The sequence below is a fragment of the Chiloscyllium plagiosum genome, unplaced genomic scaffold (assembly GCF_037043375.1).
Source record: "Chiloscyllium plagiosum isolate Xiang-an unplaced genomic scaffold, Cpla_swu_hap1 HiC_scaffold_27, whole genome shotgun sequence".
NCBI lineage: Eukaryota > Metazoa > Chordata > Chondrichthyes > Orectolobiformes > Hemiscylliidae > Chiloscyllium > Chiloscyllium plagiosum.
Window position 1 is genome coordinate 34,134,372 of NW_028270165.1, and position 123,810 is coordinate 34,258,181.

Here is a 123,810-nt window from a genome sequence, read left to right on the forward strand (position 1 = left end):
TGGAGTCACATGTAAGTCTAACCTGAGAAAGGTGAGCCCAATGGTATCTTACACTAATTGACAGTCCAGATTTTTAATGACTTAACGGAACACCCCTATCTGGCCTGGTGATATTTGAACACCTCTCACAGAACATTAATCAGGGTTGGCTAGGACTAGACCAGTTACGTTGAGAGAAAACCACTGTCTTCTGAGACAGGAATTTCCAGCTTTAGTCAACAAGAGGACACAATGTTTCAGGGAAACCAGAAGTATCTATTCAGAATTTCCATCATGAAGTGACAGGAATAACTTCTGTAAAACTCCCTCACAGGATTTTAGGGAGAAGATTTACACATGAAAAGAAGAATCATAATCCATAAGTCCGTGTGTGAGTAAGAATAATACTTATTGTTACGTCATGGAGATCAAACCCTGTTAATTAAACTAACCGCCCAGAAAAGCTCATCTTGCCCCATAATCTGTTAAAATGTGAGTGACAGAATTCCTAAATTCCACTATTTAAAGAAAATATTTTTCTAATCTAATAGTGAACACTAAACAAAACCTGTTCACAAATCCAAAACCCCCTTTCTTTAACTACTTACTGTCTGACCCCAACTCGACGCAACTTAATATGCTATTCTAATAACATATTTATGAAACGTTACATTAACTTAATCTCAAGGCCACACAGTCTCCTCTTCATGGATGTTTTCACTTTTCTTGCTGCTGATCTTCCTGGGTGCTCTTCTTTTTACTGTATGTTTCACGTGAACAGGTACCTTTGATGGAGGGTGTTTTCAATTTATCTGAGAGTAAGGTATTAGATCCGCAGTTGCTCTCCCACTAACTTTCAAAATGCCGGTTTATATTCCACCATAGGACACATTTAATTCTTATTTGACTGATTTCCAGGGATCAAAACAATAAAATTCAAAATCTCATTGTATTCTGGTATCCTGGGCACAGCTTAAATTAATTAGATTTGAATTGTTGTAAAAACATCAAGCCGAACACAGGTATCTATTTAACAGCCAATTGCTACATTTGAAACAGCCCGACCTTTTGCGAGCAGCTATGGCTGTACTTTAAGTTGAGAAAAACACTCTCTATCTTAACCTGACAATACATGCTTTCGACTTCATAACATTGCATTGAGCATTTGTCCTGGACGAACACGAAGACTCCAACACCATGATGCAACCATGTAAATGTGGAGATTATGGGAAGAGATTGTAGTTACCCTGTCTAGCTGGAAATTGATTGATACAGTCACACTGGAAATGAGCTTTTGCCTGCTCTACATGTGGAAAGGGATTCAGTGTATTCCAGCTTCCAGAAAAAAAATTGCTTATCACACTGAGGAGATACCATTTAGCTGAACCTCTGTGGAAAGTGTTTCACACAGTCAGTCACCCTCACTGTGCACCAACGAGTTCACAGTGGGGACAGGCTGTTTATGTCCCCTGCATGTGGGAAGGAATTTGCACGGACATCAAACTAGTTGCAACATCAGCGAGTTCACACTGGAGATAAATTATTTACTTGCTCAGATTTTGCAAAGGGATTCGGATAGTCCCACAACCCGCTGATACATCAACATATACATTCTGGTGAGAGTGTGTAAAACAATTCACTTCTGCCGACACATCAATGAGTTCACACTAGGGAGAGATCATCCACTTGCTCCGAGTGTAATACAAACTGCATTCAGTTTTCTCAGCTCTTCAGTGCAGTTACAACATTGGCATCTCCCCAACAATCTGGAAATTTGCCAGATTGCCTGTGCACAAGTAGCAGAACACATCCAACTCAGGATTAATCGTCCTATCAGTATACTCTCGATTATCGATAAAGGTATGCAAAATATCGAATAACATCCTCTCAGTACCACCAGTCTCACTAAGGTACTAACCTCATTCTAGCCTTGGTTAAAACATGGACAAAAAAGCTTAATCCTCGAGGTGAGATGAGATTGACAGCCCTTGATCTCAAGGCTGCATTCGACCCAGTGTGGCATCAAGGTGCTTTGATTAGATTCCAGGATGTAATTTACTACTGCGTACGTTATTCTCTATATAAATCACAACGATCCTCTTGATTAGGTTCCAGTCTGTAATTCATTCCCGAGTATGTTATTCTATTTACAAACAATCCCGAACCCCTCAATTAGATTATAGCCTGTATTACACACTCAGTTTTCTGTGGTACTGGATTTAATCATCCTGATTCCCTAAATCAAATTTCCGTCTGTAGATCACTTCTGATTGTGTTATTCTGTCAGTTAACAAGCCTCATCTCTTGATTAGATTCCAGTCTATAAAACCCTTGCTTGAATCTAGCTACCTTTCAGAAAATTTCCATGTTTATTAATTTTGAACTTTTTTCAGCGACCAATCTATAATTATTCTGTCGAATGTAAAATCGCGGGCTTCCGTGGCATAAATTTTACCCAACATGGCATGCGAATGTAATCGCACCCCATTCTTAATGCAGGAGTCCCACGAGCACGCGCAATGCGCGCTTACAGGCACATGGGCTGGAGTTGGGAACATGCGGACTGATAGTCCGGAGGCCGGAAGGGAGAATGATGTGAATTTCGTTCCAACACTGACAGTGATGGCTCCGAGAAACTCCTCTCACAGATTAGATTAGATTACCTACAGTGTGGAAACAGGCTATTCTGCCCAACATCAACCCTCCGAAGAGCAACTCACCCAGACCCATTCCCCTACATTTACCCCTGGCTAATCCACCTAACACTATGGGCAATTTAGCATGGCTAATTCACCTAACCTGCACAGTTTTGGATTGTGGGAGGAAACCGGAGCACCCGGAGGAAACCCACGCAGACACGGGGAGAATGTGCAAACTCCACACAGACAGTTGCCCGAGGTGGGAACCACCGCCCGAGCCACCGTGCCGCCCTAATGGGCGGGGGGCATTTGCAGGCTTTTCCTCGAGTAATGTTTGAATGTTTGACTGGTGTCGTGTGGTGAGTCTTTCTGACCTCTGTCTCATTCACATGATAATTTTGGTTGTTTGTAGTTTGCTGCGACTGTTAAACTGCACTCCTCAATCTTACTCATATATGGGACCTGAACGTCTTTAGCATCTATTTGTTATACCTAATTGTGCTATTCTGAGTTCCAGACTTCAGACCCTTGGAGTTGGATTCTAGAGTGTGGTGCTGGAAAAGCACAGCAGGTCAGGCAGCATCCGAGGAGCAGGAGAATCGATGTTTCGGGCAAAAGCCCTTCATCAGGAAACCCTGGGGTTCGATGTCAGTTTAAATGAGAATGTTGGGCATTTACTGAGCTCCTTGAGTTCAGAAGTTTAGAGCTGGAGAAGATGATAGAGATAGCGAGGGACAAGACTATGAGCAAAGATTAACATTTTATAATGGATTTGCTGCATCACCAGGAACCTGTGTGCGTCAGCAGGTATAGCATTCATAGATTAAATGAACTTGGTGTGAGGAAGGCGAGAAGCAGCCGTGATCTGGAACGAAAGGTGGTCACTGGACCTGAAATGTTGACTGTACTGTCTGCCCATTGATGCTACCAGACCTACTGAGGTTCTCCAGATTTCCAGCATCCACAGTTATTTGTTTCTTGCTTAGCGATTTGGATGACCTCAGATTTATGGGGAGTAGAATGTTTCAGGCCTTCAGGTGTGTGACAGAAGAATCAAACTCAAGAGGTGATAAAGGCATAGTGTAATTTTTAGAATCAGATGAACTGAGGTGGGGCAGGTAAGAAATTATTCCTGAGATTTGAAGAGGTGATCCCAATGAAAGTGTGGACATGCAGCTGGTAGCCCAAAGGGGTAAAGCATTTACCAAGCTTTCAAGCGGCTACTTCAGCCTCACACATTTGGCATGAGGATAGATGGAAGTGGTGCTGGAGAGTGGTGTTTGCAGTGTGATTTGGACATAATGGATTTGAACTTCTCACTATTTAATTGTGCAAGAGTTCCAAGTATCCAGAATTGAGTGTTGGGCAGGTGAAGGCAGTGCGAACCTCAGAGAGAAACTTGAGGACAATGATTTTCACATTTTCACTTTATTTGTTTTATTTCCCGCCAAGTTGACTCTCTCTTTCTGATGGTTGACAGGCTGGGAGATTGTGGGTTGGGCCTTGATAGACTGAGTGTTTTATTGTTCGGGAAGGTGTAAAAGGCCGGGGCGGGGTGGGGGGGGGGGGCGGGGGGGGGGGGTTCCGGTTGGGCGGGCAGGGTGGTGGGCGGTCAAAGCTTCAATAGAAATCCAGCAGAACTGAGAACACACACCTAGCTCTGTGGGAACGGGGAGACCAACAGACGACAGAGACATCAGGACCTGAAATCCAAGCTGAGACCAGACTACCATGTTATCAGTGCTTTGATTTGCATTGCCAACCCTCTACCTTTACCGAACTTCCCATTTGATTTGAATGTCACGTACCCTCAATATTCAGGATCCAATTCTTGTCATCCTAAAACCACGTCTCTGTAAGGAGTCTCAGAACACACTTATTTTCTTCAGTCAATTCGTTCACTTTTCTTACAGTGCAGCACACATTCAGACACAGTCTTTAGTTTCAATTTTTGTGATCTTTTCAATCCAGCTTTGATTAGTGGTACATTTATTCCCCCTGTCCCTTTCTATTGTTCTCTGACATTCACTTTCCACATTACTACATTGCTCACCTGCCTTGATTTGGAATTGCCCATCATGTCCAGGGATGTGTAGGTTAGACAGGTTAGCCATGGGAAATGCAGAGTTATCGTTTCATAGTAATAGAAGCAGGAGTCGGTTATTTGGCCTGTCGAGCCTGCTGCACTATTCATTCAGATGATGGTTGATCTATCCATCATCTCAGCTCCTCCTACCGGCATTGTTCCATCTACCCTTACTTCCCCTCCATGGAATATCCCATCCAACTGTGTCTTGAATATAATTAATGTCGCTGCCTCATCAGCTCCCTTGGGCAGAGAATTCCACAGTGTCTCACGAATTACTGCATGGAAAGAGACCCTTCAGTCCAACTCGTCCATGTTGAGCAGTTATCCTAAACAGTCTAGTCCCATTTGCTAGCACTTGGCCCATATCCCCCTAAACCCTTCCTATTCATCTACTCATCCAGATGCCTTTTCAGTGTCATAATTATATTAGTCTGCACGACTTCCTCAAGCAGCTAATTCCATACCTGCAACATGCTCTGTGTTAAAAAGTTGTCCCTTAAGTCCCTTTTATTTCTTTCCCCTCTCACCGTAAATGTATGCCATCTAGTTCTAGACTCCCTCAATTCAGGGAAAAGACCTTGTCTGTTTATCCTATCAATGCCCCTCATGATTTTATAAATCTCTGTAAGGTCACCCCATAGCCTCCGATGTTCTCAGGATAACAGGCCCAACGTATTCAGCTTCTCCCGATAGCTCAAATCTTCCAACCCTGGCAACATCCTTGTAAATATTTTCTGAACCCTTTCATGTTTCACATCCAACTTCCAATAGGAAAGAGAGCAGAACTGCACATAATATTCTAAAAGTGGCCTAACCAATGTCCTGTACAGCAGCAACATCTTCTCCCAACTTTATACTCGATACTCTGACCAATAAAGGAAAGCACACCAAATGCCTTCTTGACTATTCTGTCGACCTGTGACTACTTCCAAGGAAATATGAACTTGCACTCCAAGGTCTCTTTGTTCAGGAACACTCCCTCAGACCTTACCAATAAATAGAGAAATCCTTCTCTGGCTTGCTTTTCCGAAATGCAGCACCTCATATTTATCTAAATTAAACTCCATCTGCTACTCCTCAGCCCATTGGCCAATCTGATTAAGATCCCGTTGTGCTCTGAGCTAACCACCTTCGCTGTCCACTATAACTCCAATTTTGGTGTCATTTGCAGCCTTATTTACTATACTTCCTATATTGACATCCACATCATTTATATATATGACAAAAAGTAGTGGACCCAGCACCCATCCTTGATCACAAGCCTCCAGTCTGAAAAGCAACCCTTCACCACCAATCCTCGATTTTCTACCTTTGAGCCGGTTCTGTATTGAAATGGCTAGTTCTCCCTCTGTTCCATGATATCTAACCTTGCTAACCAATCTTCCTTGGGGAACCTTGTCAAACCCCTTACTGAAGTTCATATGGTACCCTGGGATGTAGGCCATCAGGCCCAGGGGACTTGTCTGCCCTCAATCCTAATAGTGTGCTGTGTATCTTTTCCCTATCGACGTTGATTCTTTAAGTTTTACTGTTTCTGTAACCTCTGACTTGTCCGTTCCAATAGGAATGGTACTATTGTCCTCCAACTTGAAAACCGAGGAAAACTATTGACTTAGCATCTCTGCCATTTCAGTGTTCCCCCCTTAAGTCACCGGTTTCATCTTCCAAGTGTTAGAAATGGGGTAAAGTGTTTTTTTTTTGCAGATATAGAAAAAGCATACAGAAAAGGGGTACAGCAAGAGAACTATTAACCCTGCAGGTATTTAGGGACTTTTCAGTGTATAATTGTGGTTAATTAAATACTAACTTTGGTGTGTAATTACTATAACAAAAAGTTCTTTTTGTAAAATTATGCTTTCAGCAAAAAGCATAGATAGCCAAAATGCTTGAGCTATACAAAATGATACAAGTTAATGAAATGTCCGAGGATGGAATGTACCAGCAGAATTGATACAAAATGTTAACCAGGTCTAGATGTACTGTCGACAAAATAAATGTATGTGTCAGCACTTACAGAAAGGAAGGTTGCCAACCTGGGGAAGGGGGAAGTAATAAGGGTGGAGTGCAGCTGGGCAGTGGTCTGGCACAATAAGAGAGATTGGGTAATTAGGAGTCTGGAGAGATGACCTCACTCAGCTCAAAGGGTATAACTGTACACTAACCTAAGTTCTAATTTACTTCAATTGCTCATTTGCTTATGCAATTGAAGCCCTTACTTGCAAGTTCGTAATACATTTTCTTGTTTCCAGTTTTGGTGGTGTCGACTATATTTTATTGAATTTTGTTTCTAACACAAGGGACCAACATTTACCTTAGTGACTCTGTTCCCTTTACCGTACCAACAGAAGCTTTTGCTACACTTTTTGATATTTTGTGCTCGGTTTCTTTCGTAATTTACCTTTATTCATTTGTTAGTATCCCTTTGATTATATTTGAAAGTTTTCCAATGTTTGAGCCTTCCAGAGGTCTGGAATAATATTTCGAAAAAGACTGAAAAATTCAAAAATAGTCTCCGTTAAAACTTAAAAAAACCCGCACCTTTCAGTTGTCTTGGGGCAAGGAACACGATCTCCCCGCCCGTTGTCTCCGATTGGTTGGATGACCCATGTAGCCACGCCCGCTGCACGCGTAGTGACGTCACGGGCTCGGACCCCACCCCTTGAGAACCGGCGCATGCGCAGTATAGGTCCTGAAGCAGGACAAAGGCAGTGTTATTGAGTGTGGGAGAGGAATGGCGCCGGTGACTGAAGGAACAAGAACAGGAGCCGCTGGAAAAGCTGAGCAGGTCCGGCAGCTCGTGTCGGGAGGAATGTGAGGAGGTGTTTCGGGTCCCGGGATCCTCCTTCAGAACAGGACCAGGTTTCAGGAACATCCCGGGGAGGTCGCCAGGCCCGAGGGCCAAGACCTGGCTCCTGCCCCCGGGGAGAGGAGACAGTGAGACAGGGTAGGATTGGGAACCGCGGGAGGAGGGAGACTGGGGAGTTTATAAACTCCTAGGGCGAGGCCTAAAGCCTCGGAATAAAACCCACAGCCCCAGTGTTTACTTCATTGGGAAGGGACCTCTCGGGTTGCCGGTGCAACCTGCCGCCATCTTTGTCAGGGTAAGGCGCTGTCTTGGGTGAGCGCCTTGGTGGCCATCTTGGTGAGGGCCCCATCAACCGTCATTTCCGGAGGAGAATTCCAAACTTGTGGCAAGCTTGGACAGCAGGAAGTTATTCAGCAAATTTACTGGTTTTCTTTTCTCAAGCAACCTTGACATTTCATTATCATGTCCCTGATTCAGCTTCATTTCCAGCACCTTTGGAGGCAGCTAGATCAAGCTAATTGTTACCTAAATGAAGTTTTCCTCCAAAGACACACAAGGCTATCTGGCTGCATGAGGGTATTCAGGTTTCTGTGTCCTGGATAATATGTGATCAGCAGGCATCTGGCAATCTACAGGAATTGCCGCCTGTGTTATGTTTATTTAACTGTAGTGACATTAATCACATATTTTGTGAATTTCTTTTGCAGGAAGACACGCGGAAAGAAATCTGAAAGCAAATGACACAACAACTTCTGACAGAGACACTTGATTCATTGGGACTTGAATATCAGCAACTGTTCAAATCGAGAAGAAACGTTTGCTTTTGTTTGCTTCAGAGCGATTTTGGATACTGGTGTGGCAGGAAGAATACTGAGACACACAACTGAGGGAGATTCAGTGCGCTGACTGTGAAAACTGCTTCAACCTAATTACTCAGCTTGGGGGATAAAAATCTAACCATTCAGGGTGGGGAGAGACTGTGAACACATTTTGTCTGTAATTTCAAATCCAGAGCGAAACATGGAAAGCTCTCCCTATGGGGAAACTGTGGAGATGTGAGTATTGTGAGAAAGGGTTCCCTTCCTCTTTGGTGCTAGAAACTCACAGACGCATTCACACCAGGGAGTGGCCATTCACCTGCTCCATGTGCGGGCAGGGATTCAGTTGGATGGACAACCTGTGTGCACCAGCGGGTCCACACAGGAGAGAAGCCATTCACATACCCCATGTGCGAGAGGGGGTTCGTGCAGTCATCTACACTCCGGATCCACCAGCAGGTCCTCACGGGAGAGAGGCCATTCACATGCCCTGTGTGCAGGAAGGGCTTGTGGGCAATGTACAGCAACATGAGCGGGGCCACACAGGGAAGATGCCATTCACCTGCTCTGAGTGTGAGAAGGAATTCATTGATTCTTCTGGCCTGCTCACCCACCAGCTGCTCCATGCTGGAGACAGCTCACTCCCCCGCTCTCAGCGCGGGAAGGCTTCTCCGGCTCCTCCCACCTGTGGAGACACCAGTGAATTCATGTGCCATTGCAGGGGGATCGAAAGGACAACGGCCGAGTACCATTAGCAACTGGACAATCAACCCAGTTCTGGGAACTCACAGGTTTGAATCCTGCTGTGGCAGATGACAGAATTGGAATTTGGTCAGAAATCTGGAGTTCAGAATCTAACGATGAAACCGTTTTCAGGGCAACAGAAACCCCCCATCTGATTCACTCATGTCCTTTTGAGGGAGGGCAACTGCCGTTGTGGGAAAGGATTCACTCAGTCATCCCAGCTGCATCCTTTACCTGATCTGACCTACACGTGACTCCAGACCCCAGCAATATGGTGGACTCTTGACTACGCTCCCTCATTCCTGGAAAATAGGTGGGGAGAAATTTACTTGGATACAGACCGTAGGTTGAAATTGCTGAGTGAGGCAATACTTCCTCTGGGTTAAGGCTGTACCAAGGATCCAATTACAAAGGGACACGTCTGTGCTGACCAATAGTAAAGAAAGTGGGGATGGGGAGTGTGTACACTTTGACCATGAGCTGTTTTAAAATGAAATAAATTGGTTTTCATATGCCTTTTTGCTGGGGAGATCTGAAGCAGTACCGAAGTTGGGTCACAATTAAGGTGACCTGAACTTACCATCAGACTCAGACACTGATATCTATGAGGTCCAACACGTTTTTGTTTTAAAGCTGGTAATTTCTTTCAGCCTCTAACACTAAGTTTCCAATGTTATGTATCAGAAGGAGCAGTGAAATAGTAGCTAGTATTGTTAGAAACTGTTAAGTCTGTCATCTCTGCACATACTGTGTTGTTTCATCTGCATTGTAAAGTTTACTGCCTGCAGCGGGAACGTGTGGGCTGTGTTCACTAGAAACTAAAAATCACACAACACCAGGTTATAGTCCAATAGGTTTATTTGGAAGGACTAGCTTTCGGAACACTGCTCCTTCGTCAGGTAGCTGTGGAGCAGGATCATAAGGCACAGAATGTATAGCAAAAGATTAGTGTCATGCAATTGAAATGATATATTGAACCAACTTAGATTGCTGTTAAGTCTTTCTTCTTTTAGAATGGGTTGAAGGTTTCTGTTCATTAATATGTAAATCCCAGAACTAGTTTTAAGACACATTCTCAGATAACTTCAGGTTTTATAAAAAGAGGTGACATCTCAGCTCAGTCAAAGCATTAAAGGTGTAAGGTTTGAGTCTGTCTGTATCCCAATCTTGAGTTAGACTGGTTGTATTTTCAAAGTAGGGATTTATAAAATATGAAAGGCTTGACTGCCTGCAGATTGCACACCTTTTGAGGAAAACTGAATGTATCTGCAAATATAATTCTGAAAATCCAAATTCACCCTATAGACTTTGTGTGTGTGTGCATAAGAGAGTGCTTGTTTGCATGCTTGGTAAAGTGTGATGGTTTGGAGATGCTGATGTTGGACTGGGGTGTACAAGGTTAAAAATCACACAACATCAGGTTATAGTCCAATAGGTTTAATTGGAAGCACTAGCTTTTGGAACGCCGCTCCTTCATCAGGTGGTTGTGGAGGACACAATTGTAAGGCACAGAATTTATAGCAAAAAATTATAGTGTGATGTAACTGAAATTATACATAGAAAAATACTTTGATTGTTGAGTCTTTCATCTGTTCAAAAACCATGATAGTTTCACTTTTTTCATATGTAAATAGAGTCATAGAGATGTACAGCATGGAAACCGACCCTTCGGTCCAACCTGTCCATGCCGACCAGATATCCCAACCCAATCTAGTCCCACCTGCCAGCACCCTGCCCATATCCTTCCAAACCCTTCCTATTCATATACCCATGCAAATGCCCCTTAAATGTTCTCAGGTTAACTGTAACAATTGGTGTTAGCTAACATTAATTGTTACAGTTAACCTGAAAATGTAACTTATGTAAATCACAAAACCTTTTTTAGTTTCACTTTTTTCATATGTAAACTATCATGGTGTTCGAACAGATGAAAAACTCAACAAACAATCAAGGTATTTTTTAATGTATAATTTCAGCTACATCACACTGTAAACTTTTGCTATAGAGTCTGTGTCTTATAATTGTGTCCTCCACAACCACCTGTTGAAGGAACAGTGCTCCGAACGCTAATGCTTCCAGTTAAACCTGTTGGACTATAACCTGGTGTTGTGTGATTTTTAACTTGGTAAAGTGTAAGTGTGATGGAGTGTAAGCCTGTGAAAGGGTGTATTTGTGTGTGTACCTGAGAGAGAAAGTGTGGATAAAAGCGAGGGGTGCATTTTGGTAAAGCAAACAAGGGCAAGGCTTGTACAGTAAATGGTAGAACAGAGAGACCCGGTGGGGGGAAAGTTTCAGGTACATAGTTCTTTGAAAGTTGCATCACCGGTAGACAGGGTGGTTAAGGTGGTGGTTAGCACACTTGCTTTCATTTTTCACATCATTGAGTGTTGGAGTTGGGACGTCATGTTGAGGTTGTACAGGATGTTGATGAGGCCACTTGTAGTGTACTAAGTACATGGAACATAGAAAAATACAGCGCATACAGGCCCTTTGGCCCTCGATGTTGTGCCGATCCAAGCCCACCTAACCTTCAATAGCCCACTATCCTCCATATGCCTACCCAATGCCCGTTTAAATGCCCATAAAGAGGGAGAGTCCACCACTGCTACTGGCAGGGCATTCCATGAACTCACGACTCCCTGAGTAAAGAATCTACCGCTAACATCTGTCCTATACCTACCGCCCCTTAATTTAAAGCTACGCCCCCTCGTAATAGCTGACTCCATACGTGGAAAAAGGTTCTCATGGTCAACCCTATCTAAACCCCTAATCATCTTGTACACCTCTATCAAGTCACCCTTAAACCTTCTTTTCTCCAATGAAAACAATCCCAAGTGCCTCAGCCTTTCCTCATACGATCTTCCTACCATACCAGGCAACATCCTGGTAAACCTCCTCTGCACCCGTTCCAGTGCCTCCACATCCTTCCGATAGTATGGCGACCAAAAATGCACACAATACTCCAGATGCGGCCGCACCAGAGTCTTATACAACTGCAACATGACCTCAGGACTCCGGAACTCAATTCCTCTACCAATAAAAGCCAGTACGCTATATGCCTTCTTCACCACACTATTTACCTGGGTGGCAACTTTCAGAGATCTGTGTACATTGACACCAAGATCCCTCTGCTGATCCACACTACCAAGTATCTGACCATTAGCCCAGTACCCCATCTTTTTGTTCCTCATACAAAAGTGAATCACCTCACACTTACCCACATTGAACTCCATTTGCCAGCTTTCTGCCCAGCTCTGCAGCTTATCGATATCCCGCTGTAACCTGACACATACTTCCTCACTGTCAACAACTCTCCGACTTTCGTATCATCCGCAAACTTGCTCACCCAACCTTCTAGCCCCTCCTCCAGGTCATTTCATTGGTTTGGTCGCCCTGTTATAGGAAGAATACTATTGGAGAGGGTTTGGAAAAGCTTTCCCAGAATGTTGCCAGGACTGGAGGGTTCAAGTTATAAGGAGAGGCTTGGACCTTTTTCACTGGAACGTAGGAGGTTGAGGGTGACCTTGCAGAGATTTATAAAATCATGAAGGTTGTAGGTAAAGTGATTAGCAAATGTCTGTTCCTTCAGTGAAGGAGAATTAAAAACTAGGGGACATTTTTTTAAGGTGAGAGGAGAGAGATTTTAAAAGGAACCTGAGGGATAACGTTTTTACACAGACGTTAGTTTGTGAGTGAATGAACTTCCAGAAGTGATAGACACCGGTATAGTTACAACATTTAAAAGACATTTGGATGGTGTACTGAAGGTGTAGGTGTGTAGTGTACCTTTTGAGAGAGAGGAAGCGAGCAAGGACTGACTGAAAGCACAAAGCGTGCTGAACAATTTAAAAATGTAACATTTGGTTGAAACAAATAGCTGGAGTTGTGTTGCCATTGAACAAAAACAAATTCCAATTTGGCCAATCAGTTTAAATTATGCCCTGATACCAAAATCCTATCGAATTTGAATTTTACCGTTTGGAATGACACCAAACCAATGAAATGATCTGATGTTTTGGGGTATAAAACCAGACGTTTTGAACAGTTAGAGGGGAAACAGCAAAGACAACCAAGCAAGCACCAACACAAGGCCAGCCGGATATCTCTCGTGAAGAGACAGGTTCTTCCATTTCTATCATTGGGTGACCCAAATGAGACATTTTTACTGATAGCTGCATAATGATCTTCCTGCTGGATATTTTACAGGGGGCACAGTTTCTAGTGAGAGAAATCCTGTATCCTGGGAAGGTGGGTAAATAAGAAAAAGTGTCGTTGATAACATTTTAACTGTGGAACTACCAGCTCTTGTGGGAGCAGTGCATTACTCAAAAACATTTTGGAGGTATTCTGTATAACTGTGAGACTGAAAACAGTTTTCCCACTGAGCGTTAAACAGATACTGAGAATGTAACACGTTATAGAGTGTGTTCCTGGGAAATGGAGGAGGATTGAACTTGCCAACATGAATCAAACTTTGCAGAGAAAGGAAATTTCCTGGGACGGAAGAGCTTGATAGCAGTCAATAATTGTCAGATTATTTGATGAAGATAACAGCTCATATGGGGTGATTACTGGGGATCCCAGAAGATTTGTACAGAACTTGACAAATCTTTAATTAAGTTTGAAACGTTGTTTTGTGTCTTGATTGATAAGGTTTACCTAAAGGAAGAAACTGCTAACTTTAAAAAAATCAAGGTTAAGGAGGGACTGATTGATTATATGATTGTTTGAGGACAGATAAAAAGACATTTATTGACATTGACAATAGACAATAGGTGCAGGAGTAGGCCATTCTGCCCTTCGAGCCTGCACCGCCATTCAATATGATCATGGCTGATCATTCCTAATCAGTATCCTCTTCCTGCCTTATCTCCATAACCCTTGATTTCACTATCTTTGAGAGCTCTATCCAACTCTTTCTTAAATGAATCCAGAGACTGGGCCTCCACTGTGCTCTGGGGCAGAGCATTCCACACAGCCACCACTCTCTGGGTGAAGAAGTTTCTCCTCATTTCTGTCCTAAATGGAGATTGGAGTAGAGCTCAAAGTGATACAATTCTAAAGTTTCACTCTGTGCATGAATGGAAAACTGCTTAAAGATTGGCTCCTGGTCTTATACGTCACCAATTAAAATTGCTGGTTTGACAACTCTTGTAATCATAGAATCCCCACACTGTGGGAGCAGGTCATTCGGCCCATCAAGTCCACACTGACCCTCCGAAGAGCATCCCACCCAGACCCACCCCAAAACCCATCTCTGAACACTGTGGGGCAATTTAGCAAGGCCAATCCACCCTAACCTGCCCATCTTTGTGACTATGGGCGGAAACTGGAGCACTGAAAAGAGGGCAGAGGAATGTGCAAATCCCACACAGACAGTTGCCAAACAGTGGAATCGAACCCGGATCCCTTGCAGTGTGAGCCAGCAGCGCTAACCACTGAGCCAGCGAAATGGCTGATCTTTAAAACATTGAGAATAGCTAAAATAATGCATTTAGAAACATCAATAAAGTCTGAAAGCATATTCAATTGCTTAAAAAATGCTGCAGACATCTTTCTGAAACTTGCAGTTAAGCCACAGTTGAGGGCAGGCTGTAAGGGAGGAATGACCTATTCCTAGTCTTGTGAAATTGGTACAGAATATGTAGAAATAGAGTCATAGAATTGCAGAGCACAGAAACAAAGCTTTTGGTCCACGCCGACCACATATCCTAAATTAATCTAGTGACCTGTTTGCCAGTATTTGGCTCATATCTCCCTTCCTATTCATATCGAGGTCTTTCCAGAACCCATCCAGAAGCCTTTTAAATGTTGTAAATGTACCAGCCTTGACACACGGCCTCTGGCAGCTCATTCCATACATGCTCTGCATGAAACTTTATCCCTTTTAAACCTTTCCCCTCTCACCCTAATCCGATGCCCCTCTAGTTTCGGACTTCCTCTACCCTGGGGAAAAGACACATAAAATTGAGCAGCCAGACAAAATTCAAAAACAATAAAATGTTGAGTCTCAGGAAAACAAAGTTGTGGCACCAGTCTTTTTTTACTCTCCTATTAGCATTTGGAATGAAAATCTGTCGGCGATACCAACATCTCCACAGGAACATACTACGCATGCTTCTCGGTGTCAGCAAGCACTGCGCATGTACGCCGGTGTCAGCAAAATAGTGCGCATGCTCCTATCTGACAGCGGAAACAGCGCGCGATATTCTTTTGATGGACCAATAGAAAGCGCTAGAAGACCGGAAGGAGTGTGGTCTTCCTGCCATTGAGAGCGCCCCTATTCTCTGAATGCGGACGTTGGACCATGAGCTTGTGAAGCTGTAGTTGCTGTTCCTGTCTGTCTGAATGAAGACTGAGCTTCACCTCAGACTGCAACTTTCCTCTGTCCAACATCTGTGAGTACAACACACTCTTTTCTCACACCCCTTTTCCATTTTATTTTTTCATTCGGGAGTTCAGTTCTTGACTTGCAGCAAAGTTGGTTAATTGTGTCTTAATTGTCAAACACATGGCAAATGCAGTAACACAGTGTGAAGTTATAGTTTTTCCTGTGAAATAAAAACAGAAAGGAGATGCATTGTTAAATGCATTGTTTATATTGGGATGTGGAACAAGTGAGAACTGCAGATGCTAGAGATCAGAGTCGAAAAATGTGGCGCTGGAAAAGTACAACAGATCAGGCAGCATCCGTGGTGCAGGACAGTCAATGTTTTGGGCAAAAACCATTCATCAGGAATGATGTGTGGATGTACAAAGGTGCCTCAGCTACGTTCTACTCAGGCTTTCTATCCCAGTCAATGCCAGTTGTCAGATAGGTGCAGCAAGCAATGAGCAAGGCAAGTGGTGTATTAGCAAGAGGAATTGAGTTCAGAAGTGGGAATGTCTTCCTGCAGATAGGGGGTCATTGAATATATTCAAAGCTGAGTTTATCTGACTTTTAAATGTTAAAAGTAGTTATGGGGGAAGGCAAGGAATTTTTTTTAAAAATATTTTATTAGAAACTTTTTCAAATCTTTTACAAAACATCTATAGACAAAAAAGAACAATACCAAAATACAGAAAGATAGAAGCAGTACAACAATGTCATATCAAGATACTATTAATAATTAACTAACGACTATTCTACCAGAACAACCGTACCTACTTAGCTTAAACTAAACTACAATCAAATTTTTAAAAAAATGAATTAAACTGAATTCAAATTAAATTACATCACATTATTTTATTCTATTTCACTCACTACACCTCCACTGAGGCTCCCATCCCTGGGAGCTCCAGTTATTGTACCCATAATCTTTTCCCCCAGCCTCCCTTCCCAGGGCCCCACTGGTGCCCAAACTGATTCCTATGGCATACCACGGCCCTAATCAATATTGCTGATAAGTCTGCACCCATATAATTTAGAAAGGGTTGCCATGTCTTGTAAAACCGCTCTGTTCTGTGGTGCACCATATTCATGTGGTAGTCTTGGGGGAGGTGCTCCATCACTAGCCGACGCCACCCCATAAGACCTGGGTTTTTTCCCCAATGTCTATTTCATTAAAATGTTCTTCCTTGCATAGTGGGTAAGAATGTTACACAGTCTCTTCCCATGTTTCCCAGGAGAGGGCAAATTTGCCAACCCCAGAAGAAGAAATGCCAGATCCACTTTAACTTCAATCCCGAGGATGTCCTTCGACTCCCTTACTATAGCACTCCAGTAAGTCTGGATCTTAAAAAATGACCAATAGCAGTGTGAAAGAGAGAGCCTCTACTAATTTTACATTTGGAACATCCTGGTGATACTCCTCTCTTGAACTTAGCTAGCCTCTGTGGCACCATATGAGCCCTGTGTAAAATCTTCAATTTCATGGCCTTTGCTGTGTTACGTATTGAAATTTTCCTTACATTTTCCCATATTTCTTTCCATACTTCCAATGAAGTATCCTCTCCGAGCTCCTGATTCCACATCCTACAGATTCCCTCCATGTCCCATAAGGCACGTCTCTTTTGTAAATAATACAAAGTACTGACTGAAAGAACACCAACACACTGGAGTACTCTTTCTCCACGTCTGACCTGTAAAGCTGAGCTGGGACCATCATCTTTTTCTGTATATAATCCCTAATCTAAAAGTACCGGAATAGGTACAATCCATATTTCTGACTTAGCTGGCTAAATGACATCAAGACCTCCCTCTTGAATAAATCTCCCAGACAGGAGATTCCCTTATTCTCCCATGACTTAAAGCTGGAGTCCATTGCCCCAGGTTTAAATGCTTGGGCTTCCACCAATGGGGTAAACAGTGAGGTCTTAAGCCAACTGCCCTCATCTTGCCTCATTATCCTCCAGGCTTTCACTGTATTTAAAATGATTGGACTCTTACACTGCTCGGTCATGGATTCCATCTTATCCATAAATAATTAGGGGACATCGCAACGGCGAGGCTTCAACATCAAGCCAAATTGACCTCGAATCACGCCCATGCCCAGCCACCCAGATATGGTAACAAAGTGCATATTTGATGTCTCTTCAAGTCTGGAAGGTTCACCCCACTCCCTCACCCTGCAAGAGCGCAATTTGGTAAATTTAATTAGGGGGAGACTGCGACACCAAATAAAAGAACCGAGCCAACCATTGAGCCTCAGTAATACTCATCTGGGTAGCAATAACAGGAGCATTCTCAAGGGGTACAACAGGCGAGGAAGAACATTCATTTTATTCAGGGCTATTCAGCCTAACCATGATAACGGTAATCCGTCCCACCGCTGCAAATCCTGCTTTATCCTCTCCAGTAATTGTACATAGTTAGCCTTATACAGGTGGTGGAAGGTAGGGGTAATAAAAATTCCCAAATACAAAAATCCTTTTGACGACCATCTAAACAGGAACTGCATTCCATCCTTCAGATCAGGCACCTCCACTAATCCCCCCACCGGCATGGCTTCCGATTTTGTAAAGTTGATCCTGTAGCCCGAAAAACAGCCAAATAAATTGGCTGTTTGTGGGCGGCACGGTGGCACAGTGGTTAGCACTGCTGCCTCACAGCGCCTGAGACCCGGGTTCAATTCCCGCCTCAGGCGACTGACTGTGTGGAGTTTGCACGTTCTCCCCGTGTCTGCGTGGGTTTCCTCCGGGTGCTCCGGTTTCCTCCCACAGTCCAAAAGATGTGCAGGGTCAGGTGAATTGGCCATGCTAAATTGCCCGTAGTGTTAGGTAAGGGGTAAATGTAGGGGTATGGGTGGGTTTCGCTTCGGCGGGTCGGTGTGGACTTGTTGGGCCGAAGGGCCTGTTTCTACACTGTAATGTAATCTAATCTAATCTAAAATTAATTGTTTGAATCAATCGAGAAACTGACTCCTCCAGATTGGCCAAGAACAAAAGGATGTCATCAGCATATAGGGTGATCTTATGCTCGCCCATTCCCACCTCTGGCCCCACTATTTCAGGATCCCTCCTGATAGCTTCAGCTAATGGCTCAATTGCCAAGATAAATAGCAGCGGTGAAAGAAGACATCCCTGTCGACTACCTCTCCCAGTATTAAAGTTATCTGACTTAGTGCCATTTGTGATGACTGCTGCCTTAGGATCATTATACAACACTACCACCCATCTAGCAAAGGATCCCCCCAGACCAAAATGCTTGTGGACCCCAAACAAGTACAGCCATTCTATCCGGTCAAATGCCTTTTCTGCGTCTCGGGAGACCACCGAACCCAGGATCAATCTTTGCGGCATACCTGCACCATGTTCAATACCCTCCTGATATTGTTGGAGGAGCTACGACCCTTAAAACCCATCTGATCATCTTTCATAATATAGGGCAACACCTTTTCCAACCTCAGGGCCAGCATCTTGGGTAGAACTTTTAAATCTACGTTCAAAAGTGAAATGGGTCTGTATGAAGCACATTCTTCAGTCTCTTTCCCCTTCTTTAAAATGAAGGCGATATTAGCCTCCATAACAGAGGGTGGAAGACAAACCTGTGTATCTGAATAGCTATACATCCCCAGAGGTGGCATTTATGAATTCCTTATAGAATTCACTTGGGAATCCATCTGACCCCGGTGCGTTGCCACAATGGAGATGCTTTATTGTTTCCTGCACCTCCTGTATCGTCATAGGGGCATTCATCAGGGAAACCTGTTCTGCCTTTATACTGGGGAGGGGCAGGTTCTCCAAATTCAAACAATCTTTGTTTGGCAAAGGAGACCCTTTTTTGCCACCTGTGTGTGCAATGAGTCGAGAGCAGCCCGGAGAGCTGCAGCTTGACCAGTGAAGGCCTAATATAATATACTTTCTCAGCATCTATTGTTGCTCCTCCCTCTGCTTCCTTCTAGTTGTTTAATACGAAATAACTAGGCCTCATAAATATGCCTTAGTGGCCTCCCACAGTATTGCCGGATTACTGGCCTTACGAGAGTTGATATCCCAGGAGACCCTGAACTTTCTTGTGATGTACTAATTAATTTGCCATTCCTTAACAGGAATGGGTCCGTGCACCAGTGCCGTGCATCCATTCCACCACCCTTGATTTTACCATCTATATACACTGGCACGTGGTCTGAGACAGCTATATTCCCAATTTTACAAGCCAGTGTTATATCCAAAATATCTGATGACATAAAAAACAAGTCAACTCGCATGTGGCACTTGTGTTGGTTGGAATAGAAAGTAAAGTCTCTTCCATTCAGGTGGAGGTGCCTCCACACATCCACTAACCCCAACTCCTCACACTGGGGCAGCACGGTGGCTCAGCGGTTAGTTCTGCTGCCTCACAGCACCAGGGACCCAGGTTTGATTCCGGCCTTGGACGACTGTGTGTGGAGTTTGCACATTCTCCCCGTGTCTGCGTGGGTTTCCTCCGGGTGCTCTGGTTTCCTCATACAGTCCAATGATGTACAGGTAAGGTGAATTGGCCATACTAAATTGCCCATGGTGTTAGATGCATTAGTCAGAGGGAAATGGGTCTGGGTGGATTACTCTTCGGAGGGTCAGTGTGGACTTATTGGGCCGAAGGGCCCGTTTCCACACTGTAGGGAAACTAATCATTTCCACCAACTTCTTAGATTATGCAGTCATACATGCCAGGCCCCTTGTCACCCTGTCTACCTCAGGATCTATGAGACGATTAGAATCACCTCCTATGATCGTGCTTTGCACCCCAAGACTCATTAATTTAGCAACTGCATCAATCAGAAATGTAAGATGGTGCATGTGATGGAGGGGTGGGGGGCAATACACATTCAGGACGCCATACTCTTCTCCATGTAGTTGAGTTTTAAGAATGATGAACTGTCCAAGTTCATCCTTAATTTGCTCAATTACCTGGAAAGGGAGGTTCCTTCTTACCCGTATAGCCACTCCTCTACTCTTAGAGCTTAAGGAGAAGAATACCCTATTATAACTCCCCCACCACCCCACCCCACCTTACCCATAGCTAACATCCTGGATCCTTCCACCTGAGGCCGTGCCGTAGCCCCAGGCAATTCACAGATGAAAAAAAACACGTTATTTACAATCTGAGAGTTAACAATGGATGCCCATTCCTCCCCCCCCCCCACCCCACACATACACACACACTCCTTCTCCATACATCTTAACCACAGGTATAGCCACCCCCAAACCAAAACCAAAAGGACAGCAGTTAAAACAAAAGTCCCCACATAATGCACAACTGACCGATATACTAAATAATTCCGGTTTTACATCAAGGCAGTACAGAGAAGCCGATAACCACAAAAAAAACGGAGAGAGAGAAAAGAAAAGAAGGGGCAGAAAGAACTGTAATATTGTCCGTATTGATGGCCCCATCCCGAACTGAGTCCTTGAATTCAGAGAATTCACAAAGTCCTTCGCCTTTTCTGCTGAATCAAAATGACATACCGACCCCCCATGAGCAAAATGCAACATGGCCAGGGACCTCAAGGAACATTGAATGTTCAGATCCCTTAATTTTCTCTTAACTTCATCAAAAGCCCTTTCTCTTCTTAATCCAGGCTCCTGGGAAGTCCTGAAAATATATTATTCTTGAGCCTTTGTGCATTAAAGCCTGTGGATCTCTTCCCAGTCTTCTTGCTGTTTCAATCACTAACTGTTTTTCTTTATAATGGAGGAGGCGCAAAAGGACCGTGCGGGGGCGTGGGTCCGGTCCTGACTTGCACATTGCAATTCGGTGGGCCCGCTCCAAACTTAACAGGCCCGACTCCAACTCCAGCCCCAAGAACGTCAGGAACCACTTCTCCAGGATTCCAACGAGGTCTTCGCCTTCCTCGCATTCCGGAAGACCCACGAGCTGTAAGATTTTTCTTCTACTTCTGCTCCTCAAGGAACCGAACCTGGTCTATCCAGCGTTTGGATCCTTCCTCCCGAGACCTCCGCCACGGTCTCCGATGCCACGGTCCTCTCCTCCGCTGCCTATTCTCTTCGGGCCAACACTTGAATTTCCTGCTCCATGCTTTTCCCGCGTGGCAGATAGTGGTTCCACCGCTGCTTCAATCTTATCTCAGAGTTTGGCAAACTCCGAGAGTAACTGCTGCTGTCCCATTAAATCCAATGGGACTGCCCTGGGAGTTTGAGCAATGGCTCCAGGCGCCCCCGATGCAGTAGGGGAGTGCCCTGCCTGCTGCATCCCTTTCAGCGCCTTTCCTTTGTTTGCTTTCATCCTGGTCTTAAAGCTGTCAAAGCACAATTATAGCAGCTCCAGATATTCACTAAGTTTATATTAGCAATTTTTTCTTCTAAGGATGGTTAACGAGGGGAGGGGGGCGGTAAAGGTCCACATTGCCAGAGGATATGGCACAGAGCCCAGCACAGCAGACCACTCAGACCACCGCCATCTTGGATCTCCAAGAAAATGGTTTTCAGACCAGTAGAGAACAGCTACAGGGTCATACAGCACAGAAACAGACCCTTCAGTCCAAATAGTCCATGCTATGTTCTCAAATTAAACTGGTCCATTTGCCAGTGATTGGCCCATATCCCTCCGAACCTTTCCTATTCATGTACTTATCCAAATGTCTTTTAAACATTGTTACTGTTCCTGCATCCCCCACTTCCTCTGGACATTGATTCCACACACAAACCACTTTCTTAATAAAAAAAGGTTCTCCTCATATCTTTTTAAAATCTTTCTCCTCTCCCCTTCAAAATTTGCTCCCTCATCTTGAAACCCCCACCCTAGGGAAAGGACACCTGCTGGTCACCTCATCTATACCCCTCATGATCTTATAATCCTCTCTATAAAGTCACCTCTCAACCTCCTACAGTCCAGTGAAAAATATCTCAACCTATCCACCCAGATGTAAGTATATTCATATCCAGTTATGATCTGTTCAGTGCTGGTGCAGGCTCGAAAAACCAAATGGTCTACCCCTGCTCCCAATTCTGTCACACTGTGTGAGACCATAACGCATGAGAACAGAAATTAGGCCATTCAACCCATCGAGTCTGCTCCGCCATTCAATCATGGCTGATAAATTTCTCAATCTCATTCTCCTGCTTTCTCCCCATTACCTTCGATTCCCTTGATACTCAAGAAGCTATCTATCTCAGTCTTAAATATACTCGGTGACCTGGCCTCCTGTGGCAATGAATTTTATAGATTCAGCACTCTCTGGCTGAAGACATTTCTTCTTATCTCCATTCAGAAAAGTGTTTTAGATTAGATTACATTACAGTGTGGAAACAGGCCCTTCGGCCCAACAAGTCCATACCGACCCGCCGAAGCGAAACCACCCATACCCCTACATTTACCCCTTACCTAACACTACGGGCAATTTAGCATGGCCAATTCACCTGACCCTGCACATCTTTGGACTGTGAGAGGAAACCGGAGCACCCGGAGGAAACCCACGCAGACACGGGAAGAATGTGCAAACTCCACACAGTCAGTCGCCTGAGGCGGGAATTGAACCCGGGTCTCTGGCGCTGTGAGGCAGCAGTGCTAACCACTGTGCCACCGTGCCGCCCACAAAAGTCTTCCCCTTACTCGAAGGCTGTGCCCTCTCTTACCGATGGAGACATCTTGTCAATGTCCACTCTGTCCTGGCTGTTCAGTATTCTGTCTGTTTCATTTAGATCCCCCCTGAGTGTGGGCCTGTTAATCAGCATGGACCAGATCCTTCAGGATGAGGGACAGAGGAATTAGGTTCAGCAAAGTGAGAATGAGGGAGAGTCTGAGGGATGGAGATTTTCAGCTTTCTGGGAATGAGAGAGGAAAGAAAGTTTGATATAAATTAGAATTGATTAGATTGGCTGATTGGCCAAGGAATGGCAGATGGAGTTTAATTTAGATGAGTATGAGATTTTGCATTTTGGTAAGGCAAATCAGGGCAGGACTTATACACCTAATGCTAAGGTCCTGGGGAGTGTAGCAGAACAAAAAGACCTTGGAGAGCAGGTTCATAGTTCCTTGAAAGTGGAGTCGCAAGTAGATCAGATAATGAAGGAGCTGTTTGGTATGCTTTCCTTCATTGGTGAGTACATTGAGTTAGACCATGTTTTGGAATACCACACTCAGTTCTGATCTCCCTGCTGTAGGAAAGATGTTGTGATACTTGAAAGAGTTCAGAAAGGATTTAGAAGGCTGTTGCCAGAGTTGGAAGGTTTGAGCTCCAGGGAAAGGCTGAATAGACTGGGTCTATTTTCCCTGGAGTAGAGGCTGAGGGGTGTCCTTATAGAAGTTCACAAGGGGCATGGATAGGGAGCATTGCCAAGATCTTTTCCCCAGGATATGGGAGTCCAAAAGCATAGGGCATAGTTTTGAGATGAGAGGGGTAACCTGAGGGGAAACTTCCTCACAGAGATGGTGATGTCTCTGTGGAATGAGCCGCCAAAGGAAGCGGTGGAGGCTGGTACAATTACAACATATTAAAAGGCATCTGGATGAGTACTTGAATAGGAAGGGTTTTGACGGATATGGGCCAAATGCTGACAAATGGGACTGGATGAATTTAGGATATCTGGTCGGCACCAACGAGTTGGGCCGAAGGGTCTGTTTCCGTGCTGTATGACTCTAATCGTCCTCAGTGAAAGTAGAAGTGTGGTTGTGAAGACGAGACTTTCAGAGCAGTTTTCAAAGATGTTTTGCCCTGACTGGGAGCAGAAGTTACAATGAAATCTTTCATTTGTGAGACAGTAGCTGAGTGAGGGAGCACATCTGGAATTCTAGTGGAAAGTGGGAATTCATTGCACTGTGTGGATGAAGTGCTTTCAGGTTTACTGGCAGTAAGTACAGTGTGCTGAGTGGAGAACCTAGTGAAGGGTTAGGTGGGTTTTTGTTTTAAACTGCTCATTTCATTCAGCCTCCAACATTGTATTTCCAACGCTGTCCATCAGAAGGAGCGGTGAATCAGTAACTGGTATCGTTAGAAGCCTGACGGTTTTCAGTACAGCAGATATTGCCTTGTTTCATCAGCATTGTAAAGGCTACTAGCAGCAGCAGCAGGTGTGGGCTGTATTCACTAGAAATGATTAAGCAGTTGCAGAACACACATACGAGAGGGCAAGGTGGGACTTGTCTTTCGATTTGCAGAAAGTGGGAGGTTCTGTGAGCTGTCATTCGGAGTGCACACAACCCTGGTAAATCATTGAAGCCCTACAGTGTGGAATCAGGCCATTCAGCCCATAAAGGCAACGCTGACCCCTCTGAAGACCATGCTCTAGTGATGGAGAGGGATAAGAGTGCACTACAGGGCAAGAGTTATAGCTGGGGGCAGGGAAATTATGATGCGGTGAGGCATGACTTAGGATGTGTGGCTTGGAAAAGTAAGCTTCAAGGCAAGGGTGTAATTGATATGTGGAGCTTGTTCAAGGAGCAACTATTGAGTGTCCTTGATAAGTATGTACCCGTCAGGCAGGGAGGAAAGGGTCGTGTGAGGGAGCCGTGGTTTAATAAGGAATTGGAATCCCTTGTTAAATGGAAGAGGGCGGCCTATGTAAAGATGAGGCGTGAAGTTCAATTGGGGCGATTGAGAGTTATAAGGTAGCCAGGAAGGATCTGAAGAGAGAGCTAAGAGCAGCAAGGAGGGGACATGAAAGGTCCTTAGTTGGTAGGATTAGGGAAAACCCTAAGGCTTTCTATAGGTATGTCAGGAATAAAAGAATGACTAGGGTAGGAATAGGTCCAGTCAAGGATAGTAGTGGGAAGTTGCGTGTGGAGGCTGAAGAGATTGGGGAGACACTGAATGAATACTTTTCGTCAGTATTCACTAAGGAACAGGACATTGTTGTCGATGTGAGTACCGAGTCACAATTAAGTAGAATGGATGGCTTTGAGGTATGTAGAGAAGAGGTGTTGGAAATCCTGGAAAGGGTGAAAATAGATAAGTCCCCTGGGCCTGATGGCATTTGTCCTAGGATTCTCTGGGAAGCAAGGGAGGAGATTGCAGAGCCATTGGCCTTGATTTTTATGTCCTCGTTGTCTACAGGAGTAGTGCCAGAAGATTGGAGGATAGCAAATGTGGTTCCCTTGTTTAAGAAGGGGAGTAGGGATAACCCTAGTAACTATAGGCCGGTGAGTCTCACATCTGTTGTGGGTAAAATCTTAGAGAGAATTGTAAGGGATAGGATTTATGAATATCTGGATAGGAATAATGTGATCAAGGATAGTCAGCATGGTTTTGTGAAGGGCAGGTCGTGCCTCACAAACCGTATTGAATTCTTTGAGAAGGTGACTAAGGAGGTGGACGAGGGGAAAGCAGTAGATGTGGTGTATATGGATTTTAGTAAGGCGTTTGATAAGGTTCCCCATGGTAGACTACTGCAAAAAATACGGAGGTATGGCATTGAGGGTGAGTTGGAGGTTTGGATTAGGAGTTGGCTGGCTGGAAGAAGACAGAGGGTAGTAGTTGATGGCAAAGGTTCATCTTGGAGTGCTGTCACTAGCGGTGTTCCACAAGGATCTGTTTTGGGACCATTGCTGTTTGTCATTTTTATAAATGACCTGGAGGAGGGGTTAGAAGGTTGGGTGAGCAAGTTTGCGGATGATACGAAAGTCGGAGGAGTGGTAGACAGTGAGGAAGGATGTGGCAGGTTACAGCGGGATATTGATAAGCTGCAGAACTGGGCAGAAAGGTGGCAAATGGAGTTCGATGTAGCTAAGTGTGAGGTGATTCATTTTGGTAAGAGTAATAAAAAGATGGGGTACTGGGCTAACGGCCGGATACTTGGTAGTGTGGATGAGCAGAAAGATCTTGGTGTCCATGTACACAAATCTTTGAAAGTTGCCACCCAGGTAAATAGTGCGGTGAAGAAGGCATATGGCGTACTGGCTTTTATTGGTAGAGGAATTGAGTTCCGGAGTACTGAGGTAATGTTGCAGTTGTATAAGACTCTGGTGCGGCCGCATCTGGAGTATTGTGTGCAGTTTTGGTCCCCATAATATAGGAAGGATGTGGAGGCACTGGAACGGGTGCAGAGGAGATTTACCAGGATGTTGCCTGGTATGGTAGGAAGATCGTATGAGGAAAGGCTGAGGCACTTGGGGCTGTTTTCATTGGAGAGAAGACGGTTTAGGGGTGACTTGATAGAGGTGTACAAGATGATTAAGGGTTTAGATAGTGTCGAAAGTGAGAATCTGTTTCCACGTATGGAGTCAGCTATTACAAGGGGGCATAGCTTTAAATTAAGGGGGGGTAGGTATAGGACAGATGTTAGGGGTAGATTCTTTACTCAGCGAGTCGTGAGTTCATGGAATGCCCTGCCAGTAGCAGTGGTGGACTCTCCTTCATTATGGGCATTTAAACGTGCATTGGATAGGTATATGGAGGATAGTGGGCTAGTGTAGGTTAGGTGGGCTTGGATCGGCGCAACATCGAGGGCCAAAGGGCCTGTACTGCGCTGTATTCTTCTATATTCTATGTTCTAAGTGTATTCAGGACACAGTTGGCTGGGTTATTGCATTGTAGGGAATTAAAGGGTAGTTGGGACAATGCAGATAGGAGGAGCTGAGATGATGATCTTAATGAATGGCAGAGCAGGCTGGATGGGCCAAATGGCCTACTCCTGCTCCTATTACTGTGAAACTATAACTGTGCATTTCCCTTGGCTAACCCACCTAACCTGCACATCCCTGGACACAATGGGCAATTTAGCATGGCCAATCCAAATCAAGGCCGGTGAGCAGTGTGGTGATGTGGAAAATGAACGTTGGAGAACGATAAAAAGGGACAAGGAGGATAAACGTACCAGCAATCAAAGCTGGATTCAAAAGATCACAAAAAATAAAAGTAAAAGCTGAATGTGTGCTGCATTGTAACAAAAGTGAATGAATTGGCTGCATACATTGAAGAGAATAATTATGATCTGAGACTCCTTACAGAGAGGTTTAATGTGAAGCTAGGTGAAGGTAGATGGTTGGCATTACTCATCAAAGCACTAATCACAGGGTAAGCCTGGTGTCAGCTCGGATTTCAGGTCCTGATTTCTCTGTCCTCTGTTGATCTCCCTGTTCCCATAGAGTAAGGTGTCGTATGTCCTCAGCTCTGCTGGGTTTTTGCTGAAGTTTTGACACCCTTTTCCACCTTCCAGAACAATAAAACATTCAGCCACTCAAGGCCCAACCCACATTGCCCCAGCCTGTCAACCATCCAGACAGCGAGACTATTGTAGTGGGTAATAAACAAGAAAATTGAAACAAAATTAGAAATAAATAGGTGAGCTTGTTTAATGTTTGTTCATTAGGAAGTAAGCCAGAAATAAGGGTCTCCCAGGATTCTTATGGTACCCAACTTGAGGAATTCTCTCTCCCTTACATCTAACTATTAGTATCCAACTCTGATTTATAACAACATTTACAGAAATAAAGTATTTGTTATCAAAAAGGCATAGAGATAAACAGCATAGACATAGACATTTGCTTTCTCTCATGCACGCACACATGGATATAAGTGTATCGGGTGAATTTGTACTTGTAGAATTATATTTATAGATACATAGAACATTACAGCGCAGTGCAGACCCTTCGGCCCTCAATGTTGCACCGACCTGTGGAACCAATCTGAAGCTCACCTAACCGACACTATTCCATTCTCGTTCATATGTCTATCCAATGACAATTTAAATACCCTTAAAGTTGGCGAGTCTACTCCTATTGCAGGCAGTACGGTCAACACCTCGACTACTCTGAATAAAGAAACTACCTCTGACCATCTGTCCTATATCTATCACCCCTCAATTTAAAGTTATATCCCCTCGTGCTAGCCATTGCCATCCAAGGAAAAAGGCATTCACTGTCCAACCTATCTAACTCTCTGATTATCTTATGTCTCAGTTAAGTCATCTTTCAACCTCCTTCGCCCTAACGAAAACAGCCGCAAGCCCCTCAGCCTTTCCTCCTAAGACCTTCCCTCCATACCAGGTAACATCCTAGTAAATCTCTTCTGAATCTTTCCCAAAGCTTCCACATCCTTTCTATAATGCGGTGACCAGAACTGTGCGCAATACTACAAATCTGGCCGCACCAGAGTTTTGAACAGCTGCAACATGATCTCATGGTTCTGAAACTCAATCCCTCTGCCAACACAGGCTAACACACAGTATGCCTTCTTAACAGCCCTATCAACCTGGGTAACTTTCAAGGATCTACGTACTTGGACACCAAGATCTCTCTGCTCATCTACACTACCAAGAATCTTACCATTAGCCCAGTACTCTGCATTCCTGTTGCTCTTTCCAAAATAAATCACCTCACACTTTTCCGCATGAAACTCCATTTTCCACCTCTCAGCCCAGCCCTACAGCTTATCTATGTCCCTCTGTAACTGACAACATCCTTAGTCAGTATCCACAACTCTACCGACTTTAGTGTCATCCATGAATTTACGAACCCACCTTCTATGCCCTCATCCAGGTCATTTATAAAATGATGAAGAGCAGTGGACCCAAAACAGATCCTTGTGGTAACTCACTAGTAACTGAACTCCAGGATGAATATTTCCCATCAACCACCACCCTCTGTCTTCTTTCAGCTAGCCAATTTCTGATCCAAAAATTTGATTTTGTTCAAAAAATGCGCAGTCTGCTGGCAGTCAATGCAGGCAGTACATGCATGTAATATTTTGTAAATTTCACTTTGGAAACAGAACCTGTCAGATTCAAAATTGGGATACAGACTGACTGTGACCTCATACCTTTAATGCATTGTCTGAGCTGAGATGTCACCTTTTGTTACAAACCTTAAGTTATCTCGAGAAGGTGATTTGTAAGAAGTTCTGAGATTTACATATTAATGATACCTACAACCCATTCTAAAAGATTAAAGACTGATGGTTTGCCACGTCTGTATGTTTACTTTCTCACTGGTGTTGGTGTCAATGCCTTGACCCCGTGTCTGGTTGTTTCTAAAGACGCTGTATTGCAGGTTTATCTTGAATTTATACAGTTTTCCTTTGCTTCCCAAAAACAGATCTGCTCACACTGAGCAGTATCCCAATGTCGTGAAAGTTGTTAACTTTCAGGTAGAGTTATTCAAAAGAGATGTTTTTACTTTTTTGGCCCTGTAAGATCCTGAATTAGCATCCTTCAGGAGAATGAGAGTGGAGTGAGAATGGATGGGGGGGAGAGAGATTGGGATGGTGCTTTCAATTTTGTGGAATAACAAAAGAAAAGATTGTTCTGCAGAAAAAGAATTGCTTGTTCTGAATTTCTACCCTGGACTGATGTTAAAGTGGAGATTTGAGACGGCCCAGGGAATCCCTTGTGGACTCAGACCTGTAAAGCCTCTCTCTTGATTCGTCCCGGAAATCGTACTGTTTGGAAGTCTGGAATAAAATCCTGCTATGGACAGTTTAGTATAATTTTAGTTATCCCCTTCATTCACTAATAGCATCACTGTGACAACATAACATTGATACCTATCAGCTAAACTAACTAGGTTCTAATAATCTAGGAGAGTAGGTTACCAGCTGTTCAAATGCCCAGCAGGCTACTCCAATGTATTGATACAAAGTGGCTTCCTTTGTACAAAAGTTTGAAAAAGAAATTGCAGGTTCTTAATTAGACAGATAACAGTGAAAGACAATAATTTATAAGGAAGAAAAGCTAATTGACAGATCTGTGAAGCTTGACTAATCACTCCTACAGGCCCTAAGCCATTCGTCAGGTGGGAAAAACAGCTGAGTTAGGCGCCTGCTCGCAAGATAAACTCCTCTCATAAAGAGGTACCAGTCTCAGCTAATTGGAGAGTTCACAAGATAACCTTGCACAGCTCACATGTCAGATACAGTTGTTTTATAAAACGGCTTCTTAGTAAGGAGGGCAAACGTTCAATCATAAAATGGCTTCCCGACACATTGTGCAAGAATCTCTTCAATATTCGACCTAGAATAATTTCTAAGCTAGGAGCAGACTCCTGCTTTTTAAGCACTAAATCATTCTGTACCTGAGGCTGAGATGTTACTGTAAGGTTGCATTTAAACTGATTCATTCGTCTTCGAATGAAACATGCCTTCTTTTCAAGTTTGTGATTGAAATTCAAATAAGACATAAGATCTGATTAGTTAGAATTGACAGTGGGGCAGTCTGTAAAGTCTGTAAAAACAGCAAGTAAGTTAAAGCTTTATCAGTATTTCCTTTTACAGAGTTTGCATTTCATAACCAGAATTGGCTACTCAAAAGCATCAAAAAGACTCAAAATGCAATTAAGTTCAATCCATAGCAGCTAAGCACTAAGTTAATTTTCTGCTGGATTCAACAGCCTCAGCACTAAAATAGTGATTCTCTCTCGTGTCCTTTTGAACTCTCAAGTCAAGGTTTTGTAACAGCAAAGATTTATTTTCTCTGTGACTGCCCTGCTTGCAAGGGGTATAAGAATCCATTATAATTGACAGCAACTGACCGTTAATTACAAAGTTTTTGATAGTACCAAGTTTCGTTTCAGGGTCAGAATCAAACACTGTCATTAATTTCACAAGGGAATGGCTGTGAATGTTATCACTTTGTGTCCTGTTCATACAGATTCATCGATGCTAAGGCAAACGTTTTTAATTGTCTTACAGCATCCTGTTATCACTTGGTAAGCCCAGGTGTCCCTAACTTTTGCATTCTTTAAGATCCCCCCTTTTCTGAGCCTTGCTGTCTGTCTATTTTCTAGTGCAATAAATGTGTTCCATAATTCAGCATTACATTTAGTCTAAATGTTTAAAGACAAGTTTTAAGGCTACAGACCTTCTCAGTGACAATGATGACTTTTGTAATCTCTTTTTACATAGTATTTGATCTGAAAACTGAAGTTTAAAAATCAACAGATGAAGGGCTTATGCCCAAACGCCGACTCTCCTGCTGCTCAGATGCTGCCTGACCTGCTGTACTATTCCGCGCTTTTCAACTCTGACTCTCCAGCGTCTGCTGTCCTCCATTTGAAGTCAATGTCTGACAGTCATTCAGTCCATTGGGACTGTAACGAGTTTTGACTAAGATTCTGTGAGAAGGAGCAAAGTTTTTTGGTCCCTGTTTCAGTACGTTTTCATCATCAGTGGGACTGAATGAGAGACCCTACTGTTACAGGGCACTAAGTGTGGAACCTAAAACAGTTATCCAGCCTGGAAAGAGGAATTCACGGGCGGGGAGGGACTGTACACGTGTTTGTGTGCCGTTGAAGCTTCAGCCATGGAGAAACCCGAGGAATCCCGCCCCGTGGAGAAACCTTGGAAGTGTGGCGACTGTGGGAAAGGCTTCCATGTGTCGTCTGTCCTGGAGGCTCATCGGCGCAGTCACACTGGGGTCAGGCCATTCTCCTGCCCTGACTGCGGGAAGGGGTTCAGCAGTTCCTCCACCCTGCTGAGGCACCGACGGGTCCATACAGGGGAGAGGCCCTTCAGCTGCCCTGAGTGCAGGAAGGCCTTCAGCAATTCCTCTGACCTACTGAAGCACCAGCGGGTCCACACCGGGGAGAGGCCATTCTCCTGCCCAGAGTGCGGGAAGGGGTTCAGCAGTTCCTCCGCCTTGCTGACCCACCAGCGGGTTCACACAGGGGAGAAGCCCTTCAGCTGCCCCAAGTGTGGGAAGGCTTTCGCCCAGGCCTTTTCCCTGCTGAGGCACCAGAGTGTCCACACAGGGGAGAGGCCATTCACTTGCCCAAAGTGCGGGAAGGGGTTCAGCGATTCCTCCGCACTGCTGACCCAACAGCGGGTCCACACTGGGGAGAGGCCTTTCAGCTGCCCTGAGTGTGGGAAGGCCTTCACCCATGCCTCCAACCTGCTGACCCACCGGTGGGTCCACACCAGGGAGAGGCCCTTCATTTGCCCCGAGTGCGGGAAGGCCTTCAGCAATTTCTCCCACGTGCTGATCCACCGGCGGGTCCACACCGGGGAGAGGCCATTCACTTGTCCTGAGTGCGGAAAGGCCTTCAGCAATTCCTCTGACTTACTGAAGCACCAGCGGGTTCACACTGGCGAGCGGCCCTTCAGCTGCCCTGAGTGCGGGAAGGCCTTCACCCAGTCCTGCAACTTGCAGAGGCACCAGCAGGGGCACCAGCGCTCCCAACAATCGGACTCTGCCGGTGAGGCTGCTGTGGGTCACCCCCAGGACTGAACCTCCTGCCCAGTCTGACAGTGGGAGAGTTGGTGGGCTTGTTTTGTTTTACTGCTGGACTGCACCAACTCCCACGTTGGCTCACTGGTGAGTAGCATTGCCTCACAGTGCCAGGGACCTGGCTTTGATTCCACTATTGGGGCAACTTTCTCCTCCTGTGCCTGTGTGGGTTTTCTCTGGGTGTTCTGGTTTCCTCCCACAGTCCAAAGATGTGCAGGTAGGGTTTATTGGCGAAGCTAAATTGTCCCAGTGTTCAGGGATGTGTAGGTGTGGTGCATTAGTCAGGGGAAATGTCGAGTAATAGGGTAGGGAAATGGGTCTGGGTGGGTTACTCTTCAGAGGGTCAGTTTGAACTTGTTGGGCTGAAGGACCAGCGTCCACTCCGTAGGCATTCTGTGATTCTATGAACTTTGATCCATTGGGCGCTACTGCACGTTCCCACTGAAACAATCCGTGCAAACCTAAGCCTGCAAGACCATCAGAGCAGAAGTTAGGCCATTCAGCCGATCGAGTCTGCTCTGCCATTCGTTAGAGACAAAAACAAACTGCAGATGCTGGGATCCAAAGTAGGCAAGGAGGAGGCTGGGAGAACACAGCAAGCCAGGCAGCACCAGCAGTGACGTCAGTGTTTCAGGTATTAACCCAAATCATTGACTTCTCTCCCAGAAATGATTTACCAGGATGTTGCTGAGAGGTTGAATAGACTGGGGCTGTTTTCCCTGGAGTGTCAGAGGTTGAGGGGTGACCTTATATGGGTTTATAAAATCATGAGGGGTATGGATAGGGTAAATAACAAGGTCATTTCCCTGGAGGTTGGGCAGTCCAGAACCAGAGGGTTTATGGTGAGAGCGAAAATATTTAAATGGGACCTAAAGGGCAACCTTTTCATACAGAGGGTGATGCATGTATGGAATGAGCTGCCAGAAGAAGTGGTGGAGGCTGGTACAATGACAGCTTTTAAATGCCATCTGGATGGGGACATGAATAGGAATGGTTGAGAGAGATATAGGCCAAGTGCTGGAAACCGACCCTTTGATCCAACTCATTCATGCTGACCAGATATCCTAAATTAATCTTGTCCGTTTGCCAGCACTTGGCTTGTATCCCTCTAAACTCTTCCTGTTCATACATCCATCCAGGTGCCTTTTGATTAGATTTCCTGCAGCGTGGAAACAGGCCCTTCGGCCCAACATGTCCTCACCGACCCTCCGAAGAGTAGCCCACCCTAACAGTACAGGCAACTTAGCATGGCCACTTCACCTCACCTGCACATCTTTGGACTGTCGGAGGAAACCGGAGCAAACCCGCGCAGACATGGGGAGAATGTGCAAACTCAACACACAGTTGCCAGAGGCTGCAATCGAACCTGGGACCCGAGTGCTGTGAGGCAGCAGTGCTAACCACTGAGCCACCATGCCGCCCAAGGGTTTTGCATGTTGATATTGTACCAGCATCCACTTCTTCCTTTGGCAGCTCACTGCATCCATGCACCACCCTCTGAATGAAAAAGTTGCCCCTCAGGTCCCTTTTAAAACGTTTCTCCTTTCACTTTAAACCTATTCCCTCTAGTTCTGGACTCACCCAACCCAGGGAAAAGACCTTGATTATTTACCCTATCTGTGCCCCTCATGGCTTTTTAGACCTCGATAAGGCAACCCCTCAGCCTCTGAGACCCCAGGGTAAACAACCCCAGCTTATTCAGCCTCTCCCTTTCCCTCCAAACCTTTCCTATTCATGTACTTATCCAAATGTCTTTTAAATGTTGTAATTGTGCCCCTGTCCACCACTTCCTCTGGAGGTTCATTCCACACGTGAACCACACTCTAAAACATTTGAACCACGTGTCTTTTTGTCAATCTCTCTCCTCTCACTGTAAATATGTGCCCCCTGGACTTGAATCCCCCACCTTAGCGAAGAGACAATTACCATTAACCTTATCTATGCCCCTCATGATTTTACAAAACTCATCTCTCAACCTCCTCTGCTCCAGCGGAAAATAAATCCAGCCTTAATTCCAATTCACTAATAATAGTGCAGCAATAATTTCAGCTCTTTGTGTGTCAAGGATCTCTCCTTTCTAAGCCAATGCAGTCCCTCTTAAGTTCACCTGATCTTAAAATGAATGGTGCCCCATTCATTTAAAATGTGTGTTTTCTGGGCAAAGTCAGTCCTGGTGGGGAAATAGCCATGTCTTATTCCGGTAAACTGCTTCTGACCAGGTTCAGATTAGATTAGATTACTTACAGCGTGGAAACAGGCCCTTTGGCCCAACAAGTCCACACCGACCCTCCGAAGAGCAACCCACCCAGACTCATTCCCTCTGCACCTAACACTACAGACAGTTTAGCATGGCCAATTCATCTGACCTGCACATTTTTGGACTGTGGGAGGAAACCGGAGCACCCGGAGGAAACCCACACAGACACGGGGAGAATGTGCAAACTCCACACAGACAGTTTGTATGCTCTGTTTTGAGATGTAGGAGTAGAACTTCACAATAAAAGATGAATGCAGTCTTTATTCATGACTCATTATTAAAGACACTCTCTGCATTTACAGATGTGATTCAGAAGCTTCTACAAATGAATCTTTAATATCAGATAGTCAGGATGTTGAGTGTCACTGTGGCTGTGTCGCAGCACAGGTGAGGACTCTTTCAGACAGAAGGAATCATGCAGAAAACTCCCACATCAGATGAACAAAACCAACATGTTTGTTACAAGTTGTGAAACTTGAAAGGGTTCTGAAAAGATTGACAAGTATGTTGGTAGGGTTGGAGGATTTGAGCTTCAGGAAGAGATTGAATAGGCAGGGGCTATTTTCACTGCAGCACCGGAGGCTGAGGGGTGACCTTACAGAGATTTATAAAATCCATGAGGATCTTTTAGGCAGAGGTATCCCAGGAGTGATCTGGCCAAACCACAAGGTCTTTTCCCCAGGGTGGGGGAGTCCAGAACTAGAGAGCAGAGGTTTGGGGTGAGAGGGGAAAAGTTTAGAAGGGACCTCAAAGGGACAAGTTTTCACACACGCGGTGGTGCATGTACAGAATGAGCTGCCAGGGGAAGTGGTGGAGGCTGGTACAATTACAACATTTAAAAGGCATCTGGATGGGTATATGAACTAAATGCTGACAAATGGGACTAGATTAAATTTGGATGTCTGGTCAGCATGGACGAGTTGTAGCGAAGGGTCTGTTTCAGTGCTGTACATCTCTATGACTCGGCTCCTCGGGTTCACACACACAGAATCTGTCAGTAACGTTGGGTTTCAGAGTTCGGTTGAAGCAATGTGGTATCTTTTAGAGACGTCGAGTCAAAAGAGATGCACAGCATGGAAACAGACCCTTCAGTCCAACTCGTCCATGCTGACTGCATATCCCCAACTAATCTCATCCCATTTGCCAGCACTTGTCCATATCCCTCTAAATTCTTCCTATTCATGTTGCAATCCAGATGCCTTTTAAATGTTGAAATTGTACTAGCCTCCACCACTTCCTCTGGCAGCTCATTCCATACATACACTACTATCTCCGTGAAAAGGTCACCGCTCAGGTCCCTTTTAAATCTTTTCCCCCCTCAACCTAAACCTCTTGTTTTGGATTCCCCACCCTGGGGGAAAGATTTTGACTATTTACCCTATCTGTGCCACTCAAATTTTATAAATATCTACCAGGTCACTCCTCAGCCTATGATGTTCCAGGGAAAATACCTGCAACTTATTCAATCTTTCCCTACAACTCAAACCCTCCAACCTCAGAACCATCCATTTGAATCTTTTCTGAACCCTTTCAAGTTTCACTACATCCTTCCTGGAGACACAATTTGCAGGTGTACTGTGTTATGGACCAGGCCAGATCCCCTCAAAACATTCTCGGAAGGTAGCCCAGACCCTAACATTTTTTAGTTGTTTTAGGCAGAGGTATGTCAGGAGTGATGTAGTCGGTCAAATCACTTGGCTTCCAGGAAAACAATTATTTACACACCGCCGAATGAAACACAAGCAAAAGAAAACAGAATTTAGAATAGCAGCCATTCATAAACCCGACCGTCACGACCTCCCCGCAACTTAAGAAAGCAGCTGTTCAGATTTCCTGCAACATTCTCATAACTACACCCCTATGACAAAAAGGAACGGTCAGTTCAAACACAGGTTCTTACAGGAGAGATGTTAGTGAGAGAGAGTCAGCCAGAAACATTTGTTGAATCAGGGAACCTTTCTTCCCCCAATTGCTTCAGACAGACTGCTTGCTAAAACTCAAACCAAATCAGGGTTAACAAAAAGGAGAACCGCCCTTTCATTGTACAAGCATTTTAGAAAAAAACGTCTCAAACCCTTTTCCCTGATTGTTGCCTTCGCCAGTATCTGTTAGCCATTAGCAAAGTCCCTAACCCCAGATGAATCCGAACCTCTGCCTTTTACAACCTCTCTTCAAAAAAAAAACAAGAACAACATCTTCTTCAAAGGAGCAGCATTGTCACAACAGAGAGCACCTGAACTGAAGCATTTGTATTGAAAGGCCATACAGTTAGCAGGCTTAGACAACAGGTGTTTCAATTTAGCCAATCAATTTAAACCAGGCCCTTTGGCTTCCAAAAACCTGTTAAATTTCAATCTGATGGTTTTGAAAACAGAGGAACAATCCTATCTTAAAAAAGAAAGATATGTCATCAAGGGTACAAAAGAAGGGGGCAGTTGGACAGAAGCCCAGAGCTAAACAAGGAACAAAGAAAGCTACAGCACCGGACCAGGTTCTTTGGCCCTCCAAGCCTACACCAATCCAGATCCTCTATCTAACCCTGTTGCCTATTTTCTAAGGATCTGTATCCCTCTGCTCCCTGCCCTTTCATGTATCTGTCTATATTAAATGACACTATCATGTCCGCCTCTACCACCTCCGGTGGCAATGCGCTCCAGGCACCCACCACCATCTGCATAAGGAACTTGCCATGCAAAACTCCCTTCCACGTTTCCCCTCTCACCTTGAACTTGTGACCCCCCTAGTCATTGAGTCTCACTCTCTGGGAATAAAAGCTTCTTGTTCTCTTCTTAAATTAGATACACTATAGTATGGAAACAGGTCCTTCGGCCCTACAAGTTCACACCAACCCTCTGAAGAGTAACCCCCCAGACACATTCTCCTACCCTTCATTTACCCCTGACCTGGCAATTTAGCATCACCAATTCACTTGACCCACACATCTTTGGATTGTGGGAAGAAACTAAAGCACCTGGAGGACAATCGGAGACGGGGAGAATATGCAAACTCCACACACTCGCCCAAGGGGGAATTAAACCCAGAGCCCTGGTGCTGTGAGGCAGAAGTGCTAACCACTGAGCCACCATACCACGCCATGGTTTGTAGATCTCATTCAGGTCCTCCCCTCAATCTGCATCTTTCTAATAAAAAATAATCCTAATATACTCAACCTCTCCTCATAGCAAGCGCCCTGTTTACCAGGCAACATCCTGGTGAACCTTCTCTGCACCCTCTACCAAAAGGATGTGGATGCTTTGGAATGTGGCAACCAGAACCGAATGAAGTATTCCAAATGTGGCCAAACCAAAGTCCTATACAACTGTAACATAACCTGCCAACCATTGTACTCAATCCCGGGGAAGGAAACTCTCCAACCTCAGAACCATCCATTTAAATCTTTTCTGAACCCTTTCAAGTTTCACTACATCCTTCCTGGAGACACAATTTGCAGGTGTTCAGTGTTATGCACCAGGCCAGATCCCCTCAAAACATTCTAGGAAGGTAGCCCAGACCCTAACTTTTTTTAGTTGTTTTCGGAAGAGGTATCTCAGGAGTGATATAGTTGGTCAAATCACTTGGCTTCCAGGAAAACAATTTATTTACACACTGCTGAATGAAACCTTCGTGACCACTCCATTGACCTGTGTTGCCACCTTCAGGGTACAATCGACTGAACGCCCAGATCTCTAACTCCCCCTCGCGAGAGCCAAGAGTCCTCAGTTCTATTGAGAGGGGGAAATTGGCCGACAGTCATCTCTATATTAGAGAATGCATCAATTAAAAAAAAACTGAGAAGGGCATTCCTGACAGAAGATTCAACAGAAGGCGGCACAGAGTATTCCAAGAGACATTTAACCTGGCTGTAATCTGAGAGACTAAATTCCATTTTTTGTTACGAGAGGGAATCATATTTATTGGATCAGCATATCATGAGAATCTTGTTTCATTCCAGAACATTCAGTAGTTAGAAGGGATTTATTTGATTTGTTAATAGTTTAGTTCATCTGTTCACCGTTACTGTTGGATAAATAAATGGATTTTTGTTGATTTTAAAGTGTCAGGGATTTATTTTTAAACATTAGAGCAGGTTACATCACTTTTCACATTAATTTTACAGATTATAGGGGCGATGCGCTTCTCTTTGGGTGTTTCGGTTTGAGATCTCTGGTGGGGTGGGGGTTGGTGTCTAACAGTATTGACGTGATGTCATGCTGAATGCAGTGGAGTCAATACTAATCCCAGCCTCTTGCTCTGGTTGTGGGTGAATTAATTTGGCCACTGACTCAAACAACACACAGAACCAACTGCTGAAACAATGATTCACACTTCATTGCACGCAGCAACCAAAACTAAAACCCCTCAAGTAAGCAAGTTCAGTCTCACCGCTGCCACCCTCCCCCCACCCGGCTATCACCTGATTGCTGGCAGAATTTAATCGAGTTTCCATCGACAGTGCCCATCTCTGGAAGGGTCAAGGGGTTTGACGCAATATTGTTCTTCCAATACTGCTGCTGCGTCATTCTGGAGCGAGAACGTAGAACAATACAGCACAGTTCAGACCCTTCAGCCCTCGATGTTGTACCAGCCTTTTATCCAACTTGAAGATGAGACTAGCCTGCATTCCCCTCAATTTGCTGCCGTCCATGTGCTTGTTCAGCAGTCGCTTAAATGTCCTTAAATGTATCTGACTCTCATTCCAACCCTGGAAGTGCATTCTATGCACTCACCATTCGGAGTAAAAAACCTACTTCGGACATCTCCCCGAAACCCTCTTCCAATTACCTTAAAATTATGCCCTGTCATTTCTGACCTGGGGAAAAAGTCTCTAGCTATTCATTCTATCTATGCCTCTCAACATATAGTACACCTCTATAAAGTCACCTCTCATCCTTCTTCGTTCCAATGAGAAAGGCCCTAGCTCCCCCAACCTAAGACATGCCCTCCATTCCAGGCAGCATCGAGGTAAATGTCCTCTGTACCCTCTCTCAGCTTACACAGCTTCCTGTTGTGGTTCTGTTCACCGAGCTGGGAATTTGTGTTGCAGACGTTTCGTCCCCTGTCCAGGTGACATCCTCAGTGCTTGGGAGCCTCCTGTGAAGCACTTCTGTGATGTTTCCTCTGTCATTTTCCCTGCACATCTTCCCTAAAATTAGGTGACTAGAAGTGAACACAATATTCCAAGTGTGATCTAACCAGTACACCATACAGCTGCAGCATAACCTTGCAGCTCTTAAGCTCAATCTCCCTGCTAATGTAAACCAACACACCGTACACCTTTGTAACAAACTTATCAACCTGGGTGGCAACTTTGAGCGATCTATGGACTTGGACGCCAAGATCCCTCTGTTCCACCACACTGTCAAGAATCCTGCCTTTAACCCCATAGGTTGAACAAACAGAGGAGTTTGGTGAAATGAGAATCATTAGATAAATGCTATTGAGCGAACTGATGGTGCTATGGGCTGGCAAATCTCTGGGTTCAGGTGGACTTCATCAGAGAATTGTAAAAGGTGGCTAATGAGTTCATATTTGCATTAATGTTAATTTTCCAAGATTTATTTGATTCAGGCAAGTTTTCCTCAGACTGGAAATACTTCTGTTCTCGAAGGGAAAGATACATCACGGAAAATGTGGTCCCTTGAGTCTATGGCAATTAAACATTTGTTTTTGAATCAATTAAGGAGATTATAACCACCATGTCAAAAAGCTCGTGGTAATTGAAAAGAATCAGCATGCTAAAATGAAAACGAAATGTTGTTTCACCAATTTATTCATAGAATTCCGAGAGTGTGGAAAGAGACCATTTGGCCAATCAAGTCCTGCACCAACCCTCAAGTGCATCCCACCCAGATCCAGACCGCCACCCTACTCCCGTAACCCTGCATTTAGCATGGCTAACTCACCAAGCTTGTACATCCAAGGACATTACGCAATCCAGCATGGCTAATCCACCCAACCTACACATCTTTGGACTGTGGAGCCCCCAGTGGAAACTCACAAAGACATAGACAGAACATGCAAACTCCAAACAGATAGTCGACTCAAGGCTGAAATCAAATAGATGGCCGTGAGAGGGAGCCACCGTGCCACCATGCTGTCCTAAAGGAATTCTTTGAAAGAGTATGTAAATTGAAGCCTGCGGATGTACTGAACTTGAATATCCTCAAGGTGTTTGACATGTTTTCACGAAAAGCATATTGCACAGAGGAGCTCATGTTGTAGAGTTATAGAATATCAACTGACTGGCAGAAAACAGAATATGCAAAAATGGTTCTTTTGTCAAATTGGTTGTATATGACAATGTATGATGGGGTTCCAACAGGCATCTCTGCTGGCTCCTCAACTTTCTACAATTGGATAGATGACTTACAGGAGGGGATCAAAGGTATGTGGTTACATTTGCAGGCAACACAAAGATAGATGGAGATGTACATTGTGGGGATGACATATCAATGGTGCAGATTGATAGATTGGTGAAATAAATAAGCAAAACTCTTGCAAGTGGTGTACAATATGGTAAAATGCAATTTGTCACCTACTTGGAGAGCAACTGCATAATTCTGAGATGTAGAGGGATCGGGGGGCCTTGCAAATAAGTCACAAGTTAGAATGCAAGCACAGCAAGTGATTAGAAAGGCCAATGACATAAATGTAAGGCGATTATGCCTCAGTTACAGAGGCATCTTGAACACGGTGCTCAGTTTTGATATCCTTACCTAAGGAAGAATGAAAATGCATTAAAGGCAATTTGCAGAAGGTAATCTAGATTGACACCCACAATGAACAGACTGTCTAATGGAAAATCATTAGACAGGCAGGTCTGACTTTCAACCAGAGTTTGGAATAGCAAGGGGTGATTTGATTGAAGTTTCTATGAGCCTCAATGGTCTTCAAAAGATGGATGTTGAGGGATGTTTACTTACTGTTGTGAACGAACAATTAGATCACCCAGTTATAGAGTCATAGAGATGTACAACATAGTAACAGACCCTTCGGTCCAAACCGTCCATGCTGACCAGATATCCCAACCCAATCTAGTCCCACCTGCCAGCACCCGGCCCATATCCCTCCAAACCCTTTCTATTCATATACCCATCCAAATGCCTCTTAAATGTTGCAATTGTACCAGCCTCCACCACTTCCTCTGGCAGCTCACTCCATACACATACCAACCTCTGCGTGAAAAAGTTGCCCTTTAGGTCTCTTTAATATCTTTCCCCTCTCACCCTAAACCTATGCCCTCTAGTTCTGGACTCTCCGACCCCAGGGAAAAGACTTTGCCTATTTATCCTATCCATGCCCTCAATTTTCTAAACCTCTATAGGTCACTCCTCAGCCTCCGATGCTCCAGCAGCTCAAATCCTCCAACCCTGGCAACATTCTTCTGAATAGTTTCTGAATCCTTTCAAGTTTCACAACACCTTTCCAATAGGAAGGAGACCGGAATTGCACGCAATATTCCAACAGTGGGCTAACCAATGTCCAATACAGACCACAACATGTCCTCTCAACTCATGTACTCAATACTCTGACCAATAAAGGAAAGCATACCAAATTCCTTCTTCACTATCCTATCTACCTGCGACTCCACTTTCAAGGAGCTATGAACCTGCACTCCAAGGTCTCTTTGTTTAGCAACACTCCCTAGGACCTTACCAATAAAGTGCATAAGTCCTGCTAAGATTGGCTTTCCCAAAATGCAGCACCTCGCATTTATCTGAATTAAACTCCATCTGCCACTTCTCAGCCCATTGGCCCATCTGGTCAAGATCCTGTTGTAATCTGAGGTAACTCTCTTCGCTGTCCACTATACCTCCAATTTTGGTGTCATCTGCAAACTTACTAACTGTACCTCTTATGCTCACATCAAAATCATTTTGGTAGATGACAAAAAGTAAAGGGCCCAGCACCGATCCACTGGTCACAGGCCTCCAGTCTGAAACACAACCCTTCACCACCACCCTCTGTCTTATACCTTTGAGCCAGTTCTGTATCCAAGTGGCTAGTTCTCCCTATATTCCGTGAGATCTAACCTTGCTAATCAATCTCCCATGGGGAACCTTGTCGAACGCCTTACTGAAGTCCATATAGATCACATCTACTGCTCTGCCCTCATCAACCTCTTTGTTACTTCTTCAAAAAACACAATCATTTGTGACAAAGACGGAGGGAAATTTTTCGAAGGTTGTGCAGCTTTGGAATACTTTGCGACAGAAGATAGCGGAGGCAGGACCATTGAATATTTCTAAGGTAGAAGTAGATTAATTCCTTTGCCTAAAAAGAATCTAAGGTTATGGGGATGGATGCGAATGTGCAATGTATAACACAAAGTAATCAGCCATTATCTTCTTGGAGTGGAGCAGTTTAATGAGCCGAATGGCTTACTTCAGCTCCTAATTTGGACATTCATATATTCTGCTAGCTATAATGACCTGAGTTTGACCAGCATATATTTCCAATAAGCCCATGTTGATTCTGCTCAGTCCTATCATTAATTTTTAACTGTCGTTGTACCTTTCATTTTCGATTCCCTGTGCTCTCTTCCTTCTTTCTAAAACAGTGGGATGACATGTGCCACTTTCCAATTACCACTTTCCAGTGAACTAGCGTTAACCACCAAGCCCAGGGAATTTAGCTACTTTAAATCCTTTTCAATTCTCTGATGCAGTTTTGTTTCATACATATTAATATCCGTCAGTTCTTTATTTATACTAGTCCCTACATTCGCCATAATTTCTGGAAGCTATTAGTATTTTCTACTGAATGACATTTCCATCACTGAACCTCTTACCAGCAACATCCTGTGATTTAAACCTGTGCTCATCCCTACTAGCAATTGGTTTGGATGTATGACTGTCACCAACACTGTGGCAGTTTGGGAAATCCATTCTTGTTGGGCCAGTAAATACTCAATTCACGCTGCTCAGCATCAAAGAAGTTGACAGTGTCATGACAGTGTCAGTATCAAAGGAGTTGACAGTCAGTAATTTGATTTATCTGAAACAGGTGAGATGTTTCCTGCCTCTGTGCCAAAAGCAAAGATCATGTCCAAAGATTCTGTCCCTAGTGGAGGTTTACTGCTAACAATTGGAGTCCAAGACCTTTGTACTTGGTTACTGATAGCTTATTGCTCGAGAGGTTGGATCAAGGGGACACCTATCTAGTTCTTGGTCAACTATCAACTATCCAGGGGCAGGGGGTGGGGGGGGGGGGGGGCATCAACTTGTGCAGAAAGGAGCAGGAAGAAGCTAAACAGCATTCATGGGTTAAACGAATGAGTGGAAAAAATGTTTAATGTCACCCAATACGACAAAATCAGAACCATTTACTTTTCACCCAAGAAAGACTGATTGGAGAACTGCTAAATTATGAGAAACTAAGCACGATAAAAGGGAAAAAAAGACTTGAGACCAAGTACACAAATCATCAAAAGTCGCAGACAGGTACAAACCCCAATTGAAAAATACAAGTAGAGGCCTCGATTACAAAGGAGATGAAATACATGGGGTTGAAAATTTCTGTTTCAGTTCCAAGCATCATAGAATTCTAACATCACAGATAGACACCATTGGCCTGTCATGTCTGATAACTGAATTCTGGTGGAGTTTCCTCGCTTTCACATTTGTGGTGCGAAATTCTAACACCACCTCTGCACACTTCTGGAGACCTCGACTTTACAGAATCACGCCACATTCCTCTCTACCTCCTCCAGGAATAACCATTTCTCCTGAGATACTGCCAGTTCCTCAGATTACTTGGTACCCCCGAATACAATCCACATGTCAGGAAATCTCTGGTGCTGCCCCGACACCAACAGTCACCCTTGGAGCTGAAGAAAATGCATAAATCTAAGGTGCAAAGAGACTTGGGTGTTCGAGTCCAGGATTCTCTCAAGGTAAACTTACAGGTCGAGTCAGTAGTTAGGAAGGCAAATGCAATGATGACATTTAATTTGACAGGACTTGAATGTAAAAGTAGAGATGTACTTGAGGCTTTGTAACACTCTGGTCAGGCCATATTTGGAGTATTGTGCGCAGTTTTGGGCCCAAATCTCAGGAAGGATGTACTGGCCTAGGCGTGTGTTCAGAGGAGGTTCACGAGAATGGTCGCAGGAATGAACATCTGAACAAATAAGGAATGTTTGAGGACTCTGGGTCTATATTTAATGGAATTTAGAACGATGACAGGGGATCTAATTGAAACAGACAGAATTCTGAACAGACTGGATGTTGGGAAGATGTTTCCTTTGGTAGGAAAGGCTAGGAGCCGAGGGCACAGCCTTAGACCAAAGGGAAGACCCTTTAGAATGGAGGTAAAGAGAAACTGAAGGGCTGAAGAAGGGCTAATGCCCGAAACGTCGATTCTCCTGTTCCCTAGATGCTGCCAGACCTGCTGCGCTTTTCCAGCAACACATTTCCAACAGATTTTCCCCTCCCTCTCTCAGGATGAGGAGTTGCCCAGAAGAGGGTGTTTCATATTGAAACTGATACTGCCACTTCCGCGTTGTGATGTTAAAAATGGGGCAGGGAACGGGGACAGGCCGAGAGCAGAACTCTGCAGCAGATGGAAGGAGAGCAGTTTGCAAAAATCCCTTCCCTTCAAAGAATCCTCACAGTCTGGAGGCAGGCCACTCGGCCCAACAAGTCCAAACCAACGTTCTGAATGGTAATTCACCCATATCCCTCCCCTTATTGCCCTACATTTATCCAGAGTAATACACCGAACTTACACATCCCTGGACACTATGGAGGGAATTTAGCCTGGCCAATCCACCCTTGAAGATCTGGATCCCAGACGGGACCCCTCTGTTTCGAGATCGGTCAAAGAACGAACGGAATGCGGACTGTACAAAGCAGAGTTATCAGTTTAATAAAGCAAGGCAGTCTGACGCAATTCTGTCCAGCAACACAGAAGTTAAAGCTTCTGAGCTCCGTGGCTAAATTGCAGAATTACTTTCGAAAATTACACATCATTTACATGTTTTTAAAGAGACAGCACAGCCTTAAAAGACCAATCAAATGTAATAAGGTGACATGATTGACAGCAGGTTAGTCCAATATTTCTTAGGAATCAGATTGTTTTACTCTCAAAATCATCCCGTGCTTGCTAGTTCAAGGTTAGCTCAAATACCAAACTCATATGATTCATATTATTAAACTCCATTGTTTTCTTTTCCCCAAAGCTAACTAACTCAGCAAAGCAGCAATTCAAGTTCACAGTGTCAAATTATAACCTGAAGCCATTTTAAATTGAAAAGCCATTTTGTGGTTAATAAAAACCTACATACACCTGTTGCTCCTAACAAGAGCCTAAATTCAAATTTTAAATTCTCATCTCCCCCTGGGTTCATGTCCATCATTGCAAGCTCATCAGATGAGCCCCTTGCAAGTGGGGGGGGGGGGCGGGGGTGCGGGGGCGGGGGGGGGCGGGGGGCCGGGGGGGGTGGGGGGCGGGGGGCGGGGAGGGTGGGGGCGGGCGGGGGGGGTGGGGGCTGGGGGGTTGGGGGGGAGAGAATGATAAAGATCGAACTTGCCCTGCTGTGTGGACTTGCCATTGCCAGCATTGGTGAAGGGACAGTTTACCTGTGCGATCCTGAGCAACCAGAGACTGTGCACCAACTATGCCAGGAAGATGTCATCGTCTGCTGAGGGACTGAATATTACCAAGAATGACTATTGCAGTGGACAGAGAGTGAACAGTTCATTTACAGAACAAGTCTAAATGGTCTTTACCCTGTAAAGGTGTTGTGTGCCAATTTGATACCAGTTGTGCTATGAGCTTCCCTGGTAAGCCTTGCCCCATCCAAATAGGTCACACGCAAAAGAGAAGATAGGGAAATGTTATCTTTCGATTACAATTTGTTTCTTCAAAGTCATAATAGAATATTTGGCAGGGATGAAGTGGTCTGTTATGTGCTGACTTCAGCAAAAGACTTTTTCACCCCTAATGGCACCAATGTCTTCCCAATTATGGGATGGGTGGAACTGTTCTGGGACAATAACCGCATCTCTTACCAAAAGACCTATCTATTGAACAGCCTCAAGGAAGTCACAAAGACAGGCATGCCTCTTATTGGCAAGAGCCCTCCCTTACCTATGCTAAACCTGGTTATTATTTTGAATAAAGTAAGTACTCCTCATGCTGTAACTGTAGGAACACAGTCTCCCCTGAGTTTTGCATAGAATGGAAGAATCCAAAAGCTCTACAAAACAGTAATATCACTCTTTGGGATATGTAGCTCTCAGTGACTTTTTTCTGTAGGAGGATTTTCAGGAGTTATTAGCCATCAAAACCGTACTTATATCGTTTGTGATCTCAACCTTTTGGGTAATGAGACAACTGCTGCTTTATTGAGATCAGGATTTAAAATTTGAATTTAGGCTGTTGTTAGGAGCAACAGGTGTATGTAGGTTTTTATTAACCACAAAATGGCATTTCAATTTTAAATAATATTTTAAAATAAATATAACAAAATGGCTTCAGGTTATGATTTGACACTAACTTGAATTGCTGCTTTGCTGGATTTAGAAATAAAAGAGAATAGTGTTTTCATAATATGAATCATAAGTAATTTGGTATTCGAACTAACCTTGAACGAGCAAGCATGGGATGATTTTGTGCGTAAAACAATGTTTCCTATGAAATATCATTGGACTAACCTGCTGTCAATCATGTCACCTTGTTACATTTTATTGGTCTTTTCTTGTAATTCAGGCTGCGCTGTCGGACTGAGAGACCTAATTGAGGGGGTCCAGACCTTCACCCCAACCTGCAGAACCCCGAACACTATGGATACACTTACCTCGGCCAATCCACTCTAACCTGCACATCTCTGGACACTGGGGGTAAATTAGCATGGTCAACATACACTAACCAGACCATCCTTGGGGATGATCAGTTATTTAGCATGGCTAAACCCCTCCTAACCTGCACATCGCTGGACAGTATGGGGAATGAAGCTCGGCCAAGGCCGAGGTAACCACGAGGTTGGAATTCTCTCCCAGAAATGACAGTGGATGGTGCCCTCACCAAGATGGCCGCCCGCGCTCCCCGCCCAAAGACAACATGCGCCTTACCCTCATAAAGATGGCGGCTGGTTGCCCAAGCAACCTGAGAGCGCCTTCGCCAGTGAAGTAAACACCGGGCCTGTGGTGATTTTATTGGAGGCCTCAGGCCTCCCCCTAGGAGTTTATAAACTCCCCAGTCTCCCTCCTCCCGCAGGTCCCAATCCTACCCTGTCTCACTGTCTCCTCTCCCCGGGGGCAGGAGCCAGGTCTTGGCGCTCGGGCCTGGCGACCTCCCCGGGATGTTCCTGAAACCTGGTCCTGTTCTGAAGGAGGATCACCGGACCTGAAACACCTCCTCACATTCCTCCCGACACGAGCTGCCGGACCTGCTCAGCTTTTCCAGCGGCTCCTGTTCTTGTTCCTTCAGCCGCCGGCGCCATTCCTCTCCCACACTCAGTAACACTGTCATTACCGGCCGCGGGACCTACACTGCACATGCGCCAACTGACAGGGGGCGAGGTCCAAACAATGTCGTCACCAACTGAGGGGGCGTGGTTGGGAGAGCCCTCCAACCAATAGGGGACAATGGGGGTTGGTTTTCCCCGCCCCCAGCCTGTTCAGGAATGTTACTCCAGACCTTTGTAAAGCTGAAACATCGGGAAACTTCCAGACACAAACAAAGGGATTTTCGAAAATGAATAGAAATAGGTAAGGTAAATTACGAAAGAAGCCTAGTATAAAATATCAAAAGCTTCTATCGGTCTGCCAAAGGGAACAGAGTCGCTAAAGTGAATGTTGGTTCCTTGGAAGATGAAACAGGTGAGTTAATAAGGGGAACACTGAAATGACAGAGCTGCTAAATCAATACTTTTCCTCAGTTTTCACGTTAGAGGACGGCAGTACCATTCGTATTGGAACGAGCAAGTCAAAGGCTATAGAAAAGGTAGAACTTAAACAATCAACGTCGATAGGTACACTGTTAGGATTGAGGGCAAACAAATCCCCGGGCCTGATGGCCTACATCCTCGGGTACTAAAGGAAGTGGCGGTGGAGATTGTGGATTCATTAGTTACAATAGTCCAAAATTCCCTGGACATGAGGAAGATTCATTGAGTTTATTTAATACAGAGATAGGTAGGTTCTTGGTTGTCAAGGTGATCAAAGGTTATGGGGAGAAAGCGGGAGAATGGAGTTGAGAAACGTTTCAGCCATGATTGAATGGCTTAGTTTCTGCTCCTATATCTTAGGATCTTATGGTTCCAGTGGATTGGAAAAATGCTAATGTAATATCTGTATTCAGAAAGGGAGGCAGGCAATATGTGGGAAATTGCAGACCGCTTAGTTTAACAACTATTGTTGGGAAGGTGTTAGAGTCAATTATCAAGGAAGTAATATCAGGACGTTTGAAAAGTCAAAACTCTATCCATCAGAGTCAGCATGGTTTTATGATGGGCAAATCAGATTTTACTAAGTTCTTCATCGATGCAACAAGTAGATAATAGGGATCCTGTAGATGTAATGTATCTGGCTTTTCAGAAGGCATTTACGAAAGTGCCACTCAAAGCATTAAATCGCAAGGTTAGATCATATGCGATATGGGCTGATTTATCAGCTTGGATAGGTGACTGGCTGATGGGCAGAAGACAGACAGTCCGAATTGATGGCTTTTTTTTTTCTGGATGGCAAGATGTAACTAGTCAGGTGCCACAGGGTTGGGTCCTTGGACCCCAGCTATTTACAATCTACATTAGTGACTTGGATATATGTATAAAAGGCTCATTTGCCAAATTTGTGATTGACACATAAATAGGCGTGATGGTAAATTGCAATGAGGATAGATGAACCTTACAAATGGATCTGGACAGGTTAGGAGAGTGGGCCAAAATGTGGCAGATGGAGTTTAAGGTGGATAAGTATGAGGTTATGCATTTTGGTCAAAAACAAAAACAGCAAAGCAACCGATTATCGAAGAGAGGATTTGAGATGATCTGGTGCAGAGATATCTGGATTTCCTCATTAATGAGTCACAGAAAACTAGCATGCAGATACAGTAGATAATAAAGAAAATGAATGCAGCATTCGCTTTTATCGCTAAAGGAATAGAACATAAAGGGAAGGAAGTGTTGCTGCAACCAAACACAGCATTGCTGACACTGCACCTAGAGGATTGTGCCCAGTTTTAAACTCATTTCCCCTTATATGGTTAACTTTCCAACCTTAGACCAGGACTGCCATAGGTTTAAGGGTTTCGATGGAGAGGAATTTGTTAAGCGTGTTCAAGAAAGATTTCTGATTTAGTATGTGGATATACCTATGGAGAAGGTGCAAAACTTGACCTACTCTTGGGAAATAAGGCAGGACAGCTCTCTGAGGTGTCAGTGGCGGTGCACTTTGGGGCCAGCAACCATAATTCTATTAATTTTAAAATAGTGATGGAAAAGGATTGGAGAATGTCTCATTTTCACAGTAATAGGCAAGAACTTTCAAAAGCTGTTTGGGGGCAGATGTTTGCAGGTAAAGAGATGGCTGGAAAATGGGAAGCCTTCAGAAATGAGATAACGAGAGTCCAGAGACAGTATATTCCTGTTTAGGTGAAAGGAATGTCTGGTAGGTGTAGGGAATGTTGGATGACTGGAGAAATTGAGTGTTTGGTAAAGAAAAAGAAGGAAACACATGTCAGGTATAGACAGGATAGATTGAGTGAATCCTTAGAAGAGTATAAAGGTAGTAGGAGTATACTTAAAAGGGAAATCAGTAGGGCAAAAACTGGACATGAGATAACTTTGGCAAATAGGGTTAAGGAGAATCCAAAGGGTTTTCACAAATACATTAAGGACAAAAGGGTCACTGGGGAGAGAATAGGGCACATCAAAGATGAGCAAGGCAGCCAATGTGTGGAACTACAGGAGATGGGGGGAGATACTAAACAAGTATTTTACATCAATGTTTACTCTGGAGAAGGACATGAAAAATATAGAATGAAGGGAAATAGATTATAACATCTTTAAAAATGTCCATATTACAGAGGTGCTGGTGCTGGATGTCTTGAAACAAGAAGGTGGATAAATCTCCAGGACCTGGTCAGGTGTACCCGAGAACTCTGTGGGAAGCTACGGGAAGTGATTGTTGGGCCCCTTGCTGAGATATTTGTATCATTGATAGTCACAGGAGAGGTGCCGGAAAACTGGAGGTTGGTTAACATGGTACCACTATTTAAGAAAGGTGATAAGGAAAAGCCAGGGAACCTGACATTGGTGGTGGGAAGGTTGTTGGAGGGAATCCTGAGAGACAGGATTTACACATATTTGGAAAGGCAAGGACTGATTAGGGATAGTCGGCATGGCTTTGTGCATGGGAAATCATTGAGGAGAAAGTGAGGTCTGCAGATGCTGGAGATCAGAGCTCAAAATGTGTTGCTGGAAAAGCGCAGCAGGTCAGGCAGCATCCAGGGAACAGGAGAAGAAGGGCTGAAGAAGGGCTTATGCCCGAAACGTCGATTCTCCTGTTCCCTGGACGCTGCCTGACCTGCTGCGCTTTTCCAGCAACACATTTTCAGCATGGGAAATCATGTCTCACAAACTTGATTGAGTGCTTTCAAGAAGTAACAAAGAAGATTGATGAGGGCATAGCAATGGACATGATCTATATGGACTTCAGAAAGGTGTTTGACAAGGTTCCCCAAGGGAGACTGGTTAGCAAGGTTAGATCTTATGGAATACACAGAGAACTAGTCCTTTGGATACAGATCTCGCTCAAAGGTGGTGGTGGTGGTGGAGAGTTGTTTTTCAGACTGGAGGTTTACGACCACTGGAGTGCCACAAGGATCGGTGCTAGGTCCACTCCTTTCTGTATTTTTTATGCAAATGACTTGGATGTGAACAGAGATGTATAGTTAGTAGGTTTACTGATGACACCAAAATTGGAGGGGTAGTGAACAACGAGGAAGGTTACCTCAGATTACAATGGGATCTTGATCAGCTGTGTCAATGGGCTGAAGAGTGGCAGATGGAGTTTAATTTAGATGAATACGAGGTGCTGCATTTTGGAAAAACAAATCAGAGCAGCACATCTACACTTAATGGTAAGGTTCTAGGGAGTGTTGCTGAACAAAGAGACCTTGGAGCGCAGGTTCACAGTTCCTTGAAAGTGGAGTTGCAGGTAGATAGGATAGTGAAGGTGGTGTTTGGTATACTTTCCTTTATTGGTCAGAGTATTGAGTATAGGATTTGAGAGGTTATGGTGTGGCTGTACAGGAGAATGTTTAGGACCCTTTTGGAATAAGTGTACAATTCCAGCATCCTTCCTCTTGGAAGGATGTTGTGAAACTTGAAAGGGTTCAGAAAAGATTTACAAGGATGTTCCCAGGGTTGGAGGATTTGAGCTATAGGGAGAAGTTGACGAGGCTAAGGCTGTTCTCCCTGGAGCGGAGGCTGCTGAGGGGTGACCTGAGAGGTTTATAAAATCATGAAAATCACGGATAGGGCGAAGATCCAAGGTCTTTTACCCCCCAAAATGGAGGAGTCCAAAACTAGAAGGTATAAGTTTAAGATGAGAGGGGGAAAGATTTAAAAAGGAACTAAGGGGCAACGTTCTCACGCAGAAGGTAGAGCGTGTATGGCATGAGCAGCCAGAGGTAGTGGTGGAGGTGGGTACAATTACAACATTTAAAAGGTGTCTAGATGAATAGTTCGGATTTAGAGGAATATGGAGCAAATGCTGGAACTTGGGACTGGGCCAGATTGGAACATCTGGTCGGCATGGATGAGTTAAACTGAAGTGTCTGTTTCTGTGCGGTGTGACTCTGAGTCTATAACTGCTATGACCGAAACGAGACCTTTTTACTGATAATCTTCCTGCTGGAATTTTTTAGTGCACCCAGTTTCAGTCGATTTCTAGTGGGGAAAATTGGCATATGTCCTGTATCCTGGAAATTCTGAAAAATAAAACTAAATAATTCTCCCTGTGAATGGTACAATCCACACCCCGTGATGTGAATGGTACAATCCTCCCCGCCCCTTTTCCTCCTGCACACCCCTCCACCTTCGAATGATTCAATCGTCCCCCTCTGAATGGTATAAACCTTTACTCCCCCACAGCCATTAAGGGTACAATTCTCCAAAGTCTCAATGGTACGATCCTTTCCATACCACCCGGAATGAATGGTACAATCTTCCCCCTGAGCTGGGATTCCCCAATCCCTTTCTGTTTCACATTTCCGAAGCCTTTCGCATTTTGAAAACAGTCTCTGTTTCTGGTCTTCCCACCAAAGTGCATAACCTCAGACTTTACCACATTGTATTCCATCTGCCCCTTCTCTGTCCATTCTCCTGACCTGTCCAAGCATTCTCAGCATGGACCCCCTTTGGAACTCCAAAGACCCCTTTATGCCAACTCTCTGCCTTCTGCCAGTCAGCCAATCCTCTATCCGTGCCAGTACCTTGCTCCTACACCAGGGACTCTGATCTTACTTAGCAGCCTCCTGCACGGCACCTTGTCAAAGGCCTTCTGGAAATCCAAATCACTCACGTCCACTGGCTCTCCCTTTGTCCAACTTACTCATTACCTGCTCAAAGAATCCTAATAGATTTGTCAGACATGACCTCCTGTTGTCAAAGCCATGCAGACTCGGTCCTGTTTTAACATGCACCTCCACATACTTCCCACTTTCACCCTTCATAAAACCTGTTAAGTTTACCCATTTTTACCATAAATACGTTGTTGTGCTCTTTAAAATGAATTCAAGTTTTAAGATTTCATATTATGTATGTACACTACCTTTGCCCCTCATAATATTTTATCATTCTGAAGAAGACCTTCAAAAGAGATTAGCACAAGGTATGAAACTGATTGTGACTGCATCAAGTAAAGGAGTTAGTCAGAATGAGAAAGGAGTGGCTAAATATCTAAACCTACCCATGCAACGGTCAAGAAGGCACAACTACGCCTTTTCTTCCTCAGGATGCTCAAGAAATTCGGCATGTCCATAATGACACTCACCAACATTTACAGATGCACCATAGAAAGCATTGAATCTGGGTGCATCACGTCCTGCTACGGCAACTGCTCTGCCCAGGACCGGAAGAAACTACAGAAGGTGGTGTGCACAGCACAGTCCATCACGGAAGCCAACCTCCCACCCATGAAATCCATCTACACTTCTCGTTGTCGTGGAAATGCTACCAACCTTAAAGACCCCTCCCACCCCGGGAATGATCTCCTGCACCATCTTCTGTCAGGCAGAAGATACAGAAGCTTGAACACATGTACCAACAGGTTCAAGAATAGCTTCTTCCCTACCATTATTAGACTGCTGAATGGAGCTCTCCAATTTGAAATCTAATGTTGACCTTGCTTCTGCGCACCTCTTGTGCAGCTGTAACCCTGTATGCCTCACTCTGTCGAAGCGCAGTATAACCTGCATGTCCTTGGTTTGCTCGGATCTGACTGTACTGCTGATAAAACAAAACTTTTAACTCTACTTAGGTACATAGCACGGTACAGGTCCTTCAGCAATCGATGAATACCGGCCCTTTATCCTACTCTAAGATCAGACTGACCTACATACCATTTATTGTACTAACTTTCATGTACCTATCCAAGAGTCGATTAAATGTCCCTAATGTATCTGACTCTAATACCACTGTTGACAGTGCATTTCACACAGCCACCACTATCTGAGTAGAGAAACTACTCTGACATCTCCCTGAAACCTTCCTCCAATTAACTTGAAATTATGCCGAGTGTGTGGTGCTGGAAAACGAGAGCAGGTCAGGCAGCAGCGAAGGAGCAGGAGAATTGACGTTTTGGGCATAAGCCTTTCATCAGGAACGAAGCTGGTGGGCCGGGGGTGCTGAGAGATAAATGGTAAGAGGGTGGGATAGGGGGACAAGGTCGCTGAGAATGCCATAGGTAGATGAAGGGAGGTATGTGTGTGTGTGTGTGTGTATATATATATATATATATATGTGTGTGTGTGAGGTGGGGGTTGGGGTGGCAAGATGATAGTTCAAAGGGGGTTATGGTGCAGATAGATAGGAAAAAATGATGGACAGGTCAGAAGGGGCAGCGCCATGTTGGAGGCTTGAGACTGGGATAAAGTGGGGGAGGTGAGGAAACTGTTGAAATCCACATTTGTCCTGTGTGGTTGCAGCGTTGCAAGGCAGAATATGAGGTGTTCCTCCTCCAGGCATCGGGTAGTAACGGTTTGGCGATGGATAGGTTGGAGAAGTGGGTGGAGCTGATAGACTGAAAAGTTGATGGACAGGTCAAGAGGGCGTGCTGAGTTGAAGGCACGGGACTGGCATAAAGTGGGGCGGGGGGGGGGGGGCGGTGGAAAATGAGGTCTGGCATTTGCAGTCCTCATTTTCTCCTCCTTAAAATTATAGACATTTGTAAGGGGCATGGATAGGGTGAATACCCAAGGTCCAGTACTAAAGGGGAATAGGTTGAAGGTGAGTGGGGAAAGGGACCTGAGGGGTAACATTTTAACGCAGAGGGTGGTGCGTGTATGGAATGACCTGCCAGCAGTAGTGGTGGAGGCTGGTCCAATTACAACATTTAAAAGGCACCTGGATGGGGATATGCATAGGAAGGGTACAGATGAACATAGGCCAAATGCTGGCAAATGGGCCACTAGATTCATTTAAGGTATGGACTGAAGGGGTTGTTTCAGGCTCTCCAACTCTATAACTGTGTCTACATAGTTGAAACCAATTTCACAAAATGAGGAATAGGTCATTCACCCCTTACAGTCTAAATGCGTTTCGACTTCAATGAAGTTTCTGAATATATCATTTTAGCTATTCTCAATTTTAAAGATAAGAGTTTCGAGTGAACACAGCCCACACCTCCCAGTGCAGCCAGTAACCTTTACAATGTTGATGAAACGATGCAGTACCTGTACTCCTTTAAAATTTACAATTTCTAATGATACTAGCTACTCATTCACTGCTCCATCTGATACATGACATTAGAAACTTAGTGCAAGAGGCTGGAAGAAATGAGCAGCTTTAAAACAAAAAAACCATCTGGAGCTCATAGCTTTCAATGTTGGTCTGAGCCCAGCAGTAAGTTCAGGTAATTTTTATTGTGACCCAACTTTGTTACAGCTTCAGATCCCCCCCCCCCCCGCCAGCAAAATGATGTAAAAAATTAGCAGTTTTTTAAACAGCTCAAGGTCAAAGCGTATACACTCCCCCCCCCCCCCCCCCCCACCCCACCTCACTTTCTTTACTATCGGTCAGCACAGAGTTGTCCCTTTGTAATTGCATCCTTGGTACAGCCTTAACCCGTGGGGCCCGGAACGGGGGCAGTGTGGAGTGAAACAGATTGCTGTGGGTCTGGAGTCACGTGTAGGCCAGACCAGGTAAAGGATGCATCTGGGACGACTGAGTGAATCCTTTCCCACTACGGCAGTTTCCTTCCCTAAAAAGGGCGTGAATCAGATTGGGGGTTTTCTTTCCCCCACCCCCCCCCCCCCCCCACAGAAAATGGTTTCATCATTAGATTCTGACCATATTCCAATTCCGCCATCTGCCGCGGTGGTATTCAAACCCAACAGATCCCAGAACTGGGTTAATAGTCCAGTCGAGAACGGCACTCGGCAGTCGCTTTGTCAGTCCCCCTGCGATGGCACGTGAAGTCGCTGGTGGCTCCGGAGGTGGGAGGAGCGAGTGAAAGCCTTCCCACACTCGGGACAGCAGAAGGGCCTCTCCCCCGTATGGACTCGCCGGTGGGTCAGCAGGGAGGAGGAATAGCTGAAGGCCTTCCCGCAATCAGGACAGCTGAAGGGCCTCTCCCCTATGTGGACCCGCTGGTGGGTCAGCAAATTGGAGGAACGGCTGAAGGCCTTCCCGCACTCGGGGCAGCTGAAGGGCCTCTCCCCTGTGTGGACTCGCCGGTGGGTCAGTAGGGAGGATGAATCGCTGAAGGCCTTCCCACACTCAGGGCAGCTGAAAGGCCTCTCCCCCGTGTGGATCCGCTGGTGCCTAAGCAGGGCAGAGACCTGGGTAAAGCCCTTCCCGCACTTGGGACAGGAAAACGGCCTCTCCCCGGTGTGGATGCGCCGATGAATCTCCAGGTCAGACGGAGTACGGAAGCCTTTCCCACAGTTACCACACTTCCACGGTTTCTCCATGTCCGAAGCTTCAGCCACAAGGAAACGCATGTGAGTTCCTCTTTCCAGGCCGGAGAACAGTTTCAGGCTCCACACTCCCTGCGCAGCAACAGTAGGGTCTCTCATCCAGACCCACTGATAATGAAAATGTACTGAAATAGGAACCAACAAGCTTTGCTCCTTCTCACAGAATTGTAATAAAAAATCGTGGCTGCCCCAATCGATTGAGTGACTGTCAGATATTGAGGTGAAAGTGAGGACCACAGATGGGGGAGAATCAGTGTTGAACAGTGCGGCGCTGGAAAAGCACAGCAGGTCAGGCAGCATCCAAGGAGCAGCAGAGTCAACATTTCTGGCATAAGGCCTTCATCTGTTCATTTTGAAACTTCTGTTTTCGGATCTTCAAATACTCTGGAAAAAGAGATTACAAAAGTCATCACTGTCAATGCAGGGTAGAAATTCAGAACAAGCTATGGAGCATTCTTTTCTTTTGTTATTCCACAAAATTGAAAGCAACATCCTTCTCTCTCTCTCTCTCTCCCCCTCTGATCTCACTCCGCTCAAAGTAATTCTCCTGAAGGTGCTGATTCAGGATCAGAACAGCAAAAACGTCAAGACTTACATATTGGATAACTCCACCTGAAAGTTAACATCTTTCACAACATTGGGATATTACTGAGAGCGAGGAGGTCTGATTTTGGGAAGCAAAACAAAAGGTGTCAATTCAGGATGAATCGGGAATGCAGCTTGAGGAATAACCAGACACATCAAGGTATGAACACAGACACCAGAGAGAAACTGAACAGAAGAGACGTGGCAAACTTTAGTAGAAAGCCAGAGTCATTAAGATATACCCCACAGTAACAGACCTTTTGGTCCAATTCATCTGTGCTGACCAGATATTGTAAATCAATTTAGTCCCATTTGCCAGCACTTGGCCCATATCCTTTGGCCAATCCACCCTACCTTGCACATCCCTGGACACTATGTGTAAGTTAGCATGGCTAACCCACACAAACCTGCACCTCCTTGGGCACGATGGGTACTTTAACACGGCCAATCCACCCTCACCTGCACATCCCTGAGCACTTAGCATAATTTAGCATGGTCAATCCACCCTAACCTGGGCAAAGTTAAAAATCACACAAACCCGGGTTATAGTCCAACAGGTTTATTTGGAAGAACAATCGTTCGGAGCACTGCTCCTTCATCAGGTGGTTGTGGAGAATAAGACCATAAGGCACAGAATTTATGGAAAGACATTTGTGGCCTGCCACTGAAATGATATATTGAACAAATCTGGATTGTTAAGTCTTTCATCTTTTAGAATGGATTGCAGGTATCATTAATATGTAAATCCCAGAACTTCCTGCAAGGCACCCTCTCAAGATAACATAAGGCTTTACAACAAAAGGTGGCATCTCAGCTCAGACAATGCATTAAAGGTATGAGGTCAGAGTTTGCCTGTATCTCAGTCTTGAGTCAGACTGTTTCTATTTCCAAAGCAGGAATTTATAAAATATTATCTGGATTGACTGCCTGCATGAACTGCCGAGTCTCATCCACCAGCTGAAATGACTGGATAAGGAGGGCTTGATCCCCACAGTGCAATGAATTCCCACTTTCCACCAAAATCCCAAATGTCCACGCTCACTCAGTTGCTCTCTCACAAGTCAAATATTTCATTGTAACTTCTTCTGCTCCCAGTAAGGGCAAAAAAATCTTTGAAAGTTGCTCTGAAAGTCCAGTTTTCACAACCACACTCCTGCTTTCACCGAAGACAATTAGTCATACAGCACGGAAACAGACCCTTTGGTCAAACTCGTCTGTGCCAAACCGATATCCGAAATTAATCTAGTCCCATTTGCCAGCATATGGCTCTTATGGTTCTAAACCATTCCTATTCATGTATCCAGCCAGATGCATTTTAAAGATAATTGTACCAGCCTCACCACTTCCTCTGGCAGCTCGTTCCATACATGCACAACCCTCTGCGTGAAAAAGTTGCCCCTCAGGGCCCTTTTAAATCATTCCCCTCTCACCTCAAACATATGCCCTCTAGTTTTGGACTCTCCTACCTTGGGGAAAAGACCTTGGATATTCACCCTATCCATGCCCGTTATAAACCTCTATATGGCTGCCCCTCAGCCTCCGATTCTCCAGGGTACTTCAAACCCTCCAAGTCTAGCAACATCCTCGCAAATCTTTTCCGACCCCTCTCAAAGTTTCACAAGTTCTTTCCGAAAGCAGGGAGACCGGAACTGGACGCACTATTCCAAAAGTCGCCTTACCAATGTACAGCCACAACATGATCTCCCAATGCCTTTACACAATGCTCTGACCAATAAAGGAAAGCATACCAAACACATTCTTCACTATCCTGTCTACCTGCGACTCCACTTTCAAGGAGCTATGAACCTGCACTCCAAGGTCTCTTTGTTCTGCAACACTCCCCTTCACTGTGCCAGTCCTGCCTGGATTGCTTGACCAAAATGGTAAACCTCATTTCTCTAAATTAAACTCCATCTGCCACTCCTTGGCCTATTGGACCATCCGATCAATTCTAATTTATAGTGAATTCTGCTTCCTCTCTTATTCTCTCAAAGCTGAAAATCTCCATCCCACACACACTCCCTCCCTTCTCACTTTGTAGAACCTAATCCCTGCTGTATCTCATCCTGAAGGGTCTGGTTCATGCTGTTTAACAGGCCCACACTCAGGGGAGATCTAATTGAAACATTCAGAATACTGAACGGCCTGGACAGAGTGGACGTTGGGAAGATCTTTCCATTGGGAGGAGAGACTAGGGCTCGAGGCACAGTCTTAGAGTAAAGGGAAGAGCCTTTACATTGGAGATAAGGAGAAACGTCTTCAGCCAGAGAGTAATGAATCTATGGAATTAACTGCCACAGAAGGCTGTGGAGGCCAGGTCACTGAGGATATTTAAGACTGAGATAGATAGGTTCTTGAGTATCAAGGGGATCGAGGGTTACGGGGAAAAAGCAGGAGAATGTGGATAAGAAACTTAACAGCCACGATTGAATGGTATGAGCAAACCCAATGGGCTGAATGGCCTAATTGCTGTTCCTATATCTGACGGTCTCTTGCTGTCCTGGACACAAACTGCATGAATCCAAGTAAGATTCTGTTAATCCATTTTTTAAGATTAGAATCAATATATCCATTGTGGTACAGACAGCCTCACACAGGGAAACTCACACCTTCAATACGTTATCTGAGACAACATGATACCAATTGGGAATGTAACTTTTAAAAAAGGTTTTGCTATTTACATATGAAAGAACTAAAACCAACATGGTTATTCTAAAAGAGGAGAGACTTAACAATAACCCAGGTATTTTTCAATATATAATTTCAGTTACATCCCACTGTAAACTTTTGCTATAAATTCAGTGTCTTACAATCTTATTCTTCACAACCACCCGATGAAGGAGCAGCAGTCTGAAAGCTAGTGCTTCCAAATAAACCTGTTGGACCATAATCCTGTGTTTTTGATTTTTAACTTTGGACACAGAGCGTGAGAATTGGGAGCAGGAGTTGGTCATTTGGTCTTTGGAGCCTGAACCAGCATTGAACAGACCAGAACTGGAAATGAATCTTCCTACATCTCGGTGGATAGGCTGGGACTTTCTTCACTGGAGCACAGGAGGTTGAGAAGTGACCTTATAGAGGTTTATAAAATCATGAGAAGTATACATGAGGTGATTGGCAGGTGTCATTTCCCTCAGGTGGGGGTTTCAGGATTAGGCAGCAAATTTTGAAAGGAGAGAGGAGAAAGGTTTTGAAAAGACTTGAGGCAGCTTTTTTTTTCAATACAGTAGTTCATGTGTGGAATGAATGTCCAGAGGAAGTGATGTTACTTTCAAAAGACATTTGGTTAATTACATGAATAGGAAAGGTTCGGAGGGATATGGGCCAAATACTGGTAGGTGGGACTAGATTAGTTTGTGAATATATTCAGCGTGGTCTAGTTGGACTGAATGGTCTGTTTCTGTGCTGTATGACTCTGAAACTGTTCTGGACTTGTCTTAAAAACATTTTCTTGCTTTCTCCCATAAACATCCACTTTATTGTTGCTCAAAACTCAGATGAACTCAGCCTTGAATATATTCAATGACCCCTAACTGCAGGAAGGCATCCACAATTCTGAACACAATTCCTCTTGTCAATATACCACTTGCTTTGCTGATTGCTTGCTGCACCTGTCTAACAACTGGCAGTGACTGGTGTAGAAAGACACTGAACCCCCTTTCTATATCCACATATCATTCCCTATTCCCTTGAGCCTGAAACATCGACTGTCCTGCCCCTCAGATGCTGTCTGACCTGCTGTGCTTTTCCAGCGCCACACTTACTGACTCTAATCACCAATATCTGCATATCTCACTTTCTCCACATCTCAGTATATCACCATTTAAATAATACACTTCCTTTCTGCTCTTTTTCACAACTTCACATTGTTGTACTCTTTTTCTCATGTTTTCCAATTGTAGTCTTCTCTACATTGGGGAGACTGAGCATAAACTTGGGAACGGTTTGCTGAACGTCGCAGGCAGGTCCACAGTCACTGCCCACTTTAATTCCCCTTCCCACTCCCTTTCTGAAAAGACTATCTTTCTCCATTGCCACAATGAACCAAATAGTAAATTGGAGGAACAACACCTCATCTTCCGCCTGGGCAGCCTATAGCCTAGAGGACTCAACATTAAGTTCTCCAGTCTCTAATAACCTCACTTCCCATTCCCGCCACCCACCCCCAACGACTCCCTTCTCAGCTCCTCCCCCTCATTTCCACTCATCACTGTCACGAACCAGATTTATTCCTCCCATTCACCAACCAGGTCAGACCTTTCACCTATCCCCAATTCACCACCCTGCCCCAAGGACACTCTTTATCTGCACCCATCCCCAATCCTGAAGAAGGGTTACCCCTGAAACGTCGACTTCTCCACCTCCTGATGCTACCTGGCTTGTTCTTCCAGTCTCCTGCCTGTCTATTTTGCCAATTGCGACACAGACGTGGAACAACGTTTCCAGAGTCTGTCCACCCCGATTCACTCCCTTTCCTTTCAGTTGCTGCAAGTCAACAACTGAAGCCCTGAATGAAAATAAAGAATTGGAAAAGGTGGTGAGAAAAGAGAGTGCAGTACTTACAGATGTTGGACAGAGGAAGGAGATTGCAGTCTGGGGTGAAGCTCAATCTTCACTCAGAGAAACAGGAGCTGTAGCAGCAGCTTCAGAAACTCAGGGTCCAACTTCCGCATTCAGACAATGGGGTGGCTCTGATTGGCAGGAGGACTAGACTCCTTCCGGTCCTCCTGGACTTCCTATTGGTCGATCAAAAGAAGATCGCGCGCCTTTTTGTGCGGACTGCGATGAGCATGCCCAGTGTTTTGCTGACACCCGGCGAGCATGCGCATGGCGTTGCTGACACCGGCAAACATGCGCTGTATGCTCTATCGGATGCTGGTGTTACTGGCAGATGTTAAGTGTCCAAATGCCAATGGGAAAAAAAGGGGTCGAGCCACAATATGTTTTCCCCGTGGTTCTACATTTTATTGCTTTTGCATTTTGTCTCGCTGCTCAACCTTTGTACGTCTTTTCCCCTTGTTGAGAGAGTCTCCCCGTGAGCTGACTATGGGCAGCGCTTTAACCAGTTACACAGACTGAAGAAACATTACACTATTCGCAGGAGAGAGTGACTGTACACGTTTCCTGAGTGTGATCACACTTTCAATTGTTTATCGGAAACACACAGCCAAACAGTCACCAGAACGGCGGAGAAGTTGTGGAAATGTGGGGACTGAGGGAAGGGATTCCATTCCCTGTGGGCATTGGAGATTCATCAGCTCAGTCGCAGTGCGGAGAGGCCGTTCTTCAAAAAATTATTACAACATTATTTCCCATTGACAAAAACACATTCACGCTGCTTGATTACCTTGAACTTATACAAGTGCCCTGTCATAATATCTTTGATAATAGCTTTGAACATTTTCCCCATTACATATGTTAAGTTAAATGGTCTGCAGTTTCCTGTTCTCTGTCTCCCTTTTTGAAGAAAGGATTTTTCCAATCTAAAGAAACCATCCCTGAAACTAATGAGGTTTGGAAAATTAAAACCAATACATTAACTATTGCGGGGAGAATGCGGGTAAGTAGAGTTGAAATGCCCATCAGCCATGATTGAATGGCGGAGTGGACTCGATGGGCCGAATGGCCTTACTTCCACTCCGATGTCTTATGGTCTTATTTCACTCGCTAATTTCTCTTTAAGAGTCTAGGATGAATTCCTTCAAATACCCGGGACTTATCAGCTCGTAGTTCCAACAGTTTACTCAGGACTAATTCCTTGGTGATTGTAATTTTCTTCAGTTCCTCCCTCCCTTTCAATTCCTGATTTACAACTAGTTCCAGGGTGTTATTTGTATCCTCTCTAGTGAAGTCAGATTCAAACTCTTTTCAATTCATCTGCCATCTCTTTATTCCTCCGTTACTGAATCCCCAGACTCATTTTGTTAACTTTTTTTAAGAAAAGCTGACAAAACTTTCCAACCTGTTTTTATAATTCTTTTAGCTAACTTTCTAACCCTAATTGCCGTGCTACTGCCTGCATTATTTCTGATATTTTGCCACAGCTCTCAACTCGAGCATCAACCTGTCTGCGTATTCTATTGAACTGACCTTGATTAAGTGTTGCAAAACACACAAGGACAAATATTTCCTCTCCAGAAAGTCTTAGTACTTAACATGATAAAATTCACTTTGAAATATTGTTCATCCAAATTTTACCAAGCACATACTACAGATTCAACATCCCACAATGATACCCAGTTTTGTTACGATCTTTAATTCTGAAGAGAAATTTGAATACTCAGTGATTAACTGGAAGAACTCTTCATTAAGTTTTCACATTTTTAAACAAATAAAAATTACCAATTAACTGGAGTCTTGATAGTTCATTCACTTTCTGGGAATAGTCCAAGGGATGCAACATCTCTCTAGGATTCACTTGAATCCTTCTCAGGATTCCAAGTATTCCTGGTAATTGTATGTGGGAAAAGATCTGCCACCCTGGCAACCCACAATAGGCCCACAAAAGCAAAATTGGCCAAACTGTACCAAAACACCCAGAATATCTTAGCAGGGACCAAGCAGGCTGACAAGCGAAACTAGACAGCACTTGCAGACAAGGGAATACCTGTACACCTCAAGCACCCACGAACAATGACAGAGTACCACAGCTATCCCAAAGCCCTGAGGGCAGTTTCACAACCCAGCAATACCAAAACCACACAAAGGACAGGTCAGACAGAGAGGCACCAGCAAGAGCATTGCTGCCAGGACAGGACAATGGAAGCACCTCACTGCTTCAGAGGAGACATTAGCACCTACCTGCGAAGAGGAATGGAAGCTCCTGATCCATCGATACTGTCAGAATGTTGCTTTGTGTAGAGAATTAGGACATTCCTCTGATAACTGTTTTCCGATTAGCATCATTGTAACTAGATTACTCCATTTCCAGCAGCAACATTTCACTGCCACCCAGAGAATTGGATATGAGGTTGCTTTACTATCCAAAGCCATCCTGTCCCTACAACGTACCCCTGCCCTGAACCCCACCACCCTGCTCCCACTCACTCTGACCACTATTACGGATGAACACAACTGTTTAGACCTTGTCCAGCAGGTCGTTGCCCCATGCCCTGACCTCTCTGAAACACCTCTAGACAACTCTAACCTCATATTCTATACATATGGATCATCCTTCAGGCCCTCAGACCACTGCACACTGGCAGGATGTGCCCTCTGCACTCCTTTCACAGTTCTAGAGTCAGCTGCACTGCCAAATGGCACATCTGCACAAGCTGCAGAGCTGTTTGCACTCACTAGGGCTGGTGTCATTGCTAAAGGACACACAGCAAACATTTATCCTGACTCCAGATATGCCGGAGTCATCCACGATTTTGGCACATTCTGGAAACAGAGAGGCTTCATCACGTCAGCAGGGAGGCCACTACAACACGCTACGCTAATTTCTGATCTCCTGGAAGCAGCCCTGTTACCCTCAGCCCTAGCAATTATCAAATGCCGTGCCCATGCCTCTGCCATTGACCCGGTCACCCTCGGGAATGCCTCAGCTGACACAGCAGCCCGGAAGTTGCATGCAACCCGCCATCTACATCCTACAGGCTCCCAGAATAGCGCAGGCCCCAGTATTGCCTGACCCCATGGAGGCTGTGCAAGCTACCCAAGAAACTGCTCCACAGCAGGAAAAGGACAGTTGGGCCTGCACTGGGGCCACACAATCTCCTTCCCTCAACCTGCTAATACGCCCTGATGGCCGCATCATTTGCCCAAGTGCCCACCTCCACACACGGGCCCCAACAGCCCACAGCATTGGCCATACAGGCAAGAGGGGCATGATACCAGGACTGCGTTACAGTGTGTATGCACCAGGATTCACTGCCGCTGCCCAAGTCCTGCTGTCACAGTGCCTCATCTGCCTGCAGAACAATGCAGGGAAGCCAGTTGCCAAGTACCTGCCAGTTCCTGAGGGGCCTTTCAGCCTCTTACAGATTGACTTCACACACATGCCCCCAAAACAGGTTTACAAGTACATCCTGGTCATCAGAGACATGTTCTCCAAATGGGTCGAAGCATTTCCCATAAGAAAGGATGATGCATGTATGGTAGTAAAATGCCTCCTAAAGGATGTCATCCCCAGATCTGGAGTTCCGTGTAGCATAGAGACGGAGAGGGGGACTCACTCACGGCTTAGCTTGTGACCAGCATTAGCGAGACACTAGGGATACCACAGCGACACCCCATCCCCAACCAACCCGTTGTCAGGCATGGTCGAGCGGATGAATGGCATCCTGAAGACCACACTGACTAAAACCACCCAGAAAACAGGACTGACCTGGTCAGACGCCTTGCCACTTGCCCTCTATGCTACACATACGCAGCCAAACTGAACAGCTGTGCTCACCCCTTTTCAAGTACTTATGGGGCAGCCTATGCCCACTGCCACCAGACCCCTGACACTCACCACAGACACAGCCCTGCTTCTGACACAAGAGGCCCCACTAGAGTATGTCCAGGCCCTTAGCAGGAGCATTAGTGCTCACACAACCAGGTCAGGGCTGCATTGCCCACACCCCAATCATTGCCCATTCATCTGTTCTGACCTGGGGACTATGTCACGATCAAATCACTAGAAAAAGATTCTCTCTCCCCTCGGTGGAAAGGTCTGTACCTGATCCTGATGACAACCCGGACTGCTGTGAAACCGGAAGGATGGCCCGAATGGACACATACCACCCGCTGCAAGAGGGCTCCACACCCTCTGAACAGGGACCACACAGAGGAAGGCACCATTCCGAACACAGGATGAATCCAGCTACTCGCGGCAGCCATCACCATCTGATCTGTCTGACCATCACACTGTGGCTTGCTGGTAAACAGGCCCAAGGGGCAGCACATTTCATAACCCACTGTGATATGCAGGCCAACACCTTCCTCAAAATGGCTCATGGGTATGCGATTTAATGAGACCCGCTGCTGGGTCTGCACTAGGTCCCTGTCCACTCTCACGGGGGGTATTTCCTTAGCCTCAATCCCCTTAAATATCTCTGACATGGTGGAATGGTGCCTGGAGCCAGACAGGTCCCCTGAAGTTACCACACTCAAAATACCACCATCAATGACCAAATATGGGGGCAACAGTCCAGCCCGCTGGAGGTCTGCGGGTTACCACCTGGAAAAATATAAAGGGTGCTTTTACCCGGCCTATAACCTCTCCCATGAGCCCCCAGCCCTGACCATTGCTGACACTAACACACACGGGCCACCTGCAGGTTCCATCTGTTTGAAACACACACAGCCATCTGGATGGGAGGCTGACTGGAGCCGGTGCACTGACTCCCTGCTCCTAACTCCCGCAGCACGCCGATCCACTGCAGAAGGCAGCATTTTAAACCGACAGGTCCTCAACAAGATCACCCAGAATACCACCTTCCTCACCAGCTGGACAGGGACCCAGACACTCCATCTCCAGACTGACAATGGCACCTATTTTATCTGTGGCCACAAAGCCTACTGCTGTCCTGGACAGGGAGCTGCAATGTTGGGTATGCGGTACCATTAATTTATCACTCCCAGTCCCCTCCCTTCCCAAAGCCCGTGCCAGGCAGCAGACGAGCCGTTGCTGCCATTGAAGCAGCTCTCTACCTGATGTCACCCCACTCGGCAACTTTACAGTTACAGGTAGAAGCCCACAAACTCGCTGTCACAGTACAGGAGGTGGCAAACTCCACAGCAGACGTATTCGCCCAGCTGAATGTGGAGGCTGTTGCCATCTGTACTGTGACTCTGCAGAACACGATAGCCCTGGACTACCTACTCGCTGTGAAAGAGTGCACGCGCAGAGCCTGACTGCAGGGACTGATAGCCCTCATCACTATCATTGCCAGGCTTAGAGTGCTAGCCATGGCTATCCGACTGTGCTGTTCACACATATGTACAATTCTGTTACCCTTTGGCCCCCTCACCACTCAGCTAGCACAGATCCACTGGGAGAACATCCCTGCCCCTAAAATAGCCTCTCCTGGACCAGACTCGGACACAGAGAGCTATCTGTCTGATACTGAGACCCCCACCCGACAATCCCCCTGGCTCCGGCTACATTGCCCCTTCTCATCCCTCCCCTGAGCAAAACAAAAAGAAAAGGGGGGGAAATTGTGGAAAAAGATCTGCCACTCTGCCAACCCACAATAGGCCCACAAAAGCAAAATTGGCCAAACTGTACCTAAAATACCCAGAATGCCCATGCAGGCTCGCAAGCCAAACCTGACAGCACACGGACAAAGGAATGCACTTCAACCTCACTGCAATGACAGAGCACCACAGGTATCTCAAAGCCCCAAGGACAGTTTCACAACCCAACAATACCAAAGCCACACAAAGAGCAGGTCAGACAGAGAGGCACCAGCAAGGACTTGCTTCCAGAACAAGAAATGGAAGCACCTCACCACTTCAGAGGAGAAGTTAACACCTACCTGTGAAGAGGAATGGAACCATCGATAGTCAGGATGTTACACTGTGTGAAGGAACAGGACATTCATCTGATAACGGTTTTCCAATTAGCATCCTTGTAACTAGATTACTCCATTTCCAGATACATTGTATATTCCCCATTTCTTAATCAGCCTTATTATACAGCATTATTATAAAAACTGGTCTCATCCTCAGCTCTTAGAAGAGAAATTCTGATCTACCTGTACAGACTGTCAATTCTGTGTCAGCCTAGTCAGGTTCTCTTCCAGTGACATTGCTTGTAATAAAGTGTTTGTCAATTTCACTTTGAACCGCGCTTTGTGATCTCTAACTTATTGGGCAAATTTCTCCGACATGCTATAACAGGGCAAAAAAAACTGTACTCAGTACTCTGAAAGTGGTCTTAACAACATGATGTCCCAACTCCTATACACAACGCTGTGAACAACGAAGGCAAGTGTAATGAACGCCTCTTAACCACCCTGTCTACCAATGATGCAACTTTCATCGAACAATGTACCTGAAACCCACCATGTCTCTGTTCTACAACGCAACCCAGGGCCCTATCATTAACTATCCAAATCCTGCCCTTCCTTGTTTTAGCCAAATGCAACCCCTCGCTTTTATCCATACCTCTCTCATACACATGCTCTCTCTGAGACACTCACACCCTCTCACAGGCTTCTCCTCCATCACACTCACGCTTCAAGCATACACACACGCAAACAGACACAAACTCTCTCATGCACACACACTCTCTCATACACACACAGGTCTATGGGGTGAATTTGCATTTGGAGATACATTCAATTTTGATCAAAAAGCAAACAACCTGCAGGCAGTTGATACATGTAATATTTGTAAATTCCTACTTTGGAAATAGAACCAGTCTGATTCAAGATTGGGATACAGACAGACTCAAACCTCACACATTTCATTATTGTCTGAACTGAGATGAAACCTATTTATATAAAACCTTAAGTAATCTCGAGAATCTGACTTCAAAGACTTTCTGGAATTTACACATTAATGAACTAAAATTTGCAATCTATTCTAAAAGACAAAAGACTTCACAACAATCTAGGTTTGTTCAATATATCCGATCATTTGCACTATACTGTGATCTTTTGCTATAAATTCTGCCTTATGATCCTGTTCCACAGCTTTCTGATGAGGGAGCAGCGCTCCGAAAGCTAGTGGTTCCAAATAAAGCATTATAGCCTGATGTGTGATTTTTTTAACTTGATCCAACCCAGTCCATCTCTGGCTCCTCCACATCATTTCTAGTGAAGGCAGCCCACACCTCCCGGTGCTGCCAGTAAACCTTACAATGCTGATGAAATGACGCAGTACCTGCACACATGAAAAATTTACAATTTTTAATGATACCAGCTACTCATTCACTGCTCCATCTGATACATGACATTGGAAACTTAGCGCAGGAGGCTGAAAGAAATGAGCAGCTTTAAAACAAAAACCTCTTGGAGCTCAAAGCTTTCAATGAAAGTCTGAACCCGGCAGTAAGTTCAGGTAACCTTTATCAAGACCCAACTTTGTTACCACTTCAGATCCCCCCATCAAAAAGGCGTAGAAAAAGTAGCTTATTTTTTTAAAAAACAGCTCAAGGTCAAAGAGCACACAGGCTCCCCACCCCCCACTTTCTTTACTATTAGTCACCACCAAGTTGTCCCTTTGTAATTGGATCCTTGGTACAGCCTTAACCCATAGGAAGTATTGCCTCACTCAGCAATTTCAAACCAGACCCTGCAGCCAAGTAAGTTTCTCCCTGTTCATTTCTGCAGGTGGGGGAGTCAACCACACTGCTCTGGGTCTGGAGTCACATGTAGGCCACCCGGGTAAAGGATGCAGCTGGGACAAATGAGTGAATCCTTTCCTGCAACGGCAGTTTCCTTTCCTAAAAAGGGCATGAGTGATTCAGATGGGGGATCTCACGCCCCCGCCCCCACCCCCAAAAATGGTTTCATCGTTAGATTCCGAACTCCAGACTTCTGACCGAATTCCAATTCCGCCATCTGCCACAACGGGATTCAAACCCAGGGGTCCAGTCGATAATGGGACTCTGCCATTGCTCCTTCAATCCCCCTGCCATGGAATGTGAACTCGCTGGTGCCTCTGCAGGTGGGAAGAGTGGGTGAATCCCTTCCCACACTGAGAGCAGGTGAATGGCCACTCCCCAGTGTGGACCCGCTGGTGGACCAGCAGGGTGGAGGCATGTGTAAAGCCCTTCCCACACTCAGGGCAGCTGAAGGGTCTCTCCCCAGTATGGACCCGCTGGTGCTTCAGTCTGTCGGATGAATTGCTGAAGGCTTTCCCGCACTCGGGGCAGGTGAAGGGCCTCTCCCCGGTGTGGACCCGCCGGTGGGTCAGCAAGGTGGAGGCATGGGTAATGCCCTTCCCGCATTTGGGGCAGCTGAAGGGCTTCTCTCCAGTGTGGACCCGCTGGTGCTTCAGTCTGTCGGAGGAATTGCTAAATACCTTCCCACACTCAGGGCAGCTGAAGGGCCTCTCCCCCGTGTGGCCCCGCTGATGCCTCAGCAGGCCTGAGGAATTGCTAAAGGCCTTCCTGCACTTGGTGCAAAGGAACGGCCTCTCCCCGGTGTGGACCTGCCGGTGGGTCAGCAGACTGGAGGCCTGCGTAAAGCCCTTCCTGCCTTTGGGACAGCTGAAGGGCCTCTCCCCCGTGTGGACCCGTTGGTGCTTCAACAGGTCAGAGGAATTGCTGAAGGCCTTACCGCACTCTGTGCAGGGGAACGGCCTCTCCCCGGTGTGAGTGCGCCGTTGAGTCTCCAGGGCAGACGGGAAATGGAAACTTTTCCCACAGTCACCACCCTTACATGGTTTCTCTACGGGGCGGGATCGCTCAGGTTTTCCCATAGCCAAACCTACGCACAAAAATGTGTAGAGCCCCTCCCTGCCGTGAATCCCTCTTTCCAGGCTGTATAACTATTTCTGGCTCCACACTCAGTGCACTGCAACAGTACGGTCTCTCATCCAGTCCCACTGATTCTGAAAACATACAGAAACAGGAACTAAAAAGCTTTGCTCCTTCTCACAGAATCACAGTCGAAAATTGTTGCGTTCCCAATGGATTGAGTGACTGTCAGACATTGACATCAAAGTGAGGACTGCAGACACTGGACACTCAGTGTCGAAAAGTGCGGTGCTGGAAAAGCGCAGCAGGTCAGGCAGCATCCGAGGAGCAGGAGAGTCGATGTTTCAAGCATAAGCCCTTCATCTGTTGATTTTGAAACTTCTGTCTTCAGATCTTCAAAAAGTCTGTGAAAAGAGATTACAAAAATCATCACTGTCAGTGCAGGGTAGAAATTCAGAACAAGCAACTCTACTTTCTGCAGAACGTTCTTTTCTTTTGTTACTCCACAAAATTGAAAGCATCATCCCACTCTCTCTCTTCTCTCCCCCTCTGTTCTCACTCCACGCTAATTCTCCTGAAGGTGCTGATTCAGGATCTTACAGGGGCAGAAAAGCAAAAATGTCAAGTCTGACATCTCTCTGAATTTTGGATAACTCCACCTGAAAGTTAATATCTTTCCCAATATTGGAATACTGCTGAGACTGAACAGGTCTGATTTTGGGAAACAAATACTGTGTCAATTCAGGGTGAACCTGCAATGCAGCTTCTTGACGAACAATGAAACACGAAATGGTTAACATCCCCTGGAAAGGGGAGAAAAGGAGACATCAAGGTATTACACCGACACCAGAGAGAAAGTTAACATGCCGATCAGGTATCCAGAAACAATCTAGGCCCGTTTGCCAGCACTTGGCCCATTTTCCTTTAACCCCTTCCTATTCATATACCCATCCAGATACCTTTTAAATGTTGTGATTGCACCAGCCTCCACCACTTCCTCTGGCAGCTCATTCCTTACACACACCGCCCTCTGAATGAAAAAGTTGCCCCTTCCGTCCCTTTTAAACCTTCCCTTCCCCACCCCACCTGCCCACCCTGAACCTATTACCCTTACATTCTGGAGTATCCCATCTCAAGGAAAAGACCTTGACTATTGACCCCATCCATGCCTCTCATGATTTTATCAACTTCAGCCTCCAGCGCGCAAGGGGAAACAGCCTCAGTCTGCTTGGCCTCTCCATTTCACTCAAACCCCCCAACCCTGGCAACATCCTTGTAAATCTTTTCTGAACCCTTTCAAGTTTCACAACATCCTTCTGATAGGACTGAGACCAGAACTGCACACAACATTCCAAAAGTGGCTATGGTTCTGCTGAACAATGGCAATTTAATTCCAAAATATTAATTTCTTCATGAGAAGGGAATAATTGGCAATGTAGCTGTAAGAAGCCTCTTGCGGAATAGTGAAGAACTGAGTGAGAGAACTTTCCATTAAAATGGAGAGGAACAGAGGTGATTCTGCGACTGGGAACTTAAATCTAAAGCAAGGAAATTACAACGGCAGAGGCACAATCAGGCCACAACAAATGAAGGAACATTATTGAAAGAAATGACAAACATTTAAAGAGCACCTGGAGGAACTGCAACAGTTGTCCATTCCTGTCTGAAAAAATAAAACACAGAAGGTGGCACAGCCACGGCTAACAAGGGACATGATGGATAGGACTAGATCCAAAGGAGTGGTGTACAAATTGGTTCAAAATAAAGTAGCAGATCTGAAGACTGGGAGCAGTTCAGGTTTCAACAAAAGGATTGGTCAAAAGGGGAAAATGGGGTATGTGAAGAGGAAAAAAAATTAGAGAAAACAATAACAGGCAAAGTTCTCATGTGGAACAAAGAGATGGCAGACCAATTAACCACATATGTTGCTTCTATCATAAAACACAGGTAACATCCCATGCTAGGGTTGAGGGATTTGAGCTATACGAAGAAGTTAAACATGCTGGCGGTTTTCCGTGGAGAGTCGGACGCTGAGGGGTGACCTTATAAAAGTTTTAAAATGATGAGGTGCACGGATAGAATAAATAGACCAAGTCTTCTCCCTGGGGTGGGGTAGTTGATAACTCTAGAACATAGGTTTAGGGTGAGAGGGGAAAGATTTAAAGGAGATGTAAGCGGCAACTTTTTCATGCAGAGAGTGGTAAGTGTATGGAATGAGCTGCTGGAGGAAGTGGAGGAGGCTAGTGCAATTGCAACATTTAAAAAGCATCTGGATGGGTATATGAATAGGAAGGTTTCGGAGGGATATGGGCTGGGTGCTGGCTCAAGTTATCCCTCCTCCTGCATTGAATTTCAAATCCATCTTCATCACGTCTTTCCTCCACTCCTGGCGTTCTCTTTTCTCATGTCTACAAACTGAAAATAACATCAACACATCAATGCTCTCCTGGTCACTGCGGTCTTGGAAGTACCCAGTTTCTGTTCCAGCTCCACAAATGATCAGATTCATTCACCTCAAATTCACAGTCCGCCTTCGTGTCATTCTAGATCTCTCTCTCTCTCCCACTCCCTTGTCCTGTTTTAAGGCCACACAAACCAAGCTCAGGGCCAGGTCTCTCAGAGTGAAATGAAGAAATACTAGTTGAATGACACCAACTGTCACTTCTCTCCCGGAAATGACAGCTGATGGTGCCCTCACCAAGATGGCCGCCCGCGCTCCCCGCCCCAAGTCAACACGCGCCTTAACCTTACAAAGATGGCGTCCTGTTACCCGGGCAACACGAGAGCTCCTTCGGTGGTGAAGTGGGCCTGGGGAGGTTTTATTCACGGCCTCAGGCCTCCCCCTCGGAGTTTATAAACTCCCCAGTCTCCCTCCTCCCGCGGTTCCCAATCCTACCCTGTCTCACTGTCTCCTCTCCCCGGGATGTTTCTGAAACCTGTTCCTGTTCTGAAGAAGGATCACCGGACCCGAAACACCTCCTCGATTTCTCTGGACAGGCGCTGCCGGACCTGCTCAGCTTTTCCAGCGGTTTCTGTTCCGGTTCCTTCAGCCGCCGGCGCCATTTCTCTCCCACACTCAGTAACTGTGCCTCACCGCACGCATGCGCACAGCCAGGGGTCCATAGAGAGGTTTCTCGATCGCATGGGATCATGGGAATTCAAGGTGCCATTAATGTCATGAAATCCAGTATCCCATATGCCTTCTTAACTGTCCTATTCACGTGTTAGTGAAGTACACGTCAGGGGCAAATCTTTCATCTATTTTAGATTTATATATTGAGTGGAACATTACAGGTGTTTAACTCTAAACTCTAGTTCCAATTCAGTGTCAGTATAATCGCTCTTTATCTGTTCTCAAATAAGCACCGAATGAATGCTCTCCATCTGACCCTTCTTAACGTTGATTTTCTTTAGTTTGCAGATTCCAACACTCTGTTTCAATAATTTATTAAAATCTACTTCCGGTACATGGGCGTCGCTGGCTGGCCAGCGTTTGGTTCTCCTTGAGAATGTGGTGGTGAGCTGCCTTCTTGAACCGTTGCAATCCACATCCTGTACGGTGACCCACAACGTCTTGAGGGAAGGAATTCCAGGATTTGGACCAGTGACACTGACGGAACAGTAATACATTTCCAAGTGAAGATGGTGAGTGGCTTGGAGAGGTACTTGCAAGTGGTTGTGTTCCCATGTATCTGTTTTCCTGGTCCTTCTAGATGGAAGTGGTTGTTAGTTTGAAAGGCAATTTGTAAGGTGCTTTGGTAAATTTTTGCAGTGCGTCTTGTAGATACTACACACTACTGCTTCTGAACAGTGGCTATGGTACCAATCAAGCAGGCAACATTGACCTGGATGGCATGATGCGTTTCAAATACAGTTGAAGCTGCAACCCCATCCAAGCTAGTGGGGAGTATTCCATTACACTGCTGATTTGTGGCTTGTAGAAATTGGAACACGTTTTGGAGAGTCAGGAGGTGAGTTACTCACTGCAGTATTTCTGGCCTCTGACCTGCTCTTGTAGCCACTGTGAATATATGGTTCATCTAGTTAAGTTTCTGTTCAATGGTAAACCCCAAGGATGTTGATCGTGGGGTATTTAGTGACAGTAACACTGTTGATATCACAGGTCAGTGGTCAGATTATCTCTTTTGGGGATGAGTCCTTGTGTGACATTTGCATGGCATTCATGTTACTTGCCACTCATCAGCCCATTGGATATGGTTAAGATCTTGTAGCATTTCAAACTGAACTGCTTCAGTTTGTGAGGAGTTGTTTATAGTGCTGAACATCTGCAATTATTGCAACATCTCCAATTCTGAACTTATGATGGAGGAAGGTCATTGATGAAGATGGTTCGGCCTATGAACTCCTGCAGAGTTGTCCTGATGCCGAGATGACTGACCTCCACAAACCAGAGCCATCTTTCCATGTGCTAGGTATGACTTAACAATTAAGACATATAAACTAATTGAAGGAATAGGTATGAGACAACCCTCTTCAGGGTGTCTCCAGTGCAGGTTTTTCTATTCTCGAAACCAATCTGATAAATGTTGACATTCATCAGCCTTTTGATCTTGGCAGTTTCCTTTCCCTCCAACATTTGCTTCACGTTAGCAAGTTGAATTCATCTGCATTTTTCAGGAAAATGTTTCACAGAAGGTAACATTCTTCATATCTGTGTAATTTTCCATGGGAAAACTGTCTATAGTCCACCAGTTGGAGAGAATTTCTCTGAAAAGGTTTGTCAAATGCCCTGCTTCCACAAGACCCAGTGTTCCCAAAGGTGAAGTACTTTTAACAGCCCCTTTATATTTTCCAGAATTCCCATGATAGGAGACATGTGCCACTTGAATGTGTGGTTGGGGAACTGGTGCAGGAAGCAAGGATTTAAGTTCTTGGATCACTGGGGTATGTTTTGTGGTAAACATAAATTCTACAAGAGAGACGGCTTGCACCTTAATAGGTTAGGGACCAGCATTCTGGCAGGCAGGTTTTCTACTGCAACACCGCTACATTTAAACTAAGTAGCGGGGGGGGGGAGGGGACAAGCTGGATGTTTAAAAAGGAAATTGAAGGGAAAGTTAGAATAAGAGAAGTCAAGAAAGACAACTGTATTAATGAGGCAGAAAACTCAGAAAGGCATCATGCTGTAAGGTTGAGTGAAATAAGGGTTGATGGGAAGGGTGAGAGCAGTAACAAATTAAAAATACTATACATGAATGCACGAAGCATTAGACATAAGATGGATGAGCTTGAGGCTCTTTTGGAAATTGGCAGATACGATATTGTGGGGATAACTGAGACGTGGCTTCAAGTGGACAGGGCCTGGGAAATGAATATTCAAGGATACACGTGCTATCGTAAGGACAGACTGACGGGCAGAGGGGGTGGGGTGGCCTTGTTGGTAAGGGACGATATTCAGTCCCTTGCGCGGGGGGACGTAGAGTCAGGAGATGTAGAGTCAGTGTGGATAGAGCTTCGAAATACTAAGGGTAAAAAGACACTCTTGGGAGTCATCTACAGGCCCCCAAACAGGAGTCTGGATGTCGGATGTAAGTTAAATCAGGAGCTGAAATTGGCCTGTCGCAAAGATGTCACTGCAGTTGTTATGGGGGATTTTAACATGCAGGTAGACTGGGAGAATCAGGATGGTATTGGACCTCAAGAAAGAGACTTTGTGGAGTGCCTCAGAGATGAATTCTTAGAGCAGCTGGTGCTGGAGCCGACCAGGGCGAAGGCAATTCTGGATCTGGTATTGTGTAACGAACCAGAATTGGTAAGAGACCTCGAAGTGAAGGAGCCATTGGGAAGTAGTGACCATAATAGAATTAGCTTCAATCTGCAATTTGAGAGGGAGAGGGTACAGTCGGAAGTGACAGTACTCCTGTTGAATAAAGGGAATTATGGAGCTATGAGGGAGGAGCTGGCCAAAGTTCAATGGTGCAATACCTTAGCAGGGATGACCGTGGAGGAACAATGGCGGATATTTCTGTGTATAATGCAAAAGTTGCAGGATCAGTTCATTCTTAAAAGGAAGAAAGATCCCAGGAGGAGGCAGGGGCGGCCGTGGCTGACGTGGGAAGTAAAGAAACATATAAAGTTAAAAGAGAAAAAGTATAACATAGCTAAGATAAGTGGGAAAACTAAGGACTGGGAAGCTTTTAAAGAGCAACAGAGGATTACTAAGAAGGAAATACGCAGAGGAAAAATGAGGTACGAAGGTAAACTGGCCAAGAATATTAAGGAGGATAGTAAAAGCTTTTTTAGGTATGTGCAAGGCAAAAAAATGGTTAGGACAAAAATTGGGCCCTTGAAGACAGAAACAGGGGAATATATTACCAGGAACAAAGAAATGGCAGAGGAATTAAATGGGTACTTCAGATCTGTGTTCACTTGGGAAGACACAAGCAATCTCCCTGAGGTAACAGTGGCTGAAGGACCTGAACTTAAGGGAATTTATATTTGCCAGGATTTGGTGTTGGAGAGACTGTTAGGTCTGAAGGTTGATAAGTCTCCGGGGCCTGATGGTCTGCATCCCAGGGTACTGAAGGAGGTGGCTCGGGAACTCGTGGATGCGTTGGTGATTATTTTCCAGAGTTCAATAGATTCGGGGTCGGTTCCTGAGGATTGGAGGGTGGCTAATGTTATACCACTTTTTAAGAAAGGTGGGCGAGAGAAAGCAGGAAATTATAGACCAGTTAGTCTGACCTCAGTAGTGGGAAAGATGCTGGAGTCTATTATAAAGGATGAAATTACTGCACATCTGGATAGTAGTAACAGGATAGGACAGAGTCAGCATGGATTTATGAAGGGGAAATCATGCTTGACTAATCTTCTTGAATTTTTTGAGGATGTAACTCTGAAGATGGACGAGGGAAATCCAGTAGATGTAGTGTACCTGGACTTTCAGAAAGCTTTTGATAAAGTCCCACACAGGAGATTAGTGAGTAAAATGAGGGTGCATGGTATTAGGGGCAAAGTACTAGATTGGATTGAAAATTGGTTGGCTAATAGGAAACAAAGGGTAGTGATAAACGGCTCCATTTCGGAATGGCAGGCCGTGACCAGTGGGGTACCGCAGGGATCCGTGCTGGGACCACAGATTTTTACAATATATGTTAATGATATAGAAGATGGTATCAGCAATAACATTAGCAAATTTGCTGATGATACAAAGCTGGGTGGCAGGGTGAAAAGTGATGAGGATGTTAGGAGATTACATGGATGTTAGGAGGTGACCTGGACAAGTTAGGTGAGTGGGCAGATGCATGGCAGATGCAGTTTAATGTGGATAAATGTATGGTTATCCACTTTGGTAGCAAGAACAGGAAGGCAGACTACTACCTCAATGGAATCAATTTATGTAAAGGGGCAGCACAGAGAGATCTGGGTGTTCTTGTACACCAGTCAATGAAGGCAAGCATGCAGGTACAGCAGGTAGTGAAGAAGACTAATAGCATGCTGGCCTTCATAACAAGAGAGATTGAGTATAGAAGCAAAGAGGTGCTTCTGCAGCTGTACAGGGCCCTGGTGAGACCACACCTGGAGTACTGTGTGCAGTTCTGGTCTCCAAATTTGAGAAAAGACATTCTGGCTATTGAGGGAGTGCAGCGTAGGTTCACGAGGTCAATTCCTGGAATGGCAGCTTGTTCCACACACACACACACCACCCTCTGCATAAAAAGATTGTCCTTGAGGTCACTTATTCCCTTCTTGCTACCCACAGCACCTCCTCTCTGTTCCCCACCACCCTCAGCATCCCCTGTCCATCCACAGCTCCTCCTGTCCATTCCCACCCTGCCACCTGAAAGGGGATCTGATTGAGACGTATAAGATTATGAAAGGATTGGACACTCTGGCAGTAGGAAACATATTTCCACTGATGGGTGAGTGCCGAACCAGATGACACAGCTTAAAAATACGGGGTAGACCATTTAGGACAGAGCTCAGGAGAAACTTCTTCACCCAGAGAAGAATGGAATGCTGTGTGGAATGCTCTGCCCCAGAGGGCAGTGTAGGCCCACTCTCTGGATTCATTTAAGAAGGAGTTGGATAGAGCTCTCAAAGATAGTGGAATCAAGGGTTATGGAGATAAGGCAAGAACAGGATACTGATTAGGAATGATCAGCCATGATTATATTGAATGGCCGTGCAGGCTCGAAGGGCTGAATGGCCTACTCCTGCACCTATTGTCTATTGTCTATTGTACCCACCACAAATCTCCTGAAACTGGGTGCACGACAAAAGTCCAGCAGGTAGATTATCAGTAAAAAGGTCTGGTTTCAATCATAGATTTATAGACATCTAGAGACATACTGCACGGAAACAGATCCTTTGGTTCAACTCATCCATGCTGACCAGATGTCCCAAGCTGACCCAGTCCCAAGTTCTAGCCTTGGCCCATATCCCTCCCAGATGCCTTTTAAATATTGTAATTGTACCCATCTCCCCCACGTCCCTGGCAACTTGTTCCACACACACACACACCACCCTCTGCATAAAAAGATTGTCCTTGAGGTCATTTATTCCCTTCTTGCTACCCACAGCACCTCCTCTCTGTTCCCCACCACCCTCAGCATCCCCTGTCCATCCACAGCTCCGCGTGTCCATTCCCACCCTGCCACCCACAGTGCCTCATGTCCATTTCCCTCTCCCCACCCTCTGCCCCCCCATCCATCCTCTTTCTCTCCCCTCACCCTCCGCTCTCCATCTGTTCCCTGTCCATTCTCTCTCTCCACCAACTCTCTGCTGCCCATTCTTCCACCGCCCCCACCCTCTCCTTGCCACTCATTCTCTCTCTCCACCCACCCTCTGTCCCCGCCCATTCTCTGTCTCTCGTCACATTCTGCACCCCACACCATTCTCTTTCCTGTCCCCCCCCAACACTCTACCCCCACATTCTCCCTCTCAGACCCTTCCCACCCATTCTCTGGGTCCCCCACGCTCTGCCCTGCAGGCCTTTCTCTCCCCCCCAAGTCCTTCTCCTCTCCCTCACCCTATGCTCCCCTGTCCATTCTCTCTCTCTGTTCTCCACAGCTCCACCCAGCCCCCATCCATTCTCTCTCTATTCTCCCCAGCCCCTGTCCATCCTCTTTCTGTTCTCCCTAGCCCCACCCTCTAGCCCCCATCAATGAGAGGAAGAAATCTGGTTGGTGGCAGGGAGGAGGAGGAGATAGAAAGATAGTGAGCTTATTTGAAATTGAATTCCCCAATGTTGAGTCCTCCCAACTCTACGCAGCCTGGGCGGAAGATGAGATGTTGTTCCTCCAATTTGCAGTTTGATTCATTGTGGAAAGGGAGGAGGCCAAAGATGGTTATGTCAGAAAGGGAGTGGGAAGGGGAATTAAAATGGCTGGTGACTGGGAGATCCGGTCGGCCTCTGCGGGCCCAGGTACGATGCTCGGTGAACTGTTCCCCAAGTCTCCCCGATGTAGAGAAGTCTACAATTGGCAAACACATGGCAAATGGCAGTACCACAATGTAAAATTATAGCCTCTGCTGTGAAAAAAAAGCAGAAAGGAGGTGTATTGTTTAAATGGTGATGTATTGGGATGTGGAGCAAGTGAGGATTGCAGATGCTGGAGATCAGAGTCGAAAAGTGTGGCATTGGAAAAGCACAGCAGGTTGGGCAGCATTCAAGGAGTAGGAGAGTTGATGTTTCGGGCATGAGCCCTTCATCAGGAATGATGTGTGAATGTACAAAGGGGGCTCAGCGTCATTCCACACCCGTCAGTACCAGTTGTCAGACAGGTGCAGCAAGCAATCAGCAAGGCAAGTGCTATGTTAACAAGAGGAATTGAGTTCAGAAGTGGGGATTTCTTCCTGCAGTTAGGGGGTCATTGAATGTATTCAAGGCTGAGTTCATCTGATTTTTGAACAACAAAGAAGTGGATGTTTATGGGGGAAGGCAAGGAAATGGTTTTAGAACAGTTTCAGTCCAACTAGTCCATGCTGACTATGTTCTCAAACTAAATTAGTCCCAGCTGCCTGTGTTTGGCCCATATCCCTCCAAACATTTCCTATTCATGTACTTGGCCAAATTTCTTTGAAACGTTGTTACGGTACCTGCATCCTTCCTCCGGACATTTATTCCACACACAAACCACGCTCTGTGTTTTTTTTTAAAAAACTGGTGCCCCTCATGTCTTTTTAAAATCTTTCTCCACTCTAGTACTCAAAAACATATGTCTCAGTCTTAAATATACTCAGTGACCTAGCATCTCCATCCTACTGTGGCAATGAATTCCATAGATTCACCACTATCTGGCTGAAGAGTTTTATGTTTATCTATGTTCTAAAAGGCCTTCTTTTTACTCTGAGGCTGTGCCCTCGGGTCTGAGTCTCTCCTACCAACGGAAACATCTTCCCAACGTCCACTATGTCCAGGCCATTCAGTATTCTGTGTGTTTCAATTAGATCTCTCCTGAGTGTGGGCCTGTTAGTCAGCATGAAGCAGACCCTTCAGGATGAGGTACAACAGGGATTAGGTTCGGCAAATGGAAAGAGAGTATGTGGGATGGAGATTTTCAGCTTCGAGGGAATAAGAAGGGAAAGAGAGTTCATTATAAATTAGAATTGTTTAGGTGGGCCAATGGGCCAAGGAGTGGCAGATGGAGTTTTATTTAGAGAAATGAGAGGTGTTGCATTTTGCAGTTGTATAAGACATTGTTTAGGCCACTTTTGGAATACTGTGTTCAGTTCTGGTCTCCCTGCTATAGCAAAGAGGTTGTGAAACTTTGGAAGTGGTTGGAGAAGATTTACAAGGCTGTTGCCATGCTTGTGACCTACAGTGAGAGGCTGAAGAGGCCAGGGATATTTTCCCTGGAGAATTGGAGGCTATGGGGGTGATCTTATAGCTGTTTATGAGGGGCATGGATAGGGTAAATACCCAAGCACTTTTTGCCAGGGTAGGGGAGTCCAAAACTAGAGGGCATATGTTTGAGGTGAGAGGGGAATGATTTAAAAGGGACATGACCGGCAAGGTTTTCATGCAGAGGATGGTACATGTGTGTAACAAACTACCAGATAATGACAACATTTAAAAGGCATCTGGATAGGTACATGAATAGGAAGGATTTAGAGGGATATGGGCCAAATGCGACTAGGTTAATTTAGGATATTTGGTTGGCATGAGAAGCTGGGCCAAAAGGTCTGTTTCCATGCTTTATAACTCTAATCAGCTTTGCTGAAAGCAGAAGAGTCAGAGCACTTTCAGAGCAGCTTTCAAAGATGTTTTGCCCTTACTGGGAGCAATAGACAGTAGGTGCAGGAGTAAATCATTCTGCCCTTCGAGCCTGCACCACCATTCAATATGATCATGGCTGATCATCCTGAATCAGTATCCTGTTCCTGCCTTATCTCCATAACCCTTGATTCCATTATCCTTGAGAGATCTATCCAACTCTTTCTTAAATGAATCCAGAGACTGGGCCTCCACTGCCCTCTGGGGCAGAGCATTCCACACAGCCACCACTCTCTGGGTGAAGATGTTTCTCCTCATCGCTGTCCTCAATGGTCTACCCCGTATTTTTAAGCTGTGTCCTCTGGTTCGGCACTCACCCATCAGCGGAAACATGTTTCCTGCCTCCAGAGTGTCCAATCCTTTAATAATCTTATATGTCTCAATCAGATCCCCTCTCAGTCTTCTAAACTCAAGGGTATACAAGCCCAGTCGCTCCAGTCTTTCAGCGTAAGGTAGTCCCGCCATTCCAGGAATTGACCTTGTGAATCTACACAGCACTCCCTCAATAGCCAGAATGTCTTTCCTCAAATTTGGAGACCAGAACTGCACACAATACTCCAGGTGTGGTCTCACCAGGGGCCTGTACAGCTGCAGAAGAACCTCTTTGCTTCTATACTCAATCCCTCTTGTTATGAAGGCCAGCATGCTATTAGCCTTCTTCACTACCTGCTGTACCTGCATGCTTGCCTTCATTGACTGGTGAACAAGAACACCCAGATCTCTTTGTACTGCCCATTTACCTAAATTGACTGCATTTAAGTAGTAATATGCCTTCCTGTTCTTTCTACCAAAGTGGATAACCATACATTTATCCACATTAAACTGCATCTGCCCACTCACGTCACCTGTTCAGGTCACCCTGTAATCTCCTAACATCCTCCTCACATTTCACCCTGCCACCCAGCTTAGTATCATCAGCAAATTTGCTAATGTTATTACTAATACCATCTTCTATATCATTAATATATATTGTAAAAAGCTGCGGTCCCAGCACTGATCCCTGCGGTACCCCACTGGTCACTGCCTGCCATTCCGAAATGGAGCCGTTTATCATGACTCTTTGTTTCCTATCAGCCAACCAACTTTCAATCCAAGTTAGTACTTTGCCCCGAATACCATGCACCCTAATTGTGCTCACTAACCTTCTATGTAGGACCTTATCAAAAGCTTTTTGAAAGTCCAGGTACACTACATCTACTGGATCTCCCTCATCCATCTTCAGAGTTACATCCTCAAAAAATTCCAGAAGATTAGTCAAGCATGATTTCTCCTTCATAAATCCATGCTGACTCTGACCTATCCTGTTACTACTATCCAGATGTGTCGTAATTTCATTCTTTATCATAGACTCCAGCATCTTTCCCACTGCTGAGGTCAGACTAACTGGTCTATAATTTACTGCTTTCTCTCTCCCACCTTTCTTAAAAAATGGTACAACATTAGCCACCCTCCAATCCGCAGGAAATGATCCCGAATCTATCGAACTGTGGAAAATAATCACCAACGCATCCACGATTTCTCGAGCCACCTAATTCACCATCAGGCCCCGGGGACTTATCAATCTTCAGACCGAACAGTCTCTCCAACACCAAATTATGGCAAATATAAATTCCCTTAAGTTCAGGTCCTTCAGCCACTGTTACCTCAGGGAGACTGCTTGTGTCTTCACCAGTGAACACAGATCTGAAGTACCGATTCAATTCTTCTGCCATTTTTTTGTTCCCCGTTATATATTCCCCTGTTTCTGTCTTCAAGGGCCCAATTTTAGTCTTAACCATTTTTTTGCCTTTCACATATCGAAAAAAGCTTTTACTATCCTTCTTTATGTTTTTGACCAGTTTTCCTTCGTACCTCATTTTTTCTCTGTGTATTTCCTTCTTAGTTATCCTCTGTTGTTCTTTAAAAGCTTCCCAGTCCTCCATTTTCCCACTTATCTTAGCGATGTTATACTTTTTCTCTTTTAACTTTATATGTTTCTCAACTTCCCTCGTCAGCCATGGCCACCCTTGCCTCCTCCTAGGATCTGTCTTCCTTTTTGGAATGAACTGATCCTGCATCTTCTGCATTATACACAGAAATATATGCCATTGTTCCTCCACTGTCATCCCTGCTAAGGTATTGCACCATTGAACTTTGGCCAGTTCCTCCCTCATAGCTCCATAGTTCCCTGTATTCAACAGAAATATTATCACTTCCGATTGTACCCTCTCCTTCTCAAATTGCAGATTGAAGCTTATTGTATTATGGTCACTACTTCCCAATGGCTCCTTCACTTCAAGGTCCCTGATCAATTCTGGTTCATTGCACAGAACAAATTACAGTGAAATCTTTAATTTGTGGGACAGCAACTGAGTGAATGAGTACATCCAGAATTTTAGTGGAAAGTGGGAATTCATTGCACTGTGGGGATGAAGTGCTTTAAGGTTTACCGGCAGTAAGTACAGTGTGCTGAGTGGGGAGCTGAGTGAAGGGTTAGGTGGGTTCTTGTTTTAAACTGCTCATTTCTTTCAGCCTCCAGCATTGTATTTCCACTGCTGTACATCAGAAGGAGTGAATTAGTCACTGTTATCATTAGAAACCTTCCGGTTTTCAATACCTCATTGTTTCCTGAGCATTTTAAAGTTTACTGACAGCAGCGGGGTTTAGGCCGTATTCACTGGAAACGATTAAGCAGACAAATAACACACATATGAGAGGGCAGGGTGGGACTTGTCTTTTGATTTGGTGGAAGGTGGGAGGTTCTGCGTGCTGTGATCTGGGGCAAACGCGACTGCAGTAAATCATTCAATCTCTACAGTGTGGAAGTAGGCCATTCAACCCCTCTGAAGAGCATGCCATCCCGACCCACGCCCACCAGCTCCCTGCCCTGTCTCGTAGTTTCTGCTGGAGGATGAGACTCGGCCATAAAATTAGGGGGAGTAGATTTAAGGTAGAGATGAGGAGGAGCTGTTTTTCCCGGAGAGTAGTTAATCTGTGAAGGGTGAGGGTGGATTGGCTATGCTACATTGCCCCACATGGTCCAGGGATGTGCAGATTAGGGTGGATTCACCATGTTAAATTACCCATAGTGCCCAGGTATGTGCAGGTGAGGTCTATTCGGGGGGTAAATATCGGGCAGGAGGGGGAAGGGGAATGGATGTGGGTGGGTTACCCTTCGGAGGGTCGGTGTGGTCCCATTGGGCCGGGTGACCTGCTTCTACATTGTGCGGATTCTCTGAAGGGAAAGGATTTTTGCAAACTGCGCAGGGCAGTGCGGGCCGTTAATCCGGAGCAGGCGCAGTGCGGAGCCGCCGTTCGCCCCGCCCCTTCGTCTCGTCACGCCTTGTCTCGCAGGCCGTCGCTCGACACGTGCTCCTCCCACTGTCCCGACCTCGCTCCGCCCCTGGCTCCACCTAATCGCCCCGCCCCTGACCCCGATCGTCGCTCCGCCCCTCTCCGCTGCTCGCTCCTCCCCTTCTTGTCTCTCCCTCCGCCGCCTCGATCCATCGATGACGTCACAACGCGGAAGTGGCTCTGCTCAGTTCAGAGTAAAACCCTTTCGCTGGGCAACTCTTCAATCGAAGAGGGAGAAAATCTGTTCACTGGTAGCAACTGGAGTGAATCCAAGGAGGGCGCAGACTCTGCAAACTCAGGTATGTGTCTTCATTGCCCGGGTGAGGAGGGACAGAAGGATAGGGTGGGGCTGTTTCCCCAGCCCGCGCCAGAATCTTAGGGGTTACCTTATAGAGGTTTATAAAATCAGAAGGAGCATGGATAGGGTAAATAGACATGGTCTTTTCCTTGGGGTGGGGGAGTCCAGAACTAGAGGGTGATTGGTTTAGGGTGAGGGCGGCGGGGGAGGGGGCGTGGAGATTTAAAAGAGACCTAAGGAGGCAACTATTTCACGAGGTTTGGGCGGGTGTGAATGTGTGTACGGAATGACCTGCCAGAGAAAGTAGTGGAGGCTGGTACAATTACAGCATTTAAAAGGCATTTGGACGGGTGTATCAATACGGACGGTTCAGAGGGCCAGGGAACCCGTGCTGGCAAATGTGACTAGATTAATTTAGGATATCTGGTCAGCCCAGAAGAGTTTGACTGAAGTGCCTGTGCCTGTCTGTTTTTGTGTGTATATCTCTGACTCTGGCATTCCACTAACATTTGCCACATCTGTATGTTCAGTTTCTCTCTCTGGTGTCGGTGTTAATACCTTGATGTCTCATTATGCTCCCCTTCCCGGGGACATTAACCATTTCTTGAGGTTGTTCCTCAAGAAGCTGCATTGCAGGTTCATCCTGAATTGGCACACTTTATTTTGCTTTCCAAATCAGACCTGCTCACTCTCAGCATTATGCCAATGACGTGAAAGATATTAACTTTAAGGTGGAGTTTCAGAGAGATAAGTCTTGACGTTTTTTTGCTTTTCTGCTCCTGTCAGATCCTGAATCAGCACCCTCACGAGAATTAGTTAAAGTGGAGTGAAAACAGAGAGGGAGAGAGAGAATGGGATGGCACTTTCAATTTTGTGGAATAATAAAAGAAAAGAATGTTCTCCAGAAAGCAGAATCGCTTGTTCTGAATTTCTACCTTGGACTGACAGTGATGACTTTTATATTCTCTTTTTACAGCGTTTGAAGATCTATAGACAGAAGTTTCAAAATCAACTGGAACGTCAACTCTCCTGCTCCTCGGATGCTACTTGATATGCTGTGCTTTTCCAGTGCTGTACTTTTTGACAGTGACTCTCCAGAGTCAGCAGTCCTCACTTTGGTGTCAATGTCTGACGGTCACTCAATCCATCAGGACCAAAACGATTTTTGACTGCGATTCTGTGAGAAGGAGCAAAGCTTTTTGGTTCCTGTTTGAGTACATTTCCAGTATCAGTGGGACTGGATGAGAGACCTACTGTTGCAGCGCATTGAGTGTGGAATGTGTAACAGCTATACCGCCTGTTAAGAGGAAATCACGGTGCGAAGGGGCTGTACACGAGTTTGTGTGCGGCTGAAGCTGAGGCCATGGAGAAATCTGAGGAATCCGCCCTGTGGAGAAACCATGGAAGTACGGTGACTGCGGGAAAGGCTTCTATGTCCCATCTGCCCTGGAGACTCATTGGCAGAGTCACACCAGAGAGAGACCCTTTAGCTGCCCTGAGTGTGGGAAGGGCTTTACCCAGGCCTCTGCCCTGCGGACTCACCAGCGGGTCCACACAGGGGAGAGGCCGTTCCCGTGTCCCGAGTGCGGGAAAGCCTTCAGCAATTCCTTCAACCTCCAGACTCACAGGCGACTCCACACTGGCGAGAGGCCGTTTTCTTGCTCCGAGTGCAAGAAGGCGTTCAGACATTCCTCTGACCTACTGACCCACTGGCGGGTCCACACGGGGGAGAGGCCCTACAGCTGCCCCGAGTGTGGGAAGGCCTTCAGCAATTCCTCCCACCTGCTGACTCACCAGCGGGTCCACACAGGGGAGAGGCCGTTCACCTGCCCCAAGTGCGGGAAGGGATTTAGTCAGGTGAGCAACTTATGGAAGCACCAGCGTCTCCACACTGGGGAGAAGCCCTTCAACTGCCCCGAGTGCAGGAAGGCCTTCAGCAGTTCCACCACTCTGCTGACCCACCGGCGGATCCATATGGGGGAGAGACCATTCCCCTGCACCGAGTGCGGGAAGGCCTTCAGCAATTCCTCCATCCTGCTGAGACACCAGAGGATTCACACAGGGGAGTGGCGCTTCAGCTGCCCTGAGTGCAGGAAGGGGTTCAGCGATTCCTCCAATCTCCAGACCCACCAGCGGATCCACACTGGGGAGAAGACCTTCGGCTGCACAGAGTGTGGGAAGACCTTCACCCGCTCCTCCCACCTGCGGAGGCACCAACGAGTTCACGTGCCATCGCAGGCTGATTGAAGGAGCAACAAGCGAGTGCCATTAGGGACTGGACTATCAACCCAGTTCCGGGGACTCCTGAGTTTGAATCCAGCCGCAGCAGATCACGGAATTGGAATTCGGTCAGACATCTTGAGTTCAGAATCTGATGAAGAAACCGTTTTTGGTGTGGGGGCCCCATCTGATTCACACATGCTCTTTTTAGGGAAGGAAACTGCCATTGTGGGAAAGGATTCATTCAGTCATCCAGCTGCATCCTTTAACTAGTCCAGCCTGCACATGACTCCAGAGCCACAGCTGTGTGGTTAACACTAGACTGCCCAGCACCTCCCCTCCCGCTCAGGCCCTGGCAGGTGAGCGGGGAGAAACTTACTAGGAGACGGCGTATGGGTTGAAATTGCTGAGTGAGGCAAAACTTCCCCCAGGTTACGGCTGTACCAAGGATCCAATTACAAAAGGACAACTCGGTGATGACTAATAGTAAAGAAAGTGAGGTGGGATGGGTGGAGGGGTGGGGAGTGAGGATTATGCGCAGTTTGACCTTGAGCTGTTTAAAAAGCAGCTACTTTTTCTACACCTTTTTGCTGGGAGATCTGAAGCTTTAACAAAGTTGGGTCACAATAAAGATTGCCTGAACTTACCGTGGGCTCAGACTCTCATTGAAAGCTTTGAGCTCCAAGAGGTTTTTTGTTTTAAAGCTGTTCATTTCTTTCCGCCTCCTGCACTAAGTTTTCAATGTTGTGTATCAGATGGAGCAGTGAATGGGTAGCTATCATTAGAAATTGTAAATTTTTCAGGAGTACAGGTACTGTGTTGTTTCATTGGCATTGTAAAGTTTACTGGCAGCACTGGGAGGTATGGGCTGTGTTCACTAGAAACGATGGGGAGGTGCTAGTATTGGACTGGGGTGGATAAAGTTAAAAATCACACAAGACCAGGTTAGAGTCCAACAGGTTTATTCGGAAGCACTAGCTTTTGGAGTGCCGCTCCTTCCACAGTTAGCTGTGCAGCAGGATCATAAGACACAGATCTTATATCAAAATTCACAGTATCATGCAACTGATATCTTTTAGAATGGTTTGCAGGTTTCGGTTCATCAATATGTAAATCCAAGAACAACATCTAAGTCATGTTCTTGAGATGACTTATGTTTTTTTTTATTTTTTTAAAAGTGACATCTCAGCTCACACAATACATTAAAGTTGTGAGGTTCGAGGCTGTCATATCCCAATCTTGAATCAGACTAGTTCTGTTTTTAAAGTAGGAATATATAAAATATTACATGGATTGACTGCCTGTAGATTGTGTGCTTTGTGAGGAAAATTGAAAGTATCTGCAAATATAATTCTGCCAATAAAAATTCACTCCATAGCGTTGAGAGTGTGCATGAGAGTGTGTGTGTACATGTGTGAGAGTGCATGTAAGAATGTGTGCATGCTTGGTAAAGTGTGAGTGTGATGGACTATAAGTCTGAGTGTGTGAGAGCGTTATGGTGTGCGTATATGAGAGAGGTATAAATAAAAGCAAGGAGTTGCATTTTGCTAAAACGAGGAAGGACAGGACTTGTATAGTTAAAACAGAGACATGGGAGAGTTCAGGTACATAGTGATGCAACCTGCAAATAACTGGTAGACTGGATGGCTAAGAAGGCATTTAGCACCATTGCCACCCAGACCCACCCCTTTATTTCATATTTCTCATAGCTCATCCACCCTACCTTGCATATCCTGAACAATAAGGGTAATTTAGCATAGCCAATCCAGCCTAACCTACACCCTAATCTAAAAACTACCTTCTCAAGAATGTAATTTAAATGCACAACATTTCGAAGAAAAATGTCCATCTGACTCAATATTGGGACTCAGAGAATTCATACCTATTGTTAGAAAAGCTCTGCATTTGAATGACTTTCTTGAGAAGGTAATTAAAAACAAGTTCTGGAATTAACATGCCAAAGAGCAGAAACCCATTCTAAACGATGAAAGATTTAATCTAAAATTGTTTAATATATCACATCTCCATGACACTGGACTCCTTTGGCTATAAATTCCATGATCATTATCTCATTCTCCACAACCAACCTGATAAAAGAGCGGTTCTCCAAATGTTAGTGTTTCCAAATAAATCTGTTGGTTTATAACCTGGTGTTGTGAGATTTTTAACTTTGTCCAAGGAAACACGTGTTGTGGGACTGGTAACAGTTGTTATTTTGTGATCTGTTCCTCCTGAAATTTCTCCTCTGCGCAGGCACGGGTGAACAGTCTGTTTTTGTGCTTTGTGCGAGATCAGGCTAGCAGCTTTTAAATCCTTAAAAGAAAACTGTAGGTTAGCAATCGTATTTCGAGAATGGTACTTCCAGCTCTGGTAGTCCTGTTGGGTCACCAGAGAGGGAGGGGGAGAAGATGTCACATCTAAAAAGCAAACCGAAAAGTTGTGTTGTTTGTTCCGTCAGTTGAGTTGGTTCTGCACTCCGATGAGACTGGATACTGATTTTAATGGATCAGAATTGAACCCAACAATGGAACACCTTAAATTTCAAGAACGTTGAAAGGGCAAATCAAACTGTAACCTTGAAGAGATATGCTTCCATTTCTAACCTTGGGTGATCCAAATGAGACATTGTTACTGATCACTCCATTTCAGGGTGCTGCTCTTTCATCAGGTGGTCATGGACAGTAGATAGTGATCACAGAATTTATAGCCAAAGGAGTCCTTCACGGAACAATTTTAGATTAAATCTTTCATATTTTAGAATGGGCTTCTTTGGTACGTTAATCCCAGAACTTGTTTTAAATTACCTTCAAGAATGTCATTTAAATGCAGAGCTTTTCGAACAACAATGTCAGTCTGACTCGATATTGGGACACACAGAATTCACACCTATTGTTAGAAAAGCTCTACGTTTAAATGACATTCTGAAATGGCTGACCTTTAACATTGAGAATAGTTACATTGATATATTCAGAAACATTGTTAAAGTCTGAAAGCATGTTCACTTTTTAAAAAGAGCTGCTGAAATCTTTCTGAAACTTGCATTGAAACGTGCGTAGTTAGGCCACAGCCCAAGACAGGCTGTAAAGGATGAATGGCCTAATCCTAGTTTTGTGAAATTGATTCTGACTATGTAGAAATAGAGTCATAGAGTTGTAGAGCACAGACGCAAACCCTTCAGTCCAGACAACCAAATATCCTAAATTAATCTAGTGACCCATTTAGTGCATAGCCCTCTGATTCTTTTCTATTCATGTCTCCAACCAGATGCATTTTTTTCTTCTTCAGCTAATTGAAGCTGGAGAAGCCTGAAATCTCTAAAGGATTTCTTGAAAAAAACTTTTATTCAAGATTTGGCTCAGTGGAGAATTTTCTAAAGCTTTGCTATTGTAGTTTTCAATTTGTCAAAAAAACTTTTCAGTTGTTGTTGTCCAAGGCAGAGTAAATATTAATTTAAGATATAATTGAGATATATACATTCTTTACAATGTTTTTCCATCATTACCAGTGATTGTCCATCATTTGGTACATTGAGCATCATCATTTTGTGATTCAACCGATATGATTTGAAGTGAATTCTGCAAGATACTTTTGTATTTTATCTAACTTTGCTTTGTATTAAAGATTTCCTTTGTGACATTTTAATTAAAATATCTCAATGTATAATAAACAGCTAATTTATTCTGAAATTATTTCAATTAGTTGGTCGATTGCCAAATAATAGCTGCATAACTGTTGTAAATATTGACACCCAGGAAAGCTATTTTGTTTAATATAGTTCCTTTGTAAAGATTTTATAAAATGATTGTTTTAGTGAATGGTTGCACTTAATTGCTCCATTTGGGATTAAACAGATTATTTTTATCAAAATCATATTCACAATTTATGGTGAGTGTATTAACAAACAAATGTTGCCATTTGCCATTGAATTGCCTCAAACACAATTTGAAATTCTTGAATGAGTTGAATAAGGGGTACACTGTGAATATTTATTGCGCATTTCTGAAATTCTCTGCACTGCCATTGCATTTGGTTAAACAAGATATGTAACCCTCTTCATAACTTTGTATTTCTTTGATATTTCATTTGCTATTGCTATTGCCCAAATAACTTCTTCAAATGCCAAAACGTTTTTTAAGCTGTGAATTTTCGGTCTGGTAATGTCATTCAGTTGTGAACAATCTGAAGATTAATTTAAATACATATAAGAATGTCAAAGAGATATTGATAACAGAAAGTCAACATGGAGAAGTGCCAACGAAATGTAAACCAAGGCTGCTCTTAATTTGGTACAGACTAAATCGCAATCAAAATAATAAGAATAAGTAGAAATAACGGCATTGTGCACAAATTGTTTGTAGTGAGTTCAGAATTTTTCTGATCATTTAATTCTGACACATGTAGTGTGCAGCACTTATTTGTTCATGGAATGTGAGCATCACTGGCAGAGCCAGTATTTTTCATCATCCCCTCTTTCCCTTGAAAGCTTGACTGCTCAGCACCCATATGAATATTGGGTGAGGACACAGTGAGGTTGAGTTGTAAGGCCTACTGTGGCATAACAAATTGTACTGGCTTACACTGCACCCTGACAAGACAGATTTTTGGGAGGAGAACAAAAATTGGAATTCCTACTTAAATATTGATGCTCCCATTTATATCTCTCAAAAAGATATTGTTTGCTCCATAAATTTGTAATGGCTCTTTTGTTGAATTATTTTCCTGCATCCGCATATATCTGGAATCATTTTCTTTTCAAGAATTTTGTATTAACGTTTGCCACTTACTGCTGCCATCATCCCTTCAAGATCATTCCAAATCGTAATAACTTGCTTATTTTCTTAATTAAATCCGGCCCCTTCTCCCCCGCGCCCCAGCCCAAATCCCTTTTCTTATAAAGTGGCTGCACTATTTCGAACATGGTCACGCTTTCTAAATATTACCATGTACTTTTAATTATGAGATTGCAATGTGTCTTTTAAAATATAAAAATGCCCCTTCAAATATAGTTATGCCCTTTAAATGTGTTATGTTCCTCGAAGCGCAATCTTGTCCCTCGATAATGTATCTTTACCCCTTTAGATATGACTGTCTCTTAAAGCATCATTTCTACTTATAAATAGGGCAACGTCTCTTCGAAATGTCGATTAATTTAGATATGACTGCGTCATTTTGCATATTAAGATATCCCTTTGAATGTGCCCACATCCCTTTGAATGTAATTTTGTCCATTTCCATTTATTTGCAGAAATAGCCCGGTAAATGTCCATGTCCCTTTTAAAATGCAGATTTCCCGCTTCAGGTAGCAGCAGTTGTAGCGCGAGGTGGCTGTTGCTTGGTGACGGTGAGGCTCCCCCGGCCCCGCCCATCCCCCCGTGCAGACGTCACGCGGGGGCGAAGGCGGTTGGGAGGAGAAGTCGCTCGAGCGGGGAAGCGGCGGGAGGGCGGCCGTTAGGAAAATGGCGCCGTGCGGCCCGGGGCAGACACCCGTCACTGGGCACCGCCGCCTTCCTGGCGCAGCTGCTGGGTCACGGCCACACAGCCCGGCTGTACAGCAGGCAGGAGCCGGTGAGCATTCTGGAGGCGGATGTTCCTCAGTCATTGAAGGGGCATTACCTGTTGAGAATGGTTAGTGAAGTGTGTGGTGTACTGAGCCTTATTAACATGGATATAGTTTGTAATTTGTCAAAGTATACATTTTATTATTTAGAATGGTAGAGATGTACAGCACGGAAACAGACCCTTCGGTCCAACCCGTCCATGCCAACCAGATATCCTAAATTAATCCGGTCCCACTTGCCAGCACTTGGCTCATGCCTCTAAGCCCTTCCTATACATATACCCATCCAGAGACCTTTTAAGTGCTTTAATTGTAGCAGCCTCCACCACTTCCTCGGGCAGCTCATTCCATTCACGCACCACCCTCTGCATTGAAATCTTGCACCTTATGTACCTTTTATATCTTTATGCTCTCACCCTGAACCTAGGCCCTCTAGTGCAGACCTTCACCCCCTACACAAGGGAAAAGACATAAGAAAGTTGAGCAGCCAGACAAGATGGAAAAGCCACAAAATATCGAGCCAGATGGGGAAAAAAGTTGTGGTTCTACCTTTTTTTTCCTCCTATTGGCATTTGGACACTTCAAAATCTGTCAATAATGCCAGCATCGCCACTGAGCATATTGCATACGTTCCTCTGTGTCAACAAGCATTGCACATGTTCCTTGCTTTGGGTGTCACCCTTGTTCAGGACTGGGGGTGGGTGTTGGAAGAGCTGCAGAACAAGGGTGTGCTGGGAGCAGGGTGGTGAATTGGGGATAGGTGGAGACAAGTAAAGGGTACAAACTGGTTGGTCACTGGGAGGAAGGAATCTGGTTGGGGGCAGGGAGGGGTGGGGAAGAGCCTGGGAAGGGATTCGAGGAGTGGGGAAGGAGGTTATTTGAAATTGGAGAACTCAGTGTTGAGTCCTCCAGGCTGTAGGCTGCCCAGGTGGAAGATGTTGTGGTGTTCCTCCAATTTGTAGAATGGTTTGTTGTGGCAATGGAGGCGGCCTAAGATGGTCATGTCAGAAAGGGAGTGGGAAGGGGAATTAAAATGGGTGGTGATTAGGAGGTCCGGTCGGCCTCTGCAGACCCCGCTGTGATGCTCGGCGAACCGTTCCCCAAGTTTACCCTCTGTCTCCCGAAGACCACAATTGGCAAACACATGGCAAATACAGTACCCCAATGTGAAGTTAGAGCCTTTGCTGTGTTTAAAAAAAAAAGCAGAAAAGAGATGCATTGTTTAAATGGTGACATATTGGGATATGGAGAAAGTGAGGACAGCAGATGCTGGAGATCAGAGTCGAAAAGTGTGGTGCTGGAAATGCTCAGTCAACATTCGATGAGCAGGAGAGTTGCGCTTCAGGCACAGGCCCTTCATCAGGAATGACGTGTGGATGTACAAAGGGGCCTCAGCGTCCTTCTATAACAGTCAATGCCAGTTGTCAGGTGCAGCGAGCAATGCAAGTGGTATATTAGCAAGTGGAATTGAGTTCAGAAGTGGGGATGCCTGCCTGCAGTTAGGGGGTCATTGAATATATTCAAGGCTGAGTTCATCTGATTTTTGAACAAGAGGAGGATGTTTATGGGGGAAGGTGAGAAAATGGCTTTCAAGACCAGTACAGAACTGTTACAGAGTCATACAGCATAGAAACAGACCCTTCAGTCCAACTAATCCATGCTGACTGTGTTCTCAAACTGAACAAGTCACACTTGCCTGTGTTTGGCCCATATCCCTCTGAACCTTTCCTATTCATGTACTTATCCAAATGTCTTTTAAATGTTGTTACTGTACCTGCATCCACCACTGTGTCGGGATGTTCATTCCACACACAAACCACTCTTTAAAAAAATAATGCTGCCCCTCAAGTCTTTTTAAAATCTTTCTCCTCTCACTTTCAAAGTTTGCTCTCTAATCTTAAAATCCCCGCCTGTGGGGATTGACACCCACCATTCACCTCATTTACCCCCCCCCCCCTCATGATTTTATAAATCTCTAAGGTTACCTCTCAACCTCCTGTGCTCCAGTGAGAAAAGTCCCAGCCTATCCACCTAGATGTAGGTAGATTAAGATCCAGTTATGTACGGGACTTTGGTGGAAAGTGGGAATTCACTGCATTGTAGCGATGAAACCCTACCCTATCCAAACATTTTTGCTGGTGGATGAGACTAGGCCACATAATTTGGAGGACTGGATTTCGGACAGAGATGAGGAGGAACTATTTTTCCTGGATAGTAGTCAATCTATGGAATTCCCTGCCCAAGGAAGCAGTAGAGACAGCCTCATTAAGTATATTGAAGACACAGTTGGTTACGTTTTTGCAGGTAGGTTAATTAAGGATAGTTTGGATAATGCAGGGAGGAGGAGCTGAGACGATAGACAGTTTTACCATTATTTTAATGAATGCAGAGCAGGCTGGATGGACCAAATGGCCTATTCCTGCTTCTATTACTATGAAACAATAACCCTGCATTTCCCATGGCTAACCCACCTAACCTGCACATCCCTGGACATGATGGGCAATTTAGCCTGGTCGATCCAAATCAAGGCTGGTGAGCAAAGTAGTGATGTGGGAAATTAACATCAGAGAATGATAGAAAGGGACAAGGAGAGTAAATATACCAGCAATCAAAACTGGATTCTGAAGATCGCAAAAATGGAAACAAAAAGTGGTGTTTCTGAATATGTGCTGCACTGTAACAAAAGTAAATGAATTGTCTGCACACATTGAAGAGAATAATTATGATCTGAGGCTCCTTACAGAAACATGGCTTAAGGATGACGGATTGGATCCTGAATATCTAGGGGGTAGTCAAATGGGAAGCTAGGTAAAGGTAGAGGGTTGCCACTGCGAATCAAAGCACTGACCACAGGGTAGTCTGGTGTCCGCTCTGATTTCAGGTCCTCATTTCTCTGTCGTCTGATCTCACTGTTCCCACAGAATTAGATGTCAGTCTGTTCTCAGCTCTACTGGATTTCTGCTGAAGCTTTGACCCCCACCCCCTCTTTTTACACCTTCTGGAACAATAAAATATTCAGTCAGTCAATCAAAGCCCAATGCACAATCTCCCAGTCTCTCAACCAACCAGACACAAAAGTGTCGTCATAGCAGGGAATCAAACAAGAAAAATGAAACAACATGAGAAATAAATAGGTGCTAGTGCTTAATGTCTGTTCATTAGGAAGCAAACCAGAAATAGGGCTCTCCCAGGATTCTGATTGTGCCCAACTTGAGGATCCTCTCTCCCTTACATCGAACTGTTAGTACCCAGCTATGATTTACAATATTTACACCAGATATGAAGCATCTTATCAAATAGAGATAGACACGTACAGCACGGAAGTAGACTTTCTCTCTCTCACGCTCGCGTACACACAAGTCCATGGGGGTGAATTTTTATTTGCAGATACATTCTATTTTGCTTAAAAATGCACAATCTGCAGACAGTCAATACATATAATATTTTGTAAATTTGACTTTGGAAATAGAACCAGTTTGATTCAAGGTTTGGACTCTGACCTCACACATTTAGTGTATTGTCTGAGCTGAGATGTCATCTTTTGTTACAAAACCTTAAGCTAAGTTATGTTGAGAAGTGCCTTACAGGAAGTTGGAAATTTACATATTAATGATGCCTGCAACCCATTTGAAAAGATGGAAGACTTAACAATCCAGGTTTGTTCAATATATCATTTCAGTGGCAGGACACTGCAATGTTTTTCCATAAATTCTGTCCCTTATGATCTTATTCTCCACAACCACCTGATGAAAGAGTTTCGTGCCGAAAGCCAGTGCTTCCAAATAGCTTGGTGTTATGTGATTTTTAACTTTGTCCAGGTTAGGGTGGATTGGCCATGCTCAAATTACCCATAGTGCCCAGAGATGTCCAGGTGAGGTGCATTAGTCAGGGGTGAATGTAGAGAAATGGGGGTAGGGGAGTGACTTTCTGGAAGGTTGGGTGGACTCGTTGGGTCGAGTAACCTGCTTCCACACTGTGGGGATTCTCTGGAGAGAAGAGATTTCTGCAAACTATGCAGGGCAGCACAGGTGTCTCCATGTGAGTTTGTGCGTGTGTGTTTTTGCATGTGTGCTTGCTTGGTGAAGTGTGTGTTATGGAGTATCAGCCTGTGTGAGGGTGAGTATTGGGGATGTGCGTGTGTCAGAGAGTATGTGCATAAGAGAGGTGTGGATAAAAGCCAGCGGTTGCATTTTGCTAAAACAAGGAAGGGCAAGAGGGTCTGCAGAGGCTGACCAGATGTCCCAGTCACCGCCCATTTTAATTCCTCTTCCCTCTCCCTTTCTGACATGACCAACTTTGGGCTCCTTCATTGCCACAACGATCCAATCCACAAATTGGAGGAACAACACCTCATCTTCCACCTGGAGTTGTCTAATTTCTCCCCTCCCATCCCCCAACTCCCTTCACTGCCTCTGCCCCTCCCATTCACTCTTCCCTGCCACCAACCAGATTCCTTCCTCCCATCGACCATCAGGTTGGACCCTCAGTCTTCACCAATCCCCACTTCAACACCTTGCTCCCGGCACCCCTTTATCTGCATCTTGTTCTACACTCATCCCCCATCCGGAAGAAACACCTGAAATGTCGACCTCTCCACCACCTGATGCTGCCTGGCTTGCTGTGTTCTTCCAGCCTCCTGAGTGTCTATATTGTCAATCAAGACACAGGCCTGGACCAACTGTTCCAGAGTCTGTCCCTCCCTGGATTCACTCTCTTTCCATTCAGTTGCTGAAAGTCAACAATTGAACCCCAGAATGAAAAATAAATTGAAAAAGTGGGTGAGAAAAGAGAGTATTGTACTCACAGATGTTGGACAGAGGAAGAAAGTTGCAGTTTGGGGTGAAGCTCAATCTTCATTCAGAGAGAGGAACAGCATCTGTAATCAAATAGACAGAGTCATAGATGTACAGCATAGAAACAGACCCTTCACTCAAACCTGTCCATGCGGAGCAGATATCCTAACCCAATCTCGTCCCACTTGCCAACACCTGACCCATATCTCTCCAAACCCTTCCTATTCATAAACCCATCCAGATGCTTTTAAATGTTGCAATTGTACGAGTGTCCACCACTTCCTCTGGCAGCTTACTCCTTAAATGCACCACACTCTGCGTGGAAAAGTTGCCCCTCAGAATTCTTATATCTTTCCCCTCTCACTGAAAGCCTATGTCTCTAGATCCCCCCGCCACTGACTCCAGGGAAACGACCTTGTCTATTTATCCTATCCTTGCTCTTCATAATTTTATAAACCTCCAGATAAAATGACCCTCCAGATAAAATATCCCTGGCCTACTCAGCCTTTCCTTGTAGCTGAAACCCTCCAACTCTGGCAACAGCTTTGTAAATCTTTTCTGATCCTTTTCCAAGTTTCACAACACCTTTGCGATAGAAAGGAGACAAGAGGTGGATGCAGCATTCCAAATGTGGCTTAACCAATGTCCTGCACAGCCACAACGTGACCTCCCATACTCAATGCTGTGACCAATAATGGAAAGCATACCAAACACTGCCTTCACTATTCTGTCAACCCGAGACTCCATTTTCAATGAAGTATGAACCAGCACTTCAAGGTCTCTTTATTCTGCAACACTCCCCTGTCAGTCCTGCCTGGATTGCTTGACCAAAATGTATTTCTCTAAATTAAACTCCATCTCCCATTGGCCTATCTGATCAATTCTAATTTATAGTGAACTCTTTCTTTCATTCCACAGAAGCTGAAAGTCTCCATTCCTTCATACTCTCCCTTGATGCTGCCTGACCTGTTGTGCTTTTACAACACCACACTCTTGACTCTGATCTTCAGCATCTGCAGTAGTCATTTCTCCAACATTTCCAGAGTCTGCCCCTCGCCCCCCAGATTCACTCTCTTCCGTTTCAGTTGCTGCAAGTCAACAACTGAGGCCCTGAATGAAAAATAAATGGAAAATGAGGATGAGAAAAGAGTGCCATACTCACAGATGTTGGACAAAGGAAGGAAGTTAGTCTGGGGTGAAGCTCAATCTTCATTTAGAGAGAGAGGAACAGCAGCAGCTTGAGAAGGACATGGTCCACCTTCCACATTCAGACAGTAGGCGGGCTCTGATTGGCAGAAGGATAAGTTTCCTTCCAGTCCGCCAATGCTCTCCTTTGGTCCATGAAGGTCGCGAACCGTTTCCGGGGACAGCGACGAGCATGCAGTTTTTGCTGACACCGGCTAACCCGCACAGACCTTGCTGACACCGAGGAGCATGTGCAGTATGCTCTGGAGATGCTGCTGTTACTGACAGATTTTAAGTGGTCAAATGCCAATAGGGAAAAAAAAGAGTAGAGCCACAATTGTGTTCTCCTGTAGCTTGACGTAACTGTACATGCTTGTCGCTATTTTTGCTATTTGTCTTACCGACACCACTCATGATTTTCTAAGTCTCAATAAGGTCACCCCTCAACCTCCTGCACTCCACTGAAAAAAGTCCCAGTCTCTCCTTATAACTCAATCCCTCCGGTCCTGGCAACATCCTGGAAAATGTTTTCCAAACCCCCTCCAATAGTATTCTTCCTATTACAGGGCGACCAGAACTGTACTCACCACTCAAAGTGGCTTCACCAACATCCTGGACATCCTCAACATGATGTCCCAACTCCTATCTCAACGGTGTGAACAATGAAGGCAATGCTGCTAAATGCCTTCTTAACCATCCTGTGTCCCAGCAATGCACCTTTCAAGAACAATGTACCTGAAAGCCACCATGTCTCTCTGTTCTACAACACGACCCAGTGCCCTACCATTACCTGTACAAGTCCTGCCCTTGTTTTAGGAAAATGCAACCCCTCGCTTTTATCCACAACTCTGTCATAGACATGCTGTTTCTCAGACACACACACATATGCACCACCCACCGCAACCAAAATACTCACCCTCTTACAGACTTATACTCCAATCACACTCACACTTTACCAAGCATTCGGGGCCAACACATACACACTCACACACAGATAATAGTCTATGGGGTGAATTTGCAGATACATTCAATTTTGCTCAAAAAGTGCACAATCTGCAGGCAGTTAATCCATGTAATATTTTATAAATTCCTACTTTGGAAATAGAACCAGTCTGATTCAAGCAAGAGTGGGATACAGACAGACTTGAACCTCACACCTTTCATGCATTATATGAGCTGAGATGTCTCCTATTTTTATAAAACATTTGTGAATGGGGACTTAAAAGTAGTTCTGGGGTTTACATATGAATGAACTGAAACCTGCAACCCATTCTAAAAGATGAAAGACTTACTATCATTCTAGGTTTGTTCAATATATCCCATCAGTTGCATGACACTGTGATCTTTTACGATAAATTGTGTCTTATGATCCTGTTCTACAGCTACCCGATGAAGGAGCATCGCTCTGAAAGCTAGTGCTTCCAAATAAACCTATTGGACTATAACTGGTGTTGTGTTTTTAACTTTGTCTACCCCAGTCCAACACTGGCTCCTCCACATCATTTCTAGTGGAGACAGCCCATACCTCCCGGTGCTGTCTGTGAACATTACAATGCCGATGAAATGACGCAGTAACCGCACTCCTGAAAAATTTACAATTTCAAATGATATTAGCTTGTCATTCACTGCTCCATCTGATACATGACATTGGAAACTTAGTGCAGGAGGCTGAAAGAAATGAGCAGCTTTAACACAAAAACCTCTTGGAGGTCAAAGCTTTCAACTGTGCCATTCAAAATCAGAGACAATTACACAGAGTGGTGAACTTAGCCCAGACAATCACAAAGGTCAACCTCCCATCTATATAATCCATCTATCAGGCCCACTGTCAAGGAAGGGCCGCCAGGATTCTCAAAGACCCATCACAGCCTGGCAATGTTTTTCTTCAACCTCTACCATCGGGGTGGATAGTACAGAAACCTGAACACATGCACCAGCCGGTTTTGAAACAGTTCCTACCACACTGTCGTTAGAATACTGAATGGACTCTCAAACTCTTAACATTCGCCTGGACCTGTTTTTTTTTTGTTTTTGCAGCTGTTTATTTATTATTTATATATCTTTGCTACTTAACTCTGTGATCTGCCTGTACTGCTCACAAGACAAAGCCTTTCAGTGTATCGCGGCGCACGTGACAATAAATCAATTCAATGGGAGTCTGAGCCCTTCAGTAAATTCAGGTATCCTTTACTGCGACCCAACTTTGTTACAACTGCAGATCCCCCCCAGCAAAAAGGTGTTGAGAATGTAGCTTTTTCTTTTAAACAGCTCAAGGCCCAAGTGCTCACACTCCTCCCACCCCCCACTTTCTTTACTATTGGTCAGCACCAAGTTGTCCCTTTGTAATTGGATCCTTGGTACAGCCTTAACCTGTATTGCCTCACTGAGTAATTTCAACCCACAGTCTGTATACAAGTACATTTCTCCCCACTCATTTGCTGGGGGTGGCAGTGTTGAGTCAACCACACTGCTATGGGTCTGGAGTCACGCAAAGGCCAGACTGGGTAAAGGATGCAGCTGGTTTTCAGTATCAGTGGGACTGGATGAGAGACCCTACTGTTGCAGCACACTGAGTGTGGAGTCTAAAACAGATATACAGGCCTGGGAAGAGGAATTCACAGCAGGGAGGGCCTGTACACTATTTTGTGTGCAGCCGAAGCTTTAGCCATGAAGAAACCCGAGGAATCCCGCCCTGTGGAGAAACCGTGGAAGTGTGGCAACTGCGGAAAAGGCTTCTGTTTCCCGTCTGTGTTGGAGACTCGTCAGCGCAGTCGCACTGGGGAGAGGCCGTTCTCCTGGGAGGAGCAGCTTCAGAATCCCCTTGCCACCCAGAGTTTTGAAGTTCTGCTTTATCTGTGTAGCTTCTGACTTCTCATGAGCCTTCAGCAGCGGCTCTCTCCTCCTGACATTGTTAGACCACGCCCACTGCAACTTCCCTTTTCCATTTCTCCAGCCCTGAGCACACTGGTTCCCAAATCCTGGCGCCAGGCAGACACTGATGCAATCTGGTCTTCTGCTGCCAACTGCAGAGAATGGTGACAATCCCTGCCACTATTCTCTCCCTGACCACTACTGCCCCATCCCCAACATTGTTCTTACTCCGACCACGCAACCAGTTAGCTCCTCACTCGTGCAGACCTCTCTCAGATCCGCTTTATCTGTCTGACTTGTCCTGACCCTGTCCACTGACCCAGTCAGAAGGCTTTGTCCGTAGAGGAATGACCATCTCCCAGAATAAAGTGTCCAGTTAACTTTCCCCTTTTCCCCCAACGTGTCTGCAGCCCGGCTTCCAGCTGCATCTTTCTGAGCCGAAGGTCCTTCAGCCTGTTTGCCCTGGATCACAGTATCCAGAGCGTCTCAACTTCTGCAAATCGAAAGACAAGGCCCACCCTGTCCTCTCCAATGTGTGTTGTGTAACTGCTTAATCATTTCTGGTGGCTGAGCGGAGTCTGCTGCCAAATTTGGAACCCAATGAGAGTGGCCTCAACTGGGACATTAGGTTCATGTCTCACTACAGGTGACCCCACTACACTATACACTCTCTCTCTCACTCTCACACTCATGCTCGCTCTCAGACACACACACATGCACACACCCTCTCACAGGTTTATACTCCATTACTCACACACTTTACCAAGCACGCACATCAGTCTATGGTGTGAATTTGCAATTGCAGGATTTTAATTGCAAGTACATTCTATTTTGCTCAAAAAACGCACAATCTTCAGACAGTCTATCCATGTAATATGTTATAAATTCTACGATGGAAATAGAACCAGTCTGACTCAAAATTGGGATACAGACAGACTCTGACATGAGTGAATCTGATGGAATATTGTTTCCCCAGAAAATGGTTTCATCATTAGATTCTGAACTCCAGATTTCTGACTGAATTCCAATTCTGCCTTCTGCCATCTGCCACAGTGTGATTTGAACCCAGGAGTCCCCAGAGCTGGGCTGATAGTCCAGTCGATAATGGCATTCGGCTGTCATTCCTTCAATCACCCTGCAATGGCCTCCACAGGTGGGAGGGGGTAAAGCCCTTCCCACACTGACAGCAGGTGAGCAGGCTGTCTCCGGTGTGGACCCGCTGGTACGTCTGCAGGCTGGAAGAATCAATGAATTTCTTCCTGCATTCGGAGCAGGTGATTGGCCGCTCCCTGTTGTGGACCCGCTGGTGAGCTTCTAAAATCTCAAAACAAATAATCAAGAAAGAACCCACTCTATTCACTACTGCAGACTTACAGCAAGGTTACACATTAAAAACTATGCACTTATCTGTTCCTGTGCTGTGAGCTCTACCACACAGATTCCACCAAGACCAGTTGTGAATTTGGCTGTTTGTTAATTTTTCCTAGATGCACTCCAATGTTCAGAGATACATGATTTCAAACAACAAAGGCAGTAACTACATAGATTCACTGCTGTGTCAGCTAGCAGTGTAGGATTTTCTCTCTCTCTCTCTCTCTCTCTTTCAGACCATGTGCTCGCTGCCTTTAGCTGTCTTTCTCTCTTTTGAAAGTGCTGTTGATTTGATTTTTTTACTCCAAAGTTCCAAAACAATGCAACAGCATATAAAACAGTAATTGCTGCTCCTGGAATTCAAGGAAATCGCCACCAACACTGAAGATATCTTTAAAAAGAGCAGCTCTTACAGCCACAAATTTTCCTGTCATCCATCTTGGATTAGTTCTTGGTGAACATTCCCATCTCCCAGGTTACAGTTATTGAAATAATCTGCTTTTCTATTTTTGCTACCAAAGTGGATAACCTCACATTTATCCACACTAAACTGCACCTGCCATACATTTACCCACTCATTCAGCCTGTCCAAATAACATCGCATCCTCCTCACAGCTCACCCTTCCACCCAGCTTTGTATCATCTGCAATTTGTGATACATTCCAATTAGTTTTCTCATTTAAATCACTGACATACACTGTGAATACCTGGGGTCCTAGTCCCAATCCCTGCAGTTCCCCAATCATGAGTCATCATACAACATCGATCTGACGGATCCTCCCTGACTGACCGTACAAAATAGCAAATGTTAGCCTAATGTTCATAACTGACAGAGACCTGATAAGCAATTATGATCCATTGAAATACTAAATCACAGAAGCAGGCCATTCAGCCCATTGTGTCCATGCAATTCTCTAAATGAGCTTTCTGACCTTGTGCCATTTTCCTGATGTTTCCTTGGAAACTGGTACATTGCTTGTCATCAAATAATTGTCCAATGCCCTTAATTGAACCTGCTTCAACCACTTCTCTACGCAATGTCTTCCAGATCTATTTACCCACTGTGTGAAATTTCTTTCTCACATCACATTTTCTTTCTTGTAATCAACTTTAAATTTGCGTTCTTATTCTCAATGCTTTTACAATGGTGAACAGTTTTTCACTGTCTTTTATGGGTATGATTTTCGTCATGATTTTCAAAACTTCTTTTAAATCTGGCTTCATAGAGCAGTCCATGAGGCCAAGCCCATCAACAATTCCAGCCTCGGGCGACTGTCTGTGTGGAGTTTGCACATTCTCCCCGTGTCTGCGTGGGTTTCCTCCGGGTGCTCCGGTTTCCTCCCACAGTCCAAAGATGTACGGGTCAGGTGAATTGGCCATGTTAAAATGCCCATTGTGCTAGGTGCTTAGTCAGAGGGCAATGGGTCTGGATGGGTTACTCTTCAGAGAGTCAGTGTGGACTTGTTGGGCTGAAGGGCCTGTTTCTACACTGTAGGGACTCTAATCTAATAAAACAATACAGAAACAACCGAGCATCTAAAAGGACAGCCCCTCAGTCATCACTGTGAGCCCCACAGCAACCATTGTTAACTGGTCGGTAGTATTGGCCCACAGTTTGGAAAACTGTGATTTTCGCTACGACTACAAAAATTGAATGTTTTTTTAAGGCAGTTGTTGCTGAGAAGTTTAATCCTTTCTGTCCAGTAGGAAGTCAATGATGTATTTGGGTTTGAATGACATGTGGAGCAAGTGGATCACCGCTCCCTGGTATGCATGAGAACATTACATTCCAGATTAAGCAGGGAATTGGATCTCTTCCTACAGCCCGTACATACCTCTGGTAACTTCCCAGGGGACTGTGCTTGTGTGGCACAGGTCAGATCATTGGCTGGCTTAGAATGTTTTAGAATGTTACAGTATATAAGGAGGCCATTCAGGCTATGATGTCAATAATAGTTCCTGAAACACTCATCCACTCTCCATCTCTATCTCCACCATCTTGCAACTGTCCAGCATCCTCGGTAGTATAGTGGTTAGTATCCCCACCTGTGACTCAGGAGACTGGGGGTACAATTCCCCATCAGGGAGGATTTGATATTTTTATGGATGTCTTGCAGTAAAGAGGTAGTGACCCTAACTCTAGATTGGGTTCAAGTCCTGCTTGCTCCAGAGTTCAAAAGTTCACAAATATAAGAGTAGAATTAGGTCATTTAGCCCATCAAATCTGCTCCGCCATTCAATCAAGACTGCTCATCACCCCCTTTTCCTGCTTTCTCTCCAAACCCTTGAAAGGGTTCAGAAAAGATTTACACGGATATTTCCAGGGTTGGAGAATTTGGGAGAGGCTTAATGGACCAGGACTGTTTTCCCTGGAGCTTCAGAGGGTAAGGGGTGACTGTAAGAAGGTTTATAAAAAAATGATGGGCATGGATAGGATAAACACAAAAGGTGTTCAAAGTCTGTGAGAAGATTTGTAGCTCAGGTGCTCGTTGTTGTGGTTCTGTTCGCCGAGCTGGGAATTTGTGTTGCAGACGTTTTGTCCCCTGTCTAGGTGACATCCTCAGTGCTTGGGAGCCTCCTGTGAAACGCTTCTGTGATCTTTCCTCCGGCATTTATAGTGGCCTGTCCCTGCCGCTTCCGGTTGTCAGTTCCAGCTGTCCGCTGCAGTGGCCGGTATATTGAGTCCAGGTCGATGTGCTTATTGATTGAATCTGTGGATGAGTGCCTTGCCTCTAGGAATTCCCTGGCTGTTCTCTGTTACTAGTATTATAGGACAAGCCAAAACAGAGAACAGCCAGGGAATTCCCAGAGGCATGGCACTCATCCACAGATTCAATCAATAAGCACATCGACCTGGACCCAATATACCGACCACTGCAGCGGATAGCTGGAACTGACAACCGGAAGCGGCAGATTCAAACCACTACAAATGCCGGAGGAAAGATCACAGAAGCGCTTCATAGGAGGCTCCCAGGCACTGAGGATGTCACCTAGATAGGGGACGAAACATCTGCAACACAAATTCCCAGCTCGGCGAACAGAACCACAACAACAGAAAAGGTCTTTTCCCTGGGGTGGGAAAGTCCAGAACTAGATGGCATAGGTTTAGGTTGAGAGGGTAAAGATATCAAAGCGACCTAAGAGGCAATGTTTTCACACAGAGGGTGTGCTTATATGGAATTAGCTGCCAGAAGAAGTGATGGAGGCTTGTACAATTACAGCATTTAAAGGCCATCTGGATGGGTAGATAAATAGGAAAGTTTTCGAGGATTTGGGCCAAGTGCTGGCAAATGGAACTAAATTAGGTTGGGATATCTGTCGGCATGGACAAGTTGGACTGAAGGGTCTGTTTCCGTGCTGCACATCTCTATTACTCTAACAAATAGTAAACGAACTGGTCTGCAATTTCCCACATATTGCCTCCCTCCCATTTTGAATACATTAGCATTTTTCCAATCCAATGAAACCATAAGATTATAAGATATAGGAGCAGAAATAAGGCCATTCAGTCCATTGAGCCTGCTCCACCATTCAATCATGGCTGATAAGTTTCTCAACTCCATTCTGCAGCTTTCTCCCCGTAATCTTTGATCCCCTTGACAATCAAGAACATATCTATACCAGTCTTCAATAAACTTAATGAATCTTTTCCATGTTTAGAGATCTTCAGAATATTGTAACTAATGAATTCACTATCTCCACTGCCACTTCCTTCAGGACCCTAGGATGTAGGCCATCAGGCCCAGGGGACCTGTCTGTCCTCAATCCTACTAGTTTGCTGTATGCCTTTTCCCTATCGATGTTAGTTGTTTAAGTTCTCCCCTTTCTATAGCCTCTGACTTATCCATTTCAATAGGAATTGTTCTGTTGTCCTCCAACGTGAAAACTGAGGACAAGTATTGATTTAGCATCTCTGCCATTTCAGTATTCCCCCATTAACTCACCGTTTTCATCTTCCAAGGTACCAATACTTACCTTAGCGACTCTGTTCCCGTTACCGTACCAACAGAAGCTTTTGCTGTTCTCTTTGATTTTTAGTGCAAGGTTTCTTTTGTAATTTATCTCATCTATTTTAATTAATTTTTTTTAGTATCCCTTTGTTTATGTTTGAAAGTTCAATGTTTCATCCATCCAGAGGGCTGGAAAACTACTTCTGAGCAGGCTGAAAAGTTTTTTAAAATGTCAAAACTTTTTTCAAACCCCTTCATGTGGCTGGGGGCCGGCAAAACGATCGCCCCGCCCCCATCGACTCCTCCAACCACGCCCCCCTCCGGCGAAGACGTCATGCACCGGAACCCCGCCCCTTGAGAGTTGGCGCATGTGCAGTGTAGGTCCTGCAGCGGGACAAAGGCAGTGTTACTGTTTGTGGGAGAGGAATGGCTCCGGCGGTTTAAGGAACAAGAACAGAGATCGCTGGAACAGCCGAGCAGGCCTGGTAGCTTGTGTGGGGAGAAATCCGAGGAGGTGTTTCGGGTCCGGGGATCCTCCTTCAGAACAGAACCAGGTTTCAGGAACATCCCGGGGAGGTCGCCAGGTCCGAGCGCCAAGACCTGGCTCCTGCCCCCGCGGAGAGGAGACAGTGAGACAGGGTAGGATTGGGAACCGCGGGAGGAGGGAGACTGGGGAGTTTATAAACTCCTAGGGGGAGGCCTCAGGCCTCGAATAAAATCCTCACCTCGCGGGTTCCCCAGGCAACGGCCGCCATCTTTGTGAGGGTCAGGCGCCTGTTGTCTTGGGGCGGGAAGCGCGGGCGGCCATCTTGGTGAGGGCACCATCAACTGTTATTTCTGGGAAAGACTTCCGGCCTTGTGGCAGCCCCGGCCTTGGCTGAGCTTAATTCCCCACACTGTCCAGCGATGTGCACGTTAGGGTGGATCGGCCGTGCTAAATTACTGCTAATGCCCAAGGATGTTCTGGTTAGTGTTTATCGGCCATACTAACCTACCCTGAAGGGCTCCCGCCCAAAACGTCAATTTTCCTGCTCCTCGGATGCTGCCTGACCTGCTGTGCTTTTCCAGCACCACTCTGATCTTGACTCTTTCCATCTGTTGTCGGGTTCCGCTGTCGGCTTAGCTCCGCCCCATTGTGACCTCACAACACGGAAGTGGCCCTATCAGTTTCAATGTAAAGCACCCTCCTCTGGGAAACTCCTCATCCTGGGAGGGAGAGAGGGAAGGGGGAATCTGTTCACTTGTAACAACTGGACTGAATCTAAGGAGGGAGCAGACTCTGCAAACTCGGGTATCTGGCTTAATTACCCGGGCAAGGAGGGACGGATGAAAGCGATTCCCGCAAATAAATGCATCGGGTACAAGTACAGCGCATGCAATAATCCACATTGCACCTTCAAGCCAGCTACAATAGTTTTACATCCTCTGTTCTTCCTCTGTCTTGGCTCCTGCATTTTGGCTTCCTTCCCCCATTCCCACCCTGGCCCCGAGACATTTGTGCTTCCAAGCTGACACTCAAAAGTTCGGGTTGTCCCTCCATTCTTTCTCAATTTTCAAAACCCACAAAAGACAACTTTCCCAATCTTCTGAGCATTGGAGATGGGAGGTTACATTGAGACTGGTTAGGCCGCTTTTGGTATATTGTGTGCAGTTCTGGTCACCCTCCTATTGGAAGGATGTTGTGAAAAAAGATTACAAGGATGATGCCAGAATTGGAGTGTTTGAGCTTAATTGGTTGGTGCTGTTTTTCCGAGTGTGCCGAAGGCATTTGTACACATTTATAAAATCATGTAAGTCATGGATTGGTTAATTGGACAAGGTCTTTTCCCTGGGTTTGCGGGAGTCCAGAACTAAAGGGTAATAGCTTTAGGGTGAGGTGGATGAGCCAAGAATTAAAAGAAACCTAAGGGCAACTTTTTAATTCACAGTGTAGTGAATGTAAAGAATGAGCTGCCAGAGGAAATGGTGGAGGCTGGTACAATTACAAAATGTGAAAGTCCTTGCGAGATCAAGAATTTATCAATCTCTGCCTTGAAGACATTTAACATTCTGGCCTCCACTGTCCTCTGTGGCAATGAATTCCACAGGCCCACACTCTATGGCTGAAGAAATGTCTCCTCATTTTTGTTCTAAGTTGACCCCCTCTAATGCTCAGGTTGTGCCCATGGGTCCTAGTCTCCCTGCCTAATGGAAACACCTTCCCAGCATCCACCCTTTCTAAGCCATGCATTAGTAAGTTTCTATTAGATCTCCCCTCAATCTTCTAACCTCTCATGAATACAATCCCAGGATCCTCAGCCATTCATCGTATGTTAGACGTACCATTCAGTGATTCTTCTACCCTGCTGGCCCACTGGGGGCTCCACTCTGGGGAGAGGTCCTTCAGCTGCCCAAAGTGTGGGAAGGCCTTCAGCAATTCCTCTGTCCTACTGAGGCACCAGCGGATCCACACGGGCGAGAGGCCCTTCAGCTGCCCTGAGTGCGGGAAGGGCTTTACCCAGGCTTCCCACCTGCTGACCCACCAGCGGGTTCACATGGGTGAACGGCTGTTTACCCGCTCTGAGTGCGGGAAGGCCATCGGTGACTCGTCAGATCTGAGGAGGCTCCAATGTGTCCACACCAGAGAGAGGCCGTTCCCCTGCCCTGAGTGCAGGCAGAGGTTCACGTTGTCCTGCAACTTGCAGGGGCACCAATTCTCCCAACAATCGGATTCTGCCAGCGATGCTGCTGTGGATCACCACTAGTCTTGATTCCTCGGCATTATGATCTGCCTTCAAATTGGTCAATTGGTTCACTCAGCTGTTATTGGTATGATGTGAATTCAGTCCTGAGATTGAGTCAACTTTACAGTGGTCTCCTAAAAAGCTGGAAATAAATTTCTAGGACCTTTGCAGTTGTAGAGTCATTGAGTCCAACAGCAAGGAAACAGACCTTTCGGTCCAACCAGTCTATGCTGAACATAAGCTGAAAATGTGTTGCTGGAAAAGCGCAGCAGGTCAGGCAGCATCCAGGGAACAGGAGAATCGACGTTTCGGGCATAAGCTCTTCTTCAGGATTCCTCACTGCAGACCTCACTTTCTTCTATGCTGAGCATAACCCAAACTGAACTCGTCCCACCTGCCTGCTCCCAGCCCATATCCCTCTAACCCTTTCCTATTCATGTACTTATCTAAATCATTACAAATACCAAAGGAATTCACTCCTCTTAATCCTTTATTTCCAAAAGCAATTAGGAGTCTAACTGCTTCCTCCCCCACCTCACCCTAAGGCTTTGCCGTCTAGTTCTGGACTCTCCCAACCCAGGGAAAAGACCTTGTCTCTTTATCCTTTCAACGTCCCACATAATTTGATAAACCTCTATAAGGTCACCCCTCAGTCTCCAATGTTCCAGGAAAAACAGCCCCAGCCTATTAAGACCCTCCCTGTAGCTCAAACCCTGGCAACCTCCTTGTGAATCTTGAAACAGTTCAGAAAAGATCTACAACATCCCTCCTATAGCAAGGAGATTGGTTAGACCTGTACTTTTGGAATACTGTGTGTGTAATGTCCTGTACAGTTGCAACATGACCTCCTAAGTCCAATACTCGATGCTCTGACCAATAAAGGAGAGTGTGCCAAACGCCGCCTTCACTATTCTACCTACAACTCCATTTTCAAAGAACTATGAACCTGCGCCCCAAGATCTTTGTTCAGCAATACTCCCCAGGATCTTACCATTAAGTGTACAAGTCCTGCCCTGATTTGGCTTTCCCAAAATGCAACACTTATGTCAACTACATCTGCAGAAAAAAACACATGGTCTCTTAAAGGGATCACGCAATGCTTTCCCCATTTTGCAATTTTACACATACCACCAAATTCGAAATTCTTGCCACCCAACCTACAATTACAGAGGAACCACGATTATCCAAACGAGATGGGCGGGCACTATTTCATTCGGATAACTGATTATTTGGTTAATTGATTCAATGCCTGTCCTGTGGGGCTCAGTTTTCTGAAGTTTCCTTCTTCCTCGCTTCTGCCTGGCTTGCTCCCTCTGTTTGTCTCAGGGTTTGTTTCTGAGCAGACATACACTTTTGTGTGTAAGGGACCTGCAGCATTACTGAAGCCCCGGGCGCCCCCCCATCAGCTCCCGTGAGTATCCCGCCGGCCCCCTATCCCCTCTCTGGGGCAGCCGGACTGGACACCAACAGTAAGAATGCTGCTGCCCTTGGGGATGTTGGGGGGGGGGTTAAGTCTCAAATAGTGCACACACTACTTTTATTTGCAACAGGTTCCACCTTTGCCCTGTACAGGATAATGCAAGCGGGCATCAGAGCCGCCCTGCTTTTGCCACGGGACTATGCCTACATCAGGAAACTATAAGAATTCATTTTGTGTTTTAAACAGCAGTCGCAGCTTTAAACCCACAGAACTCAGCAGCTGCCGGTCCGCCCACGTGACCGGGAGATGGGAGACAGAGGACAGATAAAATCCACAATATACCAACACTACCCATGACTCATAGACCAAAACTCCGGAATTAATTAATATGGAAACCCATCTCCTAATCACATCAAGAGACTGACTGAAACACACCCATACCCATTGATATGGACCCACCCTGACACAAAGGACAGGCATCCACCAGACAGGAACGGACAGACCAATACACACCAACACCCCAAGGGAACAAAGGGGGGTGCTAGCCCCTGCCCTCACAGAGAGAGACAAGCAGATAATACCTAGACCCGTTTTACATAAACCAATTAGCACCCTATTGTGTGTGCCCTGCAACTCTCCTGGGACGGCAGGAAACATTCTATTTGCACCTACTCCAGTGATGATGGGGAACTATCATCCCATTCATCCTCAAATTCCACACATCCTGACAAATAAAAGTATATAATATGTAGCAGCGTGCAGGAACAGGAGAGCGGCTGAGATTCGGACCTTGGTTGGTCTCTCCCGGCGTTACTGTAGCAATAAACGTTACCGATTGTTGAACCGCTCTGGGCTCGGACTGATATCATTTCATCCGTGCTAACAATAATATTGGAGAGATTATCTGGGAAAGGGAAGTTTAGGGTACTCGCCTGTATAGAACTCCAGGGGAAGTGTGGGAGAGAGAGAAGCCAAGCAGTCAGTCATTGGGAGATGGTGCCTGGGCTCCCATAGATATCCAGGATTGTTGACAGCATTTCAGTCAGCTGAGTGCATTTTTAATCATTATAAACAAAAGGCGCAATCAGTATTGAAACACTTCTTTGATGTAATGTTTCTATCGGGACCTTGAGATCTTCTTCGGATAATCCAATATTCGGATAATTGAGTTTCCTCTGTACTCTATCCAACTTCACAACACATCACTTCTGGAAGATGACATTTCAAATCTGCTATTAAATTAAGAAAGAGAGGGTTTAGGGTCCTTTCTCAAAATCTTTAGATGGGGCTGGGCATGGGTGTGGTCTGGTCCATAACAGCTGTCAGTAACTTGTTACCCACCAGCACTGCCATCAGCTTATAGTACCCAATAGCTGCCAATTATGGCCACATTGATGTGGTTTCTTGGCTCAAACACCACAGAGTAGGATATGGTCTGAATACTTCCCTGCAACACAGACCTTTATGGATCAGACAAGAACCCCTCAAAAAATGTGAAGAATGTAGGCCACACCCTAACTTGTTAATTTATTTTTTTAGGCAATTTCACAAAATTTATTTAGTGAAGTGGATATTCCAGGACTGATGGAGCTGGTCAAACCACTCAGTTTCAGACAAAACAATTTATTTACACACTACAGATGAAACAGAAACAAAAGAAAATAGAATTGAGAATAACTTATATGAAATCTCAACTGACTATTGCAACTTAACAAAGCTGTTCCAATTTCGCAACATCCTGTGAACACACCTCTTGGCAAAAGGTAAATTTGAACACAGGTTCTTACAGGCAGGAGAGATTTCAGAGAGTGGAGTCAGGCAAAATAATGTCTATTAAAGCAAGTTTCATTGTAGCTGCTTGTCTAGGTCCCCAGTAATTTTCTGACTCTGCTAAAACCAAACCAAACTGGGGAAAAAAAACTGAGCTGGGAGAACTGGCCACTCCCCTTTCATTGTGCAACTGTGTTTAAAAAAACTCTAAAGGCTTCCTCTGGTTGTTGATTCAGGCAGTGTCTGTTAGCCATTTCCACACCACTGCTTTTACAACCCTTCTTGAACAAAACCAAGGACAGTATAACCTTGTTTTAGGGGCAGAATCGACCCATCACCATGTAATATGGGTTCTTGTGGAGGCAGATGTCTTGACGTTTATTAAAAACACTCATTATTTGCACCATTACAAGATCTCAAGCTGAGACACAGACTGGGTTCTGGGCTCATTGATGCACCACATGACTAGAACACGACTTGTGGCTGACTGAGTGACCACATATTGCATTGTGACTACTGAGGTGAGGGAACAGACTTTGTTGTGGAATGCCACATTGTGAGGTGATCTAACTGCGTGTAATGTGCATGGTCTTTCTGCAATCCATGCAAAGCTACACGAGACGTCATCCTCTCATCTTCAAAAAGGAAGATGCCGGAACTTCAGTTTTAATCCTAGGTTCTAAAATGGCCACTGCAGACTGCAGGATATTTCTCTCGTCGTGGAAGCAGGGATAAAATATCCCCAGGACCTAATCAGGTGTACCCGAGAACTCTGTGGGAAGCTAAAGAAGTGATTGCTGGGTCTCTTGCTGTGATATTTGTATCATTGATAGTCACAGGTGAGGTGCTGGATATTGGAGGTTGGCAAACGTGGTGCCACTGTTTAGGAAGGGTGGCAAGGACAAGCCAGGGAGCCATAGACCAGTGAGCCTGACCTCGGTGGTGGGTAAGTTGTTGGAGGGAATCCTGAAGGACAGGATATATGTGTATTTGGAAAGATAAGGACTGATTAGGGATAGTCAACGTGGCTTTGTGCTTGGGAAATCATGTCTCACAAACTTGAGTTTTTTACAGAAGTAACAAAGGATTGATGAGGGCGGAGCGGTAGATGTGATCTATATGGACTTCAGTAAAGTGTTCGACAAGGTTCCCCATGGGAGACTGATTAGCAAGGTTAGGTCTCATGGAATACAGCGAGAACTAGCCATTTGGATACAGAACTGGCTCAAAGGTAGAAGACAGAGGGTGGTGGTGGAGGGTTGTTTTTCAGATTGGAGCCCTATGACCAGTGGAGTGCCACAAGGATTGGTGCTGGGTCCTCTACTTTTTGTCTTTTACATAAATGATTTGGATGTGAACATAAGAGGTACAGTTAGTAAGTTTGCAGATGACACCAAAATTGGAGGTGTAGTGGACAGCAAAGAGGGTTTGATTTTAGCAGAGTCAGAAAACTACTAGGGACCTAGACAATAGGATCTTGACTAGATGGGCCAATGGGCTGAGAAGTGGCAGATGGAGTTTAATTTAGATAAATGTGAGGTGCTGCATTTTGGGAAAGCAAATCTTAGCAGGACTTATACACTTAATGGTAAGGTCCTAGAGAGTGTTGCTGAACAAAGAAACCTTGGAGTGCAGGTTCATAGCTCCTCGAAAGTTGAGTCGCAGGTAGATAGGATAGTGAAAAAGGCGTTTGGTATGCTTTCCTTTATTGGTCAAAGTAGTGAGTACAGGAGTTGGGAGGTCATGTTGCGACTGTACAGGACATTCGTTAGACCACTGCTGGAATATTGCGTGCAATTCTGCTCTCTTTCCTATCGGAATGATGTTGTGAAACTTGAAAGGGTTGTGAAACTTGAAAGGGTTCAGAAAAGATTTAGGATTTGAGATATAGGGAGAGGCTGAACAGGCTGGGACTGTTTTCCCTGGAATGTTGGAGGCTGAGAGGTGACCTTATAGAGGTTTACAAAATTATGAGGGGCATGGTTAGGGTAAATAGGCAAAGTCTTTTCCCTGGGGTTGGGAGTCCAGAACTAGAGGGCATAGGTTTAGAGTGAGAGGAGAAAGATATAAAAGAGACCGAACGGGCAACATTTTCACACAGAGGGTGGTACGGGTATGGAATGAATTGCCAGAGGAAGTGGTGGAGGCTGGTACAATTGCAATATTTAAGAGGCATTTGGATGGGTATATGAATAGGTAGAGTTTGGAGGGATATGGGCCGGGTGTTGGCAGGTGGGACTAGATTGGGTTGGGATATCTGGTCGGCATGGACGGGTTGGACCGAAGGGTCTGTTTCCATGATGTACATCTCTGTGACTCTATGAATGTAGAGGCTGCTTGGTTTAACATTAGTTACATTAGCCGATTTAGGACTGAGTTGAGCAGCACTTTCTTCACACAGCGGTGGCTGTGAACTTGTGGAATTCCCTGTCCAGTGAAGTAGTTGAGGCTACTTCAGCAAATGTTTTTAAAGCTAAGATAAATAATGTTTTGAGCAGTGTAGGAATTAAGGGATACGGTGAGAGGGTGGGTACGTGGAGCTGAGGCCACGAAAAGATCAGCCATGATGTTATTGAATGTTGAAGTGGACTCGAAGGGCCAGTTGGCCGACTCCTGCTCCTAGTTCTTATGAAGTAGAGGAACCCATGGATGTACTGATATTCCAGAAGTCTTTTGGTATGGTGCCACATCGAAAGTCATTATTCAAAATAAGAGCTCATCTTGTCCAGGTCATTTAACAGCGTGGATAGAGCATTGGTGAGTGAACAGGCAACAGTCATCAAAATGTTTCGGGTTGTCAAGGGGTGATGAATGGAACACAGTGCAAGGGCTTCCATTTTTTTCACAATGTCTTTTCACAGCTTTGATGATGGAAGTATCTGCAAAGGTGTTCAGTTTGGTGATGGACCAAACCTAGGTAGCAAACTCATGTACAAACAGGGAATAAGACAACTGTAAAGTGTGGTTGACAGGTTGGGACCAGGCAAGATTGGAGTTTAATGCAGGAAAACCTGTCCAACTTAAATGAAATGTTCTCATTTCTGATAAGGGGGTAGAGTATAAAGTCAGGGTGTTTTGCTCCATTTGTCGGTGGGTATTGGGAAGACCACCATATTTGGTTTCTTTACTTAGTAAATACATTCAAAGCAGTTCATAACTGAATTTACTCAACTTATAATCAGAGTCAAGGGGTTGTCGGGTTGCGATGTTATCAGTTAGAGCTTATAAAAATCAGATGATCTGATGGAGATGTATAACATCCTGTGAGGACTTAACAATGTGAATGGATGAATGCCATTGTGCCAGAGACTAGAAATGAGTGGACCTAGTTAACAAATAGGTGGCCACTCATTTAAGAGAGGAGAGTTATGTTTTTCTCTGAAGGCTTCCTGAGTCTTTAAAATTCACTTCTTTAGAGAGCAGAATGAGATAGAACAGAGGTTAGCACCGCTACCTCACAGCATCAGGGACCTGAGTTTGATTCCACCCTTGGACGACTGTCTGGGCTGAGTTTGCACATTCTCCCCCGGTGTCTGTTTGGATCTCCTCTGGGTGCTTCAGCTTCCTTCTTCCAGGAGGGAGAACAGCATGGGATTACAATCGGAATAAAGCTTCCTCTACTCTTAAATTGAAAAAGTGAAGCTACCGCGACACTGTCCCAAACAAATACTGCCATGACAGGCACAGCATTGGCTTGGATACAGAGTAAAACTCCCTCTATGCTTTCCTATTTAAACACTCCCAGGACAATGACAGCAGAGGATTAAATAAACAGTAGAACTTCTTCCATTCTGACTGACACTGGTATGTTCTACACCAATCCTCACGGATAATTCAGAAGTGAGACTATTATCTGGCACTGAATTCACACTTCCTAATGGGAAATGACCAGGTCCAGAAAATCACCTAGTGAAACATAGATAAAGCACACACAATGCACAACAGAACCAGAATTTTATTGGGATCAAAGACTTTTAAATGAGGAGACACGGTCCTTGCAACAATCCAAATGTGAGCTGGACAATTTTCTCACTCTCATCAGTTTCTCTGGGGATGCAGTGTCCACCTCACTGCTGTCTGGTCAGTTCATCTGTTCTCATTCAGAGCGAGTTGTGGCTGACCACATGGTGGCCTGGGGTCAAGAGGTTAGAGGATAAAGGTCAACTTGGATAGAGGGGATCTTGTGTCATGCTAGTGAGGTCAGGTGTTGCTGATTTACTCAACTTATAATAATCAGGGACAAGGGAATGTCAGACTGGGCTTGTATCAGTTCAAGCTTAGAAGAACCAGATGATCTGATGGAAGTGTATGACATCTGAAGAGGACTTTACATTCACATTGTTATGTCCACTCATTTCTAGCCAGACACTAGCCTCTCATTTAAGATAAGAGAGTTTTGTTTTTCTCTCAAAGATTCCCGAATCTTTGAAATTCACTTTTTTAGGGAAACATGGAGTGGTGGTATAGTGGTTAGCACTGCTGCCTCACGGCATCAGTGACCCTAGTGTGGTTCTACCCTCGGACCAACTGTCTGCGTGGAGTTTGCACATTCTGCCCCTGTGTCTGCCTGGGTTTCCTCTGGTGCTCTGGCCTCCTCCCACAAGATGTGAAGGTAAGGGTGGATTGGCCATGGGAAATGCACAGTTCCGGGGATAGGATAGCAGAGTGGGTCTGGGTGGGATAGTCAGTGCTGATTCGATCGGATGAATGGCCTGCTTGCACACTAAGGATTCTAGAACCGCCTGGAGCCTGTAACTGACCAGATGACACGTGGACACTTTTCTTACACTGCTTTTATTCAAGCCTGCAGAGCCATTTCCACAAGATGGCAACAAACTCCCCAAATACTAAAATACATCCGTTTTATATACTGTTGTGTTATTTTAAGAGCAGTTTACATATACCAAATCAATAGTATACAGTTGTTTTATGGTTATCGTTATCCAGTTACAATTAGTGGTTCTGGTTATTTCATCTGCCTTACCTTATTGTATTCAACCAACTACAAAATCCAATGTTCGCACAGTATTTTTCTTTTTGTCGTGACCGTTACCTTGAATACTGACTTGTGACCTCCTTATTGCTCTCAAAGTTCCTCATTTGTCCATACATTGTCAAGGTTTTACTTTAGTCGAATGTGTTCCTGGCTTTTTGCAGTTAGCACCCGATCTTCTGCTCTGGTCAACGTTTTCCCTTTCCAGGTCTATACTGAGGATTTCATGAGAAACCTCAGAATGTGGTGAGACTGTGGAACTCACTACCATCGCAACAGGTTGGCGTGAAAAGCATTACAACCAAGGGTAAGCCAGCCAATAAAAATGAGTGTCACTGTCACCAGATTCACAACACAATGAAATTAAAACATGCAAAGTCCCTCAAAATTTCTCAACTGTTCCTAACCAGACTTGATGAACAGATCTTGCACACCAAAATTATAATTTAAACAAAAACCAACAATTATAAATACTGAAACTTTGCTAGGGCAAAGTTAAACACGATAATCTAATTAATAGCAATGATCATTTCCCCACCATCTCAGAAACAGAGACTGAAGAAAGAAAATTTTAAAATTACCAATTCAAAAATGGAGTGCCAAGCATTTGTGCAATCCTTAGACAATGGATTGTTCACTGGCACGTAACTGTAAATCTAAATTCAAAGTCACTGCTGAATACGAATGGACACCCCAAAGTATTTAGCTATTTATTGTAGACTCGTTCCCAGAAAGAGCCAACAAATCTTTATGTGGGCAGAAAAAACTAGAAAGAACACTCCTGGGCACAATGAGCAGCAATGCCCACTGGAAACAAAGTTGGGGATGGGGGTGGGGGGGGCACGCTGACTCTCCCACTGCACTCACTGTCAGAATGGGAAGGATTCAGTCCTGGGAGTGACCCACAGCAGTGTCACCGGCAAAATCAGATTGTTGAGAGCACTGGTGCTTCCGCAAGTTGCAGGATGATGAGAACCTCCGCCCACACTAGGGACAGGACAACGGCCTGTCCCCAGTGTGGATCCGCTGGTGCCTCAGCAGGTTGGAGGAATTGCTGAAGGCTTTCCCGCACTTGGGGCAGGGGAAGGGCCTCTCCCCCGTGTGGACCCGCTGATGGGCCAGTAGGTGGGATGTCTGGGTAAAGCCCTTCCCACACTCGGGGCAGGAAAATGCCCTCTCCCCGGTGTGGACCTGCTGGTGCCTCAGCCAGGCAGAGGTATCCTTGAAGGCCTTCCTGCACTTGGGGCAAGTGAAGGGCTTCTCCCCTGTGTGGACCCCCTGGTGCCTCTTCAGGTGGAAGGAACTGCTGAAAGTCTTCCCGCACTCTGGGCAGGCAAACGGCTTATCTCCAGTGTGGACTCGCTGGTGCCTCTGCAGGTGGGAGCTATTACTGAAGGCATTCCCGCACTCGGGGCAGCTGAAAGGCCTCTCCCCAGTGTGGATCCGCTGGTGCATCAGCCGGGCAGAGGAATTGCTGAAGCCCTTCCCGCACTCGGGGCAGCTGAAAGGCCTCTCCCCTGTGTGGACCCGGTGGTGCCTCAGCCGGGCGGAGGAATTGCTGAATGTCTTCCCGCATTCAGGGCAGCTGAAGGGTTTCTCCCCCGTGTGGACCCGGTGGTGGGTCAGGAAGGCAGAGGAATAGCTGAAGGCCTTCCTGCACTCAGGGCAAGTGAATGGCTTATCAGCTGTGTGGACCAGCTGGTGCCTTTGCAGGTGGGAGGAACTGCTAAAGGTCTTCCCACAGTCGGGGCAGCTGTAGGGTCTCTCCCCTGTGTGGACCTGCCGGTGCCTCAGCAGGTAGGAGGAATTGCTAAAGCCTTTTCCGCACTCATGACAGGAGAACGGCCTCTCCCCGGTGTGACTGCGCCGATGAGTGTCTAGGTCAGACGGGAAATGGAAGCCTTTCCCACAGTTGTCACACTTCCACGGTTTCTCCACAGGGCGGGATTCCTTGGGTTTCTCCATGACCGAAGCTTCATCCGCACACAAAAGCACGTACAGCTCTTCCTCAGCGTGAATTCCTCTTCCAAGGCCGTATAACTTTTTCAGGCTCCACACTCAGAGCGATGCAATAATAGGGTCTCTCATCTAGTCCCACTGATGCTGAAAACGTATTGAAACAGGAACGAAAAAGCTTGGTTCCTTCTCACAGAATCATAGTCGAAAATTGTTGCAGTCCTGATGAATTGAGTGACTGTCAGTCATTGACATGAAAGTGAGGACTGCAAATGCTGAAGAGTCAGAGTTGAAAAGTGCGATGCTGGAAAAAGCACAGCAGGTCAGGCAGCATCCGAGGAGCAGTAGAGTTGATGTTTTGGGCATAAGCCCTTGATCTGTTGATTTTGAAACTTCTGTCTTCAGATCTTCAAATACTCTTAAAAAAAATTACAAAAATCATCACTATCAGTCCAGGGTAGAAATTCAGAACAAGCAACTCTACTCTCTGCAGAACATTCTTTTCTTTTTCCACAAAATTGAAAGCACCATCTCTCTCTCTCTCTCTCTCTCTCTCTCTCTCTCTTTTTCTCGAGTTTTATCTTTCACGATGTTGGGATACTGCTGAGAGTGAGCAGGTCTGATTTGGGAAGCAAAAAAAGTGTCAATTCAGGATGAACCTACAGCTTCTGGAGAAATAACCAGACACAAAATGGTTAATGTCCGGGGAGGTGGTGAGGAAGAAATGAGACATCAAGGCATTGGCACCAACACCAGAGAAAAACTGAACATACAGACGTAGTAAATATTAGTGGCAAGCCAGAGTCATAGAGATATACAGCACAGAAACAGGTCCTTTGGTCCAACTCGTCCATGTTGACCAGATATCCTAAACTAATCTAGTCCCATTTGATAGCACTTGACTCATATCCCTCTAAACCCGTCCTATTCATATAACCATTCAGATGCCTTTTAAAATGTTGTAATCACACCAGCCTCCACCACTTCCTCTGGCAGCTCATTCCTTGCACGCACCACCTTCTGCATGAAAAAGTTGCACGATGGGTCCCCTTTAAATCTCCCCTATCCTCACTCTAACCCTATTATCCTCTAATTCTGGACTCCCCCAATTCCCTACCTTGTCATCTATCATACCCTATCTATGCCCCTCATGATTTTATAAATGTGTATAAGGTCACACCTCAGCCTCCCTTGGGTAAACCTTACCCTTGGGTAAACAACCCCAGCCTATTCAGCTCAAACCCTGGCAACATTCTTGTAAATATTTTCTGAACCCTTTCAGGTTTCACAACATCCTTCCGATAGGAGGGAGACCAGAATTGCACACAATATTCCAAAAGTGGCCTAACCAATGTCCTATACATCCACAACATAACTGCCCAACTCCTCTACTCAGAGGATTGGGAATATTTTCAAAATGCACAAAAACACGACCAGGAAAGAATGCAGGGACAAACTGAACTTTTGATGGTCAGCTTGGAAGCACCAATGCCTCAGGGCAAAGATCCTTTTGTTACACAATGATTGTTCAATTTTGTGACCAAAATAATTGGATTTGTAATTACTTATATCAGATATTGTCATCATCTCAGGCAAGAACACAACCAGTTTTTTTCAGACAGTACATTTACATGATTCGATACAATTCCCTATTCCTTACTTTACCAGAACATTATCAGGAATGGAGGGTTTGAATTATAAGGAGAGGCGAGATAGGCTAGAACGTTTTTCCGCTGGAGCCTAGAAAGTTGAGAGGTGACGTTGTAGAGGTTTAGAAAATCGTAAGAGTATAAATAAGGTGTCTTTTCCCTAGGGTTGGCAGAAAAGAAGCTCATAAAGTCAGTACCGTATGGAAACAGGCCCTTCAGCCCAACAAGTCCACACCGAGTCCGGAAGAGTAACCCACCTAGACATATTACCCAACATTTACCCCCTGACCAATGCACCTGACCTGCACATACACCCTCACCCCCCACGTTGTATTCCATACCAGGCGCCACCTCCATGTTGCCTCCTCCTCCAGGCCCCGTCCCCACGCTGTATTCCATACCAGGTGCCGTCGCCACCTCCTCCAGGCCCCGCCCCCACGCTGTATTCCATACCAGGTGCCACCTCCATGTCTTCTTCAAAGACCACCAGGGATATATTTCCCTCCCCTCCCCTATCAGCATTCCGAAAAGACCACTCCCTCCGTGACTCACTCGTCAGGTCCACACCCCCCACCAACCCAACCTCCACTCCCGACACCTTCCCCTGCAACCGCAAGAAATGCAAAACTTGCGCCCACATCTCCCCCATTACTTATTGACAGTGAGGAAGGATGTGGCAGGTTACAGCAGGATATAGAGAAGCTGCAGAGCTGGGCAGAAAGGTGGCAAATGGAATTCAATGTAGCTAAATGTGAGGTGATTCACTTTGGGAAGAATAACAAAAAGATGGGGTACTGGGCTAATGGTCGGATACTTGGTAGTGTGGATGAGCAGAGGGATCTTGGTGTCCATGTACACAGATCTCTGAAAGTTGCCACCCAGGTAAATAGTGCGGTGAGGAAGGCATATGGTGTACTGGCTTTTATTGGTAGAGGAATTGAGTTCCGGAGTCCTGAGGTCATGATGCAGTTGTATAAAACTCTGGTGCGGCCGCATCTGGAATATTGTGTGCAGTTTTGGTCGCCATACTATAGGAAGGATGTGGAGGCACTGGAACGGGTGCAGAGGAGGTTTACCAGGATGTTGCCTGGTATGGAAGGAAGATCGTATGAGGATAGACTGAGACACTTGGGGCTGTTTTCATTAGAGAAAAGAAGGTTTAGGGGTGACTTGATTGAGGTGTACAAGATGATTAGGGGGTTAGATAGGGTTGACAGTGTGAACCTTTTCCCGCGTATGGAGTCGGGTATTACAAGGGGGCATAGCTTTAAATTAAGGGGGGGTAGATATAGGACTGAATTTAGGGGTAGGTTCTTCACTCAGCGAGTCGTAAGTTCATGGAATGCCCTGCCAGCAGCAGTGGTGGACTCTCCCTCTTTATGGGCATTTAAGCGGGCATTGGATAGGTATATGGAGGATAGTGGGTTAGTATAGGTTAGGTGGGCTTGGATCGGCGCAACATCGAGGGCCAAAGGGCCTGTACTGCGCTGTATTCTTCTATGTTCTATGTTCTATGTTCCCTCCAAGGCCCCAAGGTATCCTTCC

At 45.2% G+C, this 123,810-nt stretch overlaps 3 protein-coding genes and 1 long non-coding RNA gene across 4 annotated transcripts; 2 read left to right on the forward strand and 2 right to left on the reverse strand.

Moving 5' to 3' along the window:
• Nucleotides 1–7,498: 7,498 nt before the first annotated feature.
• LOC148143545 (uncharacterized) lies at nucleotides 7,499–9,590 on the forward strand. Its single transcript, XR_015751261.1, has 2 exons — nucleotides 7,499–7,651; nucleotides 8,221–9,590. It is a non-coding gene; the product is annotated as an uncharacterized LOC148143545 (long non-coding RNA).
• A 7,951-nt stretch (nucleotides 9,591–17,541) lies between these two features.
• On the forward strand, nucleotides 17,542–110,498 carry LOC148143546 (uncharacterized). Its single transcript, XM_087975237.1, has 4 exons — nucleotides 17,542–17,640; nucleotides 31,756–32,525; nucleotides 87,274–88,017; nucleotides 110,189–110,498. The coding sequence occupies exons 1-4, from the start codon at nucleotides 17,542–17,544 to the stop codon at nucleotides 110,496–110,498; spliced, it is 1,923 nt and encodes a 640-aa protein (XP_087831363.1).
• LOC148143547 (uncharacterized) lies at nucleotides 69,946–70,939 on the reverse strand. The gene has a single exon (XM_087975706.1). The coding sequence runs from the start codon at nucleotides 70,937–70,939 to the stop codon at nucleotides 70,139–70,141; it is 801 nt and encodes a 266-aa protein (XP_087831832.1). The 3' UTR covers nucleotides 69,946–70,138.
• Nucleotides 110,499–119,647: 9,149 nt separating the features above from the next.
• On the reverse strand, nucleotides 119,648–120,625 carry LOC148143548 (uncharacterized). Its single transcript, XM_087975238.1, has one exon. The coding sequence runs from the start codon at nucleotides 120,623–120,625 to the stop codon at nucleotides 119,648–119,650; it is 978 nt and encodes a 325-aa protein (XP_087831364.1).
• Between the last annotated feature and the right edge of the window lie 3,185 nt (nucleotides 120,626–123,810).

Bases quoted from the DNA above. Each gene is read 5' to 3' on its own strand.
- LOC148143546 (XM_087975237.1), top strand. From the start codon at position 17,542: ATGCCCAGCCACCCAGATATGGTAACAAAGTGCATATTTGATGTCTCT. The intron at 17,641-31,755 runs GTAAATTTAATT...TCTGTCCTGGAG, and splicing joins CCCTGCAAGAGCGCAATTTG to GCTCATCGGCGCAGTCACAC. The intron at 32,526-87,273 runs GCACCAGCGCTC...TCATTGGCAGAG, and splicing joins TTGCAGAGGCACCAGCAGGG to TCACACCAGAGAGAGACCCT.
- LOC148143547 (XM_087975706.1), bottom strand. From the start codon at position 70,939: ATGGGAAAACCTGAGCGATCCCGCCCCGTAGAGAAACCATGTAAGGGT.
- LOC148143548 (XM_087975238.1), bottom strand. From the start codon at position 120,625: ATGGAGAAACCCAAGGAATCCCGCCCTGTGGAGAAACCGTGGAAGTGT.